Raw genomic sequence first — 109,089 nt, 5'->3', positions numbered from 1 at the left:
GGCGGGCTATAGTCCATAGGGTCACAGAGACTTTACACTTATCAAGGGTAAAGTGGGGCTGCTAGTATACTCCACTTCCTGACCAGCCTAAGGCTCCGGCACACCTATGGCCTGTTCAGTCCACAGAGTGGTTTGGGAGTGTTTTCAGTGGTTCTCACTTTGGCCAAACATTGGAATCACCTGAGTAGCTTTAAAGTGCTGATACCTGAGTCATTCCCAGGGAAGTGGACTTAATTGGTCTGGGGTATGGCCTGGATAAGGGGATTTCAAGCATTCTTAAACAGGTAGTTACTGCACTGAGCTTTGAGAAAACGGTTGTAAACTGTGGCCATTTAAGAGGCATTTTGCCAAATAATAGCTTACTTTCTACTTTTAATAGTAGTGTTCAGTAAGGGAGATTAGTCTTCCCACTTTCTCTTAATTTTTCACTCATTTATTCCTAGAGCAGTCGTAGTCAGCGTTCAGGTGTGGTCCCTGGTCCGGAAGCATCAGAATCACCTGGAAACCCAGAAGTGCTCATTCTTGGACTCCACCCTAGACCTACTGAATCAAACTCTAAGGGTTGGACACAGTGACATTTTAACAGGCTCTTTAGGTGCTTCTGGTGCACACTTAAGTTTGAGAACCCACTAAAAGACTCAGAGCTGATGTTGATGGGTAGGGAGGAGGCATTTCAGGGAGGGGCTTGTCAAATATCACCATGATTATTAAAGATACTGTAGCATATGGCTTATGCCATTAGGAAAGCCCAAGTTTGTTTTTTTAGAGTGGAGACTCTCTTAATTGGAAAAACAAAACTGGGCTTATTACCTGAAGGTTCTAGAAGCCTGGCTCTATCATTCACTGAAGTGTTTTTGTGGGGTTTATGTGGCATCTCTTCACCTTTTTGAACCTGTTGCCCATCTGTAAAATGGGCATATCTGTCTCAGAGGGGTTTTAGCAGAGTAAAACGAGGCAGTGTGGCTCAGTTCTCCACATGAAATTTTAGACCTTTACTACAAAAAGCAATGGCATCAGCATGACAGGAGCGTTTGTTAAATGCAGATCTCTGGCCCCACCCAAACGGCCAGAATCCTGTAGATTTAATCAGCATATTAAAAAGGCCCCCAGACGATTGACAGGAGTATTAAGTACTTTTAGACCAGAGGCAAAATAAGTGGAAGCTGAGAATCCAAAGTGGACAGTGGCCCTCCCTTTGTCGCTGCCCTCACTTGTACCTACAAGACCAATTAACTGGGAGAGGTTATGTTTAAAGCACCATCTAGAACAAGGTGGGGCAAGACTTCGTTGTCAAAAAAGCTGAAGTAATTAGCTTTATCGTTTATAAGAGACAAATGAAAGTTCCACACAATAAAAGCTCACCACCAGGATCTCATTAACTCACGGGCAATCCTGACAATTTTTCTTGGTGTCCGTCCAACTTCCACTTGCTTCAGTGTAAAATCCCCTTTGACACCAGTGCAGCCCCTGACTCCTCAGAATGAGTCATGGTTCATGAGTAACAGATAGTATGTGCACGCAAGAATTTGAACACTGAGCGGAGGTTAGAGTCAAGCGTCTCCTTACTTCCAGCACCAGAGGGGAGCACCACAAACACCTTAGAGCCCCTTCAGCCCTCGGCTCCTTCCACCCCTCAGGTTCTTTCCTGAGAGAAAAGCCCCGCCCCTCGGCTAAGGCCCAGCCCCCTCGCTTCCGGGTGAGGGTGGCCACGTGGTTGTCGCCAATAACAACCCAGCACCACTCCCGCCCTCTGGATGAAGCTCGCGAGCAATGGTCGACTACACCAATGGACCCATAGAAGTAGTCTGAGCGACGGCCAAAATAACCAATTAATATGAGGTGAGTGTGAATCTGAGGCGGGACTCTGAGTACGGAAGCTGCCCCGAGACAAGAGGAAAGGAGAGGGAAAGACCCGGTGAAAGAGTAAGAGGCAGGTGAGAACCTGGAAGAGCTCAGCAGTCTGAAGCGTGGCGGGAAAAGACAGGATTCTGGGCCAGAAAGGGTGTGGAAGCCTGCAGAAGAAGGCTGCTGAGTTCTGGTCGGTGGTGTAAGGAGGGAACGTATTTAAAGGAGCCAAGGCCCAGGATAAGGTAGACATTTAAAGGGACAGGTGCCCCAAAGAGAAGACACATATAAATATAAAAGCACAGATGCCCTGGATAGAGCCGACCCTAGAGGAGCCGAGCTCTGCAGCAGAAGACATTTTTAAGTGGTAGATTCGGGAGAGAAGGACATTTTAAGGCGACTAGGACGGAGCATAGAAGACATTGAAAGAGGTGTGGGCTAGAGTTTAAGAACACGTTTATTAAACGGACAGGGATAAAGGAGTCGATTGTCAAGGGCCTGGTGAGGAAAACTACGCACTCCTCCTCTTCCCCATTGTCCTTTCTGGCTCCTCCAGGTTCCTTCCACCCCGGAATCCCTCTTCCCAGGCTATGACCCTCAGTGCCCTGTAGACCTGGCTGGCCCCCAATGCTTGCGACCCCTAATTGGGGGTCTGGGTGGCTACTGGAGGGCCTTCCGGAGGGGCAGAGAAGGCAGGACCATGGCATCTAGGGCCTCTGAACCTCCGCCAGGGCGCAGCGTGACGGCGGGCATCATCATTGTTGGAGATGAGATCCTCAAGGTGTGTCTGGGACAGAGGAGGGGGGAGGGGCAGCATTCTCCGGTCCTTGGGAGCTTGCTCCACGTTCTGTTGAGGGAGGGTGAACCAGGGTGGGAGCCCTCTTGCTGCAGTAGGGCCCTGGAGTGAGTCCAAGATATTGGAGGGAAAGTGACCCTTATTGTTTCGATTACTCTGTTGAAAAACTTGTAGCAAATTCCCTACAAATTGCCAAGCAGTATGGTAGGGGGAGGAGGACCTTTACAGAAATGACAAGGAGTCCAGCGTGTATAGGAGGTACAGGTGCATGTATTATTTCAGAGTTATGTCCAACCTATTTGGAAAAATGACCCAAAGCATTCAGGAGAGATAGAAGGAAAGTACTAGAAGGGGGAAATCTCTTCTGAATGATCAGGGAAGTCTCACTAGAGGTCATGGTGGGCATCAGGTTTGTAATAGTAATATTGAGTGCTTACTAGGGCCTGGCAGTGTGCTTGTATTACATCACATATGTGATTTTCCTAATCCTTACAACAACCCTATGACGTGGGTACTTTTATTCCAAATCTCAATGAATAGATACTGAGACTGAGACTCAGAAAGGTTGAGAGGCTTTCCCTGAACAGCTATAAGTGGTAGGTGGGATTCCAACTTGATTCACATTTACTCCAGAGCCAACCTTAACCACTAAACTCTAGAGAAGTAGAAGGAGATAGGGCTAGAAAAGAAGAATGCGTACACACCAGAGACACACAGCCTCAAATATTCTGCAAAGGAATTTGAACTTTATTCTGTATATGGTTGGAAATAACAAGTGACTTTTGAGCCAAGAGTGACACAGTCACAGTGACATGTTAGCAAGGTTGCTGCAGAGGCCTAGGGCAGAGTGCTGTGGCAGGACACTGGGAGCCTGGCCAGGGGTCTGTTGCCACCATCCAGGTGAAAGGTGCCAAGGACCTGTTTGGTGGCAGTAGGAACAAAGAAGAGAGCAGATGGAGAGACATTTCAGAAGTAGAATTGACAGCATGAAGGGCCTGACAGGCTGCAGACAGTGTCTGAGGATGCCACTGACCCAAGTAACAACGGCCAGAAATCTGAAGATGCCCTTAAGCACTTGGGGCCAGGGGACTGAAACTGTCAGGGTTGATGAGGAAGTGGATGCATGGTCCACATAAAATTGATAATTGAATCCATAAGCAGAGAGGAGGTCAAGGTCCAAGCGCAGAGATGGAAGCCCAAGGTGGATCACATTACCCCTGACTCCATTCACATGGATTTTCCCACTCTTGGGCCCAGTGTGGGCTTGTGGGCTGCCAGAGGTGGGTGTCCCCCAAAGAGCAGAGTGCTCTGTCAGCAGGCAGTTGCAGCTTGATCCTTCCTGCTTTGCCCTGCATCCCCACAGCACTGACATGCTCATCTTCCCCATCCCCAATCTCCCAGGGACACACTCAAGACACCAACACCTACTTTCTGTGCCGGACACTGCGTTCCCTGGGGGTCCAGGTGTGCCGAGTCTCTGTGGTACCCGACGAGGTAGCCACCATCGCAGCTGAGATCACAGCTTTCTCCAGCCGCTTCACCCACGTCCTCACAGCAGGGGGTATCGGCCCCACACATGATGATGTGACGTTTGAGGCAGTGGCCCAGGCTTTTGGGGACGAGCTCAAGCCACACCCTGAGCTGGAAGCGGCCATCAAGGCCCTAGGAGGGGCGGGCTGGGAGAAACTGTCGCGGGTGCCCACCTCTGCCCGCCTGCATTATGGCACAGATCCTCACACTGGCCACCCCTTCCGATTCCCACTAGTCTCCGTCCGAAATGTCTACCTCTTCCCGGGAATTCCGGAGCTGCTGCGTCGGGTGCTGGAAGGGCTGAAGGGGCTGTTCCAAAACACAGCTGTTCAGTTCCACTTGCGGGAAATGTATGTGGCAGCTAATGAGGCCTCTATCGCCCCCATCCTGGCTGAGGCCCAGGCCCATTTTGGGCGCAGGCTTGGCCTGGGTTCCTACCCTGACTGGGGCAGTAACTACTATCAGGTGAAACTGACACTGGACTCTGAGGAAGAAGGGCCCCTGGAGGAGTGCCTGGCCTACCTGACCGCCCGTCTACCCCAAGGATCAGTGGTGCCCTACGTGCCCAATGCCGTGGAGCAGGCCGGTGAGGCTGTGTACAAACTCACTGAGTCAGGTAGGCACCTCCTGGGGAAGGGGCAGAAGGCGCCAGACCACTGGTGCCACCCTAGGTCTTAGGAGTGGTGGGCTGTTGGAGGCTTGCCGCAGATCCAAGAGAAGGTAGAAGATAGCTACAGCTGATTCATTCATTCTTCCAATAAATATCAATTGAGTACCTCCTTTCAGCAACATTGTGCTGGGTGTTGGGGGTTTAGCGCAACAGGACAGAGGTACCCCTGCTCTGGACAAGGAGTTTTAACAGGAGAAGGGGATGTTAAAAAGGTAATCGTGCATGAGGGGTCAGTGATGAAGGGATTTCCACAGCAGGGAGATCAGCCTTGATCTGGGCTTGGAGAAGGCTTCCCTGAGTGAGTGACACATAAGCTGAGTGATAAGGAGGATTTTCACATGGCGCTAGTGGTAAAGAACCCCCTTGCCAATGCTGAAGACTTAAGAGACCAAGGTTTGATCCCTAGGTCAGGAAGATCCCCTGGAGGAGAGCATAGCAATCCACTCCAGTATTCATGCCTGGAGAATCCTGTGGACAGAGGAGCCTGGCAGAATATAGTCCATAGGGTCACAAAGAGTCAGACACAACTGAAGAGACTTAGCACGCACACATGCAAGAAGAATTTGGTTAGACCAGGAGATGGGCAGGAGGACAGTGTGAAAGAGGGAAGGAAGCAGCATGAGCTGTAGGAGAATGAAAAGAAACCAGGACCCCTCAGAGGGAATACACTGAGGTGAAGAATACCGTGAGGTATGGCTAAATGGCGGGCCGGGGGCAGATGAAGGAATTGAACACTGGGAAGATAGAGAGGGGCTAAAGCAAGGGCAGCTTGGCCCCCACTGCCCTCTGACAGCCATATGTAGCTAACTGATGCCCTCTTCCCTGCCTGCCTGGCAGGGTCTTCTCTGGGGGAGAAGGTGGCAGGTGCCCTCCAGACCATTGAGACTGCCCTGGCTCGGTACAGCCTCACCCAGCTCTGCGTGGGCTTCAACGGGGGCAAGGACTGCACTGCCCTCCTGCACCTCTTCCATGCCGCAGTGCAGAGGTGAGCTCACCCCCTGGAGGCAGACCCCAGAGATAGAGCTGCCCCAATTGGCTAGTTCCCCATCCTAAGAAGCAGGAAGGAAGGGGGGTGTCTGGGTGGGGCTTGGCAGGGCAGTAGCCACAGTGACCAGTTCTGATCCTCCCCATATTTATTGAGCATCTGACACCTACCTGGCCCTGGGTATGGATGTGCCAGCCACCTTCCCCGACCACAGGGAAGTCACAGTCCTGTCGGGAGGTAAGGCCTACATACTAGAAACGGGTGTGGGCTCCAGGTTTTAGAGATCAGAGTGGGCTTGCCAGAGGAAATGGGTTCTTCCCTTCAGATGAGAAGGCCGAAAAGGGAGAAGGAGAGGGTGTCTATCCCAGTGGCCAAAGGGAACAGAGCAAGCTCTCTGGGGAGTGTTTCCTTGCCCATCCTGGCAAGCCAATGGATCCTGCCTCCTCCCCAGGAAGTGCCCTGATGCTCAGGAGCCCCTCCAGATCCTGTATATCCGCAGCATCTCCCCTTTCCCTGAGCTGGAGCAGTTTCTACAGGACACCATCAAGAGGTACTAGGGGCCTTGGAGATTTGGGATTCCAGAGGGACTTGGCAGGGCCCATTCCTGACTCCCGGCGCTCTTCCTCAGGTACAATCTGCAGGTGCTGGAGGCTGAAGGAGACATGAAGCAGGCCCTAAGTGAGCTGCAGGCACGGCACCCCCAGCTGGAGGCTGTGCTGATGGGCACCCGCCGCACTGACCCCTACTCCTGCAGCCTCTGCCCCTTCAGCCCCACCGACCCAGGCTGGCCTGCATTCATGCGCATCAACCCACTCCTGGTATGGGGAAGGGGGTTTCTTGCCTTCAGTCTCCTGTCCCCCGTCAGTCACTGTACCCTGGCTTCCTGGGGCGGGCTTGGGCTTGGATGAAATGGCCCCATCAGCCAAGGGAGGCAGTGGTATTTATTCATTCAGCCTTTTGATCAGGTTATATTGAGCACTAATTCAACAGCAAGCATTGTGGACCGAACAGTGTCTTAGACCTGTGCTGTCCAATATGGTAGCCGTGAGCCATTTATTTACACTTGAATTGTAATTAATTGAAATGAAATACAAATTGCTTTAAAAAGTTGAATTGTATACTTTAAAAAGATGAATATCATGGCTTATGAATTATATCTCAATTTTTTAATTAAATACGATTCAAACTTCAGTTCCTTAGTTGTATGTTGTACTAGCCCTATGTCAAATGACTACCATGTTAGACAGCATAGATACAGACCATTTCCATCATTGCAGAAAGTTCTACTGGACAGCACAGGCTTACACAAATAGCCTTAAACAGCCTCTCCCTTTCCTCCTGGAAATTACATGCCAGCGGAGGGTGGATTGAGAATGGGGAGGGGACGGGATGGTTTCTCTCATTGATTGGCATACACAGAGCAAGATGTACTGGAGAGTTTAGTAGCAGGCCCTCCCTCCAAGGCTAGGGGAGCAAAAGAACTGGGATAGGCCCTTTCCCAGGTGGATGAAGGTAGATGTAGGAGGGGGAGTATTTGTGACTCCGCTCTGATGCTGGCCTCCCAGGACTGGACCTACAGAGACATCTGGGACTTTCTGCGCCAACTGTTTGTCCCCTACTGTATCCTGTATGACCGAGGGTAAGCTGTTGGGGGAACAGGATGGGTATGTGGAAGACATGAGGGTGCTGGGACTGGGAACACCAAGCCCACCACAAACCCACCATACCCTCCACCCCCCCCACCCCACCCCCCACCCAGCTACACGTCACTGGGAAGCCGGGAGAACACAGTACAGAACCCGGCCCTGAAGTGCCTGAGCCCAGAAGGACAGCCCACCTACCGTCCGGCCTACCTGCTTGAGAATGAAGACGAGGAGCGGAACTCCCGCACGTGACCTCCCACTCCCACCCTTTCCAAGGAGGGAAGGAAGGAGGCCGTCCTGGGGTCTAACCTGTCAATAAACCACCTCTCCTGTGCCTGTTGCTCTGGCTCTGCCTTTGTCTTCCTGCTTCAGGGAACGGGAGAAGCAAAAGGAAGCCAGGCCCTGGCAGCTCGGAGCCCCCAGTGCTCACTCTAAGGGGGATGTGGGGGAGAGCAGGCTGGAAAGGAGCTCTCTCTGATGATTTTCAGTGCCAGCCTCAGCAGGAGCCCACTAGAGGGCAGAAGCAGGGAGCAGTGCCAACCCTGGGGGGTAGAGGGGAGGGACAACCAGCCAGTAGACCCAGGGTTTGAAGACCCAGGCTGGAAAAAGGGAAGCTGAGCTGGCCTGGCCATGGAGGATGAAAGATGGAGTGGCCAGCCCTCCTACTAACCCCATCCCAGCATCCCTGGGCACAGGGGCTGACTCAGCCCATTCTCGGGCCCAGAACCTTCCTGTGCTAGACCCTGGGGCCCTTGTGCCCACAGTCATGAGGTCTGAAGGGGGTGGGGACAATGAAGATAAAAGGCACAGGACGCAGCTACCACACCCTTCCTCAGCTGCAGCCCACATGCAGCCCCGGACACAGCCCCTAGCCCAGACCCTGCCCTTCTCCCTCGGAGGAGTCCTGAGAGACACTGGACTTAGGGTTCCCATCATGAAGATGGGCACAGGGTGGGAGGGCCTGCAGCGGACCCTGAAGGAAATAGCCTACATCCTCCTCTGCTGCTGGTGTATCAAGGAGCTGCTGGATTAATGGTGGCAGAGACCTGCCTCCACTCCACGGGCACCATGGCCGGCATCGTTCAGGTGGGCAGGGTAGAGCAGGCAGACAGGAGGCACGGTTGCAACTTCTGTGGTAGAGCCTGCCTCTCAGCTTCCCATTCTTCTTTTTATAGCACCCAGGCCAGCGTCCATCAAGACTCCCGGAGCCGGCTGTGCTTGACCAAGGATGGGCCACAAACACCAAGTGAAGTGCTATCCTGGTTCCAGTTTGTGCCATCTGTCAGACCTGCCTCATCTCTGGGCCTCCGTACCCAGCCCCCACCTCCAGCGCACCTCTGATGCACAGGAGCTTGGCCTGCTGGCTAGGACCCCAGTCAGACTGCAGCAGGACCTGGCGCTCCTCCAAGTCTGGCTCGGGGAGCCTACTGGCCCAGATGGCTGATCTTACCATACCCTCCCAATACCAGGAATGGCCTGCCCCCAGTCTCTCTATTTGAGAATCACTGAACTATATGTATAATAAATAGGCCTTGAGACCGAAAGTTCTAAATGTCTACAGGGGAATCAGAAAAAGTCAGCATGGGAAGAGTTTGGGACCCAGGGAGGAAAGGAGGTTGTCCTGGATAGAAAGACTGAAAGCCAGGTTTCCTGACTCACTGGTGCCTGGGTGGGGAGGGCGTTGGGTGGAAAGGCCCGGTTCCTCCCAACTTGTAGAAAGGGAGGAGTCTAGCTTGGGTGGGGTCTTTATGAGGCCCTCCATGTAAGGCTGGGAACCTAAATAGAAGACCTGATCTAGCCAGCTCCCTGTCCCTGAAGATCTTGGGGAAAGCACTGAGCTGGTACTAGTTCCCAGCTTACAGAGATCAGGCCCTGCTCCCCTAGCTCACACACAAAGCTGCAAGGGAAAGCTGTCCTGCGGGCTTATGACAATGCACAGGAACACAGCCAAAATGAGCAGAATTGACTCTTCGCTTCCCCTTGGCAGCCACCAACACATGCTCTCCCTGAATCACTCCCTGGGATCAGTACACACCAGTTATTTACATCGTCTTGCTCCTGCCTACTGACATGCCCACTCAGACCCCCACAACCTCAGAGCCAGCCAAAGTGTCCCTCGGATCTCTACCCAGCATTCTCTGGGACCCAGTTATGCCTTTGCCCCGTTCTGTCCTGGGACACTGGCCTGGAGGTGGTGTATGCGACCCTCTCCCACTGCCAGGGACCAGCTCTTCCTCAGACTTCTTAGTTAACTCCTTTTCCCCTGGGCTTGTTTTCTTTTTCTTTGTTTGTCAAAGTAACGTATGCCTAGAGCAAAGAACTCTGATAATTCTTTATCCCCTAGCACCTATCCCCTGGCTTTCCTCCCCAGAGGTAACCATGGTGACCCGTTTCTTGGACAGCATTTTTTTTTAAGTTCTTTAAATTGACGTATAGTTGACTTACAATATTATATTAGTTTCAGGTATACAGCATAGTGATTCAAAATTTTTATAGATTATACTCCATTTAAAGATATTATAAAATGTTGGCTATATTCCCTGTGCTGTACAAAATATACTTGTAGCTTATTTATTTTATACATAGTAGTTTGTACCTCTTAATCCCCTAGACCTATCTTGTCCCTCCCCCTTCCCTTTCCACTAGTAACCACTAGTTTGTTCTCTGTATCTTATATCCATTCGTTTTGTTTTTTAGATTCCATGTGTGAGTGATAACATACCATATTTGTCTTTCTCTGGCTTATTTCATTAAGCATAATACCCTCCAGGTTCAACCATGCTGTTGCAAATGGCAAAAGATTCATTCATTCATTTAACATATATTATTGAGCATCTGCTGTATGCCATTCTGGCTGCTTTGAATACAGCAGAGAACAAAACAGATCCATATACTTAAAAGGCAGAGGAACCAGAGATCAAATGGCCAACATCCGCTGGATCATGGAAAAAGCAAGAGAGTTCCAGAAAAACATCTATTTCTGCTTTATTGACTACGCCAAAGCCTTTGACTGTGTGGATCACAATAAACTGGAAAATTCTGAAAGAGATGGGAATACCAGACCACCTGACCTGCCTCTTGAGAAATCTGTATGCAGGTCAGGAAGCAACAGTTAGAACTGGACATGGAACAACAGACTGGTTCCAAATACGAAAAGGAGTACATCAAGGCTGTATATTGTCACCCTGCTTATTTAACTTCTATGCAGAGTACATCATGAGAAATGCTGGACTGGAAGAAGCACAAGCTGGAATCAAGATTGCTAGGAGAAATATCAATAACCTCAGATATGCAGATGACACCACCCTTATGGCAGAAAGTGAAGAGGAACTCAAAAGCCTCTTGATGAAAGTGAAAGAGGAGAGTGGAAAAGTTGGCTTAAAGCTCAACATTCAGAAAACAAAGATCATGGCATCCCGTCCCATCACTTCATGGGAAATAGATGGGGAAACAGTGGAAACAGTGTCAGACTTTATTTTTGGGGGCTCCAAAACCACTGCAGATGGTGACTGCAGCCATGAAATTAAAAGACGCTTACTCCTTGGAAGGAAAGTTATGACCAACCTAGATAGCATATTCAAAAGCAGAAACATCACTTTGCCAACAAAGGTCCGTCTAGTCAAGGCTATGGTTTTTCCAGTGGTCATGTATGGATGTGAGAGTTGGACTGTGAAGAAGGCTGAGTGCCGAAGAATTGATGCTTTTGAACTGTGGTGTTGGAGAAGACTCTTGAGAGTCCCTTAGACTGCAAGGAGATCCAACCAGTCCATTCTAAAGGAGATCAGCCCTGGGTGTTCTTTGGAAGGAACGATACTAAAGCTGAAACTCCAGTACTTTGGCCACCTTATGCGAAGAGTTAACTCATTGGAAAAGACTCTGATGCTGGGAGGGATTGGGGGCAGGAGGAGAAGGGGACGACAGAGGATGAGATGGCTGGATGGCATCACCCACTCGATGGACGTGAGTCTGAGTGAACTCCGGGAATTGGTGATGGACAGGGAGGCCTGGCGTGCTGTGATTCATGGAGTCGCAAAGAGTCGGACACAACTGAGCGACTGAACTGAACTGATACTTATGGAGCTTGCATGCTGGTGGGTAGAGACAGAAAATATAAACATAAAAACAAGCACATTGATGTTATTAGGTAGGTGCTATGGAAAAAGAGAAAGTTGAGCTAGGGGTGGGAGTTGGAGCAAGCCTAGTAGGCCATGGTAACAACTTGAGATTGTATGCTGAGTGAAATAAGGAACTGTTGCAGGCAGCTGAGCATGAACTGGCTTTTTTATTTAAAAGGTTCACACTGGCGCTGGGTTGAGAATAGCCTTTAGGGGACCAAGGGTAGAACAGTAGAGACCTCTTAGGAGGTAATAAGCACAACTGGGGCCAGATGTGTTGGTGGCTTATAGCAGGCTTACAGCCATAGCAGTGGAGAGAAGTGGCTGCATTCTGCATATATTTGTCCTTCTAGTTAATAACATACTCTACACCCTACTCTGCACCTTGCTGTTTTTGCTTCACATACCTTGTAAAGGATTTCATACCAATATACTTACAGCCTGTCCATTCTTTTTTATGGTAGCATGCTACTCTATAGTACTCCAAATCAAGGTTATTTCTTATCCCTGGCAGCCCTGCATCCACAAAATGCAGGTCAGTGTTCTTCCCTGTGTCTCCAGAACCCCAGGGCCCAGCAGTGAGAAGGTCCTAAATCCACCCAGAGAGAGGTTAGTGGTAGAGGTGGATAAAGAATTCACCTTCGCCTCTGAATTTGGAGTTCCCTTTCCCCACTGTAGTCTGCACCCTGCTTGGCAGGCTCCAGCCCTTCCCTCACTCGAGCTCAAGCTCGAGAAGTCTTTCTCCTTTTCCTTCCTTAGACCTCACTCCCACTAAGCTGCAGCAGTGCTGGAGGTGGATCCTAAAGTCTGAGGCTTCTGACTTTGCCAGGGGAGGGGATGTCTGGCAAGGGCCACTGGGGAAGTGGTAGGTAGAGGAAGGCAGGGCCCAGGGCTGTGGCCCACGGTAGGAGCTGAAGGAGGGAGACAAGTAGTGACTGCCAGTAGCCCAGGGAGAGTGTCAGAGCTGGAAAGAGAGTGTCAGAGCTCTGAAAGTGGAAAGATTGAAGAGAGAGATGGGGAGGATAACAAAAACCTCATACACCATTCCAAAAGCCTGTTTCAGCTAGAGTGCTCTGAGCCTTACAAAAGTCCACTTCAAAAGTAGGCAGGACAAGAGTAATTATCATATCTTTACATGAAGGAACAAGCCCTGAGAGCTGAGGTGACCTCTCCAAAGTCACACAAACAGCACTCTGCAATAGGGTAGTCATTTGGTGAACCCAGATTTTTTTCATCTCAAATTCAGAGCCTCTCTCAATTAGCCTGCCTTCCTCTTCTGAACGCGTGCTTGGGATGGTGGTCTAAGTGGCCTGGGAGGCAGGGCCAGGAAAGCGAAAGGGTGGAGGGGACAATCAACTCTGTTCTACACCCAGTCCATGATCTCCCGCTTGACCTCAACCCTAAGCTCCCCTGTTCTTCATTTCCTGCTGGGGGCATTTGGGAGGCCCAGCTATGCCCTTTCCATGTCAGCCACAGAGCCAAGAGACTCCCCACTGGTCTAGAAGGAAAAGTGAGATATGGCAGTTTCCCTGTAGTGTTCTCTTCCCATCTAGAATAAGCTCCGGTTTTGAATGTCCAAACCACTCTCTCCAGAACTCACTGGAGGGGGATGAGGGGAGGGATAAAGGAAGATAGGGAGCACCAAGACAGGGAGGAATGGGTAAGAGCTCATCTACCCCTCGTCCCCCCCCAGGAACCCCCTAGTGGCAACAAGGGGTAGAGGACTAGGCCGGTAAAGTGCGGAAAGAGACCAGGCAGAGCTGAAGGGGTAAAAGGTAAAGGCGCGGTGCCCAGTCCTGTCTGAGTCTTTGAGAAACTATGGACTGTAACCCGCCAGGCTCCTCTGTCCATGGAATTTTCCGGGCAAGAATACTGGAGTGGGTTGCCATTCCCTACTCCAGAGGATCTTCCCGACCCAGGGATGGAACCCACGTCTCTGGCTTCTCCTGCATTGGCAGGCAGGTTCTTTACCACTGCGTGCGTCACCTAGGAAGCGTTTTACCAGTACCGGCTTTGTACCTGCACTGGTGCTTTGGGTGAGGTCAGTTTTCCTCACACTATCTCAGTTTCCTCGTCGGAACTCGAAGAACTGAACCGGCAGAACTGGAAGTGACTCCCCAAATACGACAGCATGCGCAGGAAAAGCGGCCTCATTCATAACCGGGATTCCCAGCTGATTACTTCGAACATGATCCTCAATGGTGTGCAGAAAGTAGGTGGAGAGGGATCGAGAAAAGTGGTCTGAGGAGCCATGCGCAATTAACTAGATATTATAGTGATGCTCTTGGGAGAGTCCCACGTTTTCCCAGCAACACTGAAAGGCGGGCAGAAGGCAGTGTGGCAGTTGTTTCACTGGCGCCAGAGCGCCGACCTCCAAGGGCATTGGCTCTTATTTGCATCCCTATTTGCATCTCGTTTGCACATGAGTTATTTCCCCTTCAAAAGGCAGAAGTCCTTCCTAGTTACTCCCAGCTGAAGCTGTCTACTCCCGTCTTTGCCAACCTTAGGAGCATATCCATTTTTCTGGCCATTCTCTGTCCCCTCTGACGGGCGCCCCTTTGTGCCCTTAGGTCGTTCGTTCTCAATTCTTTGCCTATCCCAGCTTCAAGGCTCGAGACGCTGAGGGACCTGCGCCGCCTGGCGGCTGGCGGGAGGAAGCTGAGGGCAAGGGGGTTCTGTTTCGCCTTCTCTGGGACGCGGAGTTTTGGAAAATGTTCCCCCGAGCTTCCTGAGGCTAAATTTATCTCCCCCTGCCCTGGGGGGCGCAGAGATCCCGGCGACGATTAGCGCTGCGCTGCAGCGCGCTCCCGCCCAGAGGCCCGGAATAGGCGCCGAGTTATAAATAGAGCAGCCCGCAGGTGTGGGGGGAGTCGGCGGGAGGGGGGCAACCCTGGCAGCCACGGTCCCTTCAGGTGGGTTGGGCGGTCACGGTGGGGGCGCCGGGGCTGCGGTCTGAGCGCCCCCAGCGGTTTCCTGGGCGGCGGGTTTTTCGAGGGAAGCGGAGGCAGCTTGGGGAAGGCGGAGAGTGGGGAAGAGGTGGGCGCCCGGCGCAGGCTGAAGCTCCGCTTCCAGCTCAGCCCCTCCACATTCCAAAACAGGCCCCTAGACCCACTCTCTCAGGACCCCGCCCAGGCCCAGCTTTGCCTTTTTTCCCGTCAAAGTACTCTCTTCTCCGGGCTCTGCAAGTATCCAGCTCCCTTGCAGCTGCTCCTTGGCGCACGTGGCCCCAGCCCCAGGTGTGCAGTTCTCCTTAAAAGGGGCTAACTCCCAGCAGGCCTGGACATTCATCCTTCTCTTTGGTCAACCACTTCATCCTCCGGGTATTTACAGACCTCCTGCTAACTTGCCCCCCAAATTTAGGTCTAGTTGGTTGCCTGAAAATATATGTCTGAAAGTGTGGATCTTGGAAGCGCCCAGATCCCCAGGAAGCCCCTTGGAGATCCCACACTTGCCCTCCAGTTCCCGGTTCCAGTACAGGCCTAGTGGCTGGGCAGGGGTGGTGGCAGGCCTCGGGGGTTTCGTGGGAGGGGGCGGGGCCCCCAGTCAACTTTTCTGGGCTGAAATAGCCTCAGTTGTTTGGCGAGGTAAGGCTTGGAGTTGGGGATTAGGCGGGAATTTCAAGTTGGGGTTCCACCCTCTGACTTCTGAGCGAGGAAGGGAGCCGAGAATGTGTGTGTGTTGGGGGCGGGGGCGGGGGGGCGGGCGGGAGGAGGTCACTAAGGGTTCCAGGACTGTCCAGACTAAAGTGGGAAATGCATTCCGGCTGCTAAAAGATACAGGTAGGGTCCAACAAGACACCTGCCACGACCCCCAGGAACGGGGGACATGGCGAGGCCGTTGTTCATTTTTCTATACCTAAGGGCTGATGCCAAGGCGCCTTCCTTTCTGTTGCTTCTAGAGGCTCTGGCTCTGCCCTCCCCGAGCCACTTTCCATGCCCTCTCCAGCCCGAAGCAGCCCCCTCTCCATTTCACTTGTGCTTCTGGCACTGTCGCCTTGCCCCTGGCACAGCCCTTCTCCAGTCTAGCGCGACCCCGAGCTGCAGGAGGGAGGGGAAAACCCTGGCCTGGACGCCACCGGCTCCGGGCTCTGACGAACCAGAATCTGTCCGGCGGGGCCGAGAAGAAAACCCGGAGCAGTGACCAGCCTCGGGACCCATGGGGGACAGGGACGATAAGAAAACCCGGAGCGGATTACCTATCGGGAGCGCCCCGTTCCTGCTGTTGCTACCCCCTCCTTCCTAGAACCCCCCCAATTCTACAGTGAGATAATGTCTGGGGTGGGGGGCTGTTTGGTTTGGCCTAGGCCCTCAGGGGCGCCTCACACTTTCCGCCCCTGGCTGGGGAGCAGGGCAGCGGCCCCGAGGCTGAGTCACGGCCGGAGGGAGAGGGAGGGAGGGACCAGCACTCCGCCCCTCCCCCTGCGCGGGGATCCCGGGTCAGCCCGGGTGAGGGCCAGGGCCCCCCTGGCGCCGCCTATTGTGGTCCAACAGGTTGAGCTGGTGTCCCGCGGAGCCACCTGCTGAAAAGGGAGGGAGGCCCCCTGCGGAGGGGGCTGGGGTTGGAGAAAGCGAGCTCGACCCGGTTCGGCCCGGCAGGCCGCGGGGAGCGGAACCTGGCCCGCGATAGCCGGATTTGAATCAGTTTTACACTAGTGGGAGGGGCTCTTTGGGGTACGTAGCGCCTCAGGCCCAGTTGGAAGCGTCCCAAACGGGCTACCTTCCTCAGTTGGGGGGCACTGAAGCACATATCTCGATCCCCCTAAACCTACATATACATCGTAAAACACTCAGGTCCCCCTCGCCTTCTGGGTCTCTGAGCAAATCCAAGTCCAGATGTCTCTCCGCGGAGACTCAGTTTCTCCACTTAGGGCACAGCGGGATGGAGGCGGGGAGCAGGAGCTTCAGCGTTCCTCCCCCTCCCCCTTCACGGACCTGGCCCCTCCCCTTCGACAATGCCAAGGCCGCAGCGGGCACCGGCTGGAGCGCAGAGGCTGCTTGCCCAGGGCGCCGTTCCCTCCCCGCGGGGCGCCGTCACGCGTGGGGAGGGAGGCAGGGTGCCTGCAGCCTCATCTCCCCCGTTCCTTCTAAGGGGGTTGGGGGTGGGGCGTAGGAGCTGGAGTTGATGGCCGGGTGGCTCCCCTCCCCCTACCTCCAGGGGCCCTGACCTGATTATAGTCCCTCACGGGACCCCCTTCCTCAACCCCCTAAGTCCCTGCCTCACCCCCACCTAGCCTATTTTCGACCTCCTCATACCCTTCCCTCCCGAGGTGCTGACCCTACAGAAGCCCCTCTTAGAGAAGTGAGAGAGCCCTTTTTGCTGGGGGGGGGGGGGGGTGCTCGGTTCCCCGGCCGCTGCGGACACTGCCCCCTCCTCTTCCCCTCCAGGTTTCAGGCCAGCCCCCTCGGCTCCGCCCCCTCCCTGGCCCTACGCAAGGCGGGACCCACTTGGGATGGGCGGGCATTCAGGCCAATGGGCGGACAGGGCGGTGGAGTGCAGGGGGCGGGGCGGAGTAGCGGCGGAGGGCTGGATGGGGGTCGAGGGCGGAGCTCGAGTTAAGGTGGACTGGGAGAGATAGGGGCTAGAAAGAGAGAGAGAAAGAGAAGAGGGAGGGGGAAAGGGACCGCGGCAGGTGAAGGGAGAAAGAGAGAGACAAGGAAAGAAGGAGGGAAAAGAGGAGGGTGGGAAAAGCTCAGAGTGCAAAGTAAGAGCTTGGAAGAAGAGAGCGAAAAAGGAGGGAGGGATCCATCTGCGCCCTGCAGAGACTGGCTGGACCAAGGGGTTGAAGTTTATGTCCTTATTGGGCGGAGGGAGGGGGGCCTGGGGGGGGCGGGTGAAAAACCAGGAAGTGACAGAGGGTGTTGCTAAGGGTTGGGAGGGGGAGTTTGGGGGGTGGCAGGGGGCGGGGGGAGGGAGGGGAGGGATGGGGGGAAAGCAAGCAGGAGGACAGGTGAGACAGCAGGACAGGTGAGGCGGGCCCTGAGCGGGGGGGGGCGGGTGGGAGCCAGGTGAATGTACGGTTCTCGGCGGCCGAGGGGGGGGCGGGCGGCAGGAGGAGGCAGAGGGCTGCGGAGGAGGAGCCCCCCAGCAGAGAGCGGCGAGCCACTGACCGCGGCCTTCTGACCAGGACCGGAGCAGGGCCCCAAGCCCCCGGGCCTGGCGGGGGACGCGCTTCTCCCCACACCCGGAGCCTCAGCAGCTCCAGCCAGCGGACCCAAAGGCGGAGAGGTGAGTGTACCCCACTTTTGCCTCCTGGCTAGGGGTCCCCCATACTCGAGATTACTGCAGTGTCCTTCGTCTGTCCTGTAAGTGGGACCCCCCCACACACGCGCGCATGCAGACCAGATTCCCACCACTCCCCTTTCCTGTGCCTTCCCAACACTCCGGGTCTTGGGAATTGATTTTAACAGGGAGGAAAGGTAGAGAAGGAACTACAGCCTCCCCCAACCCAGGGCGGAGGGTCCCCAGAAACTTTCTATGCACTTCTGGGATCAGACGGATTGGCGGCTCCGGGATGGAGAGAGGGCGAGGCGGCGCTCAGCGCTCCCCTAGTCGCCTTCGTGACTTTAGAGGTAGACCCCCGACCCGACCGAGTTGAGGGAATGGAAACGCTGACGGACTCTAACTAGGACAACGCTCCCCCCACCTCCTCCGCGCCCCCTGGCGCGGTGGGTTGGACTCAGGCCAGTTGCATGGGGGGTGGGGGGAGCACAGGAGGAGCCGCGGCTTGGGGGAAAGTTACCGGCTGGACTATTTGGTTTCTTGCGCTTCCACAGCCGCGCTCTCTCGCCGGTAGTGGGGCTCAGCGACAACCTCCGAGCGATACAGAACGACCCCTCTCTCCGCCGCCCCTCAGTCCCACTCTCTTCGTTCGGGCTCCAGTACCGCCGCCACCTTTTCAAAGCCAGCTCCTGCCCCTAGAACCCAAGAGCGAGTGTGGGCGACTAGGAAGAATTCTACCTATCGTCCGTCCCCCACCGGCGCTGGCGCACCTGCCCCTACCCGGAGTGGGGGTCGCTACTGTGTTGTTGTAGGACCTAGTCTGAACGCGGCTGGCAGGGGGCTGCCATTCAAAGGGGTGGGGGGCGCTGCTTTCAATTTCCAGTTTTCCCTCTCTCCTCCCACCCCACCCGAAGTAAGAGAGCGACGTGTCCCGGCCAGAGCGAGGGGGGGCCGGGAGTGGGGGGGCGGCGTGGGCAGCGGGTTGTGCCCGGACACGTGCCTGCCCAGGCGCCCCGGCCCTGCTGGTGTTTGGAGAGAGGGCGGGTCCCCTGCCCCCCGCCCCGCACAACCCCCACGTATCAAAGGGCGGCTGAGACGTGGTGAGACCTCGGGGCGCCCTGGGGGGGGGGGGGCAGGGAGCCTGGGTCCGGAGCAGGGGAGGGGCAGAGGCGCGGGTGCTAGCTGACCCACAGGAAACGAGCGCTGCTGACCTAGTTTGGGACACCGGAAGTGGGTGCTGGGGAGAGGGGGAGACCAGCAGGCTGTCCTGGCTTCCGGGCCAGGTGGAAGGCGTTCTTGAATTGACCCCCACCCGAATGCAGTGAAGACCCCGAGCTGCAGCTGAGAAAGAGAATGAGTCAGCGCAGCTATTCCCGCTTCCCTCAACTTATTCCTGGAGGAGGGAGACAGTTTATCAAGGCGCAGGGGGAGCCAGATTGGGCAGTGAGGGGTTAAACTGGGATGGGAACTCTCTCTTCCCTGAGGGTGCATGTGTGTAGGGGGAATGAGGCCTGGAGGATTATGGGGTTGCCTCCTGCTGCCCCCACACACACCAACTGGTTTGGTCACCCCTGTACCCGTCTGGCACTGCTGGGAGAGCTGGCATGGAGTGGGCATCAGGTTGGGCAGAGACAGTGGGCATATGGAGTGTTGTGCTGGGCTGGAAAGGGACATATTTGTGACTGAATTTGGGTAGCAGTTAGTATTCCTCCTTAGTGGTGACTGGGGAGAAGGGCAGGGGGCTCCCCCTGGAGCAGCTGATGAAACAAGAAGAAATCTCTGTCAGTGCTGCCTGTCCTGGCCCCCGGGACCCCGGCTCCCCCAGCGTGCCTCTGTTACATGGTTGCTGTGGGCACGATGCAGCCTGCTCGCACCCCCAGACACCGTCCCCTCCCTTGGGTACCACACCCCTCAACCTTAGTACAGGGGTCGGGAAAGGGTTAATACCACCCAAAAGGGGCTCTAGGGAAGAAAGCAGGCAATGCCCACTAGGCTCAGGTGTCAAGGAGGCCTGCTCCACTGGGGCACTCTCATCCCTGCTCAGCTCTGGCTGACATGGACCCCAGTGACTGGGAGACAGGTGCTGACCTCTTCCCCCTTCCCCATGGTGCCCCCTGGCACCCAGGGCCCCCAGCTCCTCCTTGGCCTAGTGCCCGTCCTGGGAGGGCGCGGCGGGCAGCGGGGGCTGGGCTAACAATGCACCATCGGGCCCTTTGTGTGCTTGCACTTGGCACCCTGGGGAAGGGTGGGGGAGGGGGGCCCAGCGGGCATGGGGGGCGGAGCGCCTCTGGGGTGGGGACAGTGAAGGCTGGGGGAGAGAAGCAGAGAATGAAAGCAGGTGGGGAGGAAAGGGAAGTAGGTCAGCTAGGGTGCTGGCCCCCCATCCCAAGCCAGGGCAGAGAGAACCAGCCCCTGATCCTATGGCTGCCCAGATGGCATCATGCTGCCTGGGGCACAGCCTAGGACTGGGCATTTGGGGTCAGAAGTCACTGCCCAGGGGACTGCTCAGATAGAGGAGGCCTGGCCTGTACTGCCTCCTTCTTGGTGGCTAAGAGACCCAGTTCTGGCCCAAAGCCCAGGTCCCAAGACGGGTAGTGACTGGGCTCCAGGCAGGGCACTGCCCTCTGATAGAAGCCTCTGGGACTGCTTCGGGGCTTCCTGCCTCCAGCCTCCTTGGCTCCCTGACCTTCAGAGAGTTAAGACTGCCCTGCTACCAGGCCTTAGGGCCTATGCCTGTTTTGGCCTAGGGCTGAAGAGGAGGGTGGGGGAGGAAGGTGGGGACAGGCAGACGGATAGGACCCTGGCATGGGGTGTGCCCGCCCTGGCCTCTTCCCCCTCCTTCTGCTGAGTAAACTCGTGAGTAAACTTGACGTTTTGCCCGGACAGTTTGAAGTTGCCTCGCCGCCCCCCCACCACCACCAGTCCTGCCAACACATAGGCGGCCAGGCGCCAAGGCTGGCCTGGGGGACTAGGGGGAAGGGGTTAGAGCTACCGTTGTCCACCATCACGGACCCTGGAGAGGCAAAAATGATCCCCCACCCAGGCAGACCCAGGTCTTGGCAAGAGTCTTGGCTGGGACCTCTAAACATCTGTCCCAGAACCTTGGGGAGCCTACGGAAACTGGCCTGGAAGCAGGGCCTCTGCCCATTTCTGACTTCCACCCCCACTAAGTAAAGGCACCCAGCTGCCCTCTGGTCCCCTGAGTTGCCACTTTTAATGTTCATAGGCTACCGGACACAAGGGGAAAAGCTACCTTTAGCAAATTCCACAGGGACACCAGAAAATGGTTCCCTCTTCATTCTGTCCCACAGCCTGGGGTGGGTGGGAGGCTAGTGGCCTTCCTTGGCATCTTAGCCTTCTCTTCACTGAGGCCTCCCAGTTGCCATGGCCTCAGCCCTAGAGGGTGGAATCCACATTTACCAGCACAATTTCTTGACCTCACCCCTGGGCCTAACCCTATATATATCTCTCTCCACCATACTACCCAGCAGGCCCTGGCCCTAATCTTCCCCAACCCCTTCCTCTGCTTGCTAGCATCACAGAGCCGAGTCAGCTTTCAGAGCTCTCCAGCCAGAAATACTCGTGCCAGATCCAGGGGCTGACGGTGCCCCAGACAAAAGAGGGCTAGTGGCAGGTAAATGGAGCCAGTGACCCCCACAAACATGCCAACTGACTTTTTACTTGACATCACTAATTCCTCTTAGGCCTCCCTAGGCCACCAGAATAGTCCCGAGGCCCAGCAGGGGGAAACGCCTTCCCAGTCCCTGCCGGCTTCGGAGTGGGGCTCCACCAGGCCCTTACTTTCGACCTCATGTCTCTGGCTTCAGTTTCCTTCCTGTTTCCACCGCCCCCCCACCCAGCTCCTCCCCACCCATATGCCCCTTTCAACAGACATCCTCTCCTCCTTCCTTCCTCCTTTCCTCCCGCTTTGCCTGGGAGCAGGGGTCCTCTCCCTCAGCCATAGACCTCCTGCCTTTTACCTCTTCTAAACACAGTCCCCCTGGAGATTCACGACCACCTCCCATCCCCTGCTCTGCTCTCCCCACCCCATCAGCAGCGAGGCTCTGGGGAAGGCAAGAGCACAGGGCTTCTCAAGGAACTACAACTCCCAAGGTACATGCAAAGCAATTGTGGTGCATACTGGGAGTTGTAGTCCTCCTTGATCTCACAGTTTGGTTAGGTTGGAATTTTTCTGGATGGGACTAAAAGTGGACCGGGATGACTTGGAACCTGGGGACCCTCTGGATCCCCCCAGCTTGTCCTCATCACCTTGTTCCCCCATGACACCACGTATCCATGATTGTCATCCACCCCCCCTCACCCCCAGCTGAGATATGCTACCCATTCTCACCTTAGGGCTCCACCCAAGAGATGCCCACACCCTGCCCTGCTGCCCCTGGCAGGGGTGGAATGGAGGGGCCCCATGAACTCCCTCCCTGCCCTGTGCCCTCTAGGCTGGTTCCCTCCCTTTACAGGGATCAAAGGGCAGAGAGCAGCCCCACCCCACTCCCTGGCAGGCTGCGGGCACTAGGGCGATCAGGAATTGCAGGGACTCTGGTGCCCAAGCAAATGCTCGGGCAAGGGGTTGCCGGGAGGCCAGCACCTGGCGGCAGGAAGACACTGGCCCCCATCCTGGGGAGTGGAACCTTCGATAACTTCATCAAGCTGTCCGTAGCCCCCTTGGACTCTTTGTATAGGCCCTAACCCGTGTACTGCCTCTTGAGGAGATGGCTTGAGAACAGGGTCTCGGGCCTTATCTGTAGTACCTAGGGGCCTGGGCCCGCCTAGCTGGCACCAAGGCACAGGGGTGACCCTCCCCCACCCCAGGCCCACAGTTGGCATGGGTGCTGGGAGCCAGGGGGGTAGGAGGGAGAGGAGGGCAGGACTGCCAGCATCCTGGTGGGTAGGTGCCAACCGGGCCGGGAGCTGGTGAGGGGCAGCAGGCCAGCGGCATTGAGCCAGCAGCTGTTGGGGGGAAAGGGGAGGGGATATTTTAGGGGGCATTTCTGTGGTCCCCCCTCCCAGCCCAGCAGGACCTGGGATGGCCTAGTGGCTGGGGGACCTAGGGCCCGCCTCGTTACAGGAATAAGAGACCCCCAGAGTTGTTTAAGTGGAACTTTGTGGCCCACCCTCCTCTGGGCTCAGAGCCCTCCTGAGTTGCCCCTCAGGCCCAGGCGGGTCCCACCCAACCGGCCAGGGTGGCAGCAGCTTACGCAAGGGGTGGGGCTAGGCGCTTCCCAGCAGATGCCCCCTCCCGGCTCCTTCCTCTTTCGGTGCCCACAGCTCCCCCCATCTGTCCACCCCACCTCAGGCCAGCTCTATCCCCCTGATCCCCCTGGCCACTGGGGGCTGGCACAAGTGCTGCCCCCTGGCCTGGTTGGCAGGGGCTGGCACCCGGGCAAGGAACTGTGGTATGTGAGTGGGTTTGGGGTGAGGCATGGGGAGGGCGGGGTGCTGCCTTGCCCAGCCCCTGAGGGCCCCAGCCCAGTACGGGGTGGGGAGAATTCGGCCAGCTCCCAAGGGTGCTGAGGGCCCCACTGGGGGTCTGAAGTGCCTCCCTGTGGTCCCCTGTTAGTCCACATGCCCTGAGGGGCTGGGACCTGGGCACCTGTCACCCCTGGCACTGACTGTCCAGGCTTCCCCTCCTCCCTCTTCTGGCCACTGCCGCCTCCTGTCCCCTCCCCTCCCTTCTTCCTTCTCCTGGTCCCACCTCCAGCAGCCTCTCCCATTGCTCCTCCTCACCTCTGTCCTCCTGGACTGTCCCAGCTCCTACCTTTCCTACCGCTCACCTTTTTCCCCTTTTAGGACTGAGTCAGGACAGGCGGGGGTGGGTATAGCTGGAGGTTCGGGCACCACAGGCAGAGACTCTAGGCCCTCTCCCACGCTGCCAGGCCTCTGGTAACCCCTCCCTCCATCTGGGGGGAGGGGGGACAGCACCCAGAGGGTTAAGGCTGTAGGGGGGAGGGGCTGGGCCAAGTCGTGGGCGGCCCCTTTGAAGGAGGGAGCTGGAGCGGGGAACAGCCACCCTGCCTGCCCCCCAGCCAGGCCCTCCCCCACCCCTCCCAACCTGTTCCCCCCAGGGGCCAGGAGGAGTTGCCGGCAAGGCCCCTCAGCGTTCAGGTGAGTAGGCCCCGCTCTGGCTTGGGAGATCAGGCCCCAGGGGAGGCTCGGAGGCCTAGAATTGGCCAAGGGTCAGAGAGGGGCTGAAAAACAGGCTAGGAAGAGGGTGTCCAAATTTTCACAGGGGTGGTTTAGGGACCTGAGGGCCCGAGGGGCTGGAGTGTGGGGGAGCCTGTGTGTCCAAGGGACGTAGGAGGGCAGGAGAGCAGAAGAAGGGGCCTACGGGAGCCGAGGGGCTGCTGGGCCAGGACAGGAGGTTGGACAGGCTGGCAGGGAGCCGGGCTCCGGGGATTGGGCTGGGGTGTCCTCTGGGGCTGGGGGGCTCAGGTTTCTGCCGGCGGCTTGGCGGGTGTGGGGTTACCAGCCGGCTCGGTTACGCAGCCGGGGACGCTAGGCTGGGGGGGAGGGGGTGGGCACAGGGCAGACCCTGGCACCTTGTGGGTCTCCTCAGGTCCTAAGGGGATCTGGCGCTGCTCCGGCAGACCCCTGCTGGGAGCACTGATGGCCAGGGTCTGTCCAGGCGCATGGTTGCCTGGCCTTGGGTGGGCAGCCTCTGGGGAAACTCCAGCTGCTCCAGGGCTGGAAACTCTGACGGGCAGAGAGGCCTAGGCTGTCCCCCCACCCTACCCCACATCCGCTCTCACTGTACACCCCCCACCCATCTTCGCCGAATGTTCCCCCCGATTTTGATCCTGTGCTTCATCCAGAATGGGGTCGTGGGTGCCTAAATGCAACCATCTCATCGCAAGACCAGGCCTTGGAGGGCAGGCCCGGTTTCTTAATTTAATTCCTCTGCCCCTCTCCACCCGCATCCATCCATCGGCCTGGGGAGAAGAGAAGAGATGCTTGGAGTAGGGCGAAATGGAGGAAGTGGGAGAGGCCTGAGTGAAAGAACCAAAAGCCAAAAGAAAGGAGAGGTAGGGATGGTTCCTTGGAGACCTAGGGACTTAAGGACGCAGTAGAGAGAGAGGAAGCAGGAGGCTTGCAAGGGCTGAAGGGAGGAAAGCAAAGGATGAGTCGCGGAGAGGGGAGACAAGGGTCCGAGAAGGCAGGAAGGAGACAGGAAGAGGCCAAGGCAAGGGGCCAAGAGTGGAGAGGGGCTGAGGGCAGGGGTCCCCAAAGGAAAAGAGGGGAAGACTAGGGAAGGTGGAGTTGCCCCATTCCTTCCCCCGCCATCTTTTATCTTCCTCAGATTTCCCCTGATGCGATCTCAGAGGCTGTGGACTAGGGCAGGTGTCATGGAAAGAAAGTGTAGGGGAGCACTGAGGTCTCCCTCCTGTCAAGAGCTGAAGCACCAGGAATTGGAGATTTTGAGGGAGGAGAGGCTTAACCCCCACAGCACCGGGAAGCAACCAACTCCCCTTGCCTCCTTCCCCCTTCGTGGCTTGCGGTCTCTCTTCCCCGCCTCGGCCCCCAGGAAGTGTGAGTGCTGGGGGTGGTGAGGTTAGGAGGGGGAAGCGACATATGGGGGATGGGGAAGGCATGTACTAGCTTGGAGGGGCTGGGTGGGGAGCGAAAGGCTCCATGCATGTCTTGGGCATCCTGGGCCAAGGGCCTCTCCTTCGAAGCCCTTCCAGTCCTCCAGGGGATTCACCTCCACCTCTCACCCCGCCTTTCCAACTGGGCAGTCCAGATGGCTTCAGCCCCTGGGCCCCAGAGGCCCTAAGAAAGGGTGGAAGAAGCTGGGGAGCTAGGATTCCTGGGTCCCTGAGGACTTTGGACTGGCTGTCCTATTTCCCCACCCCCACCCTTGGTCCAGCCACAGGCCAAAGCCCTGGCTTCGTGCAAACTTCGCTCCAAAAAAACAGGAAGAGAACCTGAGGCTGGAGTTGGGGTGGGGGTTGGTGGGGAGAAAGGAGAAAGAAGTAAGGGGGAAGGGTGGCCAGCCAAGGTGGGAAGAGCGTCAGGCCTCTCCATCACCCTGGCAGGAGGCATCACAGCCTGGCCCTCATCCTCACCCCAAGCTGCTACACCTGGAGAAGCTGGCCAGGTCCCTCTCGGGCTCTCTGGCAGAGCCCGGAGGTGGGGGCCTTTGAGCCTAAGGAGGGGGGGCTCTGTGTGCCTGAGTCTCAGGCCCATATCTATTTTCTCCGCCGCTAATCCTGTTTCCGCCTGCTGCCCCCCACACTAAGCCTCACTCCCCTAATCCCCAGGGTGTGGGGAAGGGGGGCCAGCTTTACTCAGCTGCCCCATTCAGGGCCTCGTATCCCAGCTCTTCAGCTGGCTCAAGCCGGCAGTGTTGGCCCTGGTATTCCCCTAGCCCTTCACTGGACACTGCCTGAGGTCAGCACCTGGAAAGACTTTCAGCCTCCTTTTCCTTCCCGTGCCAGGGCCAGTGCCCTCTACCTTTTGGTTTCTTGGTGGTGGACACACCTTGGGAGGTGCCTTCGGGCACTGAGGGGTAGGTGATAGGGGCTCCCACCTTTGCCCCCTCCCATACTGTTCTATCCCCAAAGTCTTCCCCCCACCAAAGATGGGGCAAGCTTGACTCAGGGCCCAGTTTCAAGAGAGCTGCCCACCGGCTTGGCCGGTCTAGCCGGCCTGACAGTGAGGGGAGCCTGGGGGGGGTGACGGGAAAGGGGGGAGAGATGGGGCGGGGCCCCTAGTTCTTCCCCCTACCAGGCAAACAGACCTTGCCTGGCTCCCTGGCACAGCTGCCCCCCCACCAACCACCACACACACCCATGCCCACAAGGTCTTAGCAAGAGGGGGCATGCCAGGCTGGGTGGGGATGGGCTGTCCTCATGGGCGTCGGGGGGCTGGGCCCTCTGGGATACAGAGGTGGGAAGGGTGCCCAAGTTGGGGTGGGCACCCTGGCATCAGTGCCCCACCCTGGCAGAAAGAAGGGGGGAGTTCCTCCCCATCAATCCCTCCCAGATGATGGGGCCTGGAGTGCCCCCTTGGCCTGGTTGGCACCAGCCTAGCTCCAGGTGGCACCTAAGTCAGCATGGGTGCCAGAGCCCTGGGTAAGGGCTAGGGGAGTTTCCCAGAAGCTAGAGACCCATAGGAACACCTCCCCTTCCCAAATGGGTCCTCTGCCTCTCTCTCCCTTCATTGCTACCGCATGGCGGTGGGCTTTGGAGTTAGGCCCTACGGGTTAAACACCTACCCTTGCCCAAGCCCCTTGTGATCTGCATCGTGAACCAGCCTGAGCCTGTGACCTGACAGCAGGGTCAGCCAATCAGCAACCCCGCCACACCAAGTTGCCACGGAGATGGCCCTGGGGTGGGAGAAGGGAGGCGGGCTTAAGCAGCGGGAATGGGTGGGGTGTGGAGGGAAGAAGGGAGAGGGACAGGGTGAGCCACGTGCCTGTGGGTGCACAGCTCCGGGCCAATGGACAGCGAGGACAGCCCCACCCATCCCCCTCAGGAGGGACAGGATTCACTTGGGCTCGGGAGGGTGCCCACTGCTACTTGAGTGGCCACTGCTGCTGCCCACCTGGTTTTGTTTGTTCCTAAGTCCTGGGGCCATTTGCCACTTGTACTATTTGTAAAGTACAGGTAGGAAAACCCAAGGAAACTGGGAGTGCTCCCAGACTGCTTGGCCCCCAGGGAGAGAAGTGATTTGGGGACTTAAGGTGGGAAGGGGTGGGCTATCTGAGGGTGTCTGACTGTAGCTTATGAGCCAGCACATGGGTGCTGCTCACTCAAGGCTTCCACGCAGGCATCCGAATGCTATAGGGAAGACTGGGAGGCAGGCAGAGACGATGCAGTTCTTCGTGTCCTCAAAAGGAAACCTGTAGCCCTCGACTCCTCCGACCCCCTCAAAACCCTTCCCCATCAGTGGCCGAGACTGAGCGGTTGTTGGGAATGACAGAGAAGACACTGGCAAACTGTCAGTGAGACTTGCCCTACGGATCATCCGGGTCAGCCTTTAATTTTGCAGATGAGGAAACGGGAAAGAAAGTGACTGGTTCAAGGTCATGTAGCTAGTAGTAACCAGACTCCCCCTGGGTGATTTGACGGAGGGAGACAGACCTTTCTCCCAGCAGAGACCATCTGTCTAGTGGAGTCTGCCTCCGGGTGAGGCTTGGTTTCTCCCTCCCAAGGCCAAAACTTTTATTGAGCCCCTACTATGTGTTAGGCGTTGTGCCACCCACGGGCTCATTTAACCTTCACCACAGCCCTAGGAGTCAGGTGGAGTTATCCCATGTTATAGACAGAAAAGAAGGTTCAGAGATTAAACAACTTGTTTAAGGATCACAGAGCTAATCAGCCGCAGAGTGAGGATTCAAACTCAAGCCTGGATGACTCCAGAGCCCAGCTCTTTCCAGGCCTCAACTCTGTCTCCAGTTGCTCTAGACCACCAAATGTCAGGGTGGAAGGGCTGAGCCCCTGCAGCTTTCATCCCCACCGGCTCCTTGTGTACCATGAGGAGACAGAAGCATAGAGAGAAATGACTTGGCCAAGGTCATTCAGCAAGATAGTAGCAGAGCCAGGATTAGAAGCTGATCCCCTCACTTCCAGGCCAGACTCACTCTGCTAGCCGCCTCCCTTCACCAGCCTTGGGACTGCCGAAGTGCTGTGCCTTCTGTGGCTGTGTCTTGGAAAGGCTAGCACAGAGGGTGGAAGAAGGTCTTCCGGAGAAGGGGGCTCTCCTGCCTGGCCAGGAATGGAGAGGGAGAGCTGGCGGTGGCAGCCCGGTGGAGGAGGGGTAGGGCTGGAACTTGGCCTATTGGCAGGGGGGAGGGGCGGGGACGATGCTTATCGGTGCGGGGCAGGAAGCACCCGCGCCAGCGCCAGCGACACCCCAGCAAAGGGTGGCTGCTCCTTGGCCCCATGGGGGAGGGGAGGATGTGGGGGAAGGTATGCTGGGAGCTGTGTTTCCCTTTTGGCCTCTACAAGGGGGAGATCTAGAAGGGGAGATGAACTTTTAGTGGGTGGGGAAGAAAGTCGGGTCCTGGGGAGCCACCTCCCAGGTTTGCATAGTGTTTTATAGTACACCAAATGTTTTAGGGAGATAATGTGAGCTAAAGCACCTGACCTTGCCTTGAACAGACCTTGGCCCAATGTGAATCTGAACTCTCTCATTGGCCTCTGGGCTGAGAGGAGGTTCCATCACAGAGACTGTCACCCCACTTTTCAGATGCCTGAGGCTGGCTGCGAGAGGCACCCGGAGTCCTTCAGCCAGTTCTTCATGAAGCCTGAACCAAAACACAGGCATCCTTTCTCCCAGACCAGTGCTTCTTCCAAAGGGATGGGAACGGGGCAGGTGAAGCAGATGGGTCTCCAGGAAAGGCCAGAAAGGCAGAGCGCCCGCGCTCACTGAGGCAGAACGCTGCACAGTGGTTAGGACCAGGGCTCGGCCCGCCGCCTGGCTTTGAACCTGTTCCACACTTCACATAGAAAGTCACATCACAGGTTCCTGCCTGTGAAATGGATAATTGTTACTTTAGAAGGTCATGGAAGATGAAATGGGTGTAAAGTACTTGAAGGGCCTATGCTCATGGCCAGTGCTGGTATTTTGTCTCTGGGCGCCCTGGCAGGGCTGAGCGCTCCTAACCTCCCCTTCTCCTTCGCTCTGCAGGAGAAGATGGGGAGCCCTGAGGATGACCTGATCGGGATTCCATTCCCAGACCACAGCAGTGAGCTCCTGAGCTGCCTCAATGAGCAGCGCCAGCTGGGCCACCTCTGTGACCTCACCATCCGGACGCAGGGCCTGGAGTACCGCACCCACCGGGCTGTGCTGGCTGCCTGCAGCCACTACTTCAAGAAGCTCTTCACCGAGGGTGGTGGGGGTGCACTCTCGGGTGCTGGGGGCGGTGGGACAAGCTGCTGGGGGTGCAGGGGCCGGCGTGTGCGAGTTGGACTTCGTGGGGCCGGAGGCACTGGGTGCCCTGCTCGAGTTTGCCTACACAGCCACCCTGACCACCAGCAGCGCCAACATGCCGGCCGTACTGCAGGCTGCACGGCTACTGGAGATTCCCTGTGTCATTGCGGCCTGCATGGAGATTCTGCAGGGCAGTGGACTAGAGGCGCCCAGCCCGGACGAGGACGACTGTGAGCGCGCGCGCCAGTACCTGGAAGCCTTCGCCTGTACAGCCACCGCCTCAGCTTCGGGAGTCCCCAACGGTGACGACAGCCCTCCACAGGCACCCCTCCCACCGCCGCCGCCGCCGCCTCCTCGGCCTGTTGCCCGCCGCAGCCGAAAGCCCCGCAAAGCTTTCCTGCAGACCAAGGGGGCCCGGGCCAACCACCTGGTGCCCGAGGTGCCCACAGTGCCCACCCATCCCTTCACCTACGAGGAGGAGGAGGAGGCGGGCAGAGTGGGCAGCGGGCTGGGAGACAGCTACAGCCCTCCCACAGGGGCTGCCTCACCCCCCGAGGGGCCCCTGAGCTACGAGGCCTGCGAGGGTGAGGAAGAAGAGGAGGAGCTGGTGTACCCCCCGCCCTATGGGCTAGCACAGGGCGGCGGGCCCCCACTGTCCCCAGAGGAGCTGGGCTCAGACGAGGATGCCATCGATCCCGACCTGATGGCCTACCTCAGTTCCCTGCACCAGGACACCCTGCCTCCAGGCCTGGACAGCCAGGACAAGCTAGTGCGCAAACGCCGCTCTCAGATGCCCCAGGAGTGCCCAGTCTGCCACAAGATCATCCATGGGGCGGGCAAACTGCCACGCCACATGAGGACCCATACGGGTGAGAAGCCCTTCGCCTGTGAAGTCTGCGGCGTCCGTTTCACCCGGTGAGCACCATGGGGAGGAGGCCCAGCAGGGGCCATGTGGGGGGGCGGTGCGCAGGGGAGAAAGGGATTGTGAGACCCGGGGTGTGGAGGGAGAGGATCCTGGAGGGACTGTGGGGTGGTCCCCAGGCTGAGGCGAGAGACCAGGAGAAAGAAAGTCAAGGAAGGTGGATCTGGGACCTTAGAGATCTGACTGTGCTGGAGGCAGGTGGTTAACCTGGGGCTAAGTCAGCAAGGGTCTCCCGGAGCAGAAATAGGGAAAGGAGCGCTAGGGGACGGGAGTGGACGAGGCCAGGGAACCTGGCCCAGACGATCCAGGGATCCCCTCCTGACCGGCTCCCTTCCCCCGCACCCCTGCCTGTGCCAGGAATGACAAGCTGAAGATCCACATGCGGAAGCACACCGGAGAGCGCCCCTACTCGTGCTCGCACTGCCCAGCCCGCTTCCTGCACAGCTACGACCTCAAGAACCACATGCACCTGCACACAGGGGACCGGCCCTACGAGTGCCACCTGTGCCACAAGGCTTTCGCCAAGGAGGACCACCTGCAGCGCCACCTCAAGGGCCAGAACTGCCTGGAGGTGCGCACCCGGCGGCGCCGCAAGGACGATGCGCCCCCTCACTACCCCCCGCCCTCCGCCGCCACCTCGTCCCCTGCTGGCCTCGACCTCTCCAACGGTCACTTGGACACCTTCCGCCTGTCTCTGCCTCGATTCTGGGAGACGTCCGCCCCTACTGGGCCCCCAGACTCCACCCCAGGGCCCCCTGATGACGACGAGGAGGAGGGGGCACCCACCACACCTCAGGCTGAAGGTGCCATGGACACCTCTTAAAGAGGGACGAGTGGCCGAGCTGGAGCAGCACGGGGACCGGGACGGCCCATGCCAAGCAGTGGGCATGTATACAGCAGAGACGGCGCTGGGGGTTCAGGCACTGAGTCTCCCTGGCATCGGAAATAGGCTCCTTCCCTCAGAGCCCTCATTCCAGTTCCAAGCCGAGAAGGTTTTGGGGCAGAGTCTCCCCAGATTGGGGTGCTCTCCCAAGGAGTGATACATATGATATTATGTATATATTTACAGCTCCATTGTAAAGGTGGGGTCCCTGTCCCCAGCTGCTCCTGGGGAGTAGAAGCAATAATGTATTTCTGATTTGTGGGGTCCCTCTTCGGCTATGCGGGTTTCTAGGGGGTGGGGGGCTTGGGACCAAAGCCTTGCCCCGCCCCCATGCCCCTTGGGGTTTTGGCTGTGTAAGGGGGTGAAGGACTGCCCCTCCCTTTCGAGACCCCTCCTTCCTGGTTTCTGTTCCCTTTTCCTGGCAGTGAATTACGCAAAGGGGGGCGGCAAAGGATGGGTAAGTGGGGGAAAGCAAGGTAAAAGCTTGAAAGACGGGGACTGGGCCTGAAAGGAAGGAGCCATCCCAGTCCCCCTCCGCCCTTCTCCCAGCGCTGAGTCATGGGGTCCTGGAGAAGGGGGCGGGGTGGCCTGATTGGCTCGCCCGCCCCTGGGGGCAGCGGGAGGGCCCCGCCCAGCCAGGGGAGCCGCTGCCGGTTCTCCTCCCCTGCCCTCCCCTCCCGCGTCCCCGGGCAGGGAATGTCTTGTTCCCGCCGCTCCCTCCCCGGGGCCAGAGGGCAGGGCGGGCCGGGCGGTGTCCTACCCTCTTCTCCTCCCCACCTCCTCCCCGCCCAGGTGCGAGCGCCACCACCGCCGCTGCCGCCCCTGACTCACGCCGCCCCCGGGCTGGCGCGGTGCTGGGTGTGGGACCGGGTGAGGGGCTGGGGGGGAGCCTGGCGGAGAACGGGCCGGCCGGCGCCATCTGGCGGCTGTGCCCTGCGCGGGCGAGCGCCCCTGGCGGCCACTGCCAGGGAGCCGCCTTCTCCACCTCCACCACCCCAGCGGCTGAGCCGCGCCCCCTTGCCAAGGCCGGGGCGCCGAACTGCTCGCCCGCCCCCAGGGAAAGTGGGCTGCGGCCCTGTGGGAAAGGAGTCCTCCCCTCAGACCCTTGCCTGCCAGGGCTCCCTGTTGGGGTGGGGAGAATAATTCCCTCACTCTTCCCTTAGGATTGAATCCACCCCCGTTCTGTACATAGCCTTTTCTGTTGGTCTTGTTGAAATCTAGTTTCAGATTTTTAACTACCCAATTCTGCTGGGGGTGGGGGTATCTCCCCCCCTTCCTCGCTGGGTGCTGGACCCCGCTCGGGCCTGGGCTCTGCCTTGCACTATTTCCCCTCCCTGGCCTGGCGGCCCCCCCCTCCTTAAAAGGGGCAGGTTCAGGGGCCCGGTGCTCTCCCTCCCATGCACCCCCATGCCCATTTGCACAGCTGCCCAGGTACCCCCAATAGTGGGGGGGGTCACAGGGAGGGGGTAGCGGGACCAGTCCTTGTCTCTATTTAAAAAGTGATGATGTAATATATTGGGGTAGGGGGAGGCCGGGTTGCTCTGGGCCTCCTCTTTGCATTTCAGGTGATGAGGGGCCCAGCCCCGGGGAGTGAGGACAGTGTGGCCTCCCCCCCCCCTTGCGGCTTCTCCACTCAGTGCCTTAAGGGGGGAGGCGGTCCCCCCTCTCCTGTCCCCTCCCCTTCCCTTGCCCCCCACCTTGGGTGTAAGCGACAGGAAGAAATAATAATAATTTAAGATTCACGCTTGTGTCCACCTTTGGTTTCTTTATTTTGGAGGTTGGTGGGAGGGATGGGGAGGAGAGGGAAATGAGAGATGGGACTGCTTTGAGGGCAGAGGATTTCTGAGGTGGTCAGTGGGGCTGAGGGGGCTGCTGACAGATGGGGCCTCAGGTTGGAGTGGCTACCTGTGCCTTCTCTCCCGAAGCCCCTTCTCCTCATCCAGGTCACTAGTAAGGAGAGGAAGAGGGTGGCCCAGTCACCAGGATTCTGTTTTCACAGGTGACTTCCTGCCTCCTGCACCTGCCCTGTCTATTCAGATTTGGCTCCTGTTATCTTCCAGCCACTGCGGCTCTCACAGGCCCCTCCAAGGCAAGCCAGCGTGTGTCTGTAGATATCTTCTGACTTTAGGCTCAGAGATGAGTGGGCAATGATGTGCCCAAGGTCATGTGCTTTGCAAGGGCAGAACCAGTAGTGACCTCAGAAATAATACTCACTCAAGGCTGTAGTGTACCTCCCTGGCTGCCCAGCTTTTAACTTCATTGAGCCCTCTGGAACCGCTCAAAATAAAACTTTCCTTCCCCTTCAGCCTCTGAATTCATTACTAACTTCCGGTGCCCCATTCACACTGGAATGTGACCACTGGACAGTTTTCTCTTCAGTCCTCCCAAGTGGAGGTTACTTGTCTTTCTCAGACTTGGCCTGCCTGTGGCGTATTGCAAAGCCCCTGGCTGCAGTGGAAGCTACACTCCCGGGCTGTGCCTATCTCCCCAGGCCCTGCCGACATCCTGCCATACGCATCCAGGGTGCTGGTACCAGACTTGAGCCGCTCTTGTGGCCCAGCTGCTTTCTCGCTGGTGGGCACAGTCTTCCAACACAACATTCCAGACACTTCCAATCCTCAACCTCCTTGGCCATAATGACCTTCCTCTCTGCTCCTACTCGGACATCACCCTCAATCTTGGCTACTCTCTGGATTTAGCCCCTGGTTTCTTCCTGGGCCTGGCCCATTGTCTGCATCCTTCCTGGCCTCTGCTTTAACACTCCAGCAACACATGGACCTTGGGCTGCCCACTGGGGTCTCAACCCCTTTCTCTTCCCCAGTCATCTTAGATACTCTGACTAAAACACCCCAATTCTCACCCCGTCATCTCCTGACCTGCCCAGAAAAAGCCTTTAACCCTGGAAGCCCATTCATGGCTACCACATTTGCTGGGGAAAACCACGTAACCTAGCATGCTGGAGTCTCATTACACGTGATGATTTTCAACTTCATCTGAGCCTTTAACGCTCCCTGGAAATCTCTTAACCTCCCCAGTTGGCTCCTTTGCACACTCCCCAAGGCAGGCATTTCAACCTCCACCACCCACTCCTTGAAACCTTTATTCCACTCCCAACCCCATTCTTTACTGTTTCAGCAGGTGTGCATGCCTCCTATCCCTACCCCCAGTCCCCACCCCCACCCCCTCACCCTGAGAAAAGCAAGGCCACCAGACTGGAGCAGGCTCAGCTCTGCTGGGAGGAACATGCCCTCTCCCCTCCTGCCTCGGGCGAGCCCGGTCCTATTTGAGGCCACCCTGTTCACCTGGCCCTAGATCCCATCTCTCCGGCATCTCTCACTCTTCAACACTTTTTTCATCTCTGAAATCCTCAAATCTCCCCATACTTGGGTAAAGAACAAGCTTTTTCTTGGATAAAGAAAAGTCTTTTAGGTTCCCTTCAAGCTACTCTCTTGTTCTATGAAGCTAACTCTCCCCTCTTTACCATCAAGCTTTCTTTTTTGAACTATAGCAGTTATATTAAAAAAAAAAAAAAAAGAATTCCCAAACTTCTTGCAACAGTGACACAGAGCCAAGTACCCTGTTTCTGAGTCTTCTCTACTAGTCACCCACCTCAACCCACGAGGACTGGTTTTGGCCTTCCCCACACCATGAGAAATAGTCCCACAAGCCACTCCAAGGATCTCTCGACCACCAAATTCAATGGCCAGTCTTTAGGCTTCATCCTACTTGATCATCTCACAGCATTGGATCTGCTTGGCTCTCTGTTCTTGAGTCTCTCCCCTCCTTGGTTTGTGATAGAGCCCCTCAGGGTCCTGTCCCTGCCCCCTCCTCTGCTGCCCTGCCCTCCACCAGGGTGATCCAGCTCATCTCTCTCAGTCTCCAAGTCAACAACCCCCCAAAAGATACCTCTGGCCCAGAGCCCTGCCCTTTTCTAACTGTCCCCTGGGCATTCCCAGTGGATTCCCTACAGATACCAGAAAGGTCTAGAACTGGGCCATTGTTTCTGCAGAACCTGTTTCTCCTCTTGCCCTAACACTACCCAGTTCCAAACACAAGCTCCCTGTCATTCTCAGCACCTCAATCCTGAGGCCATCACCAACTTTTCCTGAGCTAAGACAGCCTCCTCTCTGGTCTCCCTGCTCCCACCCTGCCTCCACTCTGCCTTCTTAGCTTATTGTCCCCAAAGACAAATACAAATACATCACTTTCTGACTGAGGACCTTCAGATGGTAAACTGAGGCCCTCTCTCACCTCTCCCTGCCTTGATGGCCAACCTCATCTCCCAGTATGCTCTGCTGTCTCCACCCAGCCACAAATACACCTCTCCCTGACCCTCCCCCCACCTCTAAGTGTGCCATATTCTCCAGACTCACACAAGCCTCCCCCTGGAATGTTCTCTTGCACTCCTCAGCCTAACAAACCCTCTGGCTTCCAGGCTTCATCCTACTTGATAATCTCACAGCATTTGATATACTTGGCTCTCTGTGAGTGAAAATCAAGCCCACCAATTTTTTTGACTTCTTTCGTGAAGCCTCCATCCCAAACTGGGTGTTCAGTCCTCTGTGCTTCCCAGAGCCTGGTTCACTCCTCATTTGGGGCGCTGTCTACATTGTCCCTTATCTACTTGATGTCACTCTCCCCCACTCACCCCGGAGCAGGGGTGCTGACACAGCAGGCATGGGGCAAACCTCCCCCCACCACCCCTTTTATATCTCCAGCTCTAGCAGAGCGCCAGGCACCCAAGAAACCCTTGATAAATGTGACTGAACGTGCTTAGGCCTCCCAGCCCCCACTCCTGAAGTTTTCCGCTCACCTGGATTCCGACATGGAATCCCATGAGAGGGTCCTGCCCAGCGCTTCCTGGAGCTGCTGCCGCAGTAGCGCCTCCTGCTCAGGACCCTTTCGGTGGGCGGCAGCCAGCCATAGGCGGGGGCCCTCCTCGTCACTGGAGTCCCTGGAGAAGCCTCCCATCTCAGTAGCCTACAGTGGTCCTGCAGGAGGAGTGGCCACTCCCACTGCTCCCACAGTCTCCAGCCACCCCATGTCGCCTGAGACTCACAGCTCTAGATCCAGCTCCTCCTGGTAGGAGAGGGGAGATGCACACACGGAGCAGGTGTTGCCCAGGAGACGGAAGCAGGTGAGACAGAAGAGACCTGGAGGAGGCCAGGAGGGAAGGAATTGAACTTGTTCCCCTACCCCAACCCCAGCACTGTGCTCCCGAGCTTTCAGCCCTTGCCTCCCCAACTCCACCCAAGGGGGAGACCATTCATCAAACCATGCACTCTGGGGAAGTGCTGCAATACCACTTGCATAGGAATTCTACTTGCACTGGAGGATTAAGGCACACAGAGAAAATGAGCTACCTGAGGGTTCTGTGTAAATGAGGACATGCGTCATAAGGAAGGGAGGGGTACAAAAGGTGAGGTACAGAAGTTATAAAAGCTGACTGTCACATACAAATGCTGAGAGCCCCAGCAGAGGCATCCTCCCCGGAACTCTCACCTCTGCAGCCTGGGGTACCGCAGGCCACCGAATTCTCTGTGTCTCCCTCGTCCTGTGGCTGCCCGCAGCCCAGGCAGTAGGTCTGATGCTGGCTGAAGTAGCTGATAAATGGAACCAGGCAGGAACACCTGAGGAGAAGGGTCCCAGACACTAAGCAGGTCAGCTCAATATATCTGGGCAAAAATATAATTCAAAAAGATACATGCACCCCTATGCTCACAGCAGCACTATATGCAACAGCCAAGACGTGGAAGGAACCTAAACATCCATGGACAGATGAACGGATAAAGATGTGGCGCATGTGTACTGTGGAGTACTACTCAGCCAGGAAAAGGACGAAATAATGCCACTTGCAGCAACATGGATGGACCTGAAGATTCTCATACCAAATTCTCACACCAGAAAGATAAATACTATATGATAACGCTTATTTGTGGAATCTAAAATATGACACAGATGAACTTTAATGAAACAGACTCACAGACATGGAGAAAGAGACTCACAGACATGGGGAAACAGACTCACAGACATGGAGGAACAGACTCAAAGACATGGGGAAACAGACTCACAGACATGGAGGAACAGACTCACAGACATGGGGAAACAGACTCACAGACATGGAGAACAGACTTGTGGTTGCAAGGGGAGGGGGAAAGGCAGAGATGGAGTGGGAATTTTGGGTTTGCAGATGCAAACTAGTATATATAGAATGGTAAATAACAAAGCCCTAATGTATAACACAGGGAACCTTATTCTATATTCTGTGATAAACCATAACAAAAAAGAATTTTTTTAAGAAAGAGTGTATATGTGTGGATGGCTAAATCACTTTGCTATATAATACAGCAGAAATTAACACATAATTGTAAATCAACTATATTACACTTTTTAAATTAATTTTTTAAAAAGCAGGCCAGCCCAGCCGGCCTAACTAACCCTCATCCTCTCCAGTTCAGTTCAGTTCAGTCACTCAGTTGTGTCCGACTCTTTGCGACACGACTCTTTGCAACACATGAATCGCAGCAGGCCAGGCCTCCCTGTCCATCACCAACTCCCGGAGTTCACTTAGACTCACGTCCATCGAGTGGGTGATGCCATCCAGCCATCTCATCCTCTGTCGTCCCCTTCTCCTCCTGCCCTCAATCCCTCCCAGCATCAGTCTTTTCCAATGAGTCAACTCTTCGCATGAGGTGGCCAAAGTACTGGAGTTTCAGCTTTAGCATCATTCCTTCCAAAGAAATCCCAGGGCTAATCTCCTTCAGAATGGACTGGTTGGATCTCCTTGCAGTCCAAGGGACTCTCAAGAGTCTTCTCCAACACCACAGTTCAAAACCATCAATTCTTCGGCACTCAGCCTTCTTCACAGTCCAACTCTCACATCCATACATGACCACTGGAAAAACCAAAGCCTTGACTAGACAAACCTTTGTTGGCAAAGTAATGTCTCTGCTTTTGAATATGCTATCTAGGTTGGTCGTAACTTTCCTTCCAAGGAGTAAGCGTTTTTTAATTTCATGGCTGCAGTCACCATCTGCAGTGGTTTTGGAGCCCCCAAAAATAAAGTCTGACACTGTTTCCACTGTTTCCCCATCTATTTCCCATGAAGTGATGAGACTGGATGCCATGATCTTCGTTTTCTGAATGTTGAGCTTTAAGCCAACTTTTTCACTCTCCACTTTCACTTTTATCAAGAGGCTTTTGAGTTCCTCTTCACTTTCTGCCATAAGGGTGGTGTCATCTGCATATCTGAGGTTACTGATATTTCTCCTGGCAATCTTGATTCCAGCTTGTGCTTCTTCCAGTCCAGCGTTTCTCATGATGTACTCTGCATATAAGTTAAATAAACAGGGTGACAATATACAGCCTTGACGAACTCCTTTTCCTATTTGAAACCAGTCTGTTGTTCCATGTCCAGTTCTAACTGTTGCTTCCTGACCTGCATACAAATTTCTCAAGAGGCAGGTCAGGTGGTCTGGTATTCCCATCTCTTTCAGAATTTTCCACAGTTGATTGTGATCCACACAATCAAAGGCTTTGGCATAGTCAATAAAGCAGAAATAGATGTTTTTCTGGAACTCTCTTGCTTTTTCCATGATCCAGCAGATGTTGGCAATTTGATCTCTGGTTCTTCTGCCTTTTCTAAAACCAGCTTGAACATCAGGAAGTTCACGGTTCACATATTGCTGAAGCCTGGCTTGGAGAATTTTGAGCATTACTTTACTAGCATGTGAGATGAGTGCAATTGTGCGGTAGTTTGAGCATTCTTTGGCATTGCTTTTCCTTGGAATTGGAATGAAAACTGACCTTTTCCAGTCCTGTGGCCACTGCTGAGTTTTCCAAATTTGCTGGCATATTGAGTGCAGCACTTTCACAGCATCATCTTTCAGGATTTGAAAGAGCTCAACTGGAATTCCATCACCTCCACTAGCTTTGTTCGTAGTGATGCTTTCTAAGGCCCACTTGACTTCACATTCCAGGATGTCTGGCTCTAGGTCAGTGATCACACCATCGTGATTATCTGGGTTGTGAAGATCTTTTTTGTACAGTTCTTCTGTGTATTCTTGCCATCTCTTCTTAATGTCTTCTGCTTCTGTTAGGTCCATACCATTTCTGTCCTTTATCGAGCCCATCTTTGCATGAAATGTTCCCTTGGTATCTCTAATTTTATTGAAGAGATCTCTAGTCTTTCCCATTCTGTTGTTTCCCTCAATTTTTTTGCATTGATCGCTGAAGAAGGCTTTCTTATCTCTTCTTGCTATTCTTTGGAACTCTGCATTCAGATGCTTATATCTTTCCTTTTCTCCTTTGCTTTTCACTTCTCTTCTTTTCACAGCTATTTGTAAGGCCTCCCCAGACAGCCATTTTGCTTTTTTGCATTTCTTTTCCATGGGGATGGTCTTGATCCCTGTCTCCTGTACAGTGTCACGAACCTCATTCCATAGTTCATCAGGCACTCTATCTATCAGATCTAGTCCCTTAAATCTATTTCTCACTTCCACTGTATAATCATAAGGGATTTGATTTAGGTCATACCTGAATGGTCTAGTGGTTTTCCCTACTTTCTTCAATTTAAGTCTGAATTTGGCAGTAAGGAGTTCATGGTCTGAGCCACAGTCAGCTCCTGGTCTTGTTTTTGCTGGCTGTATAGAGCTTCTCCATCTTTGGCTGCAAAGAATATCATCAATCTGATTTTGGTGTTGACCATCTGGTGATGTCCATGTATAGAGTCTTCTCTTGTGTTGTTGGAAGAGGGTGTTTGTTATGACCAGTGCATTTTCTTGGCAAAACTCTATTAGTCTTTGCCCTGCTTCATTCCGTATCACCCTCCAAATCAAAGGTAGGTCTCCCTACAGTCTAACCTCCATCCCTCCAACTATAGCAAGAACCTCCCTTCTTCCTGTCCTCCTCCTCCTTTGACTCCCCACCCCTACAGAGTCTCATCCCCCATCCATTCATGAATGAGCACCCTCTTCAACCAAATCTCTGGACACCTAGGAAGGACAGTGATCCGTTCTGACCTCTGGTTCTTTTTCTACTCCCTCTCACTCCACTTCTTATAAGGAAAGACAGTGGGCTTACCGTCCGGCCAGCACTAGGAGGATGCTCATGTGGCTGTGGTCAGCTGCCCGTCTCCTCACTGATCGGTGCAGGGCAGCCAGCAGCTTGGTTCGGCGGCTCAGAAGTACATTGTAGAGGTAGGAGATCCTCTCCTGGTGGAGGGGAAGTCAAGGATGGGGTCCCTTTGATCCTGTCTGCCTGGAATGCCCTCTGCACTCACCCCACCCCTTACCTTTACCTTCTCTCCATTTCCTATGACTCCTTGTAGGCTTGGCTCAATGCCCCTTCCTGGGGGAAGACTTCAGGGCTTCCCTAGGTGGACGCACCCATCCCCTCCTCTGGGTTTCCATAGCAGTTTATTTATCCCTTAATAAAAACACTTTTTTCTTTCTCTTTTTTTTTTTGGCTGTGCTCCAAGGTTTGTGGGGTCTTAATTCTCCAACCAGGGATTGCACCCTCACCCTGTCACCCCCTGCAGTGGGAGCTCGGAGTCCTAATCACTGGATGGCCAGGGAATTTCCTAAAAATACTTTTTCCATTGTAACTGTTTTGTTAAAACCTGCCCCGAGACTGTGTCTGGTTCATCTCTGCATCCCTGAAGCCGCCGGCATGGTGACCGGCATGGTGACCAGCATACAGTAGGTGCTCAATGAGTCATGAGTAAGTAAACAAATGGCAGGTTTTCATTCCCACCTCAACACCAGCATGGCTCCTGTCCCCCAGGGTTTTTATTTGTTTTGTTGTTAATTTGTGATTTGGCTGCACCAGATCCTTAGTTTTGGCATGTGGGGTCTAGTTCCCTGACCAGGAATCAAACCTGGGCCTCCTGAGTTGGGAACATGGAGTCTGAGCCACTGGACCACCAGGGAAGTCCCCTTCCCCAGGGTTTTAACTAATCTTTGGAAGCAAGCTTTATCTCAAGAGGCACCATTTCTCCCTTCTGTGGTCCAGGTCATTTGCTTTGGGGTTCAACCAGAGGGAGAGAGCTGGGCTGCAGAAGGCTTCTGAACTCCCCCAAACCAAGACAGCCAGCCAGGAGCTTAGCCCCCTTGAGGGGGAGCAGGAGCTGGCCTTGGCCCCTCACCTGCTCCCGAGATGGGTAGTAGGAGGCACAGATGAGCCGCCGCAGCCGACTGACATGGTTGCCGAACAAAGTGACAAAGAAGCAAAGGCCATACATGACGCCTGGGGGCACAGCAGACCCAGTAAGCTGCCGCTGGGGGGCACCAGGTGCCAGCCACACTCACCCTCAGCGGGCTGTGCCCCTCATGCCCTGAACTGTCTGTCCCCCCAGCGCCCTCGGAGGTGTGGATACCGATGATTATGTAACCAGTGGAGTTGGGCTCTGAGGGATGCAGCTGGCAGCGTCGGGACAGGACGGTGATGTTGCCTTGCTGGAGGACATCGAATGCCGATACTAGGTCGCGGTAAATCTTCCCCGTGGAGCCAGTGCCTTCCACAGTTATGGACATGAACACAGGGCCTGGGCAGCGAGACCCTGTGTGAGGGATGTTCTTCGAAGCTGCCCACTCCACCATGCACAAAAGACCACATCTTCTGGAGGGTGGCAGGTGGATGGTGCAAAGCATAGAGATGGCCCCCAGGCCCCACCAGAAGCCCCCCAGGGACCCCCAGGCACCCCCAGGCTCCCCTCATGGTGCTCCAGGCCCCGGCATCAGCTCTTGGAAACTAGGCCTGGCTCCGTGGTCCAGAACTGACCGGCACTGGTACCTACGTGGTCTGCCTTCTCAGGCCACCAGATCTGAAATGACCTTGATAGCCTATGGGTCCATGCCCAGACTCCATGACCACCCAGAAACGTTTATTTTAAAGCATTTGTTGGGAGAGGGAGGGTTTGGGAGTGTGGGATTGGCAGATGCAAGCTGTTATATATAAGATGGATAAATAAGGTCCTACTGTGTGGCACAGGGAGCTGTAGTCAGTATCCTGTGATAAATCATAATAGAAAAGAATATGAAAAGGAATAGATATATATTTACATATAACTGAATCTCTTTGATGTACAGCAGAAATTAAAACATTGTAAGTCAACTGTATTTCAATCAAATTTTTAAAATTTTTTCAAAAGTAAAGCATTTGTTAAGCACTGACTGTGTATCGATCGTTTCGAGTTTTTGGTTTTTTTTTACTTTTTCTGTTGGGCCTCTGGTATAAAGGATTAGATTAACTCTGTTCTCTGGTTTATGGCATGCTGTCAATCCAAGGTCCACCAGGCACTCACACATGTGGTCTCATCTATGTAGAGCCACCCAGAGAAGCTGCTTCCATTACTGTCCCATGGTTCAGATGAGGCAACTGAAGGTCCGGGAGGTTGAGCAAACTGCTCAAGGTCACCATCTGGTAAAGGACACTGCTGAGATTTAACCCCAGGCCAGTCTGACTTTAGAGCTTATGTTTTCCTCTACTGTGTTATGGTGTAATCTTGAACTGGGCACAGGGGTTACCAGAGGATGGGGTTGGAGGACGGGCAATGTCATCGGCTGGTAAGTAGCAGCAACAGGGGGACATTCAGGCCATCCCCCAGGACTAAGGAAGCTAGGGAAATTCGGGCACTCACTTCGGGCCACAACCTCCCCCTGCAGGTGGTACCGAGCCAGGTCCAGGACCCAGAAGACGGCATAGTCCAGGAAGACCAGGAACAGCACGAGGAGGAGGTGCCGGGCAAGGTGGAAGATTGCCAGGATGCAAAAAATCTGCTCCCACCGGGACAAGAAGATGGAGCCTGCATGAGGGAGGGCTGGTCGGGAGGGCTGGTCAGGAGGACTGTCCGCAATTCTCCTTCCCACCAGACCCTAGCTCCTAGAGAGACCTCCCTCCTGGAGGCAGCTCCTGCCCCTCATCAGACTGGGTCATGTCTGCTCACCTGGAAGATGCGGAAGCTGTGAGGACCCCTGTGCAAGAGTGGGAAGGAAGCACCCTTCCTGGGCAGGGCCTCTGTGGCTCGAGATACACACCTAGTATCTCCACCTTGACCTGGTGGCCAGTTTTCAGTCTCCAGGAATCCCCACTTCTAAGGCATCCCTGATACCCTTATGTGGTTCCCCGCCCCCCACTTCAGAGACAGCACTGCTCCCCACCTCCTGCTGGCTGCTTCACCTCCATATCAGCACGCATGCACATTCTTGCTCACCACCTCCAAAAGCCTCCCCAGCTTCACTTCCCTTGCTCCACATCCACTCTCCACCTATCCTTCCCTCTGTCTTGACATCCGGGGTGCTACCAGAAGCATTACCTGCCCCTCTTCTCTTTGTTTGCATGCTCTGAGACATCCCCCCCTTTTAGGCTGAGGCTTCCCAAGGATAGGGTTGTGTCTCCCCCACCTCCCAAGCCTGAAATTTTCTTTTTCTCTGTCGTCCCCCATCTCTGGCCCTGCCCTGAGCCAGGCCTGTGCCCAGCACTTCTGGGCAGAGCAGTGGGGTTGGAGGGACCCTATCTCCGGTCCTCAGGGCCCTTGCCTGGCTGGATGTAGTGTCTGGCCTCGTGGGCGGTGAGCGGCAGCACCGTGGGCAGTCCTGCCCTGGAGCGGACAGCCTCCATGCGCAGGAATCGGCTGGTGATGTAGACGTTGTTGAAACTGTCCCAGTTCAGGTAACCGTACCGGTAATACAGGGCTCTGGTGGGACACACGTGAGGCCCCTCAGCAGCCCCAACCAGACATCCCAGGCCACCACCCTCCCAACTCTCACCCCTGCCCACGAGCTCCAGCCTCCCAGGATGCCATGGGGACAAGCTGGCCCCCAACAGCCCTCTCTCCCACCCCTGCATTGGCGGGGCCCTCCAGCGCCTCACTGGAGGTAAAGAAGCAGGAGCAGCAGAGGTGTGGTGTAGCCCATCAGAGCCAAGGCCTCTCGGACGCGGTACAGCTTCATGCTGACGGCTTCCTGGAGGTCCAGAGCTACCTGGGACAGGCTCCGAGAGGCGTTGAGATCCACAGAGAAGTAATGGGTGGCTGTCATGTTGAACTCAAACTCTTGACGCACTCGGTTAATCAAATTCCTCACAGCTGAGGCCCCGTGTCCAGGGGAGATGTGAGCAAGGAGAGTTACAAGGGGGCAGGGCTGCACCCTGGAGGGGCCTGGCCAGCCCAGGGGTCCCATGGCTCCCAGGTCAGCTACAAACCCCCAGTGTGCGGACCTACAGTGGACTGAGGAGGGGACAGAGCCTCCACAGTCTATGCCATGGCCGATGCACGCTTAGCACCAGGCTTCTGCCTTCACAAGGAACAGGGGGCCCTGCTTCTCTCCCCAGCTCCTGCTCTCAAGTCAGGCTTTAATGAAGCACCCTCTCTTCACTGGGCCCCAATTTCCTAATCTGTACAACGTGGACATTGGCCTGGGTAACCTCTGGAGGTCTTTTCCTGAATTCTCATCTGTGGACTGGGAGCACTCCTGGGTTGGCACATGCTGATATGAGGGAGGGAGGCCTCCGGGGAGCACCGCATGAGTAGGGCTAGGCGGGGATCACTCACGGGTACTCATGGTCTCTCGCAGGAAGGTCTGGATATAGCCAGGGATGATGCAGAACACCTGGACCACTGAGAGCCAAGACTGAGTGTCAGCAGGGGCAAGGAGACGTAGCCTGTCTCTCCAATCTCCAGAGACCTTGCTCTCACAGGGCCTCCCAAATTTTCACTGTTCCTGCTGGCCTCCACATCAGCTCAAAACCTGTTGGCTTCTCCCTACTACCCCACCCTCCACACTGGTTTTCCCCCTACCTGCTCCCTAATCCTGCATGGCACCCAACATCCTTGTTGGCCCCATATTTATTGCCCCTCATTAGTCCCCTGGAAGGGGGCTTCCCAGGTGGCTCAGTGGTAAAGAATTTGCCTGCCAAAGCAGGAGATGTGGATTTGATCCCTGGATCAGGAAGATCCCCTGGAGGAGGAAATGGCAACCCACTCCAGTATTCTTGCCTGGGAAATCCCATGGACCGAGGAGCCTGGTGGGCTACAGTCCATGGAGTCGCAAAGAATCAGACACGACTAAGCACATACACGCTACGACTACACTACTGCTCACCTGGGCCCGCTCACCCAGCTGACCCCTACATTTGCCGGGCCCCCATTCCCACCAGTAAGTCCACATTCTCTCACCACTGGCAAGTCCACAGAGCATCAGCTTGAAGGGCATGAGCACGAAGCACAGGTGGTAGGCTTGTGGTATGACCTTCATGCAGCTGTCCTTGGCGTCATCAAAGACCCGAGCACACTTCAAGTAGGGGTTGCCCAGCTCCGAGTTGCACACATCGCCGATGTGCAGGAGCCAATACCACACGTTCCGCAGGGCCCTGGCTGGGAACGGCTACGGGGCTGGTACCCAGGAGTCCTGCAGCATCTTCTCAGGGGGGTTGGGGGGAACACCAGGGCAGCACCCGGGGCCGGAAAGGCCTGTGGTCAGGGGCCGGGCTGTGCTTTATCCAGTGGGGTCTAGTTAGCACTCTGGCAGGGCCCAAGAAGTCCTGGACAGGGGTGAGGGTAAGGAGACTGGGTAAATCCTGGCCCCCCAAAACAGACATGCTAACGTGCTGACCTACGTGCTTCACGCCATCCATGATTGACCGGAAGAACTTTCGGACCCGGTCAGCCACCTGCTTGGCTCTCTGGGCAATGGCTTTAATCTTGTTCAGAGCACCTGAGAGGCAGGGGCAGGGGTCCGGTTGGGTCTCCTCCTCTAGAGGCTGGTTCTAACCATTACCCTGGAGTAGGGAGTGGAGCAGGGGAGCTGTCCAGATGCTGGGGTCTGGGAGATAATCCATCTGGCAGTGGAGTGGGCCAGAGAGCGAGGGTCAGGGGGTCCTGCTGGATGCTTTGAAGTTAAGGCCCAGGACCAACAGAGAGGAATGGAGCCAGAGGACTGTGAACGCGCAGGCGGAGGGGAGTGCAGGGGCCCGTGGAGGTGGGTGGCCTTACTGACGAGGGGCTGCTTGGCCCTCTCCAGCACTTTGGCGGTCTGGTTCAGGGCCAGTTCTGCCCCACAGGCCACAGCCTCACTGGCCTGGGTGAAGTTGCGCAGGGTGTTGGCACAAGGCCCTTGCAACACCAACCCAAAGGCAGCCACCAACAGCAGTGTCCGGCCCTGCTCTGGGGAGAGAGCACCGTGGGAACCAAGCCAGCAGCCTTGCCCATGGCAGCATGTACAAGCGCTGTACAGAAGGCAGCAGGGCTTCCCTCAACCTCCCTCTCCCGCAAGATCCCTCCTGCCCCAGCCCCTCCACTGGGCCCACCCCCTGCACTGGGCGCCAAACTCACTGGAGAAGGCCTGGGGCAGCAGCAAAAGGACAGTGACCCGGACCTGGCGGGAGAATCCCATGCCCAGACTAAGGAAGGCGGCCAAAGTGAAGGTGCCCACCAGGCAGCCCCAGGGGCTATGCCCTTCCACCAGCAGCTCCAGCAGCCCGTAGGCTGTGGCCAGGGACAAGCCCAGGATAAAGCCCCCCGTGCTGCGGACCACAGCCCGCGCCACGCTCGGCTCCTCTGCCTCCAAGGGCTGCACAGCATCCTTCGTGACCTTGGACATGGCTGAGGAGACTAAATGTTTGCCTGTCTCCAGGTGAGGCCCACCAGGTTCTGTGGCTCTTTAAAGGCCCTAGAATTTCTCACCATATTCTAAGGTTCCGGAGGGCTTTTACCGTGTATGTCTTAGAATTCTTTATCTAGTTGCAAAGGGATAGGTAAGGTCTCTAATCTCCACATTTCACAGCTGAGGAATTAAAAGACACAGCCCTCAGACAAGCTGTGGGTGAGGCAGAGGAGACAGAAGCCGAACCTCTGATCCAAAGACATCCTCGAGGAGCTTTCTGGAATGAGAGAGACTTCCCCATAGCAGACTCATGGCCATTAGACCTCATCAGAATCGAGCAAAAGGGCAAAGGAAACTACCCCACACCAGTGAGTCAGTCACCAGAGACCCCGACACTTCCCAGTGACTTGAAGCAACTCCTGGCCCCCACTCCTCTCACCCAGTCTCTCCTCCAGGACTCCTGCCCCTCCCCCACTTTGGGGGCCCACAGCCTCCACCCCTCTCCTCCAGCGCCCTCCGCTGGCCTAGCCCTTTCTTCTCTCCCTCGTGTCTGCCCCACTTCCCCAGGGTCCCTCGCGTCCCGGCCACCCTTGTCCAAGTTCCCCCATCCTCCACCTGTCTGCCGCCCCTAATCCTAATGAACCATGTCCCAGCCAGAAGAGTGGTATGTTGGCCCTGCTGGGCTAAACCGTTTGACCCCTCAGCGGTGCAGGGGTTCCTGAATTGGGGGCTGCCCAGATCCTGTAACCAATTCCTATGGCGCCAGCCAGGTGAGTTTCCCGTCAGCGCTTTCCTGCTGGGGGCAGGCACCGGCGGGCTCCTGGCCATAGGTGAGTACAGAACAGAGGTCAGAGGTGGGGCGCACCTTTTGACCTTTGGCTGAACCCTGTATCTTTAGGTCTCTTTCAGCTTCTGGTGAACCCTATGAACATCTATGAAGATCAGAAGATGGTGACGTTATACAGCTTGGTGGGTTAGTGCTGGGCTAAGAGCAGGGATACGGTACAGCCCTGGGTGCCCAGGAAGGAATCTCCTCTTGTTTCTTCTGTTCCTAAGTGTCCCTTGTAATTTCAGCCTCATCTTGGGTTTTGAGGGGAGATCAGAGGGAAGAGGCCCCAGTCCACAGAAGACACAGTCCTTGCCCGCAAGAGTCTCCCCAGTCTGAGGGACTCCCTATTAACCCCTATGTGTGTGATCAGTCATGTCCAACTCTTCACAACCCCGCAGACTATAGCCTGCCAGGCTTCTCTGTCCATGGGATTCTCCAAGCAAGAATACTGGAGTGGGTTGCCATTTCCTCCTCCAGAGATTAACTCCCATGATAAACCCCAAAACCATTCATAATCCCCATCTCTCCTGACCTCTCTGATCTTGTTTCCTGCTGCTTCTGATAAATTCAATTCATTCATTCACTCATTCATTTAGCACTAACTAAGCACCTGCTGAGGATTCATTCAGCAGTGAACAAGGTTGACAAGCACTCAGCTCACTTTTTAAATTTTAGACCCATAGAGTTTATAATATATATAACATGCATTACATACACATACATACATTATGGTATATAGTGCATACATGTGTGTCTATATATGTATGTGCAGTGACTGCTATAAATTTATAATGATTTCTTTTTTAATTGACATATAGTTGATGTACAATATTATGTTAATTTCAGGCATACGATATAGTGATTTGACACTTGCATACATTATAAAATGATCACCACAATAAGTCTAAGAACCATCTTTCCCTGTACAAAGTTTTTACAATATTATTGAACATGTTGCTTTTAATTGAAATACAGTTAATTTGAAATGTTATATTAGTTCCAGGTGTACAACCTTTTGATTCCGTATAGATTCCGTATAGTATAGATTATACTCCATTTAAAGTTATTATAAAATATTGGTCATATTTCCTATTGACCAAATTCCTTGTTATATATCTCTGACTTATTTGTTATATAACTGGAGGCTTGTACCTCTTAATTCCTTTTAACTATTCCCCACGACACACCCAGTTTTTTCTGAGTTTACACTCTCTTTCAAGTTTACATTCTAGCGGGAAGAGTTAGACAATAAACGAAGAAATAGACATGAGCATTTTGGATGGTTCCAAGTGGTATGAAAAATGTAAACCAGGGGAATGTGATAGAAAGGGATTGGGAACTAGCTGGAGAGTAGTCAGGGAGGGCTTCTGAGAGAAGGTGACGTGAAGGGAGGCCTTGCATCAGGACATGTTGAGCCACAAGAACAGAAAACCCGCCTAAAAGTGGTTTAACCATCGAGGAAATTTAACATCTCATTTAACAAGTTTCAACGTAGAGTAGTTTGGGAATTTGGATAGTTCGGCAGCTCAGTAAACCCACCAAGAACCAAGCTTCCTTTTGACTTTTTTCTCTGCCATTTTTGGCCTGTAGATCATTTCTCTTCAGGTCACAAAATGGCTGCAGCAAATCCGGACGCCACGTCCCCACGTGACAATCTCAAAAGACCAGTGCATTCCCTCCTCGTGTCTCCTATAAGAACAAAGAGCTTCCTGTAACCCCCCAGCCGACTTCCCCCACACCTCTTTGGTCCAAACTGCAGCATGTGTCCTTTCTAACCCTCTCCCAGGCAAGGGGCACGGACGTGGCATCGTCCCCAGCTCACTGAGTCAACCGCCTCGATGTAGTCCAACAGGAAACTACTTTCTCTCTGACCGCTGTTTTCCCACATTTCTCCCCACTGATGACCTCTCACACAGACCCTTAGCTTTCTGTGATTTAAATCTAGAAGATCTAGTCTTGCTTCAGTAATTATGACTATTTTCGGGGCTTAAAAGGTCCAGTCCAGTGCATTCTACGTCAAGATTTCAATCTCACGTCGTTCTCAAACATCTTCCCTTCTGACCACGCCCTTGCCCCGAAGCGCAGGCCTGATCCGTGGAGTGGGGTCCTGCGGCGGACAAGAGGCACAGCCTGCTCACTCACTTTTTTTCTCCACTTCCTTCCCTTTCTGGCTCTTCTGATGTCAGAAAGGGGATTAGAAGAATTAGAGGAAAAGGGACAAAAGTCTGAAGTCATCGATACTGTTAGAATTCCCCCGCCTCTGTGCAGCACTCCCTCATACCCTGGTCGTCTCAGGGGGCCCTGTTCATGGTCTGGCTGGAGGCTCTGTGTGGACTGCGTGGGGCCCGGTTTCCTGCTGAGGGCAGTTCTCTTTGACTGACCTTGAACGAAGCTCCCTGTAGTTCCTACAGGCTACCTGCAGACTCTTATTTTTGGATGTCTCCCCCTAAACAGGCAGCCCTCTGAGATGGGACCCCCACAGATGGCTTTGAGGCTTGCTGCCCTCTCTATTTCCCAGGTGGCGCTGGTGGTAAAGAACCCACTTGCCAACGCAGGAGACATAAGAGATGCAGTTTCGATCCCTGGGTTGGGAAGATCCCCTGAAGGAGGGCATGGCAACCCACTCCAGTATTCATGCCTGCAGAATACCATGGACAGAGGAGCCTGGCGGGCTACAGTCCATGGGGTCGCAAAGAGTCTGGATGACGGAGGCGACTTAACATGCCCTCCATATGTATGCTTGTCCCAAAGGAAACGTCCTTGCCCTCCCAAACAGGGAACACAGGACCCCTTGAAGTCACCCCTCCCCTGTCATGATGAGAAGTACCACGCTCCATGTGCCTGCTTCCCCCGTACTCCTGGGAGGCCCTGTTGGCCTCCTCCATGAACGCTCTTCCCTTTCTGTGCTCTGGGGCAGCCCTGGGGTGGCCGTGCCAGTCTCTGCAGCTCAGCGGGTGTCCAGTTGGGAGGGGTCAGCCAGGTTCCCCTTCTTGCAACACCAGCCTCAGAAGGGTGCTCTCGGAGTCTGTCACGTGCCATGGGGAAGTGAACACCCATCCTCCCCTATGTCTGCCTGCTCTAACCACTTCCCTCCACTTCCAGATAATTCCGATTTCTGGCCCTGTCTTTGTCTAGGCTGGTTGGGGTAGAGGGGTGAGACACCTCTTTTGCTCTTTGGGGAATGCCCAGATAGCAAACTCCATGAGGCTCTCTTTAGAAGGTAGAGCAGCCCTCAGTCAACAATCACCCTCAGAAAGTAGGGCGACTATTTGTCCACTATCGTCCTCAGTTTGGCCAAAAGGCCAAGACCACAGAATCACCTCCCTTTCGATGCCCTACTATAGCATGCTTGGGTTAGACGGATCCAGATTTACCCCCAGGGGCCAGGGTAGGGACAGGCCATTGCCCTGAAACAAAACCCAAGTTGTGTTAGCAAGGAAGAAGGGAGAACAAACCATGAGGTGGCAGCTGACGGGGTTTGCAGCAAACCTGTATGGCAAGGTAGAGCCGCCAGGTGAAGGCTAGGGGAGGAGAGCTCCTGGCAGGGGAACAGCCAGGGCAAAGACCCGGGCGGACACGCGAGCTCGGCAAGTTCCAGAAACAGCAACATGGCCAGTGTGGGCGGACGCGGTGGGCGAAGGGCTGAATAGGATGAGGTCACCTCTGAAGGTGGGAAGGGGCCAGATCACGAGAGTCTGGTGATGGTGTTAGAGGAGTCCGGATTTGATCCCAAGCAGAGATGGGAAGTCATTGCACGGTTTCAGGCAGAGCGGGGAACAGGATCCGATTTTTGTTTTTGTAAGATCACTCTGGCTGCCTCAAGAAAATTGAAATCTAGGTTAGCAAGAGAGGAAGTAAGGGACGAGGCAGCTCCCAGGAGAGACGCTGGGGACTCCGTGAGGCCAGAGCAGATGGAGAGAAGGGTACGGACTAGGGGTCTGCCTTGGCCATCTTTGGGAGAACACTCCATCCACACAGGAATCTTCTGGGCTCCCTGACCAGTTTATGCTACTCCTTTGGCCTGGAATGCCTCACAACACTTACTCATCGCCCAGGCCCAGCTGTCACCTCGCGCCTTTGTCCAGCCCTCCCAGCCCCACCCCTCCCCGCAGAAACGCCTGCCCCCTCCTGGGCTCCCACAGCTCTCCATAAGCACCTCCCTGTGCACTTCGCGTTGTAGTCATCTGTTTACCCGTCTGTCTCTCTCCCTGGATTATGAGCTTCAAGGAGCTCACTGTCTCGCTGCAGAGACCACAGGGAGACACATGTGAAGCTGCCGAAACACACCAGGAGGTACATGACTGAAGGCTAAAATTAGGGACAGAGCTGTAGGTGTCAGAGCGCAGGGATATCGAGGTGGCTATGACCTCTCTTCCGACTGCTCTGAGCACCAACACCTGTTTCCAGAATTCACCTCTTGCTCTCTCTGCCCCCTCAGTACCTAGGGTACCTGTGAGTCCAGCCTGGAAAGGGAAAATGTTGGCCCCCTTCCCTAACACAAATACGCACACTCACATACGCACCAAGGCAATCACTGACCCTGGCTTTTCAATCTCTGGCCTCCTCTCCAAGCCCTTCCAGGGGCAGTACGGTGACGGTTCTAGAAAAGAGCTGTGGGAGGTGGGTCCTCTGCTAAACTTGGTGGGGGAGGCAGCTTTCTTACTCTGCCTCACCACTTCCTGGGCTCTCCTGACAGGCTTGGGGGTTATAGGCTGGGGGACCTCGCCTCACATTCGCTGTGCCAGCCTTCTGCTAATACCCAAGATGCTGGGCAAAGAGGGCAGGCTCTTTGTACTGGGATATGCCTTGGCCGCCATCTATGAGGGTGAGTGTGTGCCCCTGGGTACCAGTTAGTGACACTGAAGCAGTGACTCTGGGTGGGCTATCCATTGAGAGCCAGGCTTGGTGAAGAACAAAGAGTGGGGGGTCTAATCCCAGCTATTCTGACTTGTGTGTTCCCTAAGAGAGTTCCTCTGAGTCTCTGAGCCTCTTTCATTTACAAAAGGAAAAAAAAAAATCAGGGGTTGAATGAGATGACCTCTCACCAGCTTCTGGGCCCCATCAATGTACAGTTCTAGAAGGTGGTCACCGCCCGCAGAGTGGGAGCTCGGGATGGGCTGGAGAAAGTTAATTGGCTCTAGAGGGAGGTAATCTACCAGGGCATCTTCCCTCAGGACCAGTGGCCAACCTGCGGCACAACCTCAACGCGGTGATAGCATCGCTCGGCTGCACGGTGGAGCTGCAGATCAACAACACCCGCACAGCTTGGCGTATCTCCACAGCCCCGCTGCGGGCAGTGTTCAAGGACTTGCTGGTCAGGACCCTACACGGGCAGGGTCTCGGGGTCCCTCTCCCCACAGGGCCTAGATGACCTGAGCTGAGAGCAGGGACCTTGGACTTACAGTTTCACAACAGGGCAAGTGGTACTGGCATTTGGGCAGAACTGTTCCCAAGCATTGCCCTGGTCTCTGGGCACCAAATGGCAGAAGAGCTCCTACCCCTTGGCCCCTGGGGCACATCCCACACACATTCCCAAACACCCAAGTAGGTAGTGCTCTGGGCGGCTGAGCTAGAATGTCAGGAAACTGGGGGCCCGGGCCTTGAGGAGTTGGGAAATTTTGAGGGTCAGGGGATGAGGGAATAGGGTACTGGAAGACTGAAGATTGGGATCTGGAAAAATTGGAAAGTTGAGGAGTTGGGGAGACAAGGACCTTGGGGCTTTGGAGTTGGGATAGTGCAGATGGCACAGCGGCCTGAGTAGCGATGAGGGGTAAAGTCAAGGACCTGGGGAACCTTCCTTGACTAGCAAGGATCTGGAATGGGAGGCCTTGGGAGGAGCTGGGAGCCTGGGAGGTAAGTGGAGTAGCAGCACCTGGGGAGGGGAGAGGGCTCCCAAGGCCTACAAACAGTGAAGAATCTGAGATGAGAGCCCATCTCCAGGCCTCGGCTCCTTGTACCTGGAGGTAAGAGCCCGAGCCTGGGATGCTGGGGACAGACAGGCTGTCGGGCACAGAAGCTCCAAGTTACCATGCCTGATCCCTTTCCTGCCTCCAACCCCAGAGCAGTAAAGAGTCGCTGAAAGCTGAGACCCAGAACATCACCAACTCCTTTGAGGAACTGGATGCCCAGGTGAACAGTGAGAGTGGATTCTCACCCAAGGATGCCGAGGGCTCAGAGACAGCCCTGGGTGAGGAGACCCCTGCTGCCTCAGCCTTCAGACACCACCTCTCTACACAGAAGACGTATGAGCTGAAGACTAAGCTGCGCTGCTCCTGTGAGCGGGGGTCCCTGGGCAGGGCAGGGGCCCGGGCGTCGGCTCAGGGTGTGGGGACCTCAGACCCCCGTTGGCCCTTCCTGCAGATGTGGTGAACGAGGCCATGTTCAGCTGCCGCCGCTGGTTTGACCAGAAGCATGGAGTGTGTATGCAGCGCATCTGGGTGCCCCTCCTCAACCACCTACTCTGCCTGCCCATGAAGTTCAAGTTCTTCTGCAGCATTGCCAAGGGTGAGCACAGAGGCAGGAGGGTGGGGAGCACCAGGGCTAGGGATCTGAGTCCTGGGGGACCTTGGGAAGGTGTCGGGCAGGAAGGCAGTCAGGAGGGGAGGCTTTGGGCTCTGAGGACACGGCATCCTTAGGGCCCAGCGTCTCCAGCTGACCAGATTTGTGACTCAGGTAAGTTCCTGCTTTGTCTCTTCATCTGAAAGATGGGCATCATGATAGTACTTATCCCATTAGGGGTCTTGAGGATTTAAGGAGATAATACATGAAAAGCAGCTAACGGAGCCAGCACACAGAGGAACTGCTCTGTTAAGTGTTGGCTATCATAATTAGTGTTTGGTACGGTTATAGACAGGTGAAAAAAATGGGGGAAAGAATTCAAGGGGAGTGAAGAAGGGGAAAACTCATGGTGGTAGAAAGCCATGGGCAGGGAATTCTCTTTTAGTCCAGTTGTTAAGACTCCAACGATTAGGACTTCAAGCTGTCACTGCCAAGAGCCAAGGTTCAATCCCTGGCCTGGGAACTAAGATTCCATAAGTCGCACCAAAAAATGAAAAGAAAGAAAGGAAGTCACGGGCAGAGAGACAAAACACAGAGGATCACGGAAAGGGAAGACTGGAGGCCGGGCACAGGGAGGCCCCTGACCTGGTCCCACTGCCCAGCAGTGATGGAAGTTTGGTGCCGCAGTCGCATCCCAGTGGAAGGCAACTTTGGGCAGACCTATGACTCCCTCAACCAATCTATTCATGGCCTGGAGGGGGAATTTTCAGCGACTATTAACCTCAAGGTAAGAGAGGGGCAGTGTGAGGTGGGGGGAGGTAGGGAGTGGGAGGAGGAGGCCACAGCGCACAGGGTGCGAGGAAGAGTGGGGCGAGGACGCAGGAGAGGTGGCTGGCGAGGGAGGGGGCGAGGCGGGGAGCGGTTAAGGCACTGGATGATGGCGGGGGTGGGGGGCGGTGGTGTCCAGCCTGTGGGAAGGGGCAGCCAGGTGTGAGAGGGTGTCAGCTCACAGAGGTGCAAAGGAGCAAGACGGTGTCAAGGAGGGCGGTGAACAGAAAGCAGAGGCCCCCCTGAAGTTCCTGGGAGGAGGAGAGCACGAGGGAAGCACCCCGGGGGGAGAAGCCACAGCCAGCCTGGAAAGCTGGGTCTGGGCCTCTGAGGTGACGCCTGTGCCGTCCAACCAGGAGGAGAGGCGGGCTGGGGTGCTGGGCCTCAACACGAGCTGGAAACACGTGAGCACCGAGGTGCGGGACTACGTGAGGCGCCAGGAGGCCCAGCTCGAGCGGACCCTGGGGCTGCTGCACGTGCTGCTCTCCTGCACCTTCCTGCTGGTCCTCCACTCGTGAGTCCTCAACCTCCGCTCGGAGCTAGCCTCCCCGCCGGCCTCGCCCTGAGGGAGGGCCAGGAATGGGGCTGCAGAGCCCTCCTCGACTGAATCTGAACGCTCTTCGCCTTTGACTTTGCCTTTTTACAAAGCTGGGTTCGTTGTTTACACAAAGTTAAAGGACATGTGGACATTTTGTCAGAAGAAACGTTACCCCATGTTCCCACCACCTTAAAAGGGCGACCGTCTTCATTTATCTACCTCCTTCCGGCCTTTATCCCGACGCTGACTTCTTTTTTTTTTTTTTTTTTTAACTTTTAGCTTTGACTTTTGATTTTTTTTTTCTTGCCCTTCATATTCCCCTTGGCTCTGACTTTGTGCCATTTTTATCGTCCAATTCTGCTTTCATTTTCTCCCGCCTGCTGTGTTGGCAGCTACTTTCCCTCCATTTGGACCAAAGTCCTCAACCCCACCCAGCCTGGCGTCCAGCTGGACTGCGCTGGGCCTCACTCTGCTTCCCTGCCGACCTCTGGACCCTCTGTTTCCTGTCTGTAGCCCCATGTGCCTGAGATGGGCAGGGGCTGGACAAGGGCAGCCGCAGGGGTTCTTGCTCCTTCTGCCCCTGTCCGTGGGGCCTAGACTGCAAGTGAGTGTTTATGTGTGTGTCCAGAGCCCTGTGGGAGGACAGAGATGAATGAGCCATGGTTCTGCCCGCAAGACGCTCATGGTTGAGGGGAGGTAGAAGAGGCGTCCACAAGACAGAGATGATTCAAAGGCTGTACTACGGACAGATATGGGAGCTGAGGAAGTGCCGCTGAAAGGGCCATAACTGAGCTTCAAAAGGCTGCAGATGGGGAGCCACAGCCAAGAAGAGGAAAAGTATTCTCTTGGGTCAGGAATCCAGCATTTGTGGGATGTGGAAGGCAGAGGCTGTGGTTGAGGACCGGGCATAGTCAGAACAGTCTGGAAATCCCTGCAGGAGGGTCCTGAACTGCCCCCCAGTGGCAAGGTTGCAGGCCGTACTGGAGCAGCCTGGAGGCAGGGAGGCCAAGGTGGGTCAGAGGTTAGGGAGCCAGGCTGGAATGGAGGTGGGGGTGGGGGGCGTGGCAGGAAGTTGGCCTGAAATGGAGGGAGGTGGGGGAAGGTGCAGAGCCAGCTTGCGGAGGGAAGGAAGGAGGTACAGAGTCAAAAGCCACTTCCAGGCTTTCAACCTGGGTGAGGTCACTCATTGGAGGGGCTGAGCCGGGGAGGGGAGGAGACCCGGCTCCGCAGGCCCAGACCAGCAGTGGTAGTGCTTCCCACAAGGGGGCGCTCACAGTCTTTCTTTGCACTTACAGACATTTCTATCTGAAAGGCAAAGATTTTTACAGGGTCCCAGAACCAATAGCATTGGAAATCATGTTTCACAGTTTACAGAGCTTATTTAATGTACTTTTACAGTTTTAAACACATTTCCAACAATTAACATTTTTCCTCAGGAAACTGAAGCATTATGTGGGACTTTGAGAGATACACAGAAAAGCTAGGTTTGCGCGTGCACACACGCTCACACAGAAAACATCGCTTTACTCAGGGGTGTATCAGAGGAGAAGGGAAATGATGGTTGAAATGAGTTTTGCTTCAAGTGAGCTCCCAGGAGATGTTTTGAGGGCTCAGCCAAGAGGCAGGGGCATGCGAGGTGGACGTGGGAGTCAATGCATCGGGCGATTTCTGCATCCTTGAGGGATTTTCCTTGTCTCCCTCCTTTGCTCCTAATGTTTCCTCTGCTTGATATTCTTCCTGAAAGTTCCATGCCTAGGAAACCTTCCCCTACCTCCCAGGCACACACTTACACAGCCCCCCCTCCCCTCCTCACCTTTGTTATGTCTCAGCAGAATGTGCATGCGTGTTTTTCTCCGGACTGTGGGGGTGCTGGAGGGCAGGGCAGGGCCTTCTCCTAGGACATAGACGGTGCTTGGTGCATGCTGGGTGGTCAGCTGACTGACCACAGCAGGGAAGCCCAGGGTTGGGGGTGAGTAAACCTGGAGGTGATGGAGACACCCTCACCCACAGGTGCTTCTCCTACATGGACAGCTATAACGGGGACATCCGCTTTGACAACATCTATATCAGCACCTACTTCTGTCAGATCGATGAACGCAGGAAGAAGCTAGTGAGTGTGCGCAGCCTTGCCCAGGAGTGCCCTGTCCCGTTCCCTGGGTGCCTTCCTGCTCCAGGAGGGCAGAAGGGAAGAGGAGAGGGTGCTCAGTGTTTCTCACCGTGGGGACGTTTTTCCCAGGGCAAGCAGACGCTGCTGCCACTCCGCAAAGCCGAGAAGAAAACCGTCATCTTCCCCTGGGACCCCACGATCCAGGCCGCAGAAATGAGAAACGTGGTGAGGATGGCACGAGGGCAGGACCCCAGATCCTACTAGAGCAGGGGTCTGAGGGGTGGAGGGCAGAGGGGGCTCAGAGGAGGCCCCAGGCCTGGACCAGCAGCACTGCCCAGCTCCGCCCCTCCTGCCCCCTGGCCAGTTAAGGGAGCTCGTGGAGACACTGCCGGTGCTGCTGCTGCTGCTGCTGCTCTGTGGCCTGGACTGGGCTCTCTACTCCATCTTCGACACTATCCGCCACCACTCCTTCGTGCAGTACTCCTTCCGCAGTGAGCCCAGCCCCCACTCCAGGCTCCAGGCCCAAGGAGACAACCCCCTGGAGAACTCCCACCCTTGTGCAGCCACCCCACCCCAATTCTTCCAATTTTTAAACATTTATTTTATTTGGCGGCGTTAGGTCTTAGTTGTGGCTCATGGGCTTCTCTCTAGTTGTGGCGCATGGCTTCCAGAGCATGGGCTCAGTAGCTGTAGCTCTCAGGCTCAGTTACTTCACGGCGTGTGGGAGCTTAGGTCCCCAACCAGGGATGGAACCCTGCACTGGAAGGCAGACTCTTAGCAGCTGGACCACAAAGGAAGTCCCTAGTTCTGTCATTTCCTTCGCTTCTCAGCCCCTACCTGCCCCCCTTAGGGTCAAATATCAGCCCTGCAACTTGACAGCTGTCACTGGGAGCCTCAGTTTCCACTCCCCTTTGTATCTGTCAAAAGGAGGCATTAGTAATCAGTGAAGGGATGGAAAGTCCTGTGCGGTTGAGAAGTATTGCTATGCCTTGACCTCTCCCCTCCACCCAGTCCCCATCCTGCCCTTAACTCCAACTCTCTCCTGACTCCCCCACTCCCTCCACACACCACGACCTCTATCCTGGCATCAGGCAGTCATAAACTGGAAGTGAAAGTCGGGGGAGACTCCATGCTTGCCCGGCTTCTTCGGAATACCATTGGAGCCCTGAACACCTCCTCTGAGATGGTGGTGGACTCAAACAACATGCGTGAGTGATGCTGAAAGTTTGGATCAGAGGAATTGATGGCTGGGGCCCGGGGAGAGGAGACAGGCGGGGTGTTTCCAAGACAAAGAGTTAGGGGACTGGGCCTTGGCTATGGTGAAATGGGGGTCGGTGTGTTTGCATTAGAGAATCAGAGTAGGAAACATCAGGTCAAGCTTGAAGGATTGGAGGATGACAGGTTTGGGTCAGAGGAGTCCAGAGGGTCCCCCAAGGTCCCAGCCCTCTGGAGCAATGTCATTCAGTAGAACTTTCTGCCATGATGGAAAATTTCTACATCTGTGCCATGTTGAACAAATAGCTTCCTGGGCCTAATGGCTACAATACTGACAACACAGCTCTGCAGGGTGAGGGGCAGGCAGGAAGATAACAGGGTAATCAGAGACCTAACCCACACCCCATGAACATGGGGAGTTCAGTGCAGAGTTGCGGCCAGCTGGTCCGGGCCATGCCCCTGACAGGCCCGCCTCCTCCCGCAGCCTGCCTGCCCCAGCCCGTGCCCCTGAACACCAGGGCCTATTTGAAAGCAGCTCTACCGAGCGGCCTCCTAGCATGCCTCTGTCTGCTCCAGGCTTTCGGCTACCGGCTCCGGAGGGTCATCGCAGCCTTCTACTTCCCCAAGGTGTGCCCCCCAGCCTCCCCACCCTCAGGTGCGCACACACCAGCCTGCACCCAGCCCCCCATCGGCCCCACCTTGGGGGATGTCTTCCTCCTCTGTGCTGTCTCCTTGGCCCCAGAGAGAGAAGAAGCGGATCTTGTTCCTCTACAACGATCTCTTAAGGAAGAGAGCAGCCTTCACCCAGCTGAGGAGGGCTACCATCGTGAGGCGGGCAAGACAGCAGAGGGCTCCCGTAAGTCCAGACCTGTGCCTCTGGGTCTCAGAACCAGAGTGGGGGGGCATCTCCCCTTAGTCCATCCAACCCCTACCAAGGTCCCAAGTCTACTGATGCTCAGTGAGTTCTGATGGGATGCATGCAAAGGCCTTGGTCATCCAGTGCCTGGAGGTCAAGGCTGTGTCCATATCTGCACCCAGTATTCAGCCTAGCCTGAGATCCTAAGTGGACCATAGGGCTGTGATGTGCTTAGTCGCTCAGCTGTGTCCGACTCTTTGCAACTCCATGGACTGTAGCCTGCCAGGCTGCTCTATACATGGAATTCTCAAGGCAAGAATACTGGAATGGGTTGCTATGCCCTCCTCCAGGGGATCTTCCCAACCCAGGGATCAAACCCAGGTCTCCTGCATTGCAGGAGGATTCTTTACTATCTGAGCCACCAGGAAAGCCCACGAATACTGGAGTGGGTAACCTATCCCTTCTCCAGGGAATTTTCCTGACCCAGGAATCGAACTGGGGTCTCCTGCATTGCAGGTGGATTCTTTACCAACTGAGCCACCTGGACCATAGGGAAGCAGGCAAAAAGGAGGAATCAGATTTGATATAGTCGGGTCAAAGAAAAGCAAGACGGGTTCATCAGAAACAAGAGGCCCAAGGCAAAGCCACAGGTTCTTCTGAGAGGACTTCAGAATAGAAGCTCAGTGCAGTTCCAGCAGAGGGGTGGGGGGTGTGTGGTGGGTGTGAGGAGGTGCCATAGGTGAGGGGACTCAGGTGGGCTGGGGATCAGGGAGGCCTCGTGAAGAGGGATGTGGTATACAGAAAGGCCACACTGTCCGCAGAACCAGGCTCCAATCCACACGCCCTCAGTGAGCTTTGTAACCTTGGCCATGGTCTTCACTGGACCTCAGTTTTTCCCTCTGCAGAATGGGGAGGTTGGACAAATCTATGAGGCCTGCTCACTAGAGATCAGTAATAGAGTGGTGGTTGGCTATGAGGCTCTGGTGCCAGAGAGCTTGTTTTTTTTTTTTAATATAAAGATATCGTTTTTTAAAAAAGATATTTACTTATCTGGCTGTGCCCGGTCTTAGTTGAGGCATGCAGCGTCTTTAGTTGCGGAATGTGAACTCTTAGTTGCAGCAGGTGGGATCTAGTTCCCTGACCAGGGGTGGAACCCAGGCCTCCTGCATTTGGAGTCTTAGCCACTGGGCCACCAGGGAAATCCCTAGAGAGCTGAGGTTTGAATCCTGGCCCCTCCCATTATTACTGCGACAACTGTGTGATCTTGACCACTGACTTAAATGCTGAGCCTTGGTTTTTCCCTTCTGTAAAATGGACTTAACTACTCCATCTGTTTGTAGTAAGGATTAAATGAGTTCACAGTGCAGGTACATAGCAAGTTGTATATACGTGTTAGTTGTCATTGTGTGAAAATGATCACCTCTCCAAGCCATCAGTTTTTTCCGCTAAAAAGAGATCTGCCTTACATAGTTATTGTTTGAATTGAATTAATTCACTTACAGTTTCTTGGTACGGGGCCCAATATCATTTAAAAACACAAGGAGCAGCCACTCTTATTTAATCAGCCCTAAAAAAGCTCATAAAAGTGAGAGACCATGTTTGCTTAAATTTTCGCTCCAGCTCCTAGACCTCCCCAACTCCCATGACATGCAGTACGGGCTGGATGAATGTCTGATGAACATACTGATACTATGGGAGGAGGTGAGCGCCATGTGCTTCTAGCCCATCATCTTGATCCAGATCTCCTAAGAAACTCACTCAAAATGAACATAATGTGATTCCATGACCAAATCATGGAGTTAACTGGATTTTGATGGGCAGGTGGAAATGTGAAGGGCATTCATTCCCAGTTGAGGAAGCAGAATGTGCAAGGATTCAGAATCCAAAGGAAATGCCAACCAAGTGCCAGGGCTTGAAGTCTAAGGAGAAACTGGCACAGAACATGTAAAGTTCAGGGAGAGGTAAGTTGGAGCAGAGGCTAGAAAGGGACCAGATTGTGGAAGGCTCAGAAGGCCAAGGCCAGGAGTCCTGCCTTTGCTTGGCAGGCAGTGGGGCCCCTGGAGTTTCTTGAGCAAAGAGTGACCTGATAAGGTGGCCTGAGAATTCCTGGAAAACGTGTGGAGAGAGGCTGGGAGACAGAAGGAGCATAATGAGCCAGACTTGTGATTTGAAATCAGGGTACCTGGATCCAGACAGGTTTTACTGTTCAGTCTGCCTTTGGGAGTCATTTAACATTTATGAGATTCAGCTTTCTCATCTGTAGAGTAGGAGAACACAGTAGTGATAGTCTTATCTGCCCTACTCACTTCTCAGCCTCACGGTGAGAATCAAATAAGACGATTTACGATTTACGGGAGAGTACATGTGATGACGGTTGTTGCTATTACCGGCTGCATCTTCTCACTCTCCATCACGAAGTGAGGGAGGCTCTCCAGGACCGACTTCCATAGAACCCTTGCCCTCCAGGGCTCTTCTTTGCCAAATCCAGCTTCCTCAAACATATGGGCATAGTCAGGTTTTGAGACTTCAGATAAGAAGCGCTTCTCCAAAAAGAAGCGCTGTTCTGCAGCTCCCCATCTTTCTCGCCTGCTGCCCAGCCGGCTCTAAACCCGCCTTGTCTCTCAACAGCGCCGCCATCTGGTTGACATCCTGCACCGCCGCTGCCCGCTCTTGCGCCCCTTGCTGCGCCGCCGATGCGTGGTGTGCCAAGCACCCGAGACGCCCGAGTCCTACGTGTGCCCTACACCGAACTGCGAGGCAGTGTACTGCCGCTCGTGCTGGAATGACATGCGGCAGCGGTGCCCGGTCTGCACACCCCGCGAGGAGCTCTCCTCCTCCGCCTACAGCGACAGCAACGATGATGCTACCTACGCGGAGTGAAGGGGCGTCTTGCTCCCTCTCCCATCCGCTCCTTTCTGTTTAATAAAATGCTTCATACACTCCTGCTGCCCGCGCCTCGCAGGCGTCCGGTACCGGAGGGTGAGCTGGGCAGTTGGGAGAACCAGCCCACCTGATCCGGCAAAGCCCGGCTGCGGTCGTGAGAGCGGAGAGCAGTGAAGGAGTTACGAAGGCGTCCTGACCCAGGGCCGGGTGGAGGCGCGACTCCCAAACCGGTCGGACAGGGCCTCGGCTCCCATCCTGCACAGCAGCCTGAAGTGGCTGTGCAGAGCAGGGTGAGCAGTGCGGCAGTCGCAGTCAAGGGCTGGATCCACACTTCTTTGGGACCCGGCGCACTGTGCGGGTGGAGCCTTTCCAGGGGCGGGGCCTCAGGGCGGGGCCTGGCTCTGGCCGAGTGGGAGGAGCCTGGGAGGGGCCTGTGGCTGCGCCTGGCTGCGAGGTGCGAGAAGCCGACCCGGCAGCCGCGGCTTCTCGGCGCCCGGCCCAGCACCTGCTGCCCTCGCCCGGCCCCGGGCGGCGCTGCCATGCGCCTGGCGCTGCTCTGGGCCCTGGGGCTCCTGGGCGCGGGCAGCCCATTGCCCTCCCGGCCGCTCCCAGATATAGGTGAGTGCCTGGCCAGAAGTGGGCCGGGGGTCGCCCTGGGAGGACGCGCGGGGAAGTCGGGAGGCCCTGGGGTCCTGGGGTCGGTCGGAGACCCCGAGAGACCCCATTCAGAGCACAGCCTGCCCTCGTCTGATGTTCTGGGCCGAGGACCCGGCGACGGGGAGATGGAGTGGGGAGGGAAGGTGGAGGGATGCCGGCGCCCCCGGGCCGGTCATCCTCTGCAGGGTCCCCGAGGACACTTTCAGGCTCCGGGACTGGGCACCGCGGGGCCTCGCCCAGCACCCCCTCAGGATCGCGATAGTGGGGCTCTGCTCCCCGGGACTGACGTCTTCGCTCCTCTGGGGCCTAGCTGATCGTTCCACCCGGTGCCAGGGCGCCGAGAAGGCACGGCTCCTAGGGTTTGGCGAAGAGGGTAATTCCTGGCCCCTCATCCCAGGCCCAAGACGCCGGCACCCCTCAGCCTGGTGCTGATCCCACCAGAAAGCTCGCCGAGCGGGAGGGGGCCCGGGAGGAGCCAGGAATGGGAGAATTGGCCAGGAAAGAGGCTGGGACACCAACTCCTCCTTGGAACTTTCACTTCCCGCTGCTGTCTTGGGCTGGGGGCCGAGAGGGCAGGCGGGGGTGGAGTGTCCGGAGGAGAGCGGACTATTGGGGGCGGGGGGCGGACTCCTGGAGGAAGCAGAGGCTGTGGGGAGCGGGTGTGCCTAACTGGGCATGAGGGGTGTTTAGGGAGGGGGGTGTTTGCAATGCTCACCCAGAAATGGGCGTTCCCGGCATCTCTGATGTGAGGAAAGGGAGGGTGAGTGGGCACTGGGCCACAAGGCTTCGCCCAGTCCTGAGAGGGGGCGTTCCAGGGGAGGAGGGGGCTGGGAGGGAGTGGGAACAGGGGGAGGGTCCCTGTGAGAACCTGGGATTGGTCTGAGGGGGACAGGGAAGGACAACAGGCTGGGCAAGCTGAACTTCTTTCTCTGGGAACTTGTGGATGGGTTGGTGGGATGAAAGGGAAACACTGGAGAGAAGCCCCCACCCATCCCCAGTATTCTCCTTTAAGTCCCAGAATGCAATGTAGGAGTCCTTCAAGCAGAAAAGAGCCTTGATGGGTTGGGAGCCAGGTGGGTCAGAGGGCAGCAGCCACCTCCAGCCTGGCGCTGATTCTCTCAGCACTCTTTTGGGGTGTCCTGGGAACCCTGCAGGTGTCACTGAGGAGATGCAGGCAAGGCCAGAGAGGGCCCAGAATGGACCTCTGGAGCCCCAGATCCTTCAGGACAACCCCACATTCAGCCTAGCAGAGGCGCTTCAGGTGAGCCTCTCTCTCCCCTCAAAGAAATACATTCACACCCCCCACCACCCTGAGTAGTCAGGTGTCTCCAGACAGAGACAGGCTGAGAGCAGGTGAGTGGACTCCACAGCAGCATGGCCATCCCAGGTCTGCCGCCTCTCCCTGCACACCCCAGCACCTGGCTTCACTTATCCCCCCTACTCCCATCTACACACACATCTGTCTGCCTCAGCCCCACCCAAGTCGTCCATCTCCACTGAGGCCAAACTTGCTCTCTTGGTCTCATGTTGTCGGTTCTCTCAGTGGGGGGACTTGGAGAGGGTCGGGCCCCACCAGATACCCTCCCCTCCCAATTCTAAAGCTGAGTCAGAGGAAGGGCTGGGGCCTGCACTGGGCCCTCCATGATGCTTCCTCTCTGGGCAGGAAGCCGAGAAGGGGCGGCTCAGATACCTTCCTTGACCTCCCCACACAACCCCCCAGAACAATGCCCCAGGCCAGGCAGGGCTTCCTGGCCCCTCCCTCGGGATCCCCCCACCAATGATCTAATCGTCGGTGCTCTCCTAAGGGCCTGAGGTTTTCTGGTTAGAGAAGATAGGAGTTACAGACAGGGCCAGGGAGGTGACATGCCCTCTGGTACCCACAGACCAGTCTGCCTGAGGCTTTGCGGATCAAACTGGAATTGGATGGTGAGAGTCATATCCTGGAGCTGCTGCAGAATAGGTAATAATGATAGCAGTAATGTTACTAATAACACGACTAACAACTCATATAGCATCTATGATGTGGTACTACGATGTGGTACTTACGTACTAAGAGCCTGAACTCACTAAATCTTCGTAACAACCTCTATAAAGTAGATACTGTTTGTATTATTATTGGCCTCATAGATGAAGAAGTCAAGGCACAGAGAGGTTAAATAACTCCCCCAAGGTCACACAGCTGGTGGGTGCTAAAAACTAGATTGGAACCCAGATAGCCTGGGTTTGTAGCCAGTCTATGGCCCAACCATCATATTCTGCTACTTGAGGGGAAGCAGGAAGGTCAGGGGGATTGCCTGGCCTCCAGCCGCCCCTCTACCACCTCCAGCCCTCAAGCTGTCACTGCACCATCCTAAGAGGCAGCTGACCCTGCCCTCCTTTTTCTTCATTCCGCAGGGAGCTAGTCTCAGGCCGCCCAACTCTGGTGTGGTACCAGCCTGATGGCACCCGGGTGGTCGGTGAGGGACATACTCTGGTGAGTCAGGCCATCTTGTGCCCTGTTTCTGGCCTGAGGGGATTAAGGGAAGGGGCAACTGGAAGGTGGCATTCCTAGAGGTTGGGAGGACACTGCATATCCTCGCCAACAAGCTAGTCACCTGGCTCAGATCTGGCCTGGCCTTCAGGTCAGCACTCATGCTTCTCTGCTGTAGGAGAACTGCTGCTACGAGGGGAGAGTGCGTGGCCACGCGCACTCCTGGGTCTCTCTCTGCACCTGCTCCGGGCTCAGGTACAAGCGGTCGATTCCATGAAGGTGGAGAGAGTGAGGGTAAACGAGGCATGGAGCTTGTAAGCTTTCTGACTTCCTGCATCTTTGCTTAGGGGCTTAGTGATCCTGTCCCCAGAGAGAAGCTACTCTGTGGAGCTGGGGCCCGGGGACCTTCAGGGTCCCCCAGTTGTCTCCCGGATCCAAGACCTCCTCCTGCCACGCCACACTTGTGCCCTGAGCTGGCCTACATCTGTGCTCCCTCAGGCTCTACCGGAGCCCTCCCTGGGACAGCGTCACACTCACCGGGTGAGGAGGGAAGGCAGGAGGGCTGGGCTTCTGTTGTTCCCGGGGTTGGCCCCCTGGCCCTCAGAACTATTGGCTCATAGTAACGATAGTTCCTGCTCACGGAGCGATTTTGCAGCACCAGGCGCTGTGTAAACATTAACTCCTTCACTCACCCCAGCAACCCTGGGGCATAGGTGCTATCCAGAGCTCTGTTTTAGTGAGAAAACTGGCTCTAAGAGGTTAAGCGACTTGGTCAAGGCCACTCAACTAATACATGGTATTTCCAGGATTTGGATGCAGGCACTTGACTCAAACCCTTCATCTGTCTTATGATCCAAACACAGAGAGCTCTCACTTGGATATAGCAAATACATAGTTACTGATCATCAAGCAGTAAGAACCCAATTTATTCAATGGGGATAATGGAACTACCTACCTTATAGGATTACTGTGAAAATTAAATGAACCTACATACATATATATATGTATGTAAATGCTTAGAACTCCAATCTGTCTGGCATATGTTAAGTATTTCATGGTGTCAGCTATTTTTTTTTTTTTCCTAATTTGGAAAAAGCACAGAATTTGAAGCCAGAAAACCAGGGCTCTACTCCCAGCTTCATAACCTATTCTTAGTCCACTTGGGCAAGTCCCCGGCCTCCCAGGCTCTCAGTGGTTCTCTGTAAAATGGACTCTTCACTCTCTTCGCTTTGACCACACAGGGTGGGTGTGGACACAGCCTGGCCAGGTGGGCGTGGCTGCGGGTGGTGACTGGTGGGTGTGTCTGATGCTCCTTCCTCTTGTCCACAGTGGAGGCGGGACGTGGTGACAGAGACCAAGATTGTTGAGCTGGTGATTGTGGCTGACCATGCCGAGGTGAGCTGGCCGGGCCCTGGCTGCCCTCCCCTGGCCTCTGACAGCCGTGCTACCTTTCCTGGCCACTTTTCTTAACCCGCAGGTCAAGAGGCACCGGGACTTCCAGAGCCTCCTGAACCGCACCCTGGAAGTGGCCCTCCTCCTGGACACAGTGAGTGTCAGGCCTGACAGCATCCCTATGGCCCCCAACCTCGGGAAGCCCTCTCCTGAGTCCCATTCTCTTTCAGTTCTTCAGGCCTATGAACGTCCGGGTGGCACTAGTGGGCCTGGAGGCCTGGACCCAGCACAACCTGATAGAGATAAGCCAGAACCCAGGTCTCACACTAGACAGCTTCCTCCACTGGCGCAGGACGAACCTGCTGCCTCGGTTGCCCCACGACAGCGCCCAGCTGGTGACGTAAGGCTTCCCCCAGGGCCAGCCAGCAGGGTCTGGCTCTGCCTTGGCCTGGCCAATTTCACACCCCAACTCCCTCCCCGAGGGCCTGATGCTCTGGCCACTTTTACTTTGACGCCCTAACCTTTGACCTCTCAATCCCACAGGGCCACTTCATTCTCTGGGCCCATGGTCGGCATGGCCATTCAGAACTCCATCTGTTCTCCTGAGTTTTCAGGAGGCGTGAACATGGTGAGCTATGACCACATCTCCTCCCCGTTCCGCATCTAGGTCCTGCCAGCTGTGGCGCCATATATTCACGGAAACCCCCAGCAAAGTTGCCAGCCCCAAGCTGAGATTATAGAGGGCAGGGGTACATGAAAGGTGCCCCTCGCCTGTGGCCAGCTCATCATGTCTTCACCTAGAAGCTCTGCCCATTTCAAGGGGGCGGGGGGACAGCTGAGGCCCAAAGAACAGTGGTGCTCTCCCAGGGCCATACAGTGAGATATGGGGAACAGAGCTGAGCCAGAGCCCAGGTTCCCTACCACCCAGGCCTGGGCTCTCCTCCTGGTTTAGAAGCACTTAAGGAGGGAGGCAGGACCTGCTCAGGGCCCAAGAGGCCAGATGAAGGGAGAACAGGAGCAATCAGGCTGGTGCTCGACCTGGGCTTTCCCCTCCCCAATGACAGGACCACTCCACGAGCATCCTGGGAGTCGCCTCCTCAATAGCCCACGAGCTGGGACACAGCCTGGGCCTGGGCCATGACTCCCCTGGGAACAGCTGCCCCTGCCCGGGTCCAGCCCCAGCCAAGAGCTGCATCATGCAGGCCTCCACAGAGTGAGTAACTGCAGGGTGGAGACAGAAGGGGCAGGGGCAGGTCCGCAGCCCCAACCTCCTTGCTCTCATCCCCAGCTTCCTGCCAGGCTTGAACTTCAGTAACTGCAGCCGACAGGCCCTGGAAGAAGCCCTCCTGGGCGGGATGGGCAGCTGCCTCTTTGAACGGCTGTCCGGTCTGCCTTCTATGGCCAGTGTCTGCGGAAATATGTTGGTGGAGCCCGGGGAGCAGTGTGACTGTGGCTTCCCAGATGTAAGCGCCTCCCCCAGAGCTTTGCCCCTGCAGCTCTGTGCCCTCACCCTGGCTCATCGGCTGTCTCAAGCCCCCAGAGCCCCTCTCCCCGCCTGCCTGTCTGTGGGGACAGCAGGCAGACTGTGGGGCTCCAGCTCTCATCTGCCGTGCAAATGCCTAGGGTTCAGGCTCCAGGAGGCAGTTGGGGTGGGGTCCCAGGCCCAGCCTGCTCTGATGCCTGGCCGTCTGTGCCCTTCCCTACAGGAATGCACCGATCCCTGCTGTGACTACTTCACCTGCCAGCTGAGGCCAGGGGCCCAGTGCGCATCTGATGGACTCTGCTGTCACAATTGCCAGGTGGGCACAGACTGGACCGGCCACCCAGAGCCCACCTGCCAGGGGCCAGGGTGGAAAAGGTCACCCCAACTCCCAGGGCCTGGCTGGATTTGCCCCACCCCCACAACTGACATTCACCCACCCTCCACAGCTGCGTCCAGCTGGCTGGAAGTGTCGCCCCACCAGAGGTGACTGCGACTTGCCTGAGTTCTGCCCAGGAGACAGCTCCCAGTGCCCCCCGGATGTCAGCATGGGGGACGGTGAGCCATGTGCCAGTGGACAGGCTGTGTGCATGCAAGGACGTTGTGCCTCGTATGCCCAGCAGTGCCAGGCTCTCTGGGGGCCTGGGGCCAAGCCCGCCGCACCGCTCTGCCTCCTTACTGCCAATACTAGAGGGGACGCCTTTGGGAGCTGTGGGCGCAACCCTGATGGCAGTTATGTGTCCTGTGCCCCTCGGTAAGTGAGGGAACCTGGCTCCTCCTCTAGGTCTGTGGGCATCTTGGCTCCACCACACTGACCCTGCACCTCCTCCCTCACCCCAGAGATGCTATGTGTGGGCAACTCCAGTGCCAGGGCGGGAGGGCCCAGCCTCTGCTGGGCTCAGCCCGAGATCTTCGCTGGGAGATGCTGGAAGCCAACGGGACCCAGCTGAGGTTGAACTGTAGCTGGGTACACCTGGACCTGGGCAATGACGTGGCCCAGCCCCTCCTGACTCTGCCTGGCACAGCCTGTGGCCCCGGCCTGGTGAGCAGCCTCGGTGGGCAGGGCCAGGTGGGGAGGGATGTCTGAACTGCTGTGAGCAGTGCCCAGGCCTCGTTAGCCACCAGTGCAAACAGCGCAGTCTCTGAGGGGAGCTCAGATCCTCACTTCAGATGGAGCAGAGTCCTGTGGTCCTGTGAGCCTTGGTGTCCCCATCTGTAAACGTGTGGCGGGCCTCAGCCTCCCAGTGCCAGTAAAGTGTGTTAGAGGGTGATCTTTGCTCTTCTCTCCCCACTGGGCAGGTGTGTGTTGAGCAGCAGTGCCAGCCAATAGAGGTCCTGGGAGCACAGGAATGTCAAAGGAGATGCCACGGGCATGGGGTGAGCTGGCATGGGGGGAGATGAAGGGGAAGCAGGGGAGCCTCTGGGAAAGAAAATAATGGTGGGCTTTGCAAACAGACACACCTGGGTTCTAATCCTTGCTCTACTGTGTCTTAACTGTGGGACCCGGGAAGGTTATTCACCTCTCTGAGCTCAGTTTCCTCATCTAACGGGCATAATAGTAGTACCCACTTCCTGGGCACATGAGATGATTACAGCACTAGCTCTGGCACAGTGGCTGGCAGATAGAAGGCACTCACCGCGTGAGTTCAGTCTAATTTCCTCCGCCGCTGGCGCCGATAGAGTCCCTCTCTCCAGAGCGGTGGCACTTCCACCCCCTCATCCTCAGCACACCTCCCAGCCATGCTGGGAGGAGACAGGACATCTGAGATCCTGAAAAGCTGGGGACAGGGAAACACGGCCCCAGAGAGCCCAGCTCCTCACTATCCCACCTGTGCATCCTAGGTCTGCGACAGCAACAGACGCTGCCACTGTGAGGAGGGCTGGGCACCGCCAGACTGCACCACCCACGTCAGAGGTAGCACGGGGCAGGGGCAGGGGCAGCTGAGAGGGCATCCTTCATCGCCCCTCTTTTCCTGATCCCTTCACTGCTGGTTCCCTGTGACCCCTGACCCTTTCACCTTCGCTGATCACCTAACCTCACCCACAGCAACCAGCTCCCTGACCACAGGGCTGCCCCTTAGCCTCCTGTTGTTGCTGGTCCTGGTGCTCCTTGGTGCCAGCTACTGGCACCGTGCCCGCCTGCACCAACGACTCTGCCAGCTCAAAGGACCCAGCTGCCAATACAGGTACCAGCCTCCCTGTAACCAACTCTCTCAACATCTCTGTTAAGGACAGCAGCTCTGGAGCCCTGCTCCCACCCCCTGGGCAGCCCCCAGGCCACACCCCATACAGCCCCTTCCCTGTTTGTGCCCCATAACTCTTCACCTCGCGTGTAGACCCAGGTGGGGCCACTGCGGTGCTAGGACCATTTCTCTCCAGGAGCCCCAGGGCTGGATGAGTGGGGCCCTCCCTCAGGCTGATCAGCTTCCCCTCCTCACCTCTGATTTGGCCTAAACCATGCTCCAAAGGGCCACAAAGGATTAACCCCACTCCAGGGCTGCCTATGGGCACAAAATGGTCTGAGGCTGAGCCCTTGCCCTCCTTGTCTTTCTCCACGCTCAGGGCAGCCCAGTCTGGTCCCCCAGAACGCCCAGGACCCCCACAGAGGGCCCTCGTGATGCCAGGTGCCAAGGTAAGTCTGTATGACAGAGCAGAGAGGGCCCCGATCCAGCCAGGAATCCAGCCTGGGCCCTGGGGTGGGGGTGTCCAAGGCTCTGAACTCAGAGATAAGACTTGCATCGCCCATGAGTCAGTCACTGGAGTCAGGGCCAGCCCTCCCGCCACCTCCCCTGCCGCAGGCTGAGAAGCAGAGTCCAGTCTGGACTGGGAGGGGCAATCACCTAGAGGAAGGGGCGCTGAGCTCTGTGAGCTGGCCAAGCCAGTGGCTTTCAAAGGCGGGTCTACCTGTGCTCCCAGCAGTGGCGCCCCAGGAGGGCATGAGGGGGTGCTCAGAGTGGTCTTCAGTGTGCCAGGACCTGATGAGGCCCTGGTCACCAGGTGTAGAAGGGCCGGTGAGTGCCTCTGCCCTGAGCCCCCCGGATCTGATGACAGGAGTGCGTGTGTGGAGGTGGTCTGCATGCCTACCCCACCACTTGTCACCCACTCTGCATGCAACTGAATAACCGCACGCATGCACAGCCCCCACTGCCCCTGGGGCCCTGGCTGCCCATCCCTGAGCACTAACACCTCTCTGCCCACATCTGTCTTTCTGCTCCCTCCCCCGTCCCCTGCCTGTCTGCTCCTCCTGCTCTCTCAGCAGGCTAGTGCTCTTGGCTTCCCGGCCCCTCCTTCCAGGCCGCTGCCTCCTGACCCTGTGCCCAAGAGACTCCAGGTAAATCTGGGCCAGGCCCGGTCCTGGCCCAGGGCAGGTGGGAGGCTTGGTGCCCAACCGCAGCTCTCATCCCTGTTCCCTGCCAGTAGCACTCGTCATTAGGGGACCAGGGTGCCCTCAGCCTTCAGACACTCTGAGCCCCAGAAGCAGCAAAGGGTGAGCCTCCTGCCTTGGTTTCTACCACCATCTAGTGGTCAGTGGCGGGACTGCAGTTGGCCAGGGACAACCCCCCCCCCCCCCAGTGACCCCCACCTTTCTCCCCTGAGGCCTCTCCTGGCATGCGCTCAAGCCCCATTCGCATGCCCCAGTTCTCTCCTGCCCCCTGGCTGACTTTGCATGTTGACCTGAACCCTTGGGGAGACCCATCGCATGTCTACTGCCCCTGGCTGTGCTCTCATAGTCACTGCCCCTCTCTCTGTTCAGGCTGAGCTGGCAGACCGACCCAATCCCCCCACCCGCCCTCTGCCCGCTGACCCGGTGGTGAGGCGCCCAAAGGTAACCGTGGGGGGAGAGAAGGGCACAGCCTCTCCCCCCACCCAGGGCTGTGGTGCTGGTGGCCTTGGCAGTGGTGCTGGCGGCAAGACGCCCTCTGTGCCTGAGGCCACATACCCCAGTGGCATCTTTAATGGTGACAGGTTCGTTTGGAGACACAGGTGACCTATGGTGCCACCTCTCAAGCTGGTGCTCCCCAGCATCAGTGTGTCAGAGGTGAACAACATGATATGCTCTCCCAAGCTGCCTTCTCTCTCTCAGTCACAGGGGCCCACCAAGCCCCCACCCCCGAGAAAGCCACTGCCTGCTGACCCTCACGGCCGGCGCCCTTCTGGTGACCTGCCTGGCCCTGGAGCTGGAATCCCGCCCCCAGTGGTACCCTCCAGGTAGGAGAGGAGAGGAGAGGCGTGGAGAATGGGTGGATTGGGCGAGTGGTCTGGGAAAATAGCACCTCTGACCTTTTTTCTTGGCTTTCCACATCCCAGGCCTGCGCCGCCGCCCCCAGCAGCGTCCTCGCCCTACCTCTAACTTCTCCTGAGGTTCTGCTGCCTCCAGCCTGAATTTAGGACGCCAATAGGCAGACCTGACCCCTGAAGCCCGCCACGGTGACTGAAGGAGCCAGAGCTGTGGAGCAGGAGTCTTAAGACACCGGGTATCTCCACTTGCTGTCAAACAGCACTCTGGGGACTGGCCCACGCCGCGGCATCTGGGGGTTGGGGAGGGTCTGGGAGCTGGACGGAGATAAAGGAAGTGCGCACAGCCTGTCTGCTGAGTTACAATAAAAGCGAGGTCTTGGGAGCGCGCCTTTAAGTTTGTCTGCTTTGGGAAGGAGGGTCTCCCCAATTGCGATTCCAGGTCTGGCCGCCAGGAGACGCTGCCGCCTCAGACGAAGACAGAATAGGGAGGGCTAGAGTCCCAGGCTGGGTGAGAGGATCCCTGGGATGCTCGCGGCTTGTTTCTGCCTGGCCTGTGATGTCTCTGCATAATCCAGCACCACAAAGAACGCTGTATGCCCTCTACCACCCCCAGTCGCCAAGTTCTCGCCCCCAACGCTGCGCGGCCCTTTAGCGGCGGCCACTGACAAACCCGTCAAGCTGTTGGACTCGCCTTCCCCACCCTCTGACCAGTGGCTAGGGAAAATGGAACTAGCTGGTGTTCTCAGAGCCCCGGAGCTGGGACAGGGCGGGGCAGCGGCTCCCACGATTCCGAGGCCGCACACCTGCCTCCCCCCTCCCCCACCCCACCGGAGGGTTTGGGAACAAAGGTGCTTTGTACCGGCCCGCAACCACCTCATTGCTTCGTCTTGGAGACTGTGGCCTTCGTTCTCCCAGAACGAAGGTGTGGGGTGGAAAGGGACAGGTGCCAATCCCAAGGCAAGCATCAAGCTTGCCACTTGAGGCTCTGTAAAGGGTGGGGTGAGGGGTCCCCGGGAGGCGATTTGTCCCTTCCTCTCGCTGTATCTCTAGACGTCCAAAAAAAGAAAAGAAAAAAAAAAGGAGCAATGTGCCTAAGATGGCTGGATAAACTTCATGGATCCTAGCCCCGCACCTCTCTTGCCTCTTTCTGGGTGAGAGGCGTGGGCCCGTATTTAAATCTTCCAAAGATTTAATCAGGCTTTCTACCCTGTATTATGGCTTTCCAGGTGGTGCAGTGGCAAAGAATCCACTTGCCAATGCAGGAGACGCAAGAGACGCGGGTTCAATCCCTGGGTCGGGATGATTCCTTGAAGAAGGAAATAACAACCCACTCCAGTATTCCTGCCGAGATAATCCCAAGAACAGAAGAACCTGGCGGGTTACAGTCCATGGGGTCACAAAGAGTCAGACACGACTGAGCAACTGAACACACACACACACACACACCCTATATTAATTGTTTTTGTTTAGTCGCTCAGTCCTATTCTTTGCGACCCCCATGGACTCTAGCCCGCCAGGTGCCTAGCGATCGAACCTAGGGATCGAACCCGCGTCTCCCGCACTGCAGGCGGATTCTTTACCGCTGAGCCACCAGGGAAGCACCCTGTACTAACACAAGCACGAAAGACAAGACCTCTCTAAAACAACTCCTAGACAGGGGACTGTGTCCCTCCTCGCCGCCTCCTTGAAATGGGCCCAACCTCAGCAACAGCTTGCCGAAGCTGGAGAGCGCTGCGGCACCCAGAAGGTTAATAAGAGTTGGCTTTGAATGAAGAGGCGGAGACGCGACCCCATTGGTGAAAAGTTATCCAGGGGCGTGGCCTGTGAGTCTCTGCACCCCACCCCACTTCTCGCAAGCCCCACCCCAAACCTCCTCTGCACTTTGTACCTTTCTCGTCGCGACTGCGAAGCGGACCGGGACGGGCCGGGCCAGACCACACCAGACCTAGGGGGCGATGCGGCTGCAGCCCCTGCTGCAGACTGTCCTCTGGGCCGTGCTCCTCAGCTCCCCTCTGCGAGGGGGCTGTGGCCTCCGCCTTGCGGTCTACTGGAACTCCAGTAACCCCAGGTAGCCGGGCCGAAACCGGCGGGCGGCGAGCCGGGCCTGCACGCTCCCGGGCCGGGCGCGCGCCCGACACTCGCTCTGTGCGCGGCGCCGCCTGGACCCGGCCGCGCGCCGGGGATCCTTTGTTTGAGCCGGCGGGGGAGGAGGAAGGGGCGAGGCGCGCCTGGGGTCCCCTATGCCAGCCCGCACGCGTTGGAGGCGAGCGGAGGACCCCAGCCCGAAAGGCAATCGGTGGGGTCTCAGAGCCGGGAGCTGGGGGAACCTCAGCCTGCACTCCGAGCCCCGCCCCCCTCGCTTCTGTCTTGGGGATCCCCAGCGTTCCTCCGGCCGAAGCTTGGGCGAGCGGACTTGCGGAGCGCCGGAGGGGGGGTGGTTACTCTTGTGAAAGAGGGTTACTCTCCTGCTCGCTTGGCCTCCTCTTTGGCGCTCGGTCTTTCTCCTGAGCTCATTCTAGAACGCTTTCATCTCAGTCATTATTAGCCCTTCTATTCCTGTGCAGTCTCGGCCCTGCCCTTCTAGAGTTAAATCACCTTTAGGCAAGTCATCTGACCTCCCTAACCTCAGTTATCTCATCTGTAAAATGGGGTAATAATGACTAGTACCCTGGGAAGTCAGGTAGACTGAGGTCATGTGTGTCCAAGAGGTAAAGGCTGTACAGATATGAACGACTATTTTCTGTTTCCTGATCTGCCTGCCTTGGAACCTGTATGTATTTTCCCTGTTTCCATGCTCCTCCCCAATTTTCCTTGCCTCTCTCTTTCTCCATGTTTTCCCTTCTGATTTGCTACTTAAAACAATCTGTGACTGTTCGTTTGTTCACTCACTAACATTTATTAAGCGTGTACCGTGTGCCCGGACTTGTGCTAGGCCGCTGGGGGTTAGAAATAAGACCTAGGCTCTGCCCTCTGGGATCCCGAAGGATCCCTGGGTGAGCAGGCTTCAGAGCAGGTCATTACAATACCAATGTTGTATGGTGAGGGCTGTTGTTGTCTTCACCTCTGAATTCCTCTCTGTGTTCCAGACCACTGCCTCTGAATGACTTGGAAGATTGGTTAAAAATTCAGGTTTCTACCCCCTAACCCTGAGGTTTCTGACTCATTCATTCCATTCCCAAATATTTATTAAGCATTTTCCTTGTGCCTGACACTTTTCCAGGCACTAGGGATGCCGCGGAACTAAACAAAGGCCCAGCTTGTGTTCCAGCGGGTCTGAGCTGAGCCCAGGAATCTGCAGGAATCTGCATTCCTAATCACAACTCCAGATGCAGGTGGTCTTGAGACCACCCATTGAGAGAGAGCTGGGGGCCTTTCATAAGTCAAGTTGGGCTCTGTGTATGATGAGCATGGGGGTGGGAGTAGTTCATGCTTTACTTGATTCGGGAGGGGTTGACGTGTCCTAGGTCCTCCCACCCATACTGGCTCCCCCGGCGTCTCCCAAGAGGTGGAAGGGAGTCCTGAGGAGGCCAAAGATTGGGAGATATGTGGAGGGGGCTCCAAGTCTGGCACTTTGTTGTCCTGGCAAAAAAAGGAGGGGGAGGGGAGGTTCTCACCATCCACTCTTTTTCTTTCTTACTATGGCATTCTTTCAGCATCGAATTGACATCTTAAAAAGGCAGCCTTCCTCTTTGTGAATCAGTTAAAGAGGATACTGTTCCCAGACTCCATCTCTAGTCTGTGACTGCACTGTGGGCCCAGATCTGTGCCCTTTGCCTCTGTGCCCCAGCTTCTTCACAGCAGCCATCCACCTAACATTTGTCAAGCACAGGCACTACACCAAGGCCTTGTGTTGGGCATTAGAGCTAGAGAGGGGTGGCAGCTCCCACCCAAAAGCTAGGGTGTGGGAGTGCCTTCTCACATTTGAGCCATGTGGTTATAGGCCCTGCAGTCCCTTAACCTCTCGGAAACTGTGCATCCGTTACCTCATCCGTTTCTTGCACTCTCTTTGTCTCTCAAGAGTTGTCAGTCTGGGGAACTCAAACACCTTCCCAAGCTGCTCCGGCTCCAGTGGGTGGGGGACTGGCTGGCAGGGACCATTGGGAAGGGGTATCTCTGACCCTCGTGCCCCCAGTGTGCTATGCCAAGGAGCCCCTCTGCCCTCATCTACCTTGTGCCTGCAGGCTGCTTCGAGGAGACGCCGTGGTGGAGCTGGGCTTCAAGGATTACCTAGACATCATCTGCCCACACTATGAGAGTCCAGGGCCCCCTGAGGGCCCCGAGACATTCGCATTATACGTAGTGGACTGGGCGGGCTACAAGGCCTGCCAGGCTGAGGGGCCGAGTGCCTTCAAGCGCTGGGAGTGCTCCCGCCCCTTCGCTCCCTTTGGCCCTGTTCGATTTCCAGAGAAGATTCAGCGCTTCACACCCTTCTCCCTTGGCATGGAGTTCTTGCCCGGAGAGACCTACTACTACATCTGTGAGTGAGGATGGGCACCCTGGCCACCTCCTGGGGAAGGCAGGGAGGGGAGTGGGGCTACCTGCCATTGCCAGCAGTCAAGGCAGAGAGCCTGAGGGGTGGGGAAAGGAGAGGAAGGAAGGCCAGGCCTCGGAGGGGGGAGCGGGCAAGGGTCCAGGACATGGTAGGGGGACATCTAGAGTGAGCTGATAAAGAGACGGGGCAAGGAAAAGGAGCCAGGAAAGGCGACATGAGGAGGGACACGGTGGGCACCTAGATGTAGCCCCAAAATAAGGAAAAGCTTTCCAGGGAATTGGAGAGGGGAGAAGTTGGGAGGGTTTTAAAGTGACTCTGAAGCATCCAAACTAGCCTATGCTAACTTCTTCCTCCCAATTTCCCACCACCCAGCAGTGCCAACTCCGGGGAGTCCTGGCCAGTGCTTGAGGCTCCAGGTGTCTATCTGCTGCAAGGAGGACAGTGAGTGGGTTGGGGCAGGGGAGCAACCCTTCTGGCTAGTGTTGGCCCTTGGGAATGGGGGGAGCGGGGGGAAGAATCTGGGAGCATTAGACTCTGGGGGGCCTCTTCTTCCCCCTTTAGCCTGTGGGAGCCCCCGCTGCACAGTGGGAATGGCATCTCCAGGGGCAAGGCCCTCCGAGGCCTTCACTGAACTGGTAGCCTCTAATGGCACCTGGGAGGAGACCTGCAGGTCGGGGCTTAGAGGTGGCAGATTATGGGAGGGATTGGCTAGTTCGGGAGACCCTGAAGAAAGGGGTGGGAGTGCCCAACTAACGGGCAGAGCAAGAAGGAGGCTGTGGAAGCAGGAGGACCCATCAGTGCTACCCCTCCCCTCACAGAACCTGAGTCAGCCCATCCTGTCGGGAGCCATGGAGAGAGTGGCACGTCAGGGTGGCAAGGAGGGGCCGCTCCCACTCCCCTCTGTCTCTTGCTGCTGCTGCTGTTCCCAATTCTGCGACTCCTGAGAGTTCTCTGAGCCAAGCGGACCCTTCCTGGCACCCTCAGGAACCAGGGCCCTCCCAAGACTCCTTGGAGAGGGGCCCCTGCCCCCTACCTGAGCTGGGAGTGCCAAGCCAGACAGACAAGATGGAAGAGTGATCTGAGGTGACCCTTCCAGGTATTGGCCTCCTCATCACAGGCTGAAGAGGAGCCACAGGGGAGCAGCGGACAGCCCTGGGCACCTTGGGGCAGAGGCAACACAAACATAAGGTCTCCATCAGCGGCTTTGATGCTCAAATCCCTGCCCTCAGGAAGGCTGGGACTTGATGGGATGGCATCCTGGAGCCTGCTGGGGGCCAAGGCGAAGACCTGGGGACAGGCGGATTGCTGGACCAGGTCAGGCAAGAAGCCCAGGCCTGCCATCTGTCCCCGGTGCCCTGTGGGCCTCTTCCCTGGGGCAGCACCTCACCTCCCCAGAGGATCACTCACTTGTCTTCTGTGAAGACGGACTTACCATGAGGTTGAATTTCATGCCAGTTTGTATTTTTGTAAGTGTCTGGACTTCAATAAACCAACTACCCATCTTTTTGTTGCTTTTTGCAACCTACTGCCCTCTGCCCTCTAGCTCCTTGCCTGACACTGGGCCCCGGAGGTGGGGGGGTAGAGCGGGGTGCGGGGGGAGGGGAGGGAGTGGTACAGCATCAGAGCTCCCTGAAGTCTCTGCTCTCAGCGTGGCTTGGCCTGACCCCCATGCCAGCTGTGCCCAAGCCATCCATGCCAGGCCGCAGTGGGCACCCCTCTGGGCAGTGTGGGGCGGGTGTCAGCAGCAGCTGTGGAGCCTGGCACCCTCTACCACCTCTCTAGCTGGTTTCCTGATAGCCCCCACATACACACTCAGGGCACTGCTCAAGCTTCGGCAGCACCAAGCAGGATGTTGGGGCAAAGGCAAGGGGTAGTAGAAAGAGAGCATCTGGGTTTCAGAATGTCTGGGTCCCTGAGAGCTGGGTGTCCCCCCACTCCGTAAGGGCAGCCTGGGCGGTGCCTGGCCTAGAACTGAGAAGGTGGGGTCAGATCAAAGCCTCCTTCCCCAGCGGCCTCTTTGTTCTTCGCTTTTATAAGGAGGAGGGGGTGGGGCCGAGGAGGGAGGGCCCCCTTTGCTCTCAGCCCCACTCTGTCTCTATCACCTCTGGCAGGCAAAGCTATGACGCCTCCCCCCCGCAAGACTAACCAGTGACCAGTGACCAGTGACCTGGGGGGAGCCAAAGAAGGGGTGCCCCTTCCCCCGGTGCTATGCTCTACTCGCCCCGGTGCCCCACAGCTTCCCCTGGCACGGTGCCGGCCCGCCTGGCACCCAGCCAACGATCGATAGGTGGATGTTGTGCTGATTAGCTCGGCGGGGCTGCGGCGGCAAGAGGCGGCGTGTGAACATGCGCGTGGAGGGGGCGGCGGGCGGAGGGTGCTAGAGGTCCAGAGACTGATGACCAGGCCGAAATGCTGGAGGTTTTCGAACCCCTGCCCCACCCCTTTGCACACCTGGCTCACACCCCGTCCTTCTGGGTTGTTTCCATCGCTCAGGCTGAGGCCTGGGGCGGAGGACAGCACCCAGGACGAAGCCTACATGAGTTGACCCGCCCCCTGATTCAAGGCCACTTTCTGTAGGTGCATGTGCTTGCGTATTCGTGTCAGGGCCCTCCCCGCAAAACACGATTCTTAGGGGGGGCGAGAGGCCAGAGAGAAGAGGGTGAAGTCTGAGCTGAGGCCTGAGCTATGGGCTCGGTCTTCGGTCCTGTGTTCGAGTTCAGTCTCTACTGCCAACCAGAAGGTGTCTATCCGTCGCCGTGGAAACCGACTGTACTGCTACCTCCGCCCCTCTCCAGTGAAGCCAGAGGCGACGCAGGCCGGGGATGACTGGTTCGACCAGCACTAAGGACTGCGGGCTTCTCATCCTGCTCCCAGCGGCCGCAGACACCCTCCCTTCGCGGACCAAGCCCGGCGCGCTCGCTCCCGAGCCCGTAGCCGGCGCGCGGATCTCGCCGCTGATAACGCATGTGCGAAAGAGACGCGGGGCCAAACCGGCTTTCCCCACACTCAAGACACACGCCCTCTCTCTCAGGCAGACGCGCACACTTGACACAGACACAGGCAGGCCCTCGCCGGCTCCTAGCTCCCTGCAGGTGTGAGGGTGGACACCTGGGCCGCCACGCACTTGGGCTGGGGAGGGAGAGGAGGCGGCGGGGGAGACGCAGGCCCGCCGGCCGCAGGCCTCTAACCAGCCCCTCCCTACACTCACTTTCCGCCCAGCCCGGGCCTTGTGTGGACAACTGATTCAGTTGCGGGGCGCGTCTCCAAGGAAAGCGAGGGCCAAGTCCGCTCATGGGGCCTAGACAGGTCGAAGACTCTGGGCGGTCTTCCGGGACTGGGCCCTACCCATGAGAAGTCCTCGAGGCGTGTTCCCGGGCGTGGTTCCAGGAGGATCGGCAGACCTGCAGGTTTTGAGGCGTCACCGATCTCCCCTAAACTCAGCGGCGCTAGATGGCCGAGGGTGGGGCCCTCAATTTGCTGGGCTTGCCCTAGTCTCACCAGAATGATGCAAAAACCCCTCATCTTCGCATCAAGCTATGTCGCTGTTCCGAGAACGGGAGAGCCCCAGTCTCCGACCTCGATCCTGCTCCCCACTTTCTGGGGTTACAAGTCTTTCACCAGAGGCTAAACCCTAAAGTTTTGGTCTTTTTTATGTAACCCCACCGTTTTTTCTTCTTCCTTTTCAGTAATTCCTTCCTTTCCTTATTCATTCGGCAAGTTGTGAGCTCCCAGCGCGTTCTTCTTTCAGTCGGCCACACCAGCTGGGGTCGTCGGGGGATCCCCAGCGGTGACGCAGTTGGAGAGGGGCACGCTGACTTCCAAATAACCAATAGAATCCTTGCGCCTGGGGCATGAGGTCATCAGCGGTGATGCCCATTGGTTCAGGCCTGGACGTGGAGGGGGTCCCCATAGCAACCGACGGTGCGTCCGAGCGTAACCTGGAGAGTGGTCTTTGCTTGTGCTTCAATGGCAGCTTGGGTGGTGCTTGGGTTGGGGGCGGGGAGGCGAGAGCGGAGCCCTGTTTCCCAGGTCGTGCAGTTGTAGCCCAACCAAGCTCTTATTTTTCTTGAGATCCTTTTACTCACTCAGCCGAGGAAGTTAGGAGGGAAGTATTGGCAAAAGCGTGGGGGTCCTGGGTACAGAGCTTACGCCACCCGTGGGGGTCCTGGGTACAGAGCTTACGCCACCCGCCACCCGGAATGTTAATTCTGAGATCTTCGCGTTCATCTGCATATCGTCTGCATCTCATTTGCATTCTCTTCATTTAAGGTCAAATTGGGCAGACATCTCCACATCCCCAGCTCTGTCGCTTGTCTGTATCCCAAATCTCTCCCTCACTGGCTCTCTAATCTACCTCTCAGTGATCCAGTTCCTTACCCCATCTCTGCTCCCAGCCTCCAGTCTCTCCAGGGGAGGGAGAGGGCACAGCCTAGCTAAAGGAGAAAGGATAAGAAGTCTGCCTCTCCCTCTGGATGTTTGGTGACAGATGGGGAGGGCTGGTCTGTACTGCCTGGAGACTACATTGGCAAAGCAAATGGTTGGGGGAGGTGCCCTGGGCTGAGTTGAGGGTCTCCAGGGCCAAATCACCCACGTGCCCGGCAGGGTGCTGGAACTAGGGATGCCTGCTTCCAGCTGAGGGGCAGGCCTGCCCACCTGTCTGGTGCCAGGGCAGCTTCCTTTCTCCAATTAAGCACTAATGATGTGTCATTAACCCTTACCTTGCCTACCAGCCCTCAGGTGGTACTCAAATTCATGGTCTCACACTGAGCAAAGAGGGAAAAAGGAGGGCCTTTGAGGAAGCTAAGAGGCAGTAAGGTCAGGGGAGCTGGAGACAAGAAGGCGGGACCAGAGGCCCGAGTAGCATGTACTTAGTTATGCTGTGTGCTTCTGAGGGATTCTCGGCATGGGTGTCTCACTATCAGAATCCATCTATTCTTCTGTTCATCAATTCAACAATTATTTATTAAGAACCTCACCTATGCCTATTAACTAAATACCACTTCGTGCTAGTTGCTGAGGATATACACTTGCCTAAGTCAGGATCCCTTCCCTTAAGGAATCTTCAGATTACTTGAGGAGAAAGAACTGGCCAACAAATAATTACAATGCCAAGTGCAAATGCCATTATGGAGCTGTGCAGAATGTGCTATGGGAACACAGGGAAAATGAACTGTCAGAGAAGGCTTGGGTTTTGAAGGACAAAGTTTATGGCATGGAGGGGAAGTGTAGAGCTAATCATGCTTTTGATTCAGCGTAGAGGTCCATGTTTAGCTGTGTTTTCAGGACCGCTGGTGTCTGCACTCCTCAGAGCTGTGTTTTGCATCCATGTGTATGTGTGTGAGTGTGTATGTATGTCTGGATTTTTCTGTGTCTGGAATCCCTTCTCCCGAACACACATTGTGGTTTTATTACAGATCAATGTTTGCCGTGAAGCTCTGGCGCAGATTAGCCTGAACCTGCCCAGCCCAGGGGAGGGGAAGTGGAGAACCAGTGTTGGCTCTCTGGGAAGAGGTGGGCAGGCACCACCTTCACCACCTGGGGGCCCAGACCCTTGACACCCCAAGTAGCGGCAGGCTAGCCAAGGGAGACAAGGGCTTGGCCCCTAGGCTATGGTAAGCTGTGACCAGGCCACAGTCCCTTCTGCCCCAGCTCCCCATAGATGTGGGGGTTATAGCCACCACTCCCCACCAAGATCTCAGGCCCCCTCCCCCAGCCTGTTCTTCTTCTGTCTGTGGAGGAGCAGGCCAGCTCAGACCTGTCTGCTGGCTCTCTCCCACTGGAAGCAGATCCTTTCCAGGGGACACGAGAGGGCTGGGGAATGCTAGGGCCTACTAGGAGGCCCTAGGTACTCCACCCTTGCCCTCTGCAGCTCTCTCCAGCCTGGATTCTCCCCACCCACTATGGGGTGCCACTTCTCTGGGTTTTGCCCAGACATAGCCATCTTTGCCAGGGAAATGCTCAACCAGTAGGTAGAGGGTAGAGGCTAGAGCTATGGCAGTGGGGACTGGCCTGGGGATGGGTGGGGTGAGGAGACTGCAATGCTCCTCTGAGACTCTATCCCAGTTCCTTCTGTCCCCTTGCAGCCGCTTTCTAGAAAGCTCAATTTTGGTGGCAGGAAAGAGGAGACTGGATTGAAGGAGAGATTTAGGGGCTAAAGAGAGGCTCTGGGGTCTGAGGAAAAGGTCAAGGACCTCTCTTTTCACACTCTCAAGGATGTGAATGTCTCTTTGGCTGTAACTTCTACTCCGCCTCATTCTATCTGAGCTTTTCCTATCCCATCACTATTCCCCAAGTCCAAGGTCACCTCTCCCACTATGATGGCTATTAGAGAAGTTTGGAAATGGCTGGGAAGAAAGATGAAAAAAAGAGTCTGGAGCTAGTCTAGGTTGGCAGACCTCAGGATAATAATAATGATGCGGTCTCCATCAATCAAGCACCTTGTGGGTCCTAAATTATGTGTCCAATGCTTCCCAGGCACGGATCTTTATCCTCATAACAACCAGCTCTTCAAGGAAGGGTATTATTATCCCCAGTTTACAGATAAGGAAACAGTCTCAGAGAACTAAGGTGACCAGCACAGCCTGTGAATGGTGGAAATGGAATTTGAACCCAATCCCATCCTGTTAACTGCCAAGCCCAACTGCCTCCCTCTCAGCTTTTCTAGAAAGAAGCACATTCAGAGGACATACTCAAACCTCCAGTGTAACACCCCAGAGATGCCTTTCCACTTCAGGGTTCTTACTTGCTGGACTCATCTGAGGGGTCAGGGCATAACTAGCATCAGAGGTTATGATGCTCTGACCCCGCCCATCAAGCCCTGAATCCTAGCTTCCTGGGTCCTGTGCACCAAGTTCCCCACTCTCAGTCATGCGTGTTGTTCCACGTCAACTCAAGGGCATTAGAGAACCATGTAGCCATGCTGACGCACACATCACACTTGGAAGTCACAAGACACATGCATCACCCTCCTTGCTGGCACCCAGGGTCCCATGTTAGGACCATGCCAACAGGCTGCCCGCACCAGGACACACACATGGGCCCTAAGCAAGGTGTGGAACCTGTGAATATTTCATGTCTGGAGCCGGCGGCTGCCTCTCCTGCTCACACGCGTGCCCCATCCTCCCTCTTACAGGCTCCTTGTTTGTTTGTTTAATGAATTATTTATCCACGGCCCCCCTTTCCTCCTGGCCTCCCCCTCCCCCAGGCCCTAGCCTCCATGATTTATTGAACATAGCTCGGCTCTGTGGTTGCCACCCGGTGTCCCAGGAGCCGCCTTGGGCCACACAGCCTGAGTACTCCCTCTGCCCCCGACCTGTTCAGCTCCCTGCTTCCTTGGCCCCAGGGGGCAGGGGGGTGCACGGCGTGAGGCACCACGTTCAGAGAACTCCCAGGGGCCTGAGCTCAGTGCCCCTGGAGAGAACATGGCAGTCAGCAGTGTACGGGCAAGCTGAGGGCAGAGGGAAATGTAGGCAGAGCCTGCAGAAGAGGAGAAGGCAGCCCAAGGCCCTAGAGAGAGAGGATCAGCCCCATGGAGAGAACCTCGGCTTTCACAGAGGCCCTCAGCCAACAGAGAGGTGGCAGTCATGGCCCAGGCCTTAGAGCATTTCAAACTGTGGACTGTAACCCATTAGGGGTGATACAATCAAGAAATCAATTTTCTGGGGCTGAACGAGCTTCATATTTTTGTTTTTTAAAGAGTAGAACAGAAGAAAAATATCAGAGTGCAGCCTCTGTAATAAGGCTAAGTATTGTTTCACGAAACTTGTTGTTTCAATTACATGTGAATGTGTGTGTGTTTGCTGTATGGCAAATGCAAACTATACATCTTATTGTGGGTCACAGGAAAGATTTGAGTCACAGTTATAAACAGAGGCCCTACGCCCCATTGATGGAGGCCTGGGTTCGTCAATGACCCAGATGTCACATAAAGAGGCATAAGCTTCAGATCAGATCCCAGCTTGTAGACAGTGGCCCAGATCTTATACACAGAGACCCCATCCCTAGAGAAGCCCAGACCCCATGAATAGAGGCCTATCAACAGGCCTAAGAATGAAAGCTGGAAGCACATATCCTATATTCAGAACTGCCACATTATGGATGTGCTGTTTGTTCTTGGCACAAAGGAGCCCTGCAATGAGTAGTAGAGACGATCAGTCCAAGCTCCCTCACTAAGATGGGGAGACACATGGGGCCACTTCCCACTGAGAGGAGCGGCACCTTTGTTTTTGCACAAAGGTACCACTTGCCAAGAGATGCACCCTAAGGACTGGGTCTGCAGAGAGGGGTGGTTTTGCTAATTCACACAAAAACCCAAATCAGCCAGCAGCTGATTTAGAGGCCTAGATAGAGAGGGCACCAGATCCCATGGTCAGAGGCCTAGGCTCTTTAAAGAGTGTCTCAGAACTTAAAAGCCAGAGGTTTAGACCCCATAGAGAGAGCTGCTTAAATCCAGAAGAGAGGGCTCCAAATTCTAGAGAAGAGAGCTCAGTTATTATTGGGGGGCTGGGAGGGAGTGTGCTAGATTCTAAAGAGGAGTATCTGAGCCCTACAGAAAAGAGCCCAAATCCTTAAGTGGGACCCAGATTCTATAAACAGGGCTTCTAAAATGGAATTTAAAGTCCTAGGCCAAACCAGCAAGCTCCCACTCCCTATGAATACGGGCAGCCTCTCTGCCAACTGTGGGACCTACAGAGAGAGGCTTCTTCTGCAGAATAGGAATGTGGGTAGGCGGGGAGGAGGCTGCGATGCGTGGCACCTGGAGTAGGCAGGTTAGCATCATTTGGGTGAAACAAATCTCCCTCGGGCTGAGGTGTCTGAGGGGAGAGAGAGCTGTTTGCAATGTCCCCCATTCCCACCTCAAGGGGCCTAATTTATTTTCTGGCTCCTGAGAAGGGAGAGGAGATCTCCTGGGGGTGGAGAAGAGCCCAGGGAGGACACAGACTGCTCTCTCCTGACAGCAGCTAGGCACAGGGCTTTTTCTGGATGGTACTGCCCCTCCCCCAAAACCCAGCATCTGAGGCCAAATTGTGGTCAGGACCCTTGTCCTGCCAACAATAAGCAGATAAAGGGTGCTTGTATGTCCTCTGTCCTACAGTAAGAAGAAAAGCACATCATTCCTCAACCCTGGGCTCAGGTGGTTGGACTGGGTTCTGAGAGTCTGGGCTGAGACCTGGTCCTCCTGATCACTCTTAATCTGAGCCTCCCCAACAAAAGGAGATGAGGGGTAGACAATCCCTAGGTCTGGATTTGAGACCCTTTCCCTCAATCTCTGGGGTTTCCCAGGTGGCGCAGATGGTAAAGAATCTACCTACAATGTGGGAGACCAGGGTTCGATCCCTGGGTCAGGAAGATTCCCTGGAGAGGGATGGCCACCCACTCTGGTATTCTTGTCTGGAGAATCACATGGACAGAGGAGCCTGGCGGGGGTCGCAGAGAGTCGGACACAACTAAGCGACTAACACTTTCTAGATTCTAGATTTTTCTTTCCCTGAATTTCTAATTCATAGGACGAGAGAGAAGAGGAGAGTGCAGAATTGTGTGTATGTCAGAGGGTGTGCATGGGCTTGTGGGTGTCACGATGTGTGTGTCTAGGTGTGTGCTCCAATGTCTCTGTGTCCTGAATCTCTGTGTTTCTACCGATCTTTAGGTACCTAGTGGTACCTATACTTGTATGTCTCTGAAGGGTCATCTGTGTGTCTATATGGCTGTGTCAAATGCCTGTATTTCAATGTTCTCTGCTTCTGAGTGTCTGTGCCTCTTCTGAATGTGTGGATGTAATGTCTGTGCTTGGGTGTCCCTGTGAGGATAATGACTGTGATGAGAACTGGAGTACAGGGTGCTCTGCCTGTACACCCTCTCCTCAACGTCTGTGAGAGTAGGAGTGAGACTGCCTAGGGACGCCACTGGCTGTGTTGGGAGGGGTCTCTGGTTGAGAGTGAGTGAAGCATCCTTTGTCAGTGTCCCAGGACCGGATGCCATGATCTTCGTTTTCTGAATGTTGAGCTTTAAGCCAACTTTTTCACTCTCCACTTTCACTTTCATCAAGAGGCTTTTGAGTTCCTCTTCACTTTCTGCCATAAGGGTGGTGTCATCTGCATATCTGAGGTTACTGATATTTCTCCTGGCAATCTTGATTCCAGCTTGTGCTTCTTCCAGTCCAGCGTTTCTCATGATGTACTCTGCATATAAGTTAAATAAATGGGGTGACAATATACAGCCTTGACGAACTCCTTTTCCTATTTTAAACCAGTCTGTTGTTCCATGTCCAGTTCTAACTGTTGCTTCCTGATCTGCATACAAATTTCTCAAGAGGCAGGTCAGGTGGTCTGGTATTCCCATCTCTTTCAGAATTTTCCACAGTTAATTGTGATCCACACAATCAAAGGCTTTGGCATAGTCAATAAACCAGAAATAGATGTTTTTCTGGAACTCTCTTGCTTTTTCCATGATCCAGCAGATGTTGGCAATTTGATCTCTGGTTCTTCTGCCTTTTCTAAAACCAGCTTGAACATCAGGAAGTTCATGGTTCATGTATTGCTGAAGCCTGGCTTGGAGAGTTTTGAGCATTACTTTACTAGCGTGTGAGATGAGTGCAATTGTGTGGTAGTTTGAGCATTCTTTGGCATTGCCTTTCTTTGGGATGGAATGAAAACTGACCTTTTCCGGTCCTGTGGCCACTGCTGAGTTTTCGAAATTTGCTGGCATATTGGACCTAACAGAAGCAGAAGATATTAAGAAGAGATGGCAAGAATACACAGAACTGTACAAAAAAGATCTTCATGACCCAGATAATCACAATGGTGTGATCACTGACCTAGAGCCAGACATCCTGGAATGTGAAGTCAAGTGGGCCTTAGAAAGCGTCACTATGAACAAAGCTAGTGGAGGTGATGGAATTCCAGTTGAGCTCTTTCAAATCCTGAAAGATGATGCTGTGAAAGTGCTGCACTCAATATGCCAGCAAATTTGGAAAACTCAGCAGTGGCCACAGGACTGGAAAAGGTCAGTTTTCATTCCAATCCCAAAGAAAGGCAATGCCAAAGAATGCTCAAACTACCGCACAATTGCACTCATCTCACATGCTAGTAAAGTAATGCTCAAAATTCTCCAAGCCAGGCTTCAGCAATATGTGAACCATGAACTTCCTGATGTTCAAGCTGGTTTTAGAAAAGGCAGAGGAACCAGAGATCAAATTGCCAACATCCGCTGAATCATGGAAAAAGCAAGAGAGTTCCAGAAAAACATCTACTTCTGCTTTATTGACTATGCCAAAGCGTTTGTGTGGATCACAATCAACTGTGGAAAATTCTGAAAGAGATGGGAATACCAGACCACCTGACCTGCCTCTTGAGAAATTTGTATGCAGGTCAGGAAGCAACAGTTAGAACTGGACATGGAACAACAGACTGGTTCCAAATACGAAAAGGAGGCTGTATATTGTCACCCTGTTTATTTAACTTATATGCAGAGTACATCATGAGAAACTCTGGGCTGGAAGAAACACAAGCTGGAATCAAGATTGCCGGGAGAAATATCAATAACCTCAGATATGCAGATGACACCACCCTTATGGCAGAAAGTGAAGAGGAACTAAAAAGCCTCTTCATGAAAGTGAAAGTGGAGAGTGAAAAAGTTGGCTTAAAGCTCAACATTCAGAAAACGAAGATCATGGCATCCAATCCAACCACTTCGTGGGAAATAGATGGGGAAACAGTGGAAACAGTGTCAGACTTTATTTTTGGGGGCTCCAAAACCACTGCAGATGGTGACTGCAGCCATGAAATTAAAAGACGCTTACTCCTTGGAAGGAAAGTTATGACAACCTAGATAGCATATTCAAAAGCAGAGACATTACTTTGCCAATAAAGATTCGTCTAGTCAAGGCTATGGTTTTTCCTGTGGTCATGTATGGATGTGAGAGTTGGACTGTGAAGAAGGCTGAGTGCGGAAGAAGTGATGATTTTGAACTGTGGTGTTGGAGAAGACTCTTGAGAGTCCCTTGGACTGCAAGGAGATCCAACCAGTCCATTCTGAAGGAGACCAGCCCTGGGATTTCTTTGGAAGGAATGATGCTAAAGCTGAAACTCCAGTACTTTGGCCACCTCATGCGAAGAGTTGACTCATTGGAAAAGACTCTGATGCTGGGAGGGATTGGGGGCAGGAGGAGAAGGGGACGACAGAGGATGAGATGGCTGGATGGCATCACTGACTCGATGGACGTGAGTCTGGGTGAACTCCGGGAGTTGGTGATGGACAGGGAGGCCTGGCATGCTGTGATTCATGGGGTCGCAAAGAGTCGGACACGACTGAGCACACGACTGAGCGACTGAACTGAACTGAACTGACTCTCCTCAGTCCCTCCTCTGCCTTGGGCCCTGGACTGCTGAAGGCCCTCCCAGCACCCAGCCTTGACACTCTCCGGCCGAACTCCTCTACACTACCGCCAAGAAAAACAAGCCTCCTGCCCAGCTGGGGGGTTCAGAGCAACATCAGTAAGGTCCTTGGTGGCAGCTAATGGCTTCTCAGCCACCCTCTAGACCCCATCTGGCTCCTCACGCACATGGGAAGAGGGATGTGAAGGGAGTAGAGGACCTGACTGTTCAGAAAGGAGGGAGGTCTAGTTTTACTTATTAAAGGATCTTGGACCCCAAGCTTCTTCTCAAGTCTCCCATCCCAGAAATGAATGTTGACAAGAGATTGAGATCCCTGTCTTGGCCTCCCTAGCCTTCTTATCCAGACTGGGGAGCAAAAGATACGGGACCGGCGGTAGCAAATTAAACCTACGAGGGAGAGGCGAGGAGCGCTCGGGTTGTTCCCGAGGGGGCAGCACGGTTCTCACCTCCCACGCGCCGCGCGCGCTCCGGGCCCGAGCGGGGCGGGGCCTGACGGGAGCGCGCCAGGGGCGGGGCCTTGGGGGCGCGCCCGGGAGGGCGGAGGGAAGGGCTGGGGGCGTGGCCTAAGGCTCGGGGGCTGGCGGCGGCGGCAGGAGGGAGCTGGGAAGCGAGAAGCCGGGAGCGCGGGGCTCAGTCGGGGGGCGGCGGCGGCGGCGGCTCCGGGGATGGCGGCGGCTCCGCTGCTGCTGCTGCTGCTGCTCGTGCCCGTGCCGCTGCTGCCGCTGCTGGCCCAGGGGCCCGGGGGGGCGCTGGGAAACCGGCATGCGGTGTACTGGAACAGCTCCAACCAGCAGTGAGTCGGGGGCCCAGGGAGCCCATGCGTCTCGCGTCAGTGAGAGGGGGAGGCCTGGGAAGTCCTGGGGGAACCTGGGGTGGCAGTCCTGGGAAACCACAGTTGGGGGCTATAAGGCGAGGGAGAGGGGGACACACTCTGTGGGCGTCTATGAAACTCAGCGGGTGTCTGAAAGAGGCTGTTAAGGTAGAGTAACCAGGGCTTGGGCCGAGCGGAGGAGGCTGCTTGGGAACACCCCACCCCACCTTGGCTTCTCTCCACACCCGCCTCTGGAATAGCTTACCCCCCACTCGACAGTTCCCCCATCTTCATCTCCTTCGGCCGGCCTGGGGTTTGGGAGCACCAGCATGCTGGGGATAGGCCGCCGCACTTGGGGAGCCCAGGGATGACCTGTTTTCAGTGGCGAGCGTTTCTAGGGGTTCTGGGCATGACTCCTGCTTTAACAAGTGAGGTCCAAAGCTGAGGCAAGGAGTCCGGACGAGCACCTCCTCAGAAGGAAGGTGAATGGATTGCCCTGGTTGTATAGATAAGCGGGGCTGGAATGAGCTGGGGCTGGGTCGCCAAGTTGCGGGGTTCTGGAGGTGCCGCTTGGATAGGATAGGAACGTGGGGTACCGGCGAAAGGGAGAAAGGCAAGGAGATGTCGGCGTGTCACACACACACCCGGGCTGGGGACAGCGTGTGGCTCCAAGTGTGAGCGGGCGTGCGCGGCTGTCAGTGTGCGTGTGTGTCTGAGTGTGTGATTTGTGTGTCTGCGTCGGCGATCGTCTGGGGGTGGGAGCGGGCGACGGGTCGAGGAGGGGGCTGCGGTCGCTGTCCGCGTGGCCGGCCGCGTCTGGGCTAGGGTAGCTGTCGGCGCCGCTGCGGTCTGGGCGGGTGTCAGGGCGGCCGTATGGTTTCCCGGGGTGTGTGGAGCGGCGGCTGGGTGCCGGCTGCGGGGCCAGTTTCTCATTCTGCTCAGTCCTTGCTGCCCTTGTCTTCTCCTCCCCGCCGAGCCGCTGTGTGTATCACCCCTGCCGCCTCCGTGTGTGTCTGTGTGTTGGGGGGATCCCTGGGGACACGGGGGTCACTGTCACACCTGCCCAGGCGGCGGCGGCGCACTGTCTCTGGCTCCCCATCCCAGGGGGCGACTCGGGAGCAAATGGCGAGGCCCCTCGAGAGGGGACCAGAGGGCCGGGCGGCCGCGACCCCCAACCTCCCGGGGGAGGGGCTGCCGCTCGCGGCTCCTGCTCTTTGTTGTTTGGGGCTCTGCGCCTCCCCCTCTCTCCCTCCTCGCGCCCGGAGTGTCAGACTGGGGGTGGGGATGAGGCAACGACGCCCCCCTCTCGCTTCCCATGGAAACCTCGGGGGTGGGGATACGGCCCCTCCCCCCCCAGCGGGACTCGGAGAACTCCGGGGGCCGCTAGGAGCTGACTCCCCTTCTCTATCTAGCTCGTTCCCTCCCCCAGACTCACACGTCCGCCCCCCGCCCCGCTAGAGTCTGGCAGGGAGTGGAGAGCACGCAGGTGAGGGTCTCCGGGTTCCCCACCACGGTCAGGGCACCCTCACGTTCTTAGGATAAGCCGGAGCCAGGGGATGCGGGAATGGCGGGGATAGGGCTGAAGGGGGGATGTTGTTGATCAGGTTCCCCTCCCCGCATACACCTGGGCGCAGGTGAAAGCCCTGGGAGGGGGTGGGGGAGCCCAGGTTCCGAGAGCCTCCTTTCTGTCTTCCCTGCTCCTCCGCAGGTCTGGACCAGTAGAGATGGGAGGGGGCGCGTACCGGGCCGGGAGGCCGCCGCCGCCCCCGCCTCGCTTCCTCCGCCTTTGTTGCCGCTGCGCCCGGGCTCCCCGGCTCCCTCACTGCGGCAGCCGCGGCCCCATAAATCGTGAGAGCGACGTGCTCCGGAGCCGGGAGTGGAGAGGGCCAGGGAGCTGGGGGCGGGGCCGGGCCGAGCCACAGGCTCCCGTGTCCCCTCCCCCCGGTCACGTGAGCTGGGCTCCTGGCTCCCACCCCGCCATCACGTGCCAAGGGTCTCTGCCCCCTGGGGTCACGTGAAGAGGGTCTTGCGACCCCGCCTCCTGGGGGTCACGTGGGAGGGTACTGGTGGGACACGTGCGGTGGCCTCTTTGACAGACCTGGGGGCAGTACCCTGCACAGCGACCGTGATCTTGCCCCTATCCCGCACTCAGTCCCTCCGTTTGGTCCTCTGGAATAGAGGAAACCTGTTCCCAGTCTGGCCCAGAAACCGAGCATGGGGGAACCTTACTGGAAGAAAGCATGAGAGTGTGAGGTCGAGGGGTCCCATGAGCCCGGAACTGAATGGCGGGGGGCGGGACCGGCCAGTGGCCAAATGGAAGCGCCCAGGTCTGTGCTTCATTTCTTTGCAGAACTGTCCAAGGGTGCTGGCATTCGCCCCAATCTCAAAAAGCGTCAGAATATCTTTCTCTAGCTGTCTCCCTACCTGTCTCTTTATCTCTTAAATGTTTCTGTTGCTTATCTTTCATTCATACATTCATTCAACAAATATTTATTGAGGCTCTACTACGTCCCTGTTTGGTCTTCCTCTCTCTTTTCTTCCTGTCACCGAGTCTCTGCCCTGAACCGGTTCCCTGTCCCTGATACTCTCTCCTTTGCGTCCCTGTCTCCGTCTTTGCTGTCTGTGGGCCTCTCTGGAGCGGCCTCTATGGCTCTCCCTTTCTCCAAGCCTCTCTCCCGTCTCATTCTAACATCTCTTTCTCGGTTTCTGGATTCCTCTCTTTCTCACTGCCTCACTCCCTTTCACCTCTCGGTGAATCCAGTCTCCTGTTCATCCCCCCTCTCGGTGTGCGTCTCCCTCTCACTCCATTTCTGTGTGTCTCGCTTTCGGCGGGTCTCTCGCGCTTCTCCGCCGCTGCAGATCAATAAACCTTCGCCGCCGCCGCCGCCGCTGTCGCAGGGAGGAGGGGCGGGGATGTGGGGCGCGCTGATTTTCTCCCACCCGACGCCGGCCGGAGAAGCCCGGAGCCGAATCCCGAGCTGGCGAGACCCAGTCCGGTGGGGCGCGGAGGCACAGGGCGCCGGAGGGGTGCGGGGGTGTCAGCGTGCACGCGCCGCCCCGCGAGCGTTCTCGCCAACCACCCATCCCAGCCCGGGCGCGCGGACCCCACGCCGCGCACACGTGGTCCGGCTTCGCCTGCTGGGGTGAGTGGCGCGCAGCCTCGGGGGCGCGCGCTAGAGGGAAGGAGAACAGGGGTCCGGTGTCTTTTTCCCTCCTCCACTTCCGTAGCTCTGCATCTTGGCGTTTAGAGGTGGGGGGCAGGGATTTAACAAGTTCAGGATCTCTTGGGATCCTTTCCTTACTCCCTGGTCTTGTTAGACACCCTGTTTACCAGCCCCTAATTGCCCCGGGGGGAGAGGTTTGCTCCTTCCCGGTTCCCCCGCCGCCCAGCCCACGAGGCTCGGGCAGACAGGGCATTGAAGGAGTGAAAGAGAGGGGTCGGAATGTGCACCGGGGGCGGCGAAAGCCGGGGTGAGGGGGCACCCCTCCAGGTGAGGTGTGTTGACCCTCGCCTTTCTGCGAGGGAAGTGGGAGGCTAGTAGGAGATGAAGTGAGGAAGAGTAGAGAACTGTTTGAAGGGGCAGGCACGTCCCAGTCCCCAGAGCCCAGCCTGCCTTCCTCTCCCGCGGGGGCGGGGTGGGGCGGGGTGTGGCTCGAGGTTAGAGAGGCGCGGCCCTAAAGGAGGGGTTAGCTGTGAAGCTAAGCCGGGGCCTAGCGGCACCTCCCTCTTTACTGCCAAAACTGGGAGGATGACAGATTCAATTAAAGCGCCCAAGCCAAGCAGACACCTCAGATCTCCCAGGAGTTGTGGCTGGGTTTTCCTGGCAGCCAGCCTTTTGCCCCCTGTCCACCACCTACCAACTGGGCAGTCATTCCCCCAGCAGTTCTTTCTCCCACATGCCCAGCAGGGAGGGTAGGGGCGTTTCAGGGGCGATTCATGCCACTCAGCCCAGAGTGTGTTGCAGGGAAACTACGCAGTGCCCTAGTGAGGCACTGCTTCAGGGCTGGAAACCCAGTGAGGCTCAAGGACAGAGGCCTCGAGTGCTGTGCAGCTGCTCCAGGTCTGGCACTGGGGGCCCCCTCCTCAAAGCCTGTGGGCGAGGAACAGTAGACTTTGAGCTTGTGGATAGAGAGGTAAAGCTGGGGTGGCAGCTGGGAGCTAGGCCTGGTCTAACCCGTTTTCCTGCTCCCAGTGCCCCAGGCCGAGACTCCTGCCCACCTGGGTGCCAGGGCCAGGGAGGAGCCAGAGTGACCCATCACTCCCATGGGAACCGAGTAGGGCTGGTGGCATTCTTGATGACTCAAGGAGGCTGAGCCCATTCTTACTGGAGTGCCTAAACACCAGCTCTTACCTGTCTTCCTTACTGCTAGGCTTGAAAGGGAGTGTTTGGGGAGGGGGTGGCACAGGCAAGGCCAAGGATGTAAGGTGAGGTGAGGAGGGACCCTCAAGGCCCCACCCCATCCAAAGGCCTCCAAGCTCACTTCACTAATGGATCTAATTACTGTTTGTGGAACTGGGAGGTGCCTGGTGACAAGGGGAGCGAGTCCTTCCCCTCAGGGAGTTCCCAAGAACCAGAGACCCCAGTGGTTTGACATTTTGCCAAGTATCCCATGCCTTCCTGTGTCCACTATACGCCCTTCTCACTGCCAAGATGTGTGCATTCCTACGAAAAGAAAATTAGGGGAAACTCCTGCCTACTTCTCTGAGTTTCTTTCTCCATTCAGATGTTTCTCCCATCCCCACACCACTCAATACCACCATCGAGAGAGCATTAAGACCAACACTTTGATGATAACTAGCAAGGCAGGTGGGGATTACAAGGGACCCAGCATCTGCTTCTCTGCCCATAGAAGGATCAGGGAAGTAAGAGGCACAGCCATCTTGTCTGGGCACTATGCCCACTACTTTGTTCAGCATCATTAAGGGGGAGTTAGTGTCAGGTTGAGGAGAGAGGGGTATAGAGATACCAGTTTTGGCATGACACCACATGGAGCCTTTGTGTTGAGTCCCTTAGCTCCCTAATCTGTTGTGTCACATTGGCATATGTGTTAGTCGCTCAGTCGTGTTGGACTTTTTGCAACCTATAGACTGTAGCCTACCAGGCTCCTCTGTTCATGGAATTCTCCAGGCAAGAATACTGAACTGGGTAGCCAGTCCCTTCTCCAGGGGATCTTCCCAACCCAGGGATCAAACCTGGCTCTCCTACACTGTAGGCAGATTTTTTTACCATCTGAGCCACCAGGGAAGTCCTGGTGTGTCACATTATTGGAGACCTAATTGTCCATACCCTCAGGGTGGAGGTCAGTGAGACTCAAGGTACAGAGACCAGTCATACTGTAGAGAGAGCATGTGCCAGTGTGTGTGTCTGTATAGGAAGGGCAGAGAAAGAGCTGAAGATTGCTGGGTCAACCAATACTGGCATGCCAGTCCGGCACACATATCACCTAGTTTTTCTATGTGTACGCTGCCTGTGAGTGGGCGGTGGACATATTTGTGTGTGTGCCACAGAACTTGTGCATGTATATGCATGAAGCCTGCATACATATGTCTGTGAGGGCAGGTCTTGTCGGACTCGCCATGGGGGTGGACTGGCAGCATCAGGAAAGCATGCTGGGAGAGGCGATGGAGGGTGCACATCCCTCCAAGGGATCCCTCCCACTTTCGCACTTCCATTCCTTCTATCCCTCCTCCCCACTAGTGAATTATGGGGAATGGACGGAGGAAATCCGGGCCTGGGTCTGGGAGTCACAGGGACCTGCGCCGTTTCTGTGGTAACCAAAGCATACGTTCCCTACTTCCCTCCACCCTTCTCCCCCGCCTCCTTTCCTTTGGAGGCCGGCCGGGCTTCCCTGCGTCTCTGCTACCCTCTGGTGGCTACCAGGAGAAGGGCAGAACCAGGAGTGGGCCTGGAAAGATAGTGCGGGGATTGGAGGCACTAGGGCCCTGGGGATAGAGAAAGGGACTGAGAGGAGAGGAAGCTCAGAAGGAAAGCCTGGAGACTCTAAGGACCCTAGGGAAGGTCTGCGGAGAGGTGAGGTGGAAAGCGGGTTGGCTTTGGGTTTCTTCTCTCTGACCCGCTTCCTTCCCCCACAGCCTGCGGCGAGAGGGCTACACGGTGCAGGTGAACGTGAACGATTATCTGGATATTTACTGCCCGCACTACAACAGCTCAGGGGTGGGCCCCGGGGCGGGGCCAGGGCCCGGAGGCGGGGCGGAGCAGTACGTGCTGTATATGGTGAGCCGGGACGGCTACCGCACCTGCAACGCCAGCCAAGGCTCCAAGCGCTGGGAGTGCAACCGACCGCACGCCCCCCACAGCCCCATCAAGTTCTCGGAGAAGTTCCAGCGCTACAGCGCCTTCTCTCTGGGCTACGAGTTCCACGCCGGCCACGAGTACTACTACATCTGTAAGTGACGGCCTGGAGGCGGGCCGGGGCGGGGCCTAAGTGCCAGGGGGTGGAGTCCCGAGGGGCCGGGGCCCGGCCAGCGCTGCTGGCACTAGGTCTCTGTCGCTCCAAGTGATACCCCGGGATGAGGCGTGGGAGCTGGGGCCCTCAGGGTTCCAGCTCAGGGTCGTGAGGCTAAGAAAAGAGGTCTAGTGGCATTCCCAAAGGTCACAGAGTCACTGTTTCTGTGAGGGGCATTTCGGAGGCGGGACCTCAGGGTTCAGTTTATCGAGGGATAGGACCCCAGGAGCTTCTAGGGCTAACGGCAGAGCCACCACGACCAATGCCCAAAGGGTGGAGGAGGTACTGAAGGACACTGCGCAAGAGGGGCAGTCTGGAGGGAGTGAGGAGAGTTTCTGATCGAGGAGGGCACGGGGTAGAACATCTGGAGAAAAAGGGACTCAGGCCCAGTCTCCTCCCCAGCCACGCCCACCCACAACCTGCACTGGAAGTGTCTGAGGATGAAGGTGTTCGTCTGCTGCGCCTCCAGTGAGTATAATCGGCTCCCAGCCGCGACCCCAATCCTTGGCTCCCCTGCTTTGGGGCTCCCCTGGCTTCCTGGGGGTGGAGGTGGAGGGCACAGGCGAGGGGGACTCGCGCCCCAGCTGTAGCAGGGGGAGGGGATCCTGGCCCTGACTCTCCCCTCCTCTCTCCCCACCCGCACCCCACCCCACAGCATCGCACTCCGGGGAGAAGCCGGTCCCCACTCTCCCCCAGTTCACCATGGGCCCCCATGTGAAGATCAACGTGCTGGGTGAGTCTGCGCAGCGCCCTCTGGTGGCCACTGCTGGAACCGCAGCCCCCTCCCCGGTGCCTGCTCCTCTTGCATGTCTTTCCCCCGGGGGCACCGATCCTTACCACCCCTGTGGTGCTCACGTCCCCCGCTCCACTGCTGCTACCGCTGCCGCGTGTTCCCGCCCCAGCGCGCAGCCCGGCTCTCACCAGTCTGTCTCTTCATCTATCCACAGAAGACTTTGAGGGAGAGAACCCCCAGGTGCCCAAGCTTGAGAAGAGCATCAGCGGTACCAGCCCCAAGCGGGAACATCTGCCCCTGGCGGTGGGCATCGCCTTCTTCCTGATGACACTCTTGGCCTCCTAGCTCTGCCCCCTCCCTTGGAGGGGAGAGATGGGGCGGGGCTGGGACAGAGCAGGGAGCCTTTGGCCTCTCCAGGGAAGCCTAGCCGTGGGGCCTAGACCCCTCCTCTGACGGCTGGAAGTGGGGTCTGCAGCATACATCTGTGCTCACCCCTCCTGTCCCCTCTCCACCAAGTAGGGCACTGTAGTGGACCAGGTACAGGGACAGCCACGGGTCCCAAGTGGCCTTGTGGCTCTGGTAATGTTTGGTACCAAACCCGGGAGCTGTAAAGGGCGGTGCTCAGGACTCCCTGCCCCCTGGTACCTTTCTGTGACCCCTGGTGCCCTCCCCCTTTGTCCCCCCACCCCCGAGAGACAAATGTGCCCCAGAGAGAGCAAATCGAAGTGTGGGAGACACCCCCAGTCACTCTCTTCCAGGGCCAGAACACAGGGAGGGGACTAGATGGGTGAGGGGGTGGCACCACCTGCTGCCCCTCCCCTGTTTACAGCAATAAGCACGTCCTCCTCCCATTCCCACTCCCAGGATTGTGGTTTGGATTGAATCCAAGTTTACAAGCAGACACCACTGCGGGGGGCCGCCGACAGTGGACAAGGGTGACAAGGGGTGGGCATTGGGGTGCCAGGCAGGCATGTACAGACTCTATATATCTATATATAATGTACAGACGGACAGAGTCCCTCCCCCTCCTTAACCCCCTGACCTTCCTTGACTTCCCCCTCCAGCTTCAGATCCTTTCCCCACCAGGTTAGCCCCCCCAACCCCGGGGGACCCCCTGGCCCCTCTTTTGTCTTCTGTGAAGACAGGACCTATGCAACGCACAGACACTTTTGGAGACCGTGAGACAACAATGCCCCCTCCCCTCCAGCCCTGAGCCGGGGCCCAGCTCCCAGGACCTTGCTCTGCCCATCCTCTGTGGTCCCCACCCATCCTCCTGGGCCTTTTTCAAGTGCTTTGGCTGTGACTTTCATACTCTGCTCTTAGTCTAAAAAAAATAAACTGGAGATAAAAATAACTGAGTGTGTGTGATTTCCAGGGGCCATCACTCTTCTGTACACTGGTTAAATAAACCCCACAGGTCACAAGGCCTGGGGAGGAGACAGGACTCTAGGGCCAAAGGGTCAACTGAATATCTTGCTATGTAGCTCATCTCCCCTAAGGAGACACCTCTGTGTGGAGGAGCAATAAAGGCTTCTGAGCAGGGCCTGGATGACTTTGGGCAACACACTCAACCTCTCTGAGCCGCAAGTATCTCATCAGAAAATCTAGTTATAATACATCTCTCACAGGATTGGTGTAAAGATTAAATGGCAGAGGGAATATAAGGCTCAATGATGATGGTTTTCTCCTTTCCTTCCCATTCTATTCTGTAACCAGAAGTTCTTGACTGGGGTCTATGGATTTCAGGGGGTTGTGAAACTAGATAGGAAAAGATTATATCTTTACTTTTACTCACCTGTAACTGAAATTTACCATTCTCCTATGTACGGGCAATAAGCCACAGTAGTTTTAAGAGTGCCTGTGACTTTGTAACCAACAGAAATCACAGATGTGTTCAGAATGTGTTATAGTTTTTGAAGATATTGCAAAATATCATTTACTCTCATCACTACTTTGAAATAACCGTAGTTGTTAGATCTTGTTTTTAATGTGTTAATAAAGAAGCATATATATTACTATACCAAAAAATGTAGATGTTTTATAACTGTGTTTCAATATAATTGGTTTCCTTTATAATCCTTTGCAATTTTTTTTTCCATTTAAAAAGTTATGGCTGGACTTCCCTGGTGGTCTGGTGGTTAAGAATCCACCTGCCAATGCAGGGGATATGGGTTAGATCTATGGTCCGGGAAGATTCCATGTGCCATGGGGCAACTGAACCCATGTGAGACAACTATTGAGCCCGCACTCTATAGAGTCCATGCTCTGCAAACAAGAGAAGCCACTGCAATGAAAAGCCCACACACGACTAGAGAGGAGTCCTCTCTCATTGCAACTAGAGAAAGCCCGCACACAGCAATGAAGTCCCAGCGCAGCCAAAAATAAAGAAATATTAAACAACAAAAACAAACAGAAAACATTATGGCCAAAAGGCAGAGAGTTTGCTGGTGCTGGGGCAGCACGTAACTACAGCCTCCTGTGTCCATCAGGAGAGTGAGGGGACAGAAGGTGAAAGCTGGGACAGGGCCTTCCCTGGCAGTCCAGGGAATGCATTCCATTGCATAAGAATCTGCATTCCAATACAGGAGGCATGAGTTCAATCCCTGTTCAGGGAAATAGGATCCCACATACTGTATGGTGTGGCCGAATAATAATAATAAAAAAGATGGGACCACGGTGGAAGCAGTCAAAGGTCATAGCCCCTCCCAAGCCAGGTGAGGTCAGGGTTGTTCAGGTGGGCACTTTGGGAGGGCAGTGAAGGGTTGCTGATAGGGGCTAAAGTCTATCCAGGTGGCCCTTGCCCAGCCAAGCTCCCTGGCCTGAGAGTGGGTGTCTTTTTCTTCATTATCTAGCTATGACTCCAGCCCAACCAGGGCACTGTGTGGGCAGGCTGGTCCTGGGTGAGTGCCCCTCCTGTGTGTCCTGTGGCTCTTACCAGCTACATTGTGACTCTCTGGGCAGCAGGGACTGTGTCTTCTCCCCCTCTGTACTCCTGCAACACAGGAAATGGAATTTCCACTGGACCCTGGAGAGTGGGTAGATTTTGCACCAGCAGAGCTGCGGGAATGGGGGTGCGGGGGCAGGTGGGGAAAGGACCAGGGAAGGTCAGCGCAGTAGTCTGAGGCTCCCAATGTGAAGACAAGACTTGAAAAGTTAAGGCTCATCGATCCAGTTGTTCATGGATTCAATAGACATTTATTGGTACCTGCTGAGTGCTAGGCCCTATCCTGGGGACTGAGGATACAAAGAAAACACAGTTTTTAGCCTCAGGATCATAATTCATCATGGGTTATATGTGTGTGATGATAGGTGAAGAGGAATTAGTAACACACACACATATGAACATACAATCAGGTGTTACACTGGTAGATGCCAGGAGGCTACAGGAACCCGGAGGAAAAACCACACCCTACCCCGCGGACACAGGAGGAGGAGATACACAGAGCTGGGGCCCTACTGGGACCTTGAAGGCTGAGGAGAATGGGTTTGTCCCATAAAGGAGCCGCAGCTGTGGGCCCCAGGCTGCAGGCTCCCTCCAATCCCAGGGCCACATGGGGCAGGAGCTGGCCAGCTTGGGATGGGGAGGGCCTAGTGGGTTTAAAAAAATTCGAGAATAGGGGACTTGCCTGGTGGTCCAGTGGTTAGCGTGTTCCCAATGCAGGGGGCCCAGGTTCGATCCCTGGTTGAAGTACTAAATCCTGCATGCCAAAACTCAAGATCCCACGTGCTGCAACTAAGACCCGGAGCAGTCAAGTAAATAAATAAAAATTAAATAAAAAAAAAAAAAGTCTAAGAATGGGAAGGCTGTAAAAAGGCCAGTCAGTGGAGCAGGAGCTAGACCAAGCCAGCTTTCATTCACTCAGTACCTACTATGGGCCCAACTCCCTGCCCATTGCTTCACACGCATTGCGGGCACCACGCCTTTGGAAGTCTTGCTCAACCAATAGCACTGATGAGAAAACTTGAGGGTCTAAGAGGCCATGTCCCTCAAGGTTGGCATTCAAAGTGGATCTGCCTGTCACTGTGCTCTGAATACTGGACCCTGAACCACCACCCGGAGCCCTTCCCCACAAATCCTGATTGCCTCCTGCCACCTCATCCACCAAAGTCACTCAGAGTTCTTGGGGAAAGACATCAAAGGACCTCAGACCCGGACTGGAGGAGCCAATCAAAAGCCCACATTTTACATACATTAAAACTAAGGCTCTAAGAGAGCAAGTGAGTTGCCCACAGTCACTTCGATATCCATGGCAGACCCAGGACTGAAACTCAGGTGTCCTGAGCCCCCATTTTTCCTACCAGATTGTGATGCCCCAGAAGAGAAGATCTGCGTCTTCCCAGGAATTGCAGCCTGGTCTTTGAAACCTCTTAAATCCCCACAGGCAGGGATTAAGGAGGAAGCACCACACACATCAATATCTCTTCATTTTCCCCCAGGCTGGGGCTTCAGGAAGCTCTGGGATGCTGCTGGGATACCCTTCAGGCAAGGCTTTAGTTTCCAGAGCATGTAAAAGGGAGTAGGGTGAGGACTCAGCACTTAGATACACAGATCCCATGACCCTGAGCCTGCGGGGCTCAGGGCCTCTGCCTTGGGGCCTAAAAGTCTGCATAGCCCAGCACTTCCTGGCCCAGGCCGAGGTGAGATGAAGCCTGTGGTGGGCCAGCCTGAAAGCAAAGGCTGGAGGTGAGAGTGAGGGCAGGGGTGGCAGGCAGGCAGGAAAGGGGCCTACGATCCAGACTCAATACCTGCTGATGGAGAAGATAAAGCAGGAAAGGGGTGCGCAGAACCACATGCACAGCTGGGCTACAGGACTGAGCAGGATACTGGGGGGAAGGGGAAGGATGCAGCAGGGCGTGGGGAAGCCAGGCTAAGACACTTCCTTCCTGCTGCCAACCCCCAGCACCTGGGATGCCCCTAAATTCTACTCATGGCTACCAGACAGTGCCCCCGGGACCTGACATACTGCTGGTGTCCTGGCCACATCCCCGAAGAACATGGCCCTAAGGCCAGGGAAGTTCAATTTAGTGAGCGGTGCTGGCTTTAGACTGGCAAAGCCAGCTCCAGATGGCAGGGCATCACCCCACCCCCACCCCCTGCCCCGGTAGGGTCCTCTCACCCTTGATGTCTAGTTCTGGTCACCTCCACACAGGCCTCAAGAGGGGTCGTATCAACACACGCTGGGATTCCCAGAAGGTCCTCAAAGGGGCATCCCAGGACATGGACAGACAGAAACGCTCACACATCCTTTCCTTCCTACCCTCCCCAGGGTGAGAAACAGCAGCCACAACTAACAACTCTACACAGATTTTGGCTGGAGGAGCGAGGTTAGAGAGCCAGCCACATCCTCCCCTTCTGGATGTGAGGTCAGCAGGGCTATTGGCAATCCAGGCTGGGCTCAAAGCCTTGTCCCCGGGGTTGGGGGCCTGCAAGGGTGGGTATTGGCTCTTGAGGGGGCCTGAGGGCTGCCCTGGGGGGTGCTTTGGGCTCAGCATGTTTTGGAGCCTGGGGCAGGGTGGAGACCTCCCCTCCCATCTTCCATCTCAGAATTTCTCTGACCCTTGACCCCCTTCTCTCCCTCCCTTCAGTTCTAGAAGCTTTGGGGTTGAAAGAGGACTTGGGCCCCGTCCACACCTGTCCAGCTTAGAGCTACTCAGCTCCGAAACCTTCCGTGGTCTCCCTTACCCTCCCTGTTCTGCCCAGTTGGCAAACCCAGGAGCATGGGCTGAGCAGGGGTACACCTGTCATGGGGTAGATGTGGGGGTGACATGGGCTGGGCTGGGGCAGAGGTTGAAATGGAGGGACATGAGCTAGGACCAGGAGATATGACCCGGATGGGGGTCACAGGGGTGGATGAAGGACATGAGCTAGGTAGGGGCGAGGGCTGGCAGGAGGGACAGAGGTGGGAAGTGCTGGGGACCCACAGGCTGGGTAGCTCATCCTGGATGTCCTACTGGCAAGCGTGATGCTGACACAGAGAAACAGCCCAGATGTGCTAGGGCCGAGCCAGCCGGGACACCATGGGTCCAGAGCAGGAAGAGCAGCTGCAGGCAGAGCCAGTGACCTGAGATGTGAGCCGGGAGGCCTGGGCTCCGGTTTCCACAGAGGCTGAAGAGAGGAGGGGCAGATGCAGCCCCTCCTCCGGAAGGCCAGTACAACACTCTTGGCTTTCACCACAGCGTCTGGCCACGGGTAATTAGGGGGCTGTTACCATACTTGGCTACAAAACTGCGGACGGACCGGCCTGGGGACCGGAGAGAGTTCAGTTCAAGTGGCCTTGGAGTCTCCCGACCTGCCCCTGAGAGGCTGCTGTTGGCCAGGGGGGACGCTCTGGCCTTGTGTTCAGGCTCACACACAATTTTGCACACTTCAATTCACACCGAGTCATATAACTTCACAAACTGGCGACCCCACACAGTCAATGAAATTCCCTGCTCCAGGAGGGGGCGGCGGTGGGGGATGACAACCTGCAGGGGCCTCAGAAAGGAAGGCAGGGCCTCTGTTTACACAGCTGAAGTGGAAGGGGCCTCCCTGGGCCGAGGGAACAGCCCAGGCACTGCAAGCCCAGCGGCACCCCCGCCCCGGCCCCCGCCCGTGGGCAGACCCCTGACACACACTCCTTCACCCCTTCCACACACATTCAGGCGTGTGTGCTCAACACACTTCCAAGTCACACTCCCACCTTTCACAGGCACCCAGCACACACAGGAAGGTCACACTGTCTAACACACTCAGCGAACTCAAGCCCACACACGGGTGGAGGGGCTCCCTGGCACTCAGACCGCACGTGCATCCAGGGACACACTTGAGGACCGGGATCCAACTGATGACAGTTGCCAACACAGACCGTTCTGACGTCCCACCTAAACAAACAGTGTTTCCTGCCGGGAAGGGAAGCAGCCCAACCGACTGGACCAAGTCTGGAGTCCGGGGACATCTACGGGAGGGACCAGTGCCACATTCACTCCCTCCGGAACCCACAGGTCGAGTCAACAGCTACACAGGACACAAAAACAAACCCCAGGACCCCCAGGATATGCCCAGACACATTCGCAGACGCAGAGTGAGGGGCTTCTCACCCACTGCCGTATGTACAGACTCGCATCCACGTGGGCGTTAGACACAGATGCCCACCACAGCTCCTCCCAGGGGGCCCTGGGCAACACCCCCATTCCTGCCATAGGCTGCTCAACAGGGAGTCAACAATGAAACGGACCCGCCTCTGCACACCACAGACATCCTTGCGTGCTCACACACACACCAGACCCTGAGCCTGGGGGACCGACAGGGGGATGGACCCACAGAGCCTGCCCCACTCTGTGTGGGGCCATGTCCCCACATCCACCTCTCTGGGCACCAGCAATTTCCACTCTGGGCACAGACGCCCCAGACCAAGCCTGGAGGGTGATCCTGGCACCTCTCTGTGTACTGAGGCCTGCCAGGACCTGGTCTGACCCCTAGGAAGGGCTCACAACCCGCCTTGGGAGCATTCCTCACTCCTTGAGGGCTGAGCACGCCCTGGCCCTGTGCTAAGGTATACTCTTACACCTTGTACAAGGTATACAACCCTTCACTCTGGTTGGTATACAACCCACAGTGAAAGGGCAGTTTGGCTGGGCCTGTAGGCAAGGCCTGTCAGAGAAGGCTTTTGGGGAGGCAAGAGGCTTGAGGGATGGGTGGCAGATTGCCAGCTAGCGTGTGGGAGTTGGCTGGCGGACTAGGAGGGAAGACAGGCCAGGCAGAGGGGGCGGCTACCCAAAGGGCAGAGGCTGTTGTTTACGTTTCATAGCATAAGCAGTCACAAAAACATTCACATTCGCAGTGGAGCACATCCTTTTCACACAGAGCGTCTTTATGCGCGGGCGCGCGCGCGCGCACACACACACACACACACACACACACACACACACACACACACACACACACGCCCCTCTCCAGCACTAGTTTGCGGTCCCTTTGCCTCCCAGGACTACCCTGCGGGCTCTGTTCCCATCGTCTCCGTGTGCATGGTGCCCCCTAGAGGTTTTCCTCGCACATCTGCGCCCGGGCTGAGGGGCCGCCTGCCGTGGGTGTTGGCAGCGACACCCGCAGCGAGTAAGGGCCGGTGGCGGGGCAGCTGGGCGTATCTCAGCAGCCCGTGAGCCTCCGGGGGCTGGGGACAGCGAGGGAGCCAGAAGCGGCCGGTTCGCTTTTAGCCAAAAGCACTTAAGCAGAGGCCTGAGTTAAAAATAGGCTGGATTTACTGCCAGAAGGTGGCAGGAGAGGAAGCTCTTTTCTGACAGTACTTACTCCGTCCTAAACAGCTGGAGGCTCAGTGGGACACCCCCGCCTCCCTTCCCGCCCCTCTGGCGTGAGGAACCCAACCCAAGAGCTCAGTCTGCAGAGCGGGCAGCCAGCGAAGCCCTGTGGGTGCCTGTGACCGTGACTCCATTTTATCTTCTTTACTATTTTATTAAGTTATACTTTAAAACGTTGGGGTTTGTTGTTTTTTTTTTTTTTTTTGGCATGATTCCTCTAGGATTACAGAATACATCTTTAATATATCATAGACTATCTTCGTTAAGTAATATCAGACCATTTATTTATAGTGCACTTTATTTATCATATAAGCACCTCACTTTTGCCTGTTTCCCACCTCCTAGCCTGTGCTATTGTTGTCCGGCACTTTATTTCTTCTACATATCCCATAAATCCCACCCATATTACTATTTTTTTAATCCCTCCACCATCATTTAAAGAGAAATTTAAAGCAAGAAAATAGTCTTTTATATTTACCCGTATATTTATCATTTCTGGAGCTCTTCATTCCTTTGTGTAGACAGAGATTTCCATCTGGTATCATTTTTCTTCTGCTTGAAGGACTTAAAAATTTTTCTTATAGTGCAGATCTGCTGGTGATGAATTCTTTCAGCTTTTGAATGTCTGGATGCATCTTTTTTCCCTCTTCAGTTTAGAAAGACATCTCCCCTGAATTCTCGGTTGACAGCTTTATCTTTTAGAATTTTAAAGACGTTGCTCCATTGTCTCAGGTGTGTGTTGTTTCTGACGAGAAGTCTGCTTCTCTTTTTCCTCTTAATGTGTTTTTTGCTCTAGCTGCTCTTAAGATTTTCTCTTCATCAGTGGTGTTCGGCAGTGATTAGGCAGATTATGCTGTGCTTTCATATTTCTTATGGGTTTGCTGAGATTCTTAGATATATGCATTTATAGTTTTTGTCAAAAGTGCAAAATCTCTTGACCGTTATTTCTTCAAATATTTTTCTGTCACCCCTCTCCCCACTTTTCTGGCTCTTCAAACACGTATATGTGCTACTTGATATTATTCCAGGGCTCTCTGATCACTGCTTCTACAACTACTGCTTCCTTCTCTCCTTCTTCTTTTTCTGTCTTTTTCCTCTCTGTGTTTCATTTTAGCTACTTTCTATTGCTAAGTCTTCAAGTTCACCCAGCTTTTCTCTGTGGTGTCTAATCTGCTTTAAATTCCATCCAGGCCACACTCACCCTTTGTGATGGCCCACACTCTGTCTGTGGAGTGTGCTTCTCTCTGAATCTGAATAAATCCACTTCTTAGCTAAAATATATATATATATATATATCCAGTGTATTTTTCATCCCAGTCCTTGTAATTTTCATTTCCAGAAGTTCAACTGATGTCTAATTTTCTTTTTCATATTTTCCTTATCATGTTTCTGTATTTATTCATCTTCCCAAACACATGGAAAATATTTATTAATAGTTACTTAAAATCCTTTGACTACTAATTCTATCATCTGTGTTATTTCTGGATCTATTTTGGTTGGTTGATTTTTCTCATTTTGGGTCTTATTTCCCCTCTTCTTTGCATGTGTGGTAATTATCAGTTGGATGTCAGACACTGAATTTTATGATGTTTGGTACTGGACTTTTTTGTTTAAATTGCTTTGAATATTTTTGAGCCTCATTCAGGGACACAGCTAGGTTACTTGAAAACAGATTGACCTTTTAAAACTTGATTTTAAGTGCGATTTGTCAAGACCAAAACAGCATTTCATTTAGGGCTAATTTGGCCTGGTCACTGAGGTAATTACTCTTCTGAGAAGTCTACCTGATGCCCATGTATCAGCCAGGAACATAACTGTAACAAGACATTCACTAGTAAGAAATAAACGGAACTCTAAAGGCATATGCTGCTGCTGCTGCTAAGTCGCTTCAGTCGTGTCCAACTCTGTGAGACCCCATAGACAGCAGCCCACCAGGCTCCCCCGTCCCTGGGATTCTCCAGGCAAGAACACTGGAGTGGGTTGCCATTTCCTTCTCCAATGCATGAAAGTGAAGTTGCTCAGTCGTGTCTAACTCGTAGGGACCCCATGGGCTGCAGCCTACCAGGCTCCTCCGTCCATGGGATTTTTCAGGCAAGAGTACTGGAGTGGGGTGCCACTGCCTTGTCCAAAAGGCATACGAGAATAGAAGATAACAGGAACAGCCACTACTTCTAGGGCTGAGAGAAAGTTTCCAAGGATGAGCCCTCCCCCAGCTGCGTCTGAGAAGCTGCATTAACTACAGAAGCCTGTGGAGACAGCACACCAGAATCCAGAAGGAAAAATTCTTCCTCCCACATTGTCTCTCCAGCTCCTCCACTGACATAACTTACATCATGCCCAAGCTTCCCAGGTGGTGCAGTGGTAAAGAACCCACCTGCCAAAACAGGAGACACAGAAGATGTGGGTTTGATCCCTGGGTCCGGAAGATCCTCTGGAGGAGGAAATGGCAACCTACTCCAGTACTTTTGCCTGGAAAATTCCATGGACAGAGGAGCCTGGCGGGCTACAGTCCACAGGGTGGCAAAGAGCTACACACGACTGAGCACAGCACACATGCACAACATCATGCCCAAAGCAAAGATGACCATTACGGACTGTGTAGGAATATCAGGGCTTCCCTGGTGGTCTAATGGTTAAGAATCCACCTGCTAACACAGGGGACACAGGTTCAATCCCTGGTCCAGGAAGATTCCATATGCCATGAGGCAACTAAGCCCACGCACCATAACTACTGAGCCTGTGCTCTATAACCCTTGAGCAGCAACCACTGAAGCCCACACAACTAGAGCTGGTGCTCTGCAACAAAAGAA

At 55.7% G+C, this 109,089-nt stretch overlaps 8 protein-coding genes and 1 long non-coding RNA gene across 30 annotated transcripts; 7 read left to right on the top strand and 2 right to left on the bottom strand.

Moving 5' to 3' along the window:
• The first annotated feature begins 1,845 nt into the window (after nucleotides 1-1,845).
• Nucleotides 1,846-7,809, top strand: FLAD1 (flavin adenine dinucleotide synthetase 1). Of its 2 annotated transcripts, XM_027531642.1 has the most exons (8): nucleotides 1,846-1,934; nucleotides 2,402-2,626; nucleotides 4,043-4,787; nucleotides 5,679-5,826; nucleotides 6,278-6,376; nucleotides 6,455-6,644; nucleotides 7,392-7,465; nucleotides 7,586-7,809. In XM_027531642.1, exons 2-8 carry the CDS (start codon nucleotides 2,546-2,548, stop codon nucleotides 7,719-7,721), a joined length of 1,473 nt encoding a protein of 490 aa, XP_027387443.1. In that variant the 5' UTR covers nucleotides 1,846-1,934; nucleotides 2,402-2,545; the 3' UTR covers nucleotides 7,722-7,809. The 2 variants fall into 2 exon arrangements, with proteins under 2 accessions (XP_027387443.1, XP_027387453.1); XM_027531652.1 differs by lacking the exon at nucleotides 1,846-1,934 and having other exon boundaries at nucleotides 2,354-2,626.
• Nucleotides 7,810-7,899: 90 nt separating this feature from the next.
• Nucleotides 7,900-9,016, top strand: LENEP (lens epithelial protein). Its single transcript, XM_027531666.1, has 2 exons — nucleotides 7,900-8,555; nucleotides 8,645-9,016. Exon 1 carries the CDS (start codon nucleotides 8,107-8,109, stop codon nucleotides 8,500-8,502), a length of 396 nt encoding a protein of 131 aa, XP_027387467.1. The 5' UTR covers nucleotides 7,900-8,106; the 3' UTR covers nucleotides 8,503-8,555; nucleotides 8,645-9,016.
• Nucleotides 9,017-18,403: 9,387 nt separating this feature from the next.
• Nucleotides 18,404-19,187, bottom strand: LOC113885870. The gene is made up of 2 exons (XR_003509340.1): nucleotides 18,584-19,187; nucleotides 18,404-18,498 (listed from the first exon to the last, which is right to left on the bottom strand). It is a non-coding gene; the product is annotated as an uncharacterized LOC113885870 (long non-coding RNA).
• A 4,696-nt stretch (nucleotides 19,188-23,883) lies between these two features.
• ZBTB7B (zinc finger and BTB domain containing 7B) lies at nucleotides 23,884-33,240 on the top strand. The gene is given in 4 exon segments (XM_027531623.1): nucleotides 23,884-23,923; nucleotides 29,450-29,692; nucleotides 29,694-30,607; nucleotides 30,972-33,240. Coding segments are annotated over 3 exon segments (1,617 nt in total). The 5' UTR covers nucleotides 23,884-23,923; nucleotides 29,450-29,455; the 3' UTR covers nucleotides 31,438-33,240.
• On the bottom strand, nucleotides 31,730-47,093 carry DCST2 (DC-STAMP domain containing 2). Its single transcript, XM_027531610.1, has 15 exons — nucleotides 46,826-47,093; nucleotides 46,487-46,657; nucleotides 46,107-46,208; nucleotides 45,671-45,868; nucleotides 45,047-45,112; nucleotides 44,368-44,581; nucleotides 44,034-44,191; nucleotides 43,136-43,300; nucleotides 41,873-42,040; nucleotides 41,642-41,742; nucleotides 40,579-40,709; nucleotides 37,000-37,127; nucleotides 36,557-36,650; nucleotides 36,311-36,451; nucleotides 31,730-33,444 (listed from the first exon to the last, which is right to left on the bottom strand). Exons 1-15 carry the CDS (start codon nucleotides 47,091-47,093, stop codon nucleotides 33,399-33,401), a joined length of 2,151 nt encoding a protein of 716 aa, XP_027387411.1. The 3' UTR covers nucleotides 31,730-33,398.
• Nucleotides 47,094-47,406: 313 nt separating this feature from the next.
• On the top strand, nucleotides 47,407-63,165 carry DCST1 (DC-STAMP domain containing 1). Its single transcript, XM_027531596.1, has 16 exons — nucleotides 47,407-47,464; nucleotides 47,801-47,926; nucleotides 47,995-48,069; nucleotides 52,622-52,750; nucleotides 53,100-53,239; nucleotides 53,986-54,199; nucleotides 54,286-54,429; nucleotides 55,089-55,210; nucleotides 55,608-55,765; nucleotides 57,800-57,899; nucleotides 58,026-58,121; nucleotides 58,261-58,387; nucleotides 58,988-59,104; nucleotides 59,596-59,738; nucleotides 59,854-59,967; nucleotides 62,596-63,165. Exons 1-16 carry the CDS (start codon nucleotides 47,407-47,409, stop codon nucleotides 62,845-62,847), a joined length of 2,115 nt encoding a protein of 704 aa, XP_027387397.1. The 3' UTR covers nucleotides 62,848-63,165.
• A 129-nt stretch (nucleotides 63,166-63,294) lies between these two features.
• On the top strand, nucleotides 63,295-73,474 carry ADAM15 (ADAM metallopeptidase domain 15). 13 transcript variants are annotated; one of them, XM_027531492.1, is made up of 23 exons: nucleotides 63,295-63,468; nucleotides 64,662-64,768; nucleotides 65,391-65,467; nucleotides 65,902-65,980; nucleotides 66,156-66,232; nucleotides 66,325-66,517; nucleotides 67,307-67,372; nucleotides 67,455-67,523; nucleotides 67,600-67,769; nucleotides 67,913-67,997; nucleotides 68,434-68,582; nucleotides 68,631-68,832; nucleotides 69,076-69,168; nucleotides 69,299-69,603; nucleotides 69,690-69,891; nucleotides 70,149-70,226; nucleotides 70,692-70,764; nucleotides 70,897-71,035; nucleotides 71,412-71,481; nucleotides 72,109-72,180; nucleotides 72,604-72,675; nucleotides 72,934-73,058; nucleotides 73,158-73,474. In XM_027531492.1, exons 1-23 carry the CDS (start codon nucleotides 63,390-63,392, stop codon nucleotides 73,198-73,200), a joined length of 2,625 nt encoding a protein of 874 aa, XP_027387293.1. In that variant the 5' UTR covers nucleotides 63,295-63,389; the 3' UTR covers nucleotides 73,201-73,474. The 13 variants fall into 13 exon arrangements, 11 of the variants coding, with proteins under 11 accessions (XP_027387293.1, XP_027387283.1, XP_027387312.1 ...); XM_027531482.1 differs by having other exon boundaries at nucleotides 72,106-72,180; XM_027531511.1 differs by having other exon boundaries at nucleotides 63,296-63,468; nucleotides 68,658-68,832.
• A 1,425-nt stretch (nucleotides 73,475-74,899) lies between these two features.
• EFNA4 (ephrin A4) lies at nucleotides 74,900-79,084 on the top strand. Of its 8 annotated transcripts, none has more exons than XM_027531436.1 (4): nucleotides 74,900-75,156; nucleotides 77,270-77,565; nucleotides 77,956-78,021; nucleotides 78,399-79,084. In XM_027531436.1, the coding sequence occupies exons 1-4, from the start codon at nucleotides 75,044-75,046 to the stop codon at nucleotides 78,533-78,535; spliced, it is 612 nt and encodes a 203-aa protein (XP_027387237.1). In that variant the 5' UTR covers nucleotides 74,900-75,043; the 3' UTR covers nucleotides 78,536-79,084. The 8 variants fall into 8 exon arrangements, with proteins under 8 accessions (XP_027387237.1, XP_027387218.1, XP_027387256.1 ...); XM_027531417.1 differs by having other exon boundaries at nucleotides 74,919-75,156; nucleotides 77,956-77,996; nucleotides 78,677-79,084; XM_027531455.1 differs by having other exon boundaries at nucleotides 74,919-75,156; nucleotides 77,956-77,996.
• An 11,479-nt stretch (nucleotides 79,085-90,563) lies between these two features.
• On the top strand, nucleotides 90,564-99,338 carry EFNA3 (ephrin A3). Of its 2 annotated transcripts, XM_027531386.1 has the most exons (5): nucleotides 90,564-90,765; nucleotides 96,878-97,191; nucleotides 97,654-97,719; nucleotides 97,907-97,984; nucleotides 98,199-99,338. In XM_027531386.1, the coding sequence occupies exons 1-5, from the start codon at nucleotides 90,638-90,640 to the stop codon at nucleotides 98,327-98,329; spliced, it is 717 nt and encodes a 238-aa protein (XP_027387187.1). In that variant the 5' UTR covers nucleotides 90,564-90,637; the 3' UTR covers nucleotides 98,330-99,338. The 2 variants fall into 2 exon arrangements, with proteins under 2 accessions (XP_027387187.1, XP_027387197.1); XM_027531396.1 differs by lacking the exon at nucleotides 97,907-97,984.
• Nucleotides 99,339-109,089: the final 9,751 nt, after the last annotated feature.

This window comes from Bos indicus x Bos taurus, chromosome 3, assembly GCF_003369695.1.
Source record: "Bos indicus x Bos taurus breed Angus x Brahman F1 hybrid chromosome 3, Bos_hybrid_MaternalHap_v2.0, whole genome shotgun sequence".
NCBI classification, from domain to species: domain Eukaryota; kingdom Metazoa; phylum Chordata; class Mammalia; order Artiodactyla; family Bovidae; genus Bos; species Bos indicus x Bos taurus.
Note: the sequence above shows the minus strand (reverse complement) of the source record. Positions and strands in the feature narration are given on the sequence as shown.

What these genes read in the sequence shown, in the direction of transcription:
- FLAD1 (XM_027531642.1), top strand. Translation starts at nt 2,546, where the DNA reads ATGGCATCTAGGGCCTCTGAACCTCCGCCAGGGCGCAGCGTGACGGCG. An exon ending in TTCCATGCCGCAGTGCAGAG is followed by an intron (nt 5,827 to 6,277) that starts GTGAGCTCACCC and finishes CCTCCTCCCCAG; the next exon opens with GAAGTGCCCTGATGCTCAGG. An exon ending in TGTATCCTGTATGACCGAGG is followed by an intron (nt 7,466 to 7,585) that starts GTAAGCTGTTGG and finishes CCCCCCACCCAG; the next exon opens with CTACACGTCACTGGGAAGCC.
- LENEP (XM_027531666.1), top strand. Translation starts at nt 8,107, where the DNA reads ATGAAAGATGGAGTGGCCAGCCCTCCTACTAACCCCATCCCAGCATCC.
- DCST2 (XM_027531610.1), bottom strand. Translation starts at nt 47,093, where the DNA reads ATGTCCAAGGTCACGAAGGATGCTGTGCAGCCCTTGGAGGCAGAGGAG. An exon ending in GCTCTGTGGACTTGCCAGTG is followed by an intron (nt 45,113 to 45,670) that starts GTGAGAGAATGT and finishes CTTGGCTCTCAG; the next exon opens with TGGTCCAGGTGTTCTGCATC. An exon ending in CAGACACTACATCCAGCCAG is followed by an intron (nt 43,301 to 44,033) that starts GCAAGGGCCCTG and finishes TCCCTCATGCAG; the next exon opens with GCTCCATCTTCTTGTCCCGG.
- DCST1 (XM_027531596.1), top strand. Translation starts at nt 47,407, where the DNA reads ATGGCCATTAGACCTCATCAGAATCGAGCAAAAGGGCAAAGGAAACTA. An exon ending in CTTGGCCGCCATCTATGAGG is followed by an intron (nt 52,751 to 53,099) that starts GTGAGTGTGTGC and finishes ATCTTCCCTCAG; the next exon opens with GACCAGTGGCCAACCTGCGG. An exon ending in GGTGGACTCAAACAACATGC is followed by an intron (nt 59,105 to 59,595) that starts GTGAGTGATGCT and finishes CTCCTCCCGCAG; the next exon opens with CCTGCCTGCCCCAGCCCGTG.
- ADAM15 (XM_027531482.1), top strand. Translation starts at nt 63,390, where the DNA reads ATGCGCCTGGCGCTGCTCTGGGCCCTGGGGCTCCTGGGCGCGGGCAGC. An exon ending in CCGGCCGCTCCCAGATATAG is followed by an intron (nt 63,469 to 64,661) that starts GTGAGTGCCTGG and finishes GGAACCCTGCAG; the next exon opens with GTGTCACTGAGGAGATGCAG. An exon ending in TTTCAGGAGGCGTGAACATG is followed by an intron (nt 67,998 to 68,433) that starts GTGAGCTATGAC and finishes CCCCAATGACAG; the next exon opens with GACCACTCCACGAGCATCCT.
- EFNA4 (XM_027531410.1), top strand. Translation starts at nt 75,044, where the DNA reads ATGCGGCTGCAGCCCCTGCTGCAGACTGTCCTCTGGGCCGTGCTCCTC. An exon ending in TGGAACTCCAGTAACCCCAG is followed by an intron (nt 75,157 to 77,269) that starts GTAGCCGGGCCG and finishes TTGTGCCTGCAG; the next exon opens with GCTGCTTCGAGGAGACGCCG. An exon ending in GCCAGTGCTTGAGGCTCCAG is followed by an intron (nt 77,997 to 78,676) that starts GTGTCTATCTGC and finishes TGACCCTTCCAG; the next exon opens with GTATTGGCCTCCTCATCACA.
- EFNA3 (XM_027531386.1), top strand. Translation starts at nt 90,638, where the DNA reads ATGGCGGCGGCTCCGCTGCTGCTGCTGCTGCTGCTCGTGCCCGTGCCG. An exon ending in GTTCGTCTGCTGCGCCTCCA is followed by an intron (nt 97,720 to 97,906) that starts GTGAGTATAATC and finishes CCCACCCCACAG; the next exon opens with CATCGCACTCCGGGGAGAAG. An exon ending in TGTGAAGATCAACGTGCTGG is followed by an intron (nt 97,985 to 98,198) that starts GTGAGTCTGCGC and finishes ATCTATCCACAG; the next exon opens with AAGACTTTGAGGGAGAGAAC.